The sequence below is a fragment of the Nuphar pumila genome, chromosome 8 (genome assembly GCF_984573655.1).
Source record: "Nuphar pumila chromosome 8, dmNupPumi1.hap1.1, whole genome shotgun sequence".
NCBI lineage: Eukaryota > Viridiplantae > Streptophyta > Magnoliopsida > Nymphaeales > Nymphaeaceae > Nuphar > Nuphar pumila.
Genome location: NC_143256.1, coordinates 55,770,655 through 55,914,833, shown reverse-complemented (window position 1 = coordinate 55,914,833; position 144,179 = coordinate 55,770,655). Strand labels below are relative to the sequence as shown.

At 39.5% G+C, this 144,179-nt stretch overlaps 1 non-coding gene across 1 annotated transcript; it reads left to right on the top strand.

Moving 5' to 3' along the window:
- The first annotated feature begins 104,599 nt into the window (after nt 1–104,599).
- LOC149829941 (small nucleolar RNA R71) lies at nt 104,600–104,702 on the top strand. Its single transcript, XR_016433973.1, has one exon. It is a non-coding gene; the product is annotated as a small nucleolar RNA R71 (small nucleolar RNA).
- Nucleotides 104,703–144,179: the final 39,477 nt, after the last annotated feature.

Sequence of the window (144,179 nt, the reverse complement as noted above, 5' to 3'; positions counted from 1 at the left end):
GTTGAATTTTCTCAACATTACGAGAGGATCTGCGATTTTAGGGAGTTTGATCATCCCATGCTTTAAAAGGTAATCCATACTCACTTCTAAACTTTGAGCTAACGGGGTGAAGACTCGATCTTTCTCCCACTTGATATACTTGGGCTTCTTTTGAAGATCACCCTTTTGCTGAAGGCCAATTGGAAGCAGTTTGTCATTATTCTTATAGGATTTCTCCTTCTACCCCTTGCTCTGATCTATTCTCGGGCCACTGCCACTACTGTTTTTGTTTCCTTTGCTGCTACTGCCAAGATTATTACAGGAGGCATCAACTGAATGAGCGAACTGCGCCTTCTTCTTCTGGTCTTGGATATTCTTGACCAGAGGCGTGCCCTCGTAAAGTCCGCTTTCTATTCCTACTTCGAGCCATTCAGCTCGCTCAATCAACTTGATGAAGGATTTCGCCGAGGAAGTGGCGATGAGGCTCCTTATGGGCTAAGAGAAATTGTTTAGGATTACCTGCAATGCGTGCTCCTCTGGAATGGGTACCTTCATCTTATTACAGGTGCTTCTCCACCTGTGAATGAAATCTCCTGCTCTTTCAGTCTCACCTTGCTTCAGGTTGTAAAGATGATTTAATGTAGGTGAGGCTTCAGTGTTGAATAGGAAGCACTCAATGAACAAATTTACTACCTTATCGAACTCCCGTAGTTCGATAGGATTGATGTGGTCAGCATACCACCTGGCTGCTACACCCTCTAGACTGCGGGGAAAACAGATGAACAAAGCCCTGTTGTCTTTTCTGAAACAGCAACATTCTGCATAAAAGGTGGCTAAGTGGGCTTTAGGGTTGTCAGTTCCATCAAACTTGAGAAATTTACGAGGAAGGTTCTCCAGGTTATCGTCCTCATCTAGACCATCGTAAAAATCTTCGCCAGTGTAGGTCTGCTTGCTCTTACCCTTGGCTTGAATGTCCTTGATTGCTCAATTCATCTCCTTCATCTGCTTGCTCATCGGATCCTTTGCTGGAGTTCCAGACTTGGGCTTGTTGACGGATTCGGGCTCTTCTGCAGCTATCTTTACGGACTGCCTCAGAGGATTCTGTTTGTAGACAATCTGCTCTTCCTCTTCTGACTCTTCCTCAACTGACTCTGATTCTTTGGAAGTAGTGTCTGGCTGTACCTTCTTTTTGATGATTCTGACTTGCTTTTTTACAGGCTTCTTCCTCAGTTTGCCTTTAGGAACTGCTTCTTTCAGATTGGCCTCGGCTTGCTCCGACATCATCTTTTGGAACATATCATACATAGCGGGGTCAATGTCATCTCCTTTATTCTGACCCTGTCCCCTGACCAACTTAGGAGAGTTCATCTCTTCTGCCTCACTGTCGTTGTGTTGATGAACTGTTTCTTTTCCAGCTCTTGTCTGAACCATTTTCGGATATCAGCGCTCTCTCTGTAGAGAAAAGTGGAGGTTTTTTAGACCGAAGAAACTTTTGGAGAAGTTTTGACAAGAGGAAGGATTAGGTTGAAATCTGTTAAAAAAATTGTATCCCATTACTAGGGATTGAGAATCTATGACAATCGCGTTGTTTACTCTACGAGGGAGAGTAACCAACTAAAATACAAAGAAAAGGATATCTCTAGACGAAAAGAGATTTTATTTATGAAACTATAAACAAGAATATAAAATCAGAAGAAAAATAGGAGAAAAAATGAAATTTGAAAATAAATGGTAAAGATTTAAAATTTGAAGAACTTGCAGGCAGGATCAAAAGAATTTTGAAGAAATCAGAAGAAGAATAAAAGGGAAATACACTTGGGTTTTAAAAACGAAAAGAAAATTTTGAATAATATATACCCAGGGTTTTGGAGAATATAAGGAAGATATAAAATATCACACAATCACAGATATACAAACGAGGATGCACAATCAGCACTCCCTAAAGCTGACTCTAAATGCAATATTTGAAATGGCTGATAGGACCTTAATCCTAACTCTAAGATTTAGATCATATGATTCCAATCAAGGTACACCGATATACTCAAGCCAAAGCTCAAAGTACGTGGCATAAAAAATATTTCTCCGGTTCTAAGGTAATGGCTTCTCAACATCTGATGTCTTCTTTTAAATCGTTGTAATTTTGAAAAGATTTTTAAATGTAAAACATGTGAAAACCAGACATCAAATAATAAAAACCGGTTCTCACTAGTGGATGAGACCGGGTTGAACTCAGGGAACGGGAATATATCGTATTCAAGTACACAAATCTAAACTATTCTTTATTGCCGAATTATTTGAAATGTAAAATGTTCAGAAAAGAGTAAAACAACTAACTATTACAACAAATGAATACCCTTCGCAGAGGGCATAAAGTGCAATATTTACAAACCCAATTAAAATTCTAATTCTAAATTTAAAAGTAAAAATCTTCTAATCTTGCATCTCGTATGTCATGTAGTCACTTCTGCTCCTCTTCTGTGCGATCCTGCACAAGTCAAAAGGACACGAGCAGTACAAGAGAAAGAAGTAGAAAATCTACTAAACAGAACATCCAGATTAACTAATTTCTAATACTAAAAAAAAACTAAAATATAGTATGAAAGAACTCTAAACTACAAACAAAGATATGCTAATCAGTTAACTAATCTAATTACAAAACAATTAACAATGAACTCATTACATACTTTGTATTTCAAACATCCAAATCACATTGAAAATCAAACTTTCAAGCTGCAAACATCCATCCAATTTTCAAATGAATTTCAGACTATAGAATTTTACTATTCATAACCGGCTGGAATTCAATCACAATTTACAGCTCAAATATTACAATTATCAACTACATTAACTTCAATGGATTCCAAACAGTCGATCAACCAAAACAAAACACTCAGAAAAAAAATATATCAGTCACTAAAAAAATCCAGTAATCAACTAACTAAGAATCAGTTTCTTTCACACTCACATTGAAATCAAAAACCAGTTTCTTTCACATTTACATTGAAATCAAAAACCAGTTTCTTTCACATTTACATTGAAATAACATTTGTGAAATGAAACTTAATTTCAGCATTGAATAACAATCGTGTAATACATTTCACGGTGGCTCAATAATGAAACCATCGGATTCACCTCTTCATGGTAATGATCAGAAATTGGACGACTCACTCAGACTAAAATCAAATTAAAACCAAATAAAAACTGCAGCCATTCGATCGGTCAGTAGATTGGATTCTCATATTCAGTCACCGAAAAATATCAAATAGTAGATGATCTAGTTATTCTCACATTTAATCGACACATATTCCATTAATCTGCAATTCAAAGAGATATTAAAACATTTCTGCCAATCCGTGAATTGATTCAGGCATCCGTTCAATCAACTCCAGCAATCGGTCAATCAAACTCCAGCAGATCTATATTTTTTTTTCTGTTTTTTCAATTTTTATCTTTTTATTTTGGTTTTAAATTTAATCAGCAACAAGAAAAAGATCTGAAGAAGATGAAGAAGAAGAAGAAGAAGAAAAAGAAGAGAAAGAAGAAATCGGATGAAGAAGAAATAAAGAAGAAGAAGAAGAAGTAGGAGAAGATGCAGAGCACTCAGCACTCACCGTGAACCTGAGGGGTTAGAGAAGTTGGCGGCGACCTCCACCGTGCGCCATTCACCGGACTGAAGAGTCCTCCATTGCTACCGGCTGGAGTGTAGACATAGAAAGAGGGAGAAGGGGAAGGTAGGGAAGAAGAAATGCCGATATTAATGGAGGATGGTGAGAAAAGAGGGAAAGAGAGGGAAAGATGGGAAAAGGGGGCTTCAGGCGTATGGAAGAGGCGCCCTTTCTTTCCCTGTTTTTGGGGTTTTTAAAAACAACAAACCGGTTGGAACCAGTTTGAAACAAATGCAAACCGGTTCAAGCCGGTTTGGTTATTATTTTTTTTTTAAAATTCAAACTGGTTCAGCCGGTTTGTTTATGATTTTCTCAATTTTTTCCAAGAAACCCAAACCGTGTAAACCGGTTGGTTATTTTATATTTTTTCAATTTTTTAAAAAAAACAAAAACTATGTAAACTAGTTTATTATAAAGTTTTCAAAAATTAAAATCAAAACTTATTTATAAAGAAACTAAAAAAAAAAAAAAACTATTCTAACTATTTATATTTATATTTATATTTAATTTTTTTTCTTTTCTAAAAAACAAACATTTAAAATGATTTTAAAAACTATTTTCTCTATTTTTTTTATTTTATTTTTAATTGAAAACTAACACTAAACTACTATGAATATAACAAAAACTAAAATATGTATAAAAATGTAAAATAAAACTATTTTTCATGCATTTTCTATTTTTAAATCATTTTAGCACATTTACTCGAAAACTAACATAAAATTGGGTTTTTAAAACATTATTTTATAAAATCATGCATATTTTAATGTTAATAAACCCTGAATTATATGCATGATCAAATACCCCCATGCTTATGTTTTGCTAGTCCTCGAGCAAACTAGAAAAATGCAAGAAATCAAACTATCACCTAACTCACTTTCGTAGGAATCACGGTTGCATTTAGCTCATGCAACAAGCCCTTTCAACCCCTGGGTTACCCCAGTGGACGAGTAAGGTCTCGTGAGGGTTTGCAGTGATGCTACCCACAAACATCTCTGTCATGTATGCATAATATTACACATCCTCACAATCAGTAGGTAATCAAAGACTTTGTTTTCACAAATATTACCTATTATTTCAAAATCACAATATAATTAGAGTCTTTTATATACCACCACAGAAAAAGAATTTCTTTCACTTTTCTAAATATCACAATTATTTATGTTTTATTCTTAGAAAATCCAATAAAAACATATTATTATTTACTTATCCTCACTCATATGTTTTCTGCACAGGTTTTCTCAATCACACTTCTAAGCACTGAACTTTTCTCTCTTTTTCAGCTCTTTTCTCGATTTTTTCATTTTTTTCACGCTTTTTCTTTTTGCGTATTCATTCTTCTCTTATAGCTTGCGTGTGGTCTGCTTTTATGCCTTGTGCAATGTCAATATCTTCTATACTTTTTCAATGCATACCAAAAGATATCAACTAAGACATAAAAGTGACTTCCTTCATTCACCTTTATAACATGAGAATCAAACATTTCAACTTGTATCTGTTCTCAGTTACTTAGGATCACGAAGTTTTCCACTCTCCTTTTCGAAAATGGAATTAAAAGTTTCAACTTACATCTAATTTCCATCTACTAAGGATTGTGAAATTATCCAAACAACCTAACGCATGTTTTTTCTCACTTTTTGAGCTCATTTTTATGCTTTTGTTCATTTGCTTAGTTTTTCAAAAATAACACTGTGCATATTCATATTTATGATTCAAAATAAACTCTAACATGTATTTATCATCATTTCTTTGAAATCCGCATAAATAACCATAATTTTTAGATCTATGTCAGAAAATTTTTTCGTGGGGCTTAAAAATCCTCTAAAAACATCAGATTTGAAATAACATTCATATAAGTTCAAACTCTTTCTTTAAAAGTCTACTTTTCATGAGAGATGTGTAAATATGTGCAAGAACGTAAACAGAAATATCAAGGTGTGCAAACTACACCCTCCCCCATGCTTGAATGACACTGTCCCAGTGGCACTCCCCCATGCTTGAATGAAACTAAGTGAATGCACATGAAAGGAAATAAATGAGGGAAAAGAGTAGAATGACCTGACATGAATTAAAAATACACGTTCTATGAATGTAATGAATGCAATGTACACATGACAAAACATAAAACTCATGAATGAAACAAAAAGAACATGAAAAACTCATGAAAAAGTAAAAAAAAAATAAAATCTATAAATTCTAAGCAAATCTAATAATATACAAGATATGGGTTGCCTCCCATAAAGCGCTAAGTTTCACGTCCCCAGCCAGATGGATCCCTGGAAAAACCTTCATCGTCCATGAGATCAATGGACATGAAGTCAGGCTCAACCGGGCTCTATGTAGAAAAGAGTGTCATCTGTGACACTACGCACTGTGTTTCCATCCCGTCTACCTCTAACTGTAGGATCATAACTCTCTTGACATGAAGAACGGACATTAATCTCATATGAGAGACTGGTCAAGAATCGAGAGTCTAGGACCGACCGAGTATCAATAAATGCTACTTCAGACAAGTGGTGAATATGATCAGGCTTGACTTGGTCAAGCACCTTCTGCATCTGCACCTCTTGCTTACTCAAAACGTATGGTGATCCTAAAGGCTGAGAAAATGGGGCTTTATATGATGAAAATGTATGCTGTGAGTAAGGCCCCTTCTGCTGAGGTATCATGGAGATCGACTCGTCAGCTTTAGGACAGAGTCTAGACTCCTAAGGTTTGCATGAAAAAATGAAGCTGACATTTATAGAATAAAGACTTAGATAATATTAAAGCAAAGCAAAAGGGCATAATTCGACGAGACGGAGACGTGTTCCATCACAGTCGCCAAAACTGTGATCATCGCAAAAATTTTCCTCTCTTGTATCTTTCTCTCTCTTCCTTCTCTTTTTTCTTTCTATCCTTTATTTCCTCCTTTTCGAAGGGAGAAAATAAAAGATAGAAAAGAAGAGAGAAGAGAAAAGAAAAGAAAGAAGAGAAGAGGAAAGTCTTTTGCGGGGTCTCACTTGACCTTGATTTGAAAATATTTAGCAAATAACTCGCCTCCGTTTTGAAAATGTTTGCGGAAAAATGGAGAGACGGGATTCACTCGTCGGTACGAGGTTCGACCGTTCCTGGCGCCTTTACCAGGGGTAATCGAACCAAGGATCGAATCTATACCTTTTGCTTTGCCTAAATATTATCTAAGAATTTATTCTAAGTCTAAAATGTACAAAGAATCATGCTTGTGCAATGCAAGGATGTATGCTCTTTTGAAAAAATGTTTTAAAAATCTCCAAGTTTTTCTGAGATAGACTTGATAATAGAATGAATAAATGATTTCTGAATGATTGAATCTAACTTAGATAGATCAGAGAAGATATATGAAGTTCTAAATCTTTGAAATAATGAGAGTTGGAAGAATAAATTTTTGAATTTAAAAAGAATGATTTGAAGATGATTGATAAAGAAAATGAAGCTTGAAAGTCAGAGATGGACTTTGAATTTGAATTTAAATTTAAATTTAAACATGGATTTAAGAGAAAGAGATGAAATTTGAAGTCATATTGAATTCTAGTTTTAAAGTTTGAAATCAGGATGGAATTAGGACTTGAGCAATCCAAATGAAATTTAAAAATAGAAATAGATTTAAGAAGTCCAGATGGGATCTGAAAATGGAATTGGATTTTGAAATCTAGAATTTGGAATGGAATTGGATTCTGGATCTTATATAGAATTGGATCCAAGATCTGGAATCCAAGATGGGATCGGATTCTGAGCCCTAAAATAGATTTTGGATCTTAAAATGGGTTTTGATCTGAAGTCTGAGATCCAAGGTGAAAATGGATTCTGGATCCTAAAAATGAATTTTGGATCTGAAAATGGATTTAGGATCTTAAAATGGATTTAGGATCTGAAATCTGAAATCCAAAATAGAGTTGGACTCTGGACCCTAAGATGGATTTTGGATCCGAAGTCTGAGATCCAAAGTGGAACTGGGTTCTGGATCCTAAAATGGATTTGGATCTGAAGTCTGAGATCCAAGATGGCAGTTGAATTCTAGATCCTAAAATAGAATTGGATCTGAAGTCTGAGATCCAAAGTGGAGATTTGTACTTGGAAATCTGGATCCAAGTTGGGATTAGGATCTAACTTTGGATTTGGATAAAGTCCAAATGGGACTTTTAGAGATGGATCTGGGTTTTGAAGACCCAGATTGAATTTAAAACTTTAAGAGGATTTAGATTTTGAGATTCAGAATCAATCTCAAACCTTGTTTTTGAATTTTGAGATCAGCAGATGAATCAGAAACTTCAAAGTTAAATTGAACTTTGAATTTGAATTTTGAATTGAATTGGAAATTTGAAATTCGAATACAAAATGAATCTGAAATTTCAAAGTCAAATTGGACTTTGAAATAGAATTTGAATCTTGAGAATAAGATAGAATTGAATTTGAATCCATAAGTAAGATTTGATCTGAGAAGAAAAGAATCACTTGGAATTTTTTTGAAAAGGGAATTTTGAAAATATGATGCAATTCTATCCTAAATGATGAAATGAATTTAAAGAATTTTGAAATTGACTTTGAAAATCATATCTCATTCTTTAAATGAATTAAGAATGAGATTGAAGATATAATACAGCCCTGACTATGGTTATTGAGTGTATTATATAATAACCACATTTAAATTTAAATGAAGAATAAGATATATTTTGGTGCTTTTATAGAGTTTAAAATGAAATTAACTCTCAATATACCCTGACTATGGCCATTGATATATATTTTGAGTTAATTTTAAGTAAAATTCTGATAAAAGAAGAAAATATTTAAATGTATGATGATTTTTAGAAAGAGATCCGGTGTGGATCCAATGTTATTCCATAAAAGATGAAAATCCTAAGTTTTGTTTACATCCTGACTATGGCCATTGATGTAAATCATCAACTTAGGATTTAGTTACCTTTTATTAGAATGGTGCGCGTGCCATTCGTGTTTCCATTGTGAATTTCTGGGGAAATAAAAGTGGAAAAAGTATGAAAACAAGCAATTTATGACATGTATAATGCTCAAACATTCTAATCTAGTGCTTGAAAGGTAAATAACTCTCATTATACCTAGCTATTACAATTTGGAGTCAAATTTAAATTTACAAAAGCTTCGAATTTTAAGAAGGAGGAATTTAACCCTTTGCTTTATTCTGCAAAACAGAGTTAGCAAGGCACTACATGTAGAAAAGGATGAAGGTACAATCCTAGAAATGAAAAAAAAACGTGGATGTACTCATTTCTGTTCTAATGTGAACACCAATACAAAATCTTCCATGCTTATATTAACAATGAAATGCCCATATATATATATATATATATATGTGTGTGTGTGTGTGTGTGTGTGTGTGTGGGTAGACATAGCTAATGAGACAATGGCTTCTCAAGCCAATGGAAATCTACATGTGAGGAGGCACAATCATTACCTTTGTGTTTCATGAAGATATATATGATGAACTGTATACCGGAGGTATAATAATGAATAATATGTCTAGGTAAGGAAGCAATAGATGAGTTTGCTAAAAGTATGAAAAAATTTGATATGCTGTGAATATATACAAGATGTAGCGAGAATTCACTTGATATGTAATGAACATGCCAAAAGGATGGATAGGGAAATGCTTCATGTATGCTTAAAGAGCTACAATGGCCTTGAGAGTTGCTATGATATGGAAATCATAATATGTTACAAGTGAAGATCAAATAAACCTACTGTGAAGATAGCCGATGGCATCAACAAGGGTGGACAGCGGCTAGTGATGGTGATGGACATGGTGACTTCAGCAATGCCCAGCATTGCTGCGGGTAAACGAATGTTGCAGCAATGCCTGGCATTGCTGTAAGTGTTTGTTGTGTTACATCAATGCTAAGCATTGCTGTAAGTGGTTGGGTATTACAACAATGCTAAGCATTGCTGTAAGTGATGAATGGTGTTACAGGAGATAAAAAAAAATGTAGGTGATAGTGGACATAGGTTGTGAAGATATGACAGACGTGACTGGGATGTGTAACTGGTGCCTGATAGTCACCGTAACAAGGTGGCATTCTATAACCAGATTGGTTAGGTGCTTTGAGAGGATAACTTGCTGCAGCAGATGGAGGTGTGAGATGTGATTTGGTGACTGCCTGCATTAGAAAAATGCTTTTAACATGTGTAAAAACACTGAGTTAGCAAGGAGTTTGATTTGCAGCAAAACAGGGTTATGAATGAGAAGTGGAACTAGCAATGAATGCCATATGGATGTTGCTATAAAGTACAATTGCGCCGGTGCACTGGGGTTGGAGAGGCAGCAGGGCAAGATGGATGTGAACGCTAAAGTGTATTTTGCAGAATGAGCCCCAACAATGAATATGCTGTGTGATGGTGGTGTGACTGGAGTGGCAAAAATGAATAAAGATTTTGTGAATGTGAAAAATAACCTACTGGTGGCTATAATGCAATTGACAGACATGCAGGTGGATATATGTAAGTGGCGGCTAGGATAGGAAGAGTCAAAACATGCAAATAGTAGGGTATACAATGAGGTAGTAGCTGGAAATAAACAGGAAGGGTGAAGGACATGTTGCAATTGATAATGGTGTAAATACGGACTTGTGGGTGTTACTGTGATAGCAGTACCACAGTGCATTATCTGTAGATGGAGATAGATAACATGGAAGGGCAGCTATGCCAATGATGGTAGGGCATGGATGGCAAAACACTGGAATGAATATGAGGAGTGATAATGGTGGTGAAGGTTATGATAATGAATGTTACAGGTATGCTAGAGGTTATTATATGCTGAAGGGTTGTGCAATGTGTAAGTGGGAGTGGAACAAGCTTTAGGGGTGCTAAAAGCAGGATGCACGAAATGAGCACAACTGGGACCATGAAGAAGATGGAAATTCGGGGGGGTGGGGGGGCTTGGCACAATGTGGTGCTACTGTGGGATTAGGTAGCAGTGACTGTAATATATAATGGGATGCAGCTGGAATACACAGATAGTTGCAGGGAGTCGGTGATGCTGGGTTTGGAGGTCAGTAACAAGGCTTCCACTTCGAGAATCTTTCTTGAAAGCACTGGACTGCAGTTTTATCATTACACACATCTCCACTTTGCTAAACTATCTCAACATAACAAACTACAATCTCCATTTTTTTTTTGAGCTCATCACCATAATCCATGATTCCTGACTCTTCATTCTTCTGTTTCTTAGGCTTTGAGATGAACAAGTCTCTGTAACGCCGCACATCCAACCTCTTTGATGTAGTATGTAGTTTGAAGTCTGATGCCCTTGAAATTTCACCAACGACCTTACCTTTACCTTTCTCGGATGATACAGGAAATCAGCATGATAAAATACAAAAGCTGGTGGTGCACAATTCTGACATAAAACAATTGATAATGCTGATGGAATAAGGTATACTGATGTTGCTAATGTATATATATATATATATATATAATAAAAAAAAAGAGAATGTAATGCAACAGGCAACTGGTGATGGGTGTTGAGCTGTGAAAATATGTGCCATGTATAGGCATTGAGAACCCAAATTACACTAAGAATGATTCCTGCAATGACAGTCTGGTCATTTTGCCACAAGTGGCTGCCACAATTTCTGAGTTGATGGTCATTTCCTGTAATTAAAATGACATCTTCAGCATTAAGTTGATTTACATACCTTGCTGGGGATATCACAGCCGAGACATCCGCATCCATATCAAGTGATGATCATATGATCTAGAACATTCATCCATTACAGGTCCCTGAAGATGATCTCACTTCCCTCTTGACAATTTTGTTTACGAAATGTAAATTAATCTCGGTTGGATACACAGTCGATCCTTAAAACAACATAAATCCCAGCGACCTCCTGGAATGCTGTGAGATTACCAAATGACGAATACAAACCACAAGGTCTGATGATTCTCATTTGTTATTTACTTTGTAAACCAAAGTGAATATTTTCTGATATTAACACCACTATCCACTCCACAAAGAACCAACAGAAAATTCCAAAGAAATGGTAATTAAAGAAATGAAGTAGTTATGGGGATTGGGTTCCGGCTTTAGACAACCCTCAATGTAAAGAAAATATCAGAGCATTTTATTTAGAAAGAATAGTTGCATACATTCATGGATCCAGAGGAGATCTAAAAATTTTAGTTATTCACACATACGACTAGTCATATATACAGAGTGAAAATCTCGTATCCACCATGGGTGCTGCAATTAAATAGAATAAATGTGAATGTTGTAAATTCCAATCCGTTGTTGTATACCAACTAGATTCAAAATTTTACATCCACCTTCAGAACTTTGAAATCCAATCTAGGAGTCTAACTATCTCAGAAATGAAACCTGTAGGGGGTATGAACAGGGCTATCCAAATCAATGATGCAGGTTTGATTAGATGGAATGAATCAGCGATAAAGAAAATTACCCAAGCAATTACAGTAATGAAAATCGGAATGCAATAGACCAAAATCAAGTGTCAAACGTAGTGACCCTAATGTAGATGAGAAGTTGAAACCTACAGGAAAATAACAATAACAAAAAAAAGAGAACCAAAACAAAGCATAATCGGATTGGGATATTATGAGATGAAAAGGGCAAAATATCGAGGGATCAAGTAACGCTAAGACATAATACTGCTATATCTAGTTTTAGAAATCTGATACAATGGAGGATCGTGTCTGTAAATATACATTAAGACCCCTGTAAACTGGAAAGATAAAGAAAAAAATAAATAAATAAAGAGATAAGAGAAATACGTTGGAACCATTCGTTCCACTGGTTATCGCACTGAGGTTAATCAGTTTTACCCTAAGCAATCTGATATTCCCGAATGTGCATTAATGAATTAAAATCATATAAAATTTAAGAAAAGAGAAACAAAAATAAGAATAGAAGAATGATGCGTAGGTGCTAGATGATGAAAATCTAAAAAAAATGAATAGGAATAAACTTAAAAAAAGTACTGAAATGGAATGGAGAAAGTAAAAGGATATGTTTCTTACCTGTAAATGTGTTCTGACTTTAGTTGCTTGGAAGGGAAAAACACCAGATGAATGTAATAAAAAAAACTGAAAGGAGAAAAAGAAGGAGAGGACAGAAGCGAGAATGATGCAATGAAGAGGTGAGTCGTGGAGGGGAGGCGAATGGTGGATCGATAGGGGGATTGTGGATGTGAAAGAGGGGTGTCGGGCCTCTTGTTTTATTACAAGAGGCCGTTAGGCATGTTTCGACATTGGTCCTTCTGTTTAAAAAATATTTATAAAGAGGGGGTTCCTTTCAAAAAAGTTTTCTAAAAGGTGGTTTTTTATAAGACGATTTAAAAAAAAAAGGGGCTTTAAGAGAGGGTTTTTAGTAAAACAAGTTTCAAAAAAGACTTTTAATTGCATATTTTTCTGATTTTTTGGAATTCTTTTTCTTTTTCGATTTTCTTATTTTTTGTTCTTTTCTTGAATTTTCTACATTTTTTTTTTGTATTTTTTGAAAACAAAACTCTAAAAACTAAGGAATTTAAACTGATTTTACAAAATTTTAAGATATTTACAAAAGAAGGGTTTTTATGAAAGATCGGGGTTATTTTGGGGAAATTCCTTCAGAAAATGGGTTTGGATTCAGGTTTTTAGAAAATGTTCACGTTTTAAAACTCGAATCGAGAAATACAACGTGATGGATCCAAACGGATGCCAGATGGACTGTCCAAGCTATTCAAAAACTATTTTTGGTATTTTCTGTAATTTTAATTAAAAGTTGGACAACGAGACTTAGATTTGGATCTTGACAATGGATCCGGATTCGAAATCAAGTCAGATATATAAAATGAATTTAATTTCAGTAAAACTTGAGAAATGAACTGGAATTTAGATTTAAAAGTGACTCAATTGCTCAGAAAATGAAATCAGGGGCAAAAAGGGGATATTTAAAAGATTTTGAAAAATTTGGGGTGTTCACAGTATTCCAACATTCACATAAGTCTCGAAAGACTAACGTTTCCATATATGTGCCTCAAAATCCCTTCGTACTTAGGGATTACATTTAATTGCCAATGTGATTCGTGCCCAATAACATATACGAACAGAGGCTAGCATACATTTATGCACTAGCTTTCGTGCTAGAGTGTTCAACAATGCATGTGCCATGTAACACTATGACACTTACATGTAAGATAATACGCTCCAATGAATAATCTATGACGTACCAAGGTACAAGCGGAGTGCGATAAGAATAGTGCCATGTTTGCATTAATTCATGCAAGATGTCACGATTCGAAACACAATGAGCTTCTTGTTCATGCAATAATAATATTTATTGCGCACTTGATACAATGTCATACACAACCATTATACACTTTGTTTTACAAAGGTGGAATTGCTCATAAGAGTGTGGAAGACCATACTATGCGAAACACCGCGTAACAACAAGAGTGGGGCCCGACCGCTTGCTGTCCCAAACAACTGCAGCAACCTCATATACGAGGTTGCACTAAGGCCACGCCTTGGCCCCAAACCCGCAACACACACTAACCTAATTGCAGTCAAAGCGCCGCAGCCGCACCCCTAGGTGCAACTCGGGAACGAGGCTTCCCAAAAACACCAAATAAGTGTTGTTGCCATGCCAACTTAGCGGCCCACTGGTCTGGACAAAGGTCCAGATCTATGCAGCTGGACCATGGGGTCCCGAAATACTTGGTAGCAAGTCTTGACATTCGGTCCAGACTTGCCCAAGTCCGCGTCCACGATGCACCACCTGAACCGGGCTTGGTTCAGGTGCAACAAGGTTGGGTACAGGTCTGGTACAGACCTGGACCCACGCCAAAGGGCCAGAATGCCAACAGCAAGTCTGGACATTCGGTCCAGACTTGCCCGCATGCAAGCCACGCACGCCACCTAAATCAAATTCGGTTCAGGTGCAACAACCGATTGACTCTGTCCTGGTACTGGCCTGGGTCCATCACGGGGGGGGGGGGGGGGGCTGTGCACTGGTCTGGACAAAGGTGTTCAGACCAGCAGAGGTGCGGGTCGCACCAAACAGAAAGGGGCAGGGTGCTGCAGCCTGCGCCTACCAAAAAGGGGGCCAGTGCCAAAGGCGCCAGTGCGCGCATGGGCGCCAGTGCCACCGGACCACCCGAGTGCTTTTCCAGCACTCAGCATGACCTGGGCACACCGAAGTCCACCCTAGCCGGTCTGAGCCTGTGCTCAGACCTAGGGTGCCAATGCCCAGTCTGAACCCACTCGGTTCAGACTGAGACAAAAACCGAGAGAGGGTGGGTTGGTGAGTTCGGCCTGGTGCAAGCACGAACTGCCACCCCAGCCCAACCATGAAGGTGGCAGCATTGTTGCTACCTTCCCCACTATGAGTGGTGGCTGCAACCGGGCAGGCCAGACCCATGCCACCACCTCGAAATGGGAAAAAGCGCAAGTAGCCCCAAACGCATCATTTGAGAAAAGGGGAATTTCATGCAACAAAAACCCATTCGAAGCACAACTTAAACATAAGAAGGCATTGCCGAATTCTAAAAAAATGAACATGCATTGTCTAATCCACCAAAATCTCCATGCATGTCCCAAAATGCATAAAACGGAGTTCGGTTTCATGCCACTACGATGGAGAAAACATAGGCATCTTTTAACGAAAACAAGAAGGCTTGTGAATGAAAAAAAGGGGTCGAAATCTCACCTCCAAGGCTTTCAAAATGGTGGAGAGGGTGCTAGGGCTGAGGAGCTTCAACTTGGCACCCACACTCACTCTCTTACATGATTTAGAGAAGAAGGGAATATGAGAGAGAGAGAGAAGCAAGAGAGGAGAGAGAAGAGAAAGTCGTCCACTAGGGCTCTCCTCCTTTCTCTAAGGGTTAAGTACCTAAAGCTTCTTAGATGAATGGCTGGGATCAAAGTAGAGGAGATGGGAAGCTGGGGTGCTCCACGCCCCCCCATAGCCGCCCACTCTTCCAATAGACATCTTCTTTTTTGAATTCTTTGAAATTCCTTTCAAAAATGCCATTGACAATGTCTTGTAAAAGCCATTAAAGTTTTGGTTAAATTACAAGGGTTGTCCTAGGGTTGCCACCTCTCTACAACCAGTGCATGAGCAACCTTTTGGCTGCACTAAAAGGTTTTCAAGATTGCCATGTGTTGCGGCCCACTTGGACAACCCATGGCTGAGATTTAAATCAAATGTTGGGTTTTTACAGTCATGCCACCGCCCAGCTGGTCAACCATTGACCAGATGGTCCTTATGGCCACAGACTTCCTCCTAGAGCGACACATGATGGGGCTGGGACGTCCATGGATCTGGGCCAACTCCAGATCCAAAAACCAAAACCAAAAATTAAATAATATAAAAGGAAATGCTTATTTAATGATTTTAAACTAAAATTTGACTTCAATAATTCAAATACTCATTTTCACAATCTTAATTGACATGAAATGTTCAAAGCTTCTTAAAGAAATTTCCCTTCGTTTGCATGAAATATGCTCGTTACGACTCGCGTACTATCGTTAAGAAATTCTCGTAATTCACATGCACTCACAAGGTTTTTTTGTCGTATAGGTCCCAAAATCGGGGACAAACTAAATACATACTTTATAAACTTATCCTTAAATTTTTAGAAGTTAATTCGTCCAGAATTGGGCACTTTTTACTCATATAGTGTACTTACGTGTTTTCAGGTCACGCGCATAAAGCTGAAATACAAAGCATAGTCAAATTATATCTAATTACGTGTTATAACCTCATAAACACACAAAAGTCTATATATCAACTCTATGCAAACAGTGAATTCTTCAAAAAAATTTACGGGTCTTACATCCTACCCTCCTTAAAAAGGATTTCGTCCGCGAAATCACAAAACACCAAACAACGACAAAATGGTCAGATCTCATTTGACGGTGCCTAATCGGCAACAACTAAGTCTCCAGTAGACTTCCTCGGACAAAACTTGGCAATATACCCCGGTTGTCCACACTTGAAACACTTGCCATCTTAGAGAGGACAAGCTCCAAAAGCATGATCTTCATTGCATCGTCGACACTTTCGCTAGATATTCGATGGCTGGGATTGCCTTTGCTGGCAGTTTTGCTGCACTTTCTGACGCTTCCGCTCTCTAGTATGTGGCAAGGACTCTGTCCTACTAGTATTCTTTTCACTCGTAATCGCAAAAACATGAGTATGCTGCTCGGCTTGGTCTTCATCCAATAGAGTAGCTACCTCAATAGCCTCTTCGAGCGACTTTGGCCCGCTAGTGAACACTTTGGTTCTCAGAGTAGGCTTCAAACCACGAGCGAACTTCATTGCTCGATCATTCTCCGCGACGTAAACATTCAGACAATATCGTTCCAAACAATGAAACTTCGTAATATAATCAGACAGGGTTGTCGTTCCCTGTTGCAGATCCAGAAATTCTTGCATCTTCTTACTTCGTTCATGCTTAGGAAAATATGCGGAGTTAAAAACTTCAACAAAATCATCCCACGTAACATTCGTGTCTTTGAATTTAACCGAAGAGATCGTGTCCCACCACTTCTCAGCATGGTCTTTCAAACGATAAGTACCAAAATTCACTTTTTGTTCCTCTGGGACATCCAAAACGAAAAAAATATGCTCTATCTCACGTATCCATGACTCAACAGCTTCAGGGTCTGTCTTACCCTCAAAAGCAGGAGGATCCAACTCCATGAAACACTTATAAGTAACCGTACTCATGTTATGCCCACCTTGGGCTACGGACTGAAGATTCACACCCATCTGTTGCATTGCAACCACTTGCTGTTGCACAACCTCTGCAAGGTTGTTCACAGTGCCCATAATATCGTTGCATCTGGTCTTCCAAGTCATCTATCATGACAAAAACACATAATAATCAATCGATAGGTGTGACAACCATGCTCGCTAAACGATAATCGCATCAATCATTCAAAAATTATCGGGTGTACTACACATATTTCAAGCAAAATACATCACAACTAAATCATGCAGCAATACGACAAATAAACATGTTCCATAGACAACTTTAAGCGACACCATACAAGGCCGCTATCGCTAGAAAGTCACCATTCTAGACAACCAACGTTAGAGAATCACCACTCTAACATAACAAAACAAAGAGAAACATCATTCATATGACATCGTTAATCATAACATCGTTAGGGAATCACCATCATAGTTGCATAGTTAGAGAATCACCACTCTAACGGCATCATCAAAAAATCACCACCCTAATGGCATTGCTGGAGAATCACCACACTGTAAATACCCCAAATTTTCACTCACCTCCCTGACATCCCCCTCAATCGGCACATTTCAGTTCTTCGGAATCAATGAAGGGCAAAATGGTTATTTCTTGAGATTAAACCTTGCAGAAAGTCTAAAATTTCATTCTTGAGCCTCAAAACTTCTATATTTAGGTTCAGAGACATCTTCAAAATGCAAGTTTTCAAAATCCTATTCCTGACAAGAAGTTAGAATTTCCAATTCTAGATTCAGAATGACATTTCATAGAACATGTCTTTGCATAGCATTGTATGAACACTTTGCATCATTTCACTGCACAACATGTCATTTTGAGATCCAAAACTACTGATTTTCAAAATTGTCAATCCAGATTTTATTTTTAAACTTTTCAAAATTGATTTTTAAAACCCTGGGTTTTCAAAATTGCCAATCTTTCCCATTTTACCCCCAGGACTTTTAATTATAAAAGTTTCTCAGGAAAATAATCTGGATATTTGGATATTGATTTTAAAGATTTTATCTTAAAACCTTTTACAAGAAGATTTTAAATCTCTTTACAAAATTTCTGTATTTTCTTTATTCATATTTTTGCCCTGAAACACCAAATTTTTTTTTTCAAATTCTTGAAAACAAACAAAGTTTTATCTCGTATTATAAAAATTCCAAAAAAAGAAGTTATTTCTTCTGTTTTTATTTTCAAATAAATGGAGCAGGACCCGCCTTTGAACTAGCATCATACTCAGATTCCCAGGTAAGTTTCTTATTTTCAAGCGGGACCCACCCGGAGATCGCACCAATTTGCAAATTCTTATTTTTAATTTCTTAATGTTATTTATTTATTTATTTATTTAGTTAGTGGGCCCACACACATGTGGCACCCCAATTGAAAACAAAAGATTTGCAAAAAAAAAAACAAAATAAAACATTATTTTTCAAAAGGATTTTAAAAGTGGATTAAGGTGGCATTTCCATAAAAGCCTCTCATATTTCACAATTCATTTTTATTTCTTTTTATTTATTTGCTTGCATAATATATATATATATTTTTTAAAGGAAGCAAGCTTAAATGGCACAACCGAACTTCCCTAAAAAAAATAAAAAATAAAATAAATTTCATTTTACCTAAAACTTAGGTAAATGAAATAAATTTTTTGAAATACACAAGATGCACCTCTTTTAAAAACAGCAAATTTTCAAAATTAATGAGGCATCGGTTTCATGGCTTTGCCAAAATTTTCAAAAAAAAAAAATTCAAAAACTATAACAATGCTCTTAAAGGAAAATACGTTTGTTTTTACAAAGGCTGAAGGTCTTTAAAAAGACCCAAACATTGATCGAGAAAGGGGGAAGCCGATTGAATTTTCCTTTTGGTTTTGCAGGGGTCTTCCTTTCAAGCGTGAAGAAGCATTTCCCTATCCACCTTCAGCCCAGCCGCACAAAGCATCTCAACAGGTTCTGCATCCTGCTTCAGTCCACAAGCAAGAGATCCAGTCGTCTCACCTTCCTTCAGCCCAGCAGAGGTCCAGCAGGAAACCGCCTCTTCTTCAGTCCACCAGCAGGAAACTCCACCTAGTGTGAAGACCATCCAGCAATACGCAGGTTGCTGCCCCCTTTCTTCAGCCCACCAGCAGGTTGCTGCCATTTCATCGCTGGTTACAGGATTCCAACCATCATCTTCATTCACATTGCCTTCAGCCCAGCAAGGCCCGTTCCACAATTCCTTCAGCCCAGTTGCAGAAAATTCCTCTTTCTCGTTGGTGCAGGGGACCCACAAGGTACCTCTATGGTTTCGTTTCAGCATAATGGAAGATTTTAAAAGGAGCAGAAACAAGTAAAATTTCAGTTTATTCGTGACTTTTAAAATCAATTGGCTTTTGTTTCATTAACAAAGCATAGTTGCATTCGTTGCATTGAATTATGACAGAGCATTTGATACCTGTAAGTCATCATGCTAATTCCTGCACTCAGTGCATTGCAGAATTTTTTTTTTTTTACATACATCCCTGTATTTATTATTTCATGTCCTTACCTTGATCCCTATATTTATTCTCTAAAAATTAGCAGTTTCAGCATCATATGTGACTTAGCCTATTGCTTTATTTTCAGTTACATTTGCATCTTATACCTTTCTTTTTTTTGTTGTTTTCCATCTGCTGTCATTACCTCCTTTGAGCATCTGTATTCATATTATATGGTTACATGTTAATGTTGCTACATTAGCTAAAAAGAAGGGAAATCGTTTTCCCTTCATGGTTTTGAGTTATCAAGTGGATTTTTGTGATATTATAATCATTGAATGGCTAAAAACCAACTAGTCAACAGTGAGTTTGAAATACAGCTGGGTTCAATGGAATTGATAGGTTATCTGTGTGTGTATAGATCATAATAAAGGAAAACAATCAGTATTGCAGGAAATAAATAGTGAACAGCTGCACATTTGAGTGATGTCCTGCAGTCATTTAAATGTCTACAACAGACTTTCTTGGCATGCGTCATCGGCTCCATTTCCATCACATCAAGCCTCTTCCCCAGCACCCTTCATACTTACTTTCTCACACTAACCCCCAGTCATCACTCCCATTTGTAGTTGCTGTAGTTAGTAAACACGGTATAGAGGGAAGGTTCAGTTATTTCTTTTATAGCAATGCACATGTGTGCTGGAGTTTTCAGTTGCACATATGGTTAGCAATATAGGAAGCTCCTATATTGCTAACCATCTAAAAACACTTTATGGAGACCCATTTTCAGTTGGCAATTCCTTTAACCATCTTCTATAGTCATCTGCATCTTCCATGGCAACTCAATTGTTATGTATTTACCCATCTCTTCTGCTGCAGGTACCCAGTCTTGATAATCGGCTATATTCATGAACGGATATCTCCATATCCATTCATGATCTCTAGACCAACTTTGGCATGCTTTGTTATTGATATATAGGGAAGATCCATACCCAATTTTATTGATAAATATGTTATAACTTGAGAATTACAACTTTGTGAAATCACCTACAGAAACTGTATATACCCTGTATTTTCTGATTTTACCTATTATATACGAAATTCTAATTACTATATATATTTTTTCATTATACGTATATATATCTATATATATATATACATATACATATATACATATACATATATATATATATATATATATATATATATATATATATATATATATATACTTATATATATATAGGGATATCTTCATATGCACTTGTTTTCACATACAAGTATTTATGTAGATATTTTAATTTTTCTTTTTCTTTTTGTAAATAAATCTTCATTATCACATGTCATTTAGCACAAATTCAAGCATTTAGATATAACCATGTATATCTTCGTTGTACATATTATATATATACCCATTTCCTTGGTTATCTTGTACTAATTCTCATTTTGCAGAAAAATCTGGAGGATGTTGATTCTTTTATACCATGTATTTTTTTTTTATTTTTATTTTTTTTTGACTTATGTGAGAGATGTAACAATCAAACATGGAATAATATTTACTTTTACTGCTTAGATTAGGATGCATCTCATGTAGTTTGATTCCTGCAATATCCTGATTCTATGATTCATATATTTCATTTTGCAAAATCACCATGGATGTACACGAATGAGAGGTGCACCAACTCTTAGAGAGTTGATGAACTCGGTGGAGTCCATATTTACGGCCCTAGTCGGAATATGGACGAGACCCAGATCCATCATCTTTCTACTAGTCACACCGAGCCTACACTCTCAGGCTATCTTAAAAATGCACATCATATTTCCAATTTTTCAAAATATTGTGAATTAACCCAAATAAACTCTGAACATATTCATGGCCACAATCAGAATATGTGAAGGATTTACTTTGACTTAATACACATTTTTCCAACTAATTTCACAGAAAATCTTTTCAAAGTGCATTCATTCATTCAAACCATCTGCATAATGGCATCATCTGCTTTTCTCATGATTTTCTCAAGAAAATTCCATTCCTTGAAAAATCGATTCCTCAAGAAACTATGAGGATTCTCAAAGATTGGATTTCCCAAGTCAAAGTTTTCCCTTGATTTTCCCTGAAAATGTTATTTTCTTAAGATTCATTTTCAAAAAGGAATTTCTCATCTTTCTCAAGAACAAAAGTTGATTTTCAGATATTTCAAAGACAAGATTCTCAGGCTTTCAATTTCCTAAGTTTTGATTTTCCATTTCCAAAGAGCTTTCCTATAAATTTTCCATCATTTTCCTAAGAAAATTCTCATAATTAGAGTTTTCCTGATAAATATTTTCTTTTCCAAATATTCATCTTTTCTCAAGAACCTTCTCCATTTTCCCAGGATTTTCATCCATTCATGATTTTCCCAAAACTTCATAAACTTTCTGGTGATTTCCAAATACTGTCATCTGAGTTTTCTAAGAGGTTGATTTCCATCTTTTTCCTAAGAAATGCTTTTCAACTCCAAATGTTTTCTAAGCATACATCATATTTTTCCAACTTGCATTTTACAAAACCTCATAGCACATGCCTGAATTCTCTGTGCATTTAGGATAGAACACAATTTCAATAATTTTACTAAGTCAAGCATAATTTTGTTCCTTGGTTCGGTTACCTCTGTTAAAGGCGGCAGGAATGGTCGAACCTCGTACTGACAGGTTGAACCCCATCCCATGGATTTTCCCGCAATTTTTAAAACAGAGGCGAGTATTTCAAAAACAAATTTCCAAGATCTGGTCAAGTTTGACTCGCGAAAGCATTTTCCTCTCTCTCCCACAAGGGAAAGGAAGATGGGAAAAATTTTGCGATGATAACAGGTTTGGCGACCGTGATGGGACCTGTCCTTGTCTTACCAAAATTGTGCTTGATTTAGTTCAATTATCGAAACTGTGTTCACAAAATGTCAGCTCTTTTACTCTTGATATCATGCGAACCTAGGAGCCTAGATTCTGACCTAGCTGACATTGACTGCATATAGCTTAGGCATGGTTTGGTAGGACCAGATTGAGGAGAAATTTTCATGCTCACATAGACTTAGGTCTAAATACAATTCTCCTCAATTTAGGATTTGAATGCAAACAATGTATGCTTCTTCAAAGATTTTTCAAAATCTATCTCTCTAGGATTTAGAACCCTCTATTTCTTGCATGTGATGATATTTCCAAACCTCCCTTACCTACTTTTACTCGGTCTTCACGTTGTTGGGCTTTCTTCTAGAACCTTAGTTCGGGACAGAGCCTCACAACTGGGCCAATTATTTGGGTTAACACCCCCCTACCACGTACCGCGGGCCACAGTCCAAAGTATATCGGTAGGCGCTCAAGGATGTTGGAAAACCTTACCTTAGAACATGAGTTAAAATTATATGCCATGTACCTCAGATTTCGATTCGGGTATATCGTCATAACTGGATTGGACAAAGATGATCTGAACCTAGAGTTAGGATTAGGGTCCTACAGTTGTTTTTAAAATGATGCATCTAGAGTTAGCCTTATAGGGAGTGCTGTATGTGCATGAATGTTTGTGCAGGATGTGATTGTTCGTATATTACCTCTATTTTCTTACATTTTTCCCAAAAATATTTTCAAATACCCATATTGCTCATCCTTTCCCTTTATTTTCTGAAACCCTGGATGATTTTCCCAAATATCCAATTTCTTTCAAAACTCCAGGTGATTTTTCATTCTTCCGTTCTACTGGATCTTGAATTTCAGCTGCATTTTTTATCCTGCCTGCAATTTTCCAAAATCATATGTTTTCTCTCATTGGATTTTCAATTCTTTTGTCTATTTGCAAAATTCTTCATTTTATTTTCCTCGTACATACCTTGATTATTGCGGTGAAAATTGTTTACCCACTTGCCTTCTCCTTGTTCTAAATCCGTTTGCGGATTGTTTTTTTCCAAGAGATATCTCTTTCCTTCAAAAATGGTGTTTTCCTCGTGGTTGACGACCTCGCCTAGATAACAAGGCACATTTTCGGTTGTTATTTCTCTTACAAAGAATGACAACACAATTGTCGTAATTTCAACGACGACTCCATCCCTAGTAATGGGATATTCTTCCAATTTTGTACCATATCGTCAATAATCATTTTCCTCCCAATCCAAAATTCCCTCATAGTCTAATCAAGACTTTATCCTACAGAGAGCAACCACAACATTTGATGGTTCGAACAAGATCAGGAAGAAGAACCGCATCACCACAGCACTCCTCAGCATCATAAGGAGAAATGGATTCCCCTGGAAGTCAAGATCAGTCGCAAGAGGAGGATGGCATAGACCCACAGATGTATGCCATGTTCCAGAAAATGATGACCAAAATGATAAACGAGCAGCCCGAGACCAGTTTAGAAAAGAATACATTCAGAGAGAAGTTTCACGGGCACAAGGATAAGAAGACTTCCAAGTAGCAAGTTCAGCCGGAGGAAATTTTAGATGAATCAGAATCAGCGGAAGACACTAAGGAAGAATATGAGGTACCTCCGACATTTCAGAAACATAGCCAAGAACAAAGAAGGAGTCACAAATCAAAAGGTCAAGTTGTAGAAAAGCTCTTGCAGAAGTTCAAAGAAATGGCTAGAGTTGTTAAAGACCTGCAAGCTCGCGACAAGGGCAAGAAAGTCTTCACCAGCGAGGACTTCTATGATGGCTTAGAAGGAGACGAAGATCTAGAGAACCTTACCCGTAAATTCATCAAGTTCGATGGTTCTAGCGACCTGAAAGCCCATCTCGCCACGTTCTTTGCTGAGTGCTCAAGGTTCAAGAGGGACAACAGAGCATTATTTCTATGCTTTTCCCGCAGCCTGGAAGGAGTCGGGGCCAAATGGTACGCGGAACATGTCAATCCTATAGAACTGAAAGAGTTCGACAAAGTTATGAATTTGTTCATTGAACGATTCTTGTTCACTACTGAAGCGCTACCAACGTTAAATCACCTCTGTAATCTAAAGCAGGGAGATAGTGAAAAAGCCAAGGACTTCGTTCGCAGATGGAGAGAGACTTGCAACAAAATGAGAGATCCTATATTAGAGAGACATGCTTTATCACTGATCCTCAACAACTTTTCACAGCCTTTAAGGAGTCTCATTTCTACCTCACCATCCAAGTCTTTCATTGAACTCATTGAACGAGCCAAATGGCTCAAGATGGGAATAGAGAACGGTGTCTATGATGGTATCACCCTCGTCAAGAACAATCTAGATTCAAAGAAAAAGGCAAATTTCGCCTCCTCCGCCAACATCAACCGCAATGATAATAAAAGTGGTAAGGACAACCTTGCAGATCGAGAGGAAAAACAGAATAACAAGCTATCTCAGCCCAACTTTCCACAAAAGGAAAAGATAAAGTGTAACGCCCCGGATTTCCAAAACAAAGCTAAGTTAAAATTTTTCATGAATTTCTTTTTTTTTTCTTTGCAGCGGAACTTACAAAAGCTTTTAGCAGCGGAATCAGACGATAATGAGTCGTCAGTTTTAGAAAACTCCGAGCACGTTGCAGGTATGTGGCCAAGCAACTCATTGACCACCAAAGTGTTCCATTTTATCTAAAACCACATGTTTATTACAACACTACTGCTTAGAAAAAGCAGTGTAGGTTCAATAAAAAGGAAGCAGTACAACTCTGTCTAGAGAAACCCTGGAACTCGATGCCGCCTTGCTCCACATATCGCCACGCAGGTTCAACACCTGAAATCCCCATTAAACGGGGTCAGAACCACTAATGGTCTGGTAAGTAGGCAAACACCTATCTATTCAACTCAATTAAATGCATAGACCACTCAGGGTCGCAGTTCGTAATACGACGCTCAAGCCTCCATGACTTAGCGTATATCGCAAAAGCCTCATCAGGGCTATGAGTTGAACATCCACGCAAGTCGTCATGACTTCGCATAAGCCTCTTCAGGGCTGTGAGTTAGAATAACCTCTTAAGTCTCTACGACTTAGCCTTGACTTCCTCAGAGTCACGAATTGATGTCTAGCTCAAGCCTTTATGCTTGGCACATCCGTATCCTACGAATCTAAGGACAGCTCTCCGAGCTTCACTTAGTCGTACGGATATCAATGGGGTTCTTTCCCAATCGGTCCAGTAGTATACCTACCATGACACCTTCACAAAGGTTATGCAGGACTGACTCAACAACGTCATCCACTCATACATTCAAAGTAGCGTTGTACCTAAGCTAATGCTTTGTTTCGATAATTGCACCTCCCCCTGGGCTTAGGGGACTCATATCTGGGCGACAACGCGACGATCTGGGGGTTGATTATTCTATGTATTTTAGATACCCCAGAGGCCTGTTGACCCCATCCCCCTAGTAGGACGGTACAGCATACCGGAAGAGATCCTTACTAGGTATCCGAATGCATTCTGCTACTGCAGTAGTTGGGTTCAATCCTTAGATATTTAAGGATAACCACGACCTCCATACCTCTGAGTGACGAAGGCCATCAATGAACTCTATCAGGTTCGGGTGAAATATATGTCACTTAAGGCTGCGCCATCACCGTCTTCCTCGGTGAGAAATTCTGAAAGGGGCCTGCCGGTCTTACAATTACTTGACGAACATTGCATGCCTATAGGGCAGCCTTTGAGAAGTATGTACCCGACCCCAATCAACCACACGGTTTTCACCGTGAAACAAAGGTTTTATTCATATGCATGCTTAACTCTGCTCTCGGCACTTCGGCCTTGACGAGCACTTCACCTCTTTCGGTGGAAACAACTCACTCCGGCTCAGCGGCCCTTACGAGTCTGGTTGTCTGATAATTCTCAATGAGCATGCACATGACTCGATCTCTACGGATCGGCTACTCGGTGTATTTTTACGCAACGAGCTCAGGACCTTGTCAAAGCGCTACCACTACTTTGGCGCAACGGCTCTTACAAGTATGATGCCCTTGCAGGTGTCAGGGAGACGAGTCATTCTCACATCGTTCCAACAAAGGACATCATTGTGCCACTTAACTGGTTTTGGCAGCTCTTCTGCCAACCATTCTGTCAACACCTTCTCTGCTCTACCGGCAGTGGTGCGACGAACCTTTCTACATCGTAGAAGGCGTTCCATAACTGGGTAGCACTTCTGCTACGTTCTTTCTGAGCTATTCTTAGCCCTTCAGGAATTTTAGCAGCACTTCCTCTTTTTAACGGAGAAAGCGTGCGTTTTCTTTTATCCATTTCAGCGGCATCTCCCCTCTTTGGTGGGAAATCGCTACGCTTAACTCGGGAAATGGATGTGCACCGTTGTGCGTACTTTGCATCCATCAAGGTTACCGGAACCTTGGGCCATAGCCAGGCCATACGTAATTGATTTAGTCTTTACGTAAAGAGCATTTTGCCAAAAGGCGAAGCCTTTCCAATAGGGGCTTCATTCGTCAAGCAGAATCTTGTACGAGGAGCGGTAAGGGAATCGCATGGGCGATTTTGGAGTTGATCTCCGTTTGAACGCTCACTTACGCGCCATATATGTAATATAAGCAGAAGCCTGTGCTTTATACAGCGGCGGCGTAAAGGAAATGCATATACTATTGTTCAGGGTGTGTAACTGAACGAAATATTCTACATATATAACAAAACAGGAGCCTTGGCATCGTTCGACGCGACGGTGTAAGTAAATACATTGCAGAAAGCAGGAGCCTTGGCATCGTTCGACGCGACGGCGTAAGTAAATGCATAATCGGAAGTGCAGTAATCGAAAGTACAGAAAGCAGGAAGCCTTGGCATCATACGACGCGACGGCAAAGGTAAATTACATGGTCTGTGCGATATAAGACGCGTCGGCAGTATCAGCAGATATACACCTAGATCTGTATCCAACGATAGTTACGAGGCGAGCGAGTGAACACCGAAGTGTCCTAGAGGGCTCAACCAAGAACTAGGGTGAGGTACTATTTTGAAGAACGCATATACTGCGTATTCGAACATATATATCCGACGATAGTTACGAGGCGAGCGCGTGAACACCGAAGTGTCCTAGAGGGATCAACCAAGAACTAAAGTAAGATACTACTTCAGAAAGTATATGCTATATACAAACAATCAAATACTTGAGAGAGATGGTTTAATGAAGCGAACTTACTTCAAATCGCGGAAGAAACGGCTCCGGGTTGCTTCTTTGGCTTTGAGCCTTCCTTCGAGAGGTCAGACTAAGTCAGATGAAGCTGACTTAGTTGAGAAAGAGGTAGAGTAGGTCAAGCTACTCAACCTAAGTGGTTTGAACCAAACAGGGTTCGATCCAAGTCAACTGGGTTCAGCAGGTTCGAACTTAGCTCAAGTAGGCTAAGTCTGGGTTCAGAAATCCAAACCGGGATCTGGACCAAAAAGGACTTTGACTTTGACTTTGACTTTGACTTCAACCCTAACTAGGTTCAAGCCAAGTCAACTGGGTTTGGACTTAGTCAAGTAGGTTCAGACCTAAGTCAAGTGGGTTAGGACCAGGTCAGGCAGGCTTAGGCCAAGTCAGGTAGGCTCAGACCTACTGGGCTAGGTAGGGGAGGTTTTAGGAAGTAGGAGAGAGAAAGAAGAGGCTAGAAAGGGGGGGGATGATTTTTTCTAAAGGGGAGGGCCTTTATTTATAGGAAATGAAACTTGGGCCCCAAGTTTCCCCTTTACCCATTTGCCCTTGGCTTCTTTTTAATGCCAAGAGGTTCCTTGGTGTGGGGCCCACTTGGATATTCCATGGGATATTTTTGTGGGTCCCACCAGATATTTTCTGAGGAATATTTCTGTGGGTCCCACCAATATTTCCGTGGGTCCCGCAAGAATTTCGGGTTTCCGGCGATTTTTTTCCGAAAAATTCTGAGTACGCCATTCCCTTCGTATTGACGTAACTAAGAAAGTTGGCTCGCAGGAATCCTTTGATTTCATTCAGGTAGGAAGTTATGGCTTCCAGAGTGTTTGAGCATATATTCGCGATTCGACGAATATCCTAAGTATAACTGGCTCGCAGGAATTGATTCGTTTCGCATTCTGAGAAGAAATGCTATTTTTACCCGTAAATGCCTCATGAATTTTATTCAGATATTTTCTGAAAAATTGCGGGTCTTACATAAAGCATGAAGGTTGGTGTAATGATCATGTGTTCACTCCTCTCAAACAAACACTCGAAGAAGCCCTTGAATTCATGCTGACCAAGGGATTAGTGAAGCTCCCAAAGGCCACAACTCCTCCCACCATCATGGGAAGGTTCATGAATCAGTTCTGCAAGTTCCATCAGGCGGTAGGGCATGACAATGATCATTGTTTTGTCTTCAAAAATATTGTTCAGGACTGCATTGACAAAAGCCTCCTTGCTAAAGCTGAAGCAGAAGACGAGTTGGCCATCCTGACCAAGCCTTTCCCAGATCATTCAGAAAGTTGATGATGTCAAAGTTCCCTACTTTCTTCCTTTCGTTTTGCCAGTCACCTCATAAAGGGCAAGTCAGTCCAGTGTTTGCAACCTTTTGGTTGAGTGCTTATAAATATGCAGTCTTTTGTTATCAGTTCTGCTTATCAATAAAATGCCAATTTTCTTCATCCAATACTTCTTTCTTTTGCCCTATTAGGGCATCTTTTTAAAAGAATCTTCTTTGCCATCGGCTTCTATTAAGCCACATTAAATTCCCATTCTTTTCATAATGAGGGGCAATCCCAACATCATTCATGAGAGAAATGAAATTACCTATGAGGATTTTTCAAAAATAGTGAAACTTTTGAAAAATTTCTACAAATATCATTGTTATGATCACCCAAAAGTTTAAATATTTCGGTCCAATCTTTTTCAAAAATCAACCATCGCGGTGATCTTCTTTTCTTAAATTAATTTTGAACCATTATCTTTAAAAATCTATCCTTGTGTTGATTTTCTTTTCCAAAATTATTGTTAAACCAATTCGTTTTCAAAATCAACCCTCATGTTGATCTTAACTTCCAAAATTTAATTTTGAACCATTATCTTTAAAATCCTTGTGTTGATTTTCTTTTCCAAAATTATTGTTAAACCAATTTGTTTTCAAAATCAACCCTCATGATGGTCTCTCTTCAAAATCAACCCTTGTGTTGATTCCCCTTTCAAAGACCAGCTCTCACGCTGATCATTCTTCAAAATCAACCTCACAATTGATTTTCTTCCCAAAATGATTTCTCACTTGCAAAATAACATTTTCCTTTTACTTTAATGATCCCATGTGCAAACACTTTCTCACTTCTCATTTTGCTTTTATCATTTCAAAGGGATAATATAATTCTATTTCCTTTCCTCGATTTTTAAGCATCAATAAAATTATTAAGTTTGCCAATAGTTTGGCACCATTTTATTTGCGTCTCTTTCCTTTTCACAATATGTCTCTTGTGAGAAATGACCTTGAGGATGTCTCTCAATCAAGAAGCCTGTCACCTTATTCCTCGATTATCCTTCTTTGTATTCAAAATTTTCCTCCCTAGTTACACTGGGGCATTTTTTTTTTGAAAATTTATCTTTACCTCAAAACATCCTATATACAGGCAGGATAAACCAATCTCTCATTTTGCATATATATGCACCCATTGGCATTAATTTTGGATTCATTTACATGTCATGTGCATTTGTATTTCATTTTGCATTAATTCTGCATCCATTTTTTCCCCTTCTGGTTAAGGGATAAACCTGAATCATTTTCCATGATTTTCCTAAAATTCTCCAATTTCTATTCATATCCCCATTCAGGATAAGGGGTTAATCCTGAAAATCAGACCACATACATCTAAATATGTTGGTCTTTTTCATTGCAAGTCAAATAATCCAGTCCTCGAATTGGCCAGTCTCAAAACGTTTAATCCCAGCTCTCGCACTATCGATTTTCAAAAATTCAATCTTCTGATTAAAGATTTTTCTTTAAGATTCGAGCCCTGACTCGAACTTTCCAGCTTTTCTTTGAAGATTTGAGTTTTTAACTCAAGTCTTCTTTCCTTCAAAATCTAAACTTCCCAGTTTTCCTTTTAGATTCGAGCCCCGACTTGAACTTTCCAACTCTCCTCTGAATATTTGAGTTTCGACTCAAAAATCTGAATTGGCATAGTTTTTCCTTTGAAGATTTGGGTTTCGACCCGAACTTTCTCTCCTTAGAAACCAAACTTCCTAACTTTATTTCGAAGGCTCGAGTTTCGACTCGAATCTTCAAGCTTTTCTTGTAAAACCTGAGTCCTGATTCAGATGGTATTTCAAAACAAGCTTTTGAGTTAGGCTTACCTTCAAAATCCAGCGTTATGCTAGGACTTACCTTCAAAATTCCAACTTCGTATTGGATTTACCTTCGAAATTGAGTACCATCGTCATGGATGTGTCAACTCGGATGTCAAGCGATTTCTTTTACCAAGGATTTCAAGAACACTTTGTCAATTTGTCAATCAATTACCTGTTGATTTCAGAATTTTATTGCATAAATTTTTACCTCAGTTTACCTTCAGTATTACTTCCAAAAAGGCAAAACTTTTGTGAAGAAGGATTCAAAATCCAAATTCTTTCTATTGGCTAACCAAAAGGATGAAGGATAAATGCTCGATATGGCCAGAAAAGAAGATTCAATGTTTTGCAAAGCCATAGATGATTGATATTGATCGCAGTCAATGACACATTTTTAAAGACCATTCTTGTGAAAATGAGACAGTGGAAATATCCTGAGCGTTAGAAAAGGAGAGCATTCATCAAAACCCGGTCTCCTCAAAATCACCTAAGCTACAATTAAATATCCGCAAAAAGGATCTCTCAATTGTCGTCAAGATGAAGGCAAATTAAGCGAGTAGACCGCCGGGGCCAAAGAAAATTTGAAACATCTCCAAGATGATGGAGTTTGCGACGGATCCTTCCAGGGAAAGTCCAAAGCACTGTCGAGATTAAGGCAGATGCGATGAACCTCCCAACAAACCCTAAAACATATTTAATTTCTGCTATCATCCAAAGATCTCTAACCCATGAGCCAATATCGTCAAAGAAGGATCGAAACATCTCCAAGTTGAAGGAGTTTGTAACGTACCCTTCCAAAAAGAGAGCAAGAGAGGAAAAAGAAAGAGAGAAAAGTCAGGACATCTCCAAAATAAAGGATGATATAATAAACTCTCCCGAAGCCCAAAAGAGTGCAGAAAGATTATCATGAGAGAAGCTCCCAGGATATCAAACTGCCAAATCTATCAAGAATCTTCTTTAAATTTGTGAAATTCTATTATCAATATCCTTTCATCGATTGTTTTCGTAATATCAAATTCTCTTTCCTATTCATATCAAGGGAATTGATAACTTCTTTGAAGAAGGTCAATCACAAGCAATTTGGATTCAAAATCTTGATTCTATGAAGTCAATCCTGTTTGGAGGTAATACTTCAGGTAGAAAAGAAGGAATAATGTTTTCACAACAATGAGTATCATTTTCAATTACTTTGAATCAACAAAATTTTCAACATTTTGACAATATTTTCTAGCTATCCTGACGTTAAGTGAGAGCTTGATGTCCATATTGATGCATCTTGACCCCTTCGAGAGATTTTCCTTTGTCATCTTTCACGTTGTTGAAAGATTAGCCTTCTCCCCGAAAGGATAGCCTTTATCATCTTTCGCGTTGTTGAAAGATTAGCCTTCTCTTTGAAAGGATAGCCTTTGTCATCTTTCGCAGTGTCGAAAGAATCGCCTTGTTCATTTAAGTCGCCTTTGTCATCTTTCGTGTTGTCAAAAGAATCGTCTTGCTCCTTTGGATTGCCTTTGTCATCTTTCGCGTTGTCGAAAGAATCGCCTTGTTCCTTTGAATTACCTTTGTCATCTTTCGCGTTGTCGAAAGAATTGCCTTGTTCCTTTGGATTACCTTTGTCATCTTTCGCGTTGTCGAAAGAATCACCTTGTTCCTTTGGATTACCTTTATCATCTTTCGCGTTGTCGAAAGAATCGCCTTGTTCCTTTGGATTACCTTTGTCATCTTTCGTGTTGTTGAAAGAATCGCCTTGTTCCTTTGGATCTCCTTTATCATCTCTCTTGTTGTTGAAAGAATCGCCTTGTTCCTTCGGATTGCCTTTGACAACTTTCACGTTATCGAAAGAATCACCTTGTTCCTTTGGATCACCCGCGTTCATCTTTCGCATTGCCGAAAGAGTTGCCTTATTTTTTGTTGGAAAAATTGCCTTATTCATCTTTTGCGTTGTCAAAAGAATTGCCTTACTCTGCTCTGAAAGAGTTTGCCTTGTCTGTCTTTCGCGTTGCCAAAAGAGTTACCTTATTCTTGTCAAAAGATTGCCATATCCATCTTTCGCGTTGTCGAAAGAGTCGTCTTACTCCTTACCATATTCATATTTCACACTGATGGAAAAGTCACTGGATCGTCTTGATCATCTTCTAAAATTGCCTCTTACAATCCCATTTCCATCACCTCATTCCTCTTCAAGAAAAGTTGTCTTATTCATCTTCCAATATTTCATTTTTCGCATGATCAGGATAAGGGTATAAACCTGAGCCTCATTCAAAAAGGTATTTCATTTTCCACCCGATCAGGATAAGGATATAAACCTGAGCCTCATTTGATGAGGTATTTCATTTTCCGCCCAATCATGTTAAGGGTACAAACCTGAGCCTCATTTCGATGAGATATTCCATTCCCCAATCAAGTCAAGGGTTAAAACCTGAGTTTCGTTCTATACGAGGTATTCCTGTCCCATCCAGGTTAAGGGCATAAACCTGAATTTCACTCTCACAGAGTGAGTCTTTCCTCTTCATTCTCTATTTCATATCGATCATCTTCCTCGGGCTAATTTCCTCATACCCAGTCAGATCCTTCTAACTGGGGCATTTTTTTTATATAGCCCAAATTTGGAGTGTTTTTCTTTGCCACTAAGCTCGGCCACAAGCTGGCTTAGTAGCAAAGAGGGGCATCTGTAAACACCCCAAATTTTCACTCACCTCCCTGACATCCCCCTCAATCGGCATAATTCAGTTCTCCGGAATCAATGAAGGGCAAAATGGTCATTTTCTAACATTAAACCTTGCAGAAAGTCTAAAATTTCATTCTTGAGCCTCAAAATTTCTATATTTAGGTTCAGAGACATCTTCAAACTGTAAGTTTTCAAAATCCTATTCCTGACAAGAAGTTAGAATTTCCATTTCTAGATTTAGAATGACATTTCATAGAACATGTCTTTGCATAGCATTGCATGAACACTTTGCATCATTTCACTGCACAACATGTCATTTTGAGATCCAGAACTCCTGATTTTCAAAATTGTCAATCCATATTTTATTTTTAAACTTTTCAAAATTGATTTTTAAAACCCTGGGTTTTCAAAATTGCCAATCTTTCCCATTTTACCCCCAGGACTTTTAATTACAAAAGTTTCTCAGGAAAATAATCTGGATATTTGGATATTGATTTTAAAGATTTTATCTCAAAACTTTTTACAAAAAGATTTTAAATCTCTTTACGAAATTTCTGTATTTTCTTTATTCATATTTTTGCCCTGAAAAACCAATTTTTTTTTTCAAATTCTTAAAAACAAACAAAGTTTTATCTCGTATTATAAAAATTCAAAAAAAAAAAAGTTATTTCTTCTATTTTTATTTTCAACTAAATGGAGTGGGACCCGCCTTTGAACTAGCATCATACTCAGATTCCCAGGTAAGTTTCTTATTTTCAAGCGGGACCCACCCGAAGATCGCACCAATTTGCAAATTCTTCTTTTTAATTTCTTAATGTTATTTATTTATTTATTTATTTAGTTAGTGGGCCCACACACATGTGGCACTCCAATTGAAAATAAAAGATTTGCAAAAAAAAAACAAAAAAAACTTTATTTTTCAAAAGGATTTTGAAAGTGGATTGAGGTGGCATTTCCATAAAAGCCTCACATATTTCACTATTCATTTTTATTTCTTTTTATTTATTTGCTTGCATAATATTTTTTTTAAAGGAAGCAGCCTTAAATTGCATATCCGAACTTCCCTAAAAAAAATAAAAAATAAAAAAAAATTCATTTTAGCTAAAACTTAGGTAAATGAACTGAAATTTTTGAAAGACACAAGATGCACCTCTTTTAAAAACAGCAAATTTTCAAAATTATGAGGCATCGGTTTCACGCCTTTGCAAAATTTTCAAAAAAAAAAATTTCAAAAACTATATCGGTGCTCTTAAAGGAAAATACGTTTTTTTTTAAAGAGGTTGAAGGTCTTTAAAAAGACCCAGCCATTGATCGAGAAAGGGGGAAGCCAATTGAATTTTCCTTTTGGTTTTGCAGGGGTCTTCCTTTCAAGCGTGAAGAGGCATTTCCCCATCCACCTTTAGCCCAGCTGCAGGGCATCTCAGCAGGTTCTGCATCCTGCTTCAGTCCACCAGCAAGAGATCCAGTCGTCTCACCTTCCTTCAGCCCAGCAGAGGTCCAGCAGGAAACCGCCTCTTCTTCAGCCCACCAGCAATAAACTCCATCCAGCGTGAAGACCATCCAGCAATACGCAGGTTGCTGCCCCCTTTCTTCAGCCCACCAGCAGGTTGCTGCCATTTCATCGCTGGTTACAGAATTCCAACCATCATCTTCATTCACATTGCCTTCAGCTCAGCAAGGCTCGTTCCACATTTCCTTCAGCCCAGCCACAGAAAATTCCTCTTTCTCGTTGGTGCAAGGGACACACAAGGTACCTCTATGTTTCGTTTCAGCATAATGGAAGATTTTGAAAGGAGCAGAAACAGGTAAAATTTCAGTTTATTCGTGTCTTTTAAAATCAATTGGCTTTTGTTTCATTAACAAAGCATAGTTGCATTAGTTGCATTGAATTATGACAGAGCATTTGATATCTGTAAGTCATCATGCTAATTCCTGCACTTAGAGCATTGCAAAATTTTTTTTTTTTACATACATCCCTGTATTTATTATTTCATGTCTTTACCTTGATCCCCTATATATTCTCTAAAAATTAGCAGTTTCAGCATCATATGTGACTTAGCCTATTGCTTTATTTTCAGTTACATTTGCATCTTATACCTTTCTTTTTTTTGTTGTTTTCCATCTGCTGTCATTACCTCCTTTGAGCATCTGTATTCATATTATATGGTTACATGTTAATGTTGCTACATTAGCTAAAAAGAAGGAAAATCGTTTTCCCTTCATGGTTTTGAGTTATCAAGTGGATTTCTGTGATATTATAATCATTGAATGGCTAAAAACCAACTAGTCAACAGTGAGTTTGAAATGCAGCTGGGTTCAATGGAGTTGGTAGGTTATCTGTGTGTGTATAGATCATAATAAAGGAAAACAATCAGTATTGCAGGAAATAAATAGTGGACAACTGCACATATGAGTGATGTCCTGCAGTCATTCAAATGTCTACAACAGACTTTCTTGGCATGCGTCATCGGCTCCATTTCCATCACATCAAGCATCTTCCCCAGCACCCTTCATACTTACTTTCTCACACTAACCCCCAGTCATCACTCCCATTTGTAATTGCTGTAGTTAGTAAACAGGGTATAGAGGGAAGGTCCAGTTATTTCTTTTATAGCAATGCACATGTGTGCTGGAGTTTTCAGTTGGACATATGGTTAGCAATATAGGAAGCTCCTATATTGCTAACCATCTAAAAACACTTTATGGAGACCCATTTTCAGTTGGCAATTCCTTTAACCATCTTCTATTGTCACCTGCATCTTCCATGGAAACTCAATTGTTATGTATTTACCCATCTCTTCTGCTGCAGGTACCCAGTCTTGATAATCGGCTATATTCATGATTGGATATCTCCATATCCATTCATGATCTCTAGACCATCTTTGGCATGCTTTGTTATTGATATATAGGGAAGCTCCATACCCAATTTTACTGAGAAATATGTTATAATTTGAGAATTACAGTTTTGTGAAATCACCTACAGAAACTGTATATACCCTGTATTTTCTGATTTGACCCATTATATATGAAATTCTAATTACTATATATATTTTCTCATTATATGTATATATATCTATATATATATACATATATATATATGTATATCTATATATAAATATATATATATATATATATATATATATATATATATATATATATATATATATATATATATATATATATATATATATATATATACTTATATATATATATAGGGATATCTTCATGTGCACTTGTTTTCACATACAAGTATTTATGTAGATATTTTTCTTTTTCTTTTTCTTTTTGTAAATACATCTTCATTATCACATGTCATTTAGCACAAATTCAAGCATTTAGATATAACCATGTATATCTTCGTTGTACATATTATATATATACCCATTTCCTTGGTTATCTTGTACTAATTCTCATTTTGCAGAAAAATCTAGAGGATGTTGATTCTTTTATACCATGCAATTTTTTTTATTTTCATTTATTTTTTACTTATGTCAGAGATGTAACAATCAAACTTGGAATAATATTTACTTTTACTGCTTAGATTAGGATGCATCTCATGTAGTTTGATTCCTGCAATATCCTAATTCTATGATTCATATATCTAATTTTGCAAAATCACCATGGATGTACACGAATGGCAGGTGCACCAACTCTTAGAGAGTTGATGAACTCGGTGGAGTCCATATTTACGGCCCTAGTCGGAATATGGACGAGACCCAGATCCATCATCTTTCTACTAGTCACACCGAGCCTACACTCTCAAGCTATCTTAAAAATGCACATCATATTTCCAATTTTTCAAAATATTGTGAATTAACCCAAATAAACTCTGAACATATTCATGGCCACAGTCAAAATATGTGAAGGATTTACTTTGGCTTAATACACATTTTTCCAATAAATTTCTCAGCTAATCTTTTCAAAGTGCATTCATTCATTCAAATCGTCTACATAATGGCATCATCTGCTTTTCTCATGATTTTCTCAAGAAAATTCCATTCTCTGAAAAATCGATTCTTCAAGAAACTATGAAGATTCTCGAAGATTGGATTTCCCAAGTCAAAGTTTTCCCGTGATTTTCCCTAAAAATGTTATTTTCTTAAGATTCATTTTCAAAAAGGAATTTCTCATCTTTCTCAAGAACAAAAGTTGATTTTCAGATATTTCAAAGACAAGATTCTCAGGCTCTCAATTTCCTAAGTTTTGATTTTCCATTTCCAAAGAACTTTCCTATAAATTTTCCATCATTTTTCTAAGAAAATTCTCAGAATCAGAGTTTTCCTGATAAATATTTTCTTTTTCAAATATTCATCTTTTCTCAAGAACCTTCTCCATTTTTCCAGGATTTTCATCCATTCATGATTTTCCCAAAACTTCATAAACTTTCTGGTGATTTCCAAATACTGTCATCTGAGTTTCCTGAGAGGTTGATTTCCATCTTTTTCCTGAGAAATGCTTTCCAACTCCAAATGTTTTCTAAGCATACTTCATATTTTTCCAACTTGCATTTTACAAAACCTCATAGCACATGCCTAAATTCTCTGTGCATTTAGGATAGAACACAATTTCGATAATTTTACTAAGTCAAGCATAATTTTGGTCCTTGGTTCGGTTACCCCTCTTAAAGGCGGCAGGAACGGTCGAACCTCGTACCGACAGGTCGAACCCCATCCCATGGATTTTCCCGCAATTTTCAAAACGGAGGCGAGTATTTCAAAAACAAATTTCCAAGATCTGATCAAGTTTGACTCGCGAAAGCATTTTCCTCTCTCTCCCGCAAGGGAAGGAAAGATGTGAAAAATTTTGCGACGATAACACACCCCAACAGCATCATTAGAGCATCACCACCTTAATGGCATCATCAGAGAATCACCACCCTGATGGCATTGTTGGAGAATCACCACTTCAGCAGCATCATTAGGAAATCATCATCCTGATGGCATCATCAGAGAATCACCACCCTGATGGCATCGTTAGAGAATCACGTCTCTAACGACATCGCTGAAGCATCACCACTCCAACGATGTCACTGGAGAATCACCACTCTAATGACCTTCATTAGAGAACCACCACTCTAATGACATCGCTAGAGAATCACCACCCTAAAGGTATTACTGAAGAATCACCACTCCAGTAGCGTCATTAGAGAATCACCACCCCAATGGCATCATCAGAGAATCACCACCCTGATGGCATCGTTAGAGAATCACCACTCTAACGACATTGCTGAAGAATCACCATTTCAGCAACATCATTAGGAAATCACCATCCTAATGACATCATCAGAAAATCACCACCCTGACAGCATTACTAGAGAATCACCACCCCAGTAGCATCATTAGAGCATCACCACCCTAATGGCATCATCAGAGAAAAACCACCCTAATGGCATCGTTAGAGAATCACCACTCTAACGGCATCACTGAAGAGTTACCGCTCCAACGGCATAGTTGGCACTACCAGGAATCACCACCTAAGCCAACTCACCACAATCCTCCCGACAGTGGTGGGGAAAACAAAAATCCCCACAATGCTCTCTCAAGAGCAGCAACACCCTGAAAATCGGTGTTAAGCTATCCCCAAAATACGACCCTCTTAGGAGTCAAATGCCATCACCGGCAACACAAAAGCAACATGTTACGACAAAACATCGTTCATGTTCTCATCACTAAGAACAACTGGAGATCAACAGTATTCACCAACAAGATACAACGAGGCTCAACTGGCACAGACAAGGCTTCAACCTTCTGTCCAAAAAGGTCATATCCGAAAAGATACCCTTAGAAAAAGACAGGGTTACAAACAGTTCCAACAAGTTGAAAAAGAGGGAAAACACTCGCTTAGAGCCTTACACAACGATTCTTATCAAACTACATCGTCTTTAACATGATTAGTATAAAAGTTTCTATCGTTGTTACAAATCATCTCTATCGACACAATGTGGAACGAGAAGGGCGAACTACGCAAGTAGTTCCCTAGGTCTTAGTCAAAAACTTCAACTCTCGCAGGAGTCGACTCGAACTAGCTTGGGAAACTATATCCACAAGCGTAAACAAACCCCTAGGTTCCGACAATTGATATCTTAAGCCAAATATACAAGACCTAAACATGAAATTGTGTCTCGCATCGGACGACACCCGAAAAGCACATAATTTTATCTAAACACGCAGAAGAAGTAACTAAACAACAAAACATACTCTATGGGGCTAAGCATACTTACAATGCGATAGTCGATGCATGCAGAGACTTGAACCACACTTCTGAAACACTTTCTAAAAACATTGCTTTGATACCAGGTCTGTGACACCCCAGGATTCCCGACTTGGAAAATAAAATCCTTTAGACTTTTAGGGTAAACTTTTTTTTTTAAAACATTGCGCACATGCGAAAGTACCAAAAAGGGAAAACAAGTGGAAAACCCTGAGCGGGTCACAGGGTGAAACAACAAGGATATGAAACAACTTTATTTAACACATTTTACAAAATGGTACAAACATTTTTCTTTTACAAAAACTCTGCCAAGATCCTTGATGTTCTAGAAGTGTGGGTTCATGTCCTCCGCCGCACATCGAGCTCCATCGCACACCTAGAAGCAAACACCTGTATCCCCATAAAACGGGGTCAGTACTCTTGCGAGCTAGTGATAAATCAACCATGAGAATCCATTTGCAATAATTCATAGCATTATCATTTATTTGCAATAATTGAACAAGCATAACTATAAGCAAGTAAGAGGCGGTAAAGAGTGTGTATGAAACAATAATTGACAACAATCAAGTGATAGCATGCTTTATAATTAAATGCAATTAAACGAATTAGGCAAGTAAAGCACAGGCATGTGAACGCACATGTGCATTCTGTGACAAGTGGATGATCTCCTTCGTTATCCTTTTCGTCAAGAGACTTCAAACACTTCAACTTGTGTCTGAGCTCCACTATTAGGAATCGCGAAGACATCAACAACTAAACGTAGCTCTATTCTTTTAAGCTCATATTTCTAAACATCTTTCAATTGCTTAGTTCTTCCATAAAACCTACTGTGTATACTTATACTACAGTGATTCAAAATATTAAAAAATTCAAATACTATCTTTTCTTTGAATTTTCTCATAAATAACTACTCTTTTTGGATTAGATCAGAAAAAAAAAATTCACATGGGGCTTAAAAATTTCTAAACTGTCAGATTATGCAGACAAACAATCATATATGCTACAAACTTATTATTAAAGACCTACTTTTATGAGTTTTAAGCTACTTGACCTAAAAAAAAAATTAAATCACCACTATGTTCTCTAAGACTCACCTCACCTGTCTAATTGCTCATTGAATCATGAATTTCAGTGAATCCTAGGAAAAACAGCATGTGAACCCTATATTTTCTAACTATGTTAAATCCTACTAACTAAAACAAATAAAAACAACTAACTAAACACATATTAATAAACTGAAATCTCAGAAATAACAGAATATAATCGTCGTTCCCCAGCAACGGCGCCAAAATTTGGTTGTGATTTTTTGAGTGATGGTATTTTTAAAAACAATATTTCTAATAAAATAATTTGGAAAATCGTCAACCAAAGATAATAAAAACTGATTTTCCACAGATGTGGCGAGTACGGGTCGAATCCACATGGAACGGGATACATTCTGAATTAAATCTAAAATATCAATTTATTAATATCACAGAGTTTTACAACTATGTTAATATTACAATTCTAACTAAATAACAATCTAAAAATGAAAATGAACAAAACAGGTAGCTAAGTCTTCTCTAGATCGCCAAGGGTAAATCTGTTTTTTCACCACATGTGCATCTGCACTTTGTATTGGAAATACACCTATAAATCTGTTTTTAACTTATCAACCTACAACAATGAAAAGAAAAAGTTAGCAATAATTCATAATTAAATCTAAATTACAATCTAACTATTTTTGAACTAATTTATTCAATAACTACAATTAAACAAATAAATAAAACTAAAACTAAAATTTCTAGCTAACTAACTACGCAAATCAACTCTAACTATTCTAACTACAGTTAATTCACTAACTATATACTAACAAATACTAAAAACTACGTAAAACCAAACAACTAGCTAAATGACTGTTTTGTCCCTAAATAGTGTAAAAGTGGATTCTGACAGCTTTTTGCAAACAAAGGATTTGAAGGTTCAAATGAAGTACAAATTTCATAAAATCTCTTTTGTTCTGTTTCTGACAGATCAAAAAATCTGACAGATTTTACGGATTTGAAAAATTCGTTATAGAACTCTAGATATAAGCGTTTCAAATTCAGTTAAAATCTGGAAATCGTATGTCCCGAAACTGCAAAACCCGAAAAAGCTGATTTTGGAAAATGCTTAAAAGTCAGACCAAATCAACTCGAAATGAGTTGATTTTTGGTCTGCAGACAGTGAACACTTTGATGAAGAGAATAGAAGAAAAATATTGAGAAAACTTTAAAAATTTGCACATAAAACGATGAGTGCACGATATGGTAAAAATATGGTTTTTAAATCAGTGCACTATTCACTTGCATGAATCCACTAATGACACCATAGCATTAAATCACACATCAAAACAGTCCTAAATGCTACAATTCTACTGTTAAACTGCAGAAAATGCACGTGAATAAATTAATTAAACAATTCTATAGACAAACTAAACAAGTATCACTAAATCTAGTCTAAATAACACACTAAACTTAATCTATCATAAACTAAGATACAATTCTAATTAAAATATCTATATAACTGAGATTAATTCATTCTAATGTACTCTATCTAATATGAACTAACTACTCTAAAACCTTCTTGAAACACAAATCACAACCTAATGATAATTTAGCTAGAATTATTAACTAATTAGGATTAGCTAGGATTAGATTAAATTAAATTAAATGGATACCTAACGACTAATAGGACTTACTTAACTTAGACCACATGATTAATAAGAATTAAACCTAATTATAACTCACAACCAAATTCTCCTAAATATTCAAAGAAAGACAATAACCTAAACTACATAAAGCTACATAATACATTTAATGGACTTTCATAAAGCTTACTACATGATTTTTCCAAACCTACTCTAAGTTAATACATACTAAATTATATATGTTCTATCTATGCTATGTCAAACTAGGAATTAATACGTGGGCTGATGAATGATGAGTACGATTTTGGAAAGGATAACACCCATCCTTTCTTACCTTAAAAATTCCAATTGGAAAGATCATACTTCAAAAACCGTCCAGCTAATGGCCCCCACACGTTTGTACTTTTCCATTTAAAGCATATAACCAAGTTTGAAAACCTTTCCCAAAACCTTGTACACAATTTTAGGAAGAGATTTAAAAATTAACTTTGTTTCCAAACACGTAAAGGAGGGAAAGCCTTCTATATTGGCTGGGTTACACAAGGTCAAAGCATTCCTTAATTGGACCCCACGAATTTGAAGGAATTTCACTTTTACCAAAATCGTCTTTCAATAAATTTAACCACATACCCTTTCTCTAAAATACAAGACTAAGTAATTAACTATTCTAATCTAATAGTAACCTAACTAAATTAACATGTATACAACTAATGCAAAGAATATGAATAATACACAAAACACGAAGTGAAGAAACAAACTAATTGAGAGATTACACAAAAGTCGACATTACTAAATTACTCATAAACTGACTAAAACGGATTCTAATGAACCTAGACACTAAATAATACTAATATTAACCTATAACTAAATCTATTCTAACATACATCAAACATTAACCTAATCATGCTATGCATACAAAATTTTAACAAAACAAGAATCAAACAGGACACTACATTAATTTATAAAACAAAAAGAAACTTAAACTAAATTGTATCTAACACTATGACGACAACCAAGAATCTAATCTTAGCTACACTAACACACGTTTATGACTGGACTTTTAAACTATGAAATACAAACATTCATCTAATTAATATGTTGTAAATGAAACAAAAACATAAAATATTCTGGATAACTACTACAATCAGCTAACCTACGCAAAACTGAAATTCATTAACAGTGAAAATATTAAAACTATCTAAATCTACACAGCCAATTAACTAAGTTAAACTAATTTATGAAACTAAAATACTACCTAAAACGTTATAGCTAGCTAGAATTAGACTAACCTGTTTATACAAACCTACAGAAAACGATATTCAACGATGCTTAATAATATCAAAACGAAACTAAAATGGAATCAAAACTTAAAATATCTAATTAATCTACTGTAATGGACTCAACACAACCAGGCCTATCTATGGCTTGAAAACAAATGAAAAATGCAAGCGCAAACAGAAAATAAACCATACACGCACACACCCAAAAACCAAAGTTGAAATATAAATTACGATTAACTAAAAAGAAACTCCTAGACGACCTCTATGTGCTGGTCTCTGCACACACGTCTACACTACAGTTTGACACACTCAAAACACACACAACACTCAAAGAAAATAAAACAAAACAAAGCCACACAAAAGCATATGCACAATATGGGTTTTAACTAGAAGAAGAGCAACAAAGATCTTACCTCAAGGGCGATCCGACGAGTGGGGGGTAGTGGTTGAGCGAACTTTGCCATGGATTTGCGCCACAAAGGACCTTGGTGGTGCTGGGCTGCTTTACTTTGCTGCTGAGTGCTGGGAAACGTTGGATGTAGATGCCTTGACGATGGCATGCTTTGATGAAGAAGAGAGCCGACGGGGAAAGGGACGGCTGGCTGTGGAGGGGAAGACGGCACCCCCACCACGGCTGGTACACTCCACCTCAACCATCTCCTGCAATCAGCAGCATGAACCTACAGTTACAGCAAGGTGGTTAGAAAGACAAGGTATGGAAGAAAAGAATGGAAGAAAAGAAGTGACTGCTCCAATGGTGGCTGCGGTTTCGGCAACTCCATAGATAAAGAAGAAGGTGCATGAAGTGGCGGCTGGGGAAGAAAGTGATGGAGTAAGAATCGTGCGCCTAGGGCACAAAAATGTAGGCAAAGACGCCCCAGCAATGGGTGTCATTTACTATTTAAACGGCTGGGTCTCTTTTCTGGAATTTCCAAAAAAGAGATTAAAAACAAAGTTTTCTCTGGGCGCCTCTTGTGAGAGGAGGTTTTAGAAAACCTTTTATAAAAACGTGAATGGGCCGAAGCTGGGTTGAATCGTGATGCGTTTTGGCCCAGATCCAAGGTCCAAATGGATGTTTGGATCCAAAATATCCAAATCTAGTCCGAGGTTTGACCCGTTACATTGTAAATGCAATAACTTCTTCGTTCTAAGTCTGATTCGAACGAAATTTGAACCGTATCTCCATGGCATCAATATGCATCTAAGTGCGGGTTCTAAACCTATAAATTATGCATTTATGCAGTGAAAATATATTAAAATTATGAGTAATTCATGCATCATCAGTTTGCAAGAAATACGCTTGTTACGACTCACGTAGTATCGTTAAGAAATTCTCGTAATTCACATGAACTGACGTAGTTTTTTCATCGTATAGGTCCCAAATTTGAGGACAAACTAAATACATAAATTATAAACTTACCCTTAAATTTTCAGAAGTTAATCCATCCAGAATTAGGCTCTTCTTACTCATATAGTGTACTTACGCGTTTTCGGGTCGCGCGCATAAAACTGAAATACAAAGCATAGTCAAATTATATCGAATTATGTTTTATAACATCATAAACACACGAAAGTCTATATATCAACTCTATGCAAATAGTGAATTCTTCAGAAAATTTCATGGGTCTTACCGGATTAGTTTGACTAAGCTCTTCTTTTTCATTGCTTTGACATTGAATCACCATTGTTGCATTTGTTGGGTTGTTGCATTCATATACATACTGTTTTATTTACCAATAGCATTCCTTTTTTTTCTTTCTTGTCTTCCTTTCTTTTTCACTTTTGAAGCTTCATTCGTGTTGCGCCTTTCACTCTCATAGATGGGTTGGTGGCGCGTTCGTGGACGTGTTGGGCTTGCTGGGGTGCACTCGACCAAGCTGGGATCGTCTAGAATGCACCCAGCCCTCGTCCGCACCTTCTTTGAGTGCAGGTGTGTTGCTGCTGGTGAATCGCAGCCGCCACCTCCCCCTTTGAGCCTTCGGTGTGCTGGGTTCAACCCAATCCCAATGCGTTTGGGACTGGCACAACAACACCTTGGCCTGGGTCATGGCGTGACCAGGCTCCATTAGATGGAAAAGGGCCATTGGCACTTCGGTGTTACCCTTCTTTTTTTTGTCTGTTTTATTTTTGTTTCTGGTTACTTGAGTTGGCGCATCGGGTCACCCGGAGGTTTTGAGCACATGGCTGGGCCCTGTTTCAGGGGACTGAGGCACCGACCTATGTGACTAGTCTGAACTGGTTTGAACCCAGGGTTCAAACCAGACCTAGGTCAGGCCATGTGGGTCCGGTTCTAGTGACCAGACCCCAGCTCCTCTTATTGCGTTTCAACATTAACCACAAGGCAGCCGCCTAAGGGTGAGCTACTGTTGTGGGTTGTTGTATCCCTATGTTGCATTGTGTGGAGGTTGGTCTGAATCATGGGTTCAGACCCGTCATTTCGCAGCAGCTTGGTTTGGTCCAGTGGACCAGACCTATTTCTGGTTCAGCACACTCTCACCGATTTTGGCGCCATAGGTTATATATTTTTTTTTCTGTTTAGTCTTCGGTTTTGGGTAGCCAATCTGGGATCACCCAGTTTGACGAAGGGTCTGGTCTGAACAGTAGGTTCAGACCAGAACCCTTAATTAACCATGCGGTCTGGTCCGGAGGACCAGACCAGCATACTTGAAATTTCGGTTTAGCATTTTTCTGCAAGGGGTTACCGGGTGCCATTTGCACTCGGGTCCCTTGCCGCCTTGGTGTTTTGGTTGGCTGCTGTCTCCATTGGTGACTTTGAGGCCGAATGTGGCTGTTGAAGGCAGCCATACCTCCAGCTTGGTCTGGCCTACATGACCATACCCGCGCACCTACCCTTTTACCTTATGGCAGCCTTAGGCTATCGGGTGCCATTGCAACCGGATCCCTTGTAGACTTGGTACCGTGAGTATGCTGTCACCACTAGTGACCAGATGACTTTGTCAAGACACTTGAGTGTAGCGAAAGGACAGTTGCGGTCTAGACGAATGGTTAGACCCGATCGCTTTTTACCTCGCATCTTTGCAATCATCGAAGGCCCCGAGTATGGGTTTTCTGTTGCAAGCAATCGGCTAGCTGCGTACACTGGAGCAAGTGTGCATACATATGTGTGACATGTATATACATGTGTATATATACGTTTAGATATGTATACATATATATATATATATATATATATATATATATATATATATATATATATATATATATATATATATATATATTAATACACATAGTTGAGTTGGGTGTTTCGGTGCGACCGAATGGACATGTGGCACTCTTGTGTTTCGTCCAAGTGTTCCCACAAATATTGTACACATCGATATGGGTAGGAGTTACATAGTATTTATTTTACGACCGTCCTGTCGGATGTCCCAAGATTCTTGTCGATAGGTCTGTAGTGGAACCTCACACTATCCTCGGTTTCTACATTGGTTGACTAGTTGTGTTCGAAGGTAAGCATTGTTGCTAACCCCATAGGTTGGAGCCTAAGTAGTTTTGAGTCTCGGGCATTGTCAAATGTTTCGTTTCGGGTCCGCAAGCGCGACACCCCAAACCGTGGAAAAGCCAATGTAATCGCCATTAGATAGGTTATTTCCAGAATTCGCTTTTGACACGTATGTGTGTCGCACTTCTTAAGGAAAATACTCACACCTTGGTTTCCATTTTCGGTTGACTAATCTGTGTAAGCAGACAAACACTATTGAAAACTCAACGTATATAGAGTCTACGTTGGTTAAGAGTCACAAACACTGTTCAGTATTTTTGTATCGGGTCCGCAGGAGCGGCACCCCAACTCGTGGAAATGCTAATGTTATTCCCATAAGTTGGGAATATCATAGATTTCAATCTCAACACATAAGTACGCCAAATCATGAGTCTTCCCTACGAGAATGATCTCATGTTACGTAAAGTGCCAATCATAATGAGTTAGTTCCAACTACTTGAGTGATGAAATTTCATATGTATGAAACTATACACTTACATGCACGTTATCTTGTCTCTCAGATATGAAATGGTATAATGTCTTTGTTCCTTATGTTATGCAAATGATAGAAAATCATGTGGTATTTAATTACACTTTGCACGTAGCACATCTTGACACTCGTACTGAGTAGTGCGTACCTCGACTCACACATTGCTTGAGGCATTGGTGAGTGCACAAGGTGCACTTACTTCATGAAATGAAAAGGCTGAAACTTAAACACCATAGGGTATGAATGAATATGATTTGTATCTGGACTCGGTTGGAGTCTCTGGGCAAGGGCCCTTCTGTCGTGAGTGAACTCACGTGTGACTATACCCTAAATTAGAAAAGTGATATTATGGTGTTATGATCGCTTTCACGAGCGATGTGCTCTTGTTAGCCACGTAAGGCTGAGCACGTGGATGGGCAGGCTAAGACCTCATTTTGCATACCCTGCGGGGACCACGAGGCATAAAATCCTCGTCAAGAGGTATGACTGAATAATAAGCCTAAGAAAGATAAACCTGCTTCGCCCCATTCACAAATGGTTCACCTTGGAGAGGGTGGATGGTACAACCCTGAGTGACTTGTTGTTACTACGACACGTGTTTTGACAGGAGCTGTAGCATCCTTTGGCCTCTAGTCACTCACAGTCAGGGAGGTCGAGGTTGCCTTTTTAGGGCCTCACTACTGCAGTAGTATGGATTGCAATCCTTGCATATGCGAGAGTTTCTATCAGCTGCGTGCTGCTCGCATGAGGTTTACTCGGTCTGTAGCATCCCTGGTTACCACATTAGAAATTGAATAACAGACGCCGGGAGCATGTCTCACAGAATGCGAGGTTCCTTCGCGTACCCGAAGGAGTAACAAGAAGAACTTAAAGACTAACCAATCACAGCTGACATACTGTAGTTGTTTCAGTTACTTTATTTGTTTCAGTTACTTCACTTGTTTCAGTTCTGTTACTACTCTTAGCTATTTGTTTTCCAGTTACTTCAGTTATGTTACCTGTTTCACTTGTCACTTACGCACTTACTTGACACAGACACATATACTTGTTAGTTCTTGTTTCTGTTTCCTGTTTCCTCTTAGAAATGATGTATATGTCATGGTTGTTTCTTCACTACCTCGCAAGAGGACAGACCCCGTTTCATGGGGATGCAGGTGACGAATAGGCACGGTGTTGATGTGACGGCACACGGTGGAGGCTTGGGGACCCACACTTAGTTGCAGATCCTGTCCCAGTGGTTTTGGTTGGGATACATTCCCTATTTTTGAGATTTTTGTACTATCACATTTTGTCACTATTAAATTGTCGTGTTGTAAACCCCTTCATATTTGTGATTGTACCTTTATTGACATTGTTAGTTACTTTTGTTGTCCATACCTGTGGCTGTCCAGACTTGCGGCCTTGCCACCTTTTTTACACTTTGTTTCCGCTGTTTTCAGTAAAACCTTTAAAAAAAATTCATAGAAAATCTAAGGTTTTTCCAAGGTCGGGGTTTGGAGTGCCATATCTAATGTCTGAATCATCCTTTCTGACTGACCATCAGTCTGAGGGTGACAAGTTGTACTAAACTTCAACTTTGTTCCCAAAGTTGACTGCAAGTATCCCCACAGTCGTGATGTGAATCTGGGATCATGATTTAAAATGATAGACGTTGGTACACCATGTAACCGTACAATCTCTCGGATGTACAAGTCGGCTAAGCTCTCAAGCGGCTAACTGATCCGGATAGGTAAGAAATGAGCAAACTTGGCAAGTCTGTCCACAATTACCCATATCGCATCATGCTTTCGTTTGGTTTGCGGTAAACCTACCACGAAATCCATCGTGATATCCTCCCATTTCCACTGAGGAATCTCGATCCTCTGCATGGAACCTCCAGGACGTTGGTGCTCGATCTTGATTTGCTGACAAGTCAAACACCTCGATACATACGCTGCGACTTCACGCTTCATCCCGTTCCACCAATACTTTCGTTGAAGATCCTTGAACATCTTAGTACCACCAGGATGAATGGTGTACTTCGACAGATGTGCCTCATCAAGAATCTCTTTCCTGAACTAAGGGTCATCTGGCACCCAAAGTCGATCCTTCATACGGATACAACTGCTGTCATCAACATGAAAGATCGACCCTTCTTCACGAGCTCGATTGATGAACTTCTTATACTAAGTGTTTCACTTCTGTGCCTCAATAACTTTAGGCAAAAATTCTGATCGAATGGTCAAACCAGACAATCTGATCAATCTGCCTCCAACGAAGAATGGCTTCCAAGCCACGAAATCTTCTATCAACTTCTGGCTCCACACAAGACTAGCCAAAACAACGCTCGATTTACGACTAAGTGCATCTGCCACGACGTTCGCTTTACCACGGTGGTAAGACAACGTGAACTCATAATCTTTGATAAACTCGAGCCAACAACGTTGTCTCATATTTAATTCCTTTTGGGAAAATAAATACTTGAGACTCTTGTGGTCATAAAAGACCTCAAATGTGTCTCCGTAGAGATAATGGCGCCATGACTTTAAGGCGAACACTACAGCTGCTAACTCCAAGTCGTGAGTCAGATAATTCATTTCATGAATCTTCAGCTGTCGCGAGGCATACACAATAACTCGATTGTGCTGCATTAGCATGCATCCCAATCTTGTACCTGAGGCATCTATATATACCACAAAACCACCTCTGCCAGAAGGTAAAGCTAACACCGAAGAGGTAGTCAGCTTCGTCTTCAGGATCCGGAAACTCTCTTCGCAAGAGTCAGTCCACTCAAACTTGACTCCTTTATGCAAAAGCTTCATCAATGGTAGTATAATTCTTGAGAAATCCTGAATGAAACGCTGGTAATAACCAGCTAACCTGAGAAAACTACGGATGTCGGTAACAGACTAAGGTTGCTTCCAATCTAACACTGATTCAACTTTCGTAGGATCAACTGACACTCCATCACTGGATATCATGTGACCCAAAAACATAACTCTTCAAATCCAAAACTCACATTAGGAGAACTTGGCGAACAATCTATGCTCCTGAAGTACTTCCAAAATGATATGAAGATGCTCTCGGTGTTGCTCAGGAGTCTCTGAGTAGATCAAGATGTCATCAATGAATACAATCACGAATGTATCCACGAATGGACGGAAGATACAATTCATCAAATCCATGAATGCTGCTGGTGCATTTGTGAGACCAAATGGCATCACAACGAACTCATACAACCCGTATCTAGTTTGAAAAGTTGCCTTCGAGACATCTTCCTCTATGATCTGGAGTGGATGATAACCTGATCTGAGGTCGATCTTTGAGAATATCTTTGCTCTTTGTAACTGGTCAAAGAGATCTTTGATTCTTGGCAATGGATACTTATTCTTAATCGTCGCTTGGTTGAGCATTCTGTAGTTGATGCACAACCTCATGGTTTCGTCTTTCTTCTTCATGAACAAAACAGGTGCACCCCATGGCGATGCACTATTTCTGATAAACCCTTGCTACTGATGCTTCAGTTCTTCGAGTTCTGTTGAAGCTATATGATATGGTGCCTTTCAAATCAGAGTTGTTCTAGGTAACAACTCAATACAAAACTTGATCTCACGCTTCAGGGGTAATCTTGGCAGCTCCTCAGGAAATACATCAGGGAACTCCCGAACTACTTCAAGATCCTCGATAGGAGTTAACACTGGTTCAACTAGGTGATACTCACCAAGAATGCAGTACCCCCATTCCGTAGATACTTCTGAACTTTAAATGACGAAATCAAGTGACTATCTCTAACAGGTCGAGAGAGGTTGATCTCCAAAATTGGACAATCAACAGGGTACAAAACCACCTTCCTTCTCTGCACAGGACTTGAGCGTGATATTCAAACAACCAATCCATGCTTAGAATGACATCAAACTCTATCATGTCTAGTAGGATCACGTCAGCTGGCAAGTTTTGACTTGCCACAGACACCTTAATGCTCGAAATATACGAAGTACACAAAGACTGATCACCAATTGGTGTACGAACCTCCAATGGGTATTTCAACAACACAGCAGTCATAGGCAAAGATCTAGCAAATCTAGTAGCAATAAATGAATGCAAAGCACCATAGTGAAACAAGGTAAAAGCTGCATGTCTAGCGATTGGGATAGTACCTTGGATCAACTCTTCTTTGGTCACCTGCTCCACAGTGGCTATGTAGGACCGTCCTGCCACTGTCTTCTGGTTACCCATCTTCTGCTGAGAGGATTGTTGTTGTGGGTAAGACTGTTTTTGCTGAGGTCGCTGGTAGGTTGGCTGTGATGTCCCAGGCGTATTCCTCTTTAGATCATCGAACTGCTTCTTCCGACAATCTCTCATATAGTGGCCCATCTTGTCACAATAGATGCATCCATCGATGTCGCGAGGACACAGTTTGCCCGGATGATCAGTACGACACTTTGGGCAACCTGATGTTGTTGTTGTCTGCTTCTCCTGCTGATACTGCTGGGGCTGACGGTATTTCTGCTGACGGTTGTTGTTCGGATGGCAGTTCTTCTTAGCTGGTGGAGTGGAATTCTTCTCAACAGAGTTTTGCTGAAACGATCTCTTCCTAGGGCAACTCTTTTGGCCTTACTGCTGGTTTCCTCTGGCATGCTGCATCTTCTGTGACTCTGTCCAGTCCTGGTCCAAAAGTGTAGCAGCCTCTAGGGCTTCCTCAAGAGTCAAAGGGGCATGAGTAAACATCCTTGTACGTAATGTTGGTTTCAGACCACAGGCAAACTTCATTGCTCATTCCTTCTCAGTAACGTAGACATGTGGACAAATGTGCTCCAGGATTCTAAACTTCGTAACGTAGTCAACCAAGGTAGAGTTCCCCTACTGAAGGTAGAGGAACTTCTGCATCTTTCGACTGCGCTCATGTGTCGGACAGTAGGTTGCATAGAAAACTTCCACGAACTGATCCTGTGTAACTGCTTTGCCTGCAAATTTGATGTCTAAGGTGGTTGCCCACCACCTTTCAACATCCTTCTAAAGTTGATATGTGCCGAAGTCCACCTTTCTGTCGTCATTGACCTGCAACACTTGAAAGATCCACTCGATCTCTCGTATCCAATCCTCTGCTGCTTCTGAAGTAGACTTCTCATCGAAGGACGGAGGGTTTATACTCATGAACTGTTTGTATGGTACCGCCTTCATTGCTAGGACCAGAGTAGGAGTAGGAATAGGAGTCTCTCATCCCTGAGAGGCTTAAAGATTTTCACCCATAGCACGCATGGCCTCAGCCTGCCTGCCGACAAACTCTGCTAGGTTGTTGAGGGTGTCCATGATATCATTGCAATGCTCACGCCAAGCCATCTTAAACAAAAGAAAAACTCATATGAGCAAAAGTTTGATGCCCCAGAATCCCCACTTTGAAAATCCTTTAGATTGTCAGGGTAAATTTTTTTATTTTTTTTTAAAATGCATTGTGCAAAGCGAAAAAAAGACCAGAAAGGGAAAACAAGTGGAAAACTCTGGGCAGATCACAGAGAGAAGCAACAAAAACATGATACATCTTTTATTACTACATTTTACAAAATGATACAATCCTTCCCTTAACAAAAACACTGCCAAGATCTTCGACGTTCTAGAAGTGTGGGTTCATGTCTTCCACCACACATCGAGCTCCATCGCACACCTATAAGCAAACACCTGCACTCCCATAAAACGGGGTCAGACCTCTTGCGAGGTGGTGAGGCGAACCAAAACACACTATACCAATATGTGGAAAATGAAGCAAGTCTATCATGATACACTTAACATTATCATTCATTCATTCATTCATTCACAATAATTGAACAGGTATAGCATAAGCAAGTATAAAGAGAGTGGCAAAACTACACATGGAGCAATAAGTGATAATTACTAGCAATAACATGCTTTTAGAACATAAGTCAATGCAATCAAGCAAATTATGCAAGCAAAGCATAGGTGTGTGTGAACATACATGTGCATCCTGCGACAAGTACGAGAACAAGCAATGTAACAATACAAAGCAATGTGCATCATGATGAGACAATTAGAAACATTTAGCCATGGTAAGGCGTCTCTAGAAACGAATCACAAGACATGTAAAAGCATATAAAAACTATGTATCTCTAACATAAGCGAGTTTGTCTCACGAGGTGGGGCCATCACCCTCACCAAAACTCGCCAAGGTGTTCCAAATATCACATAAGTCTTAAAAGACTAAAATCTCCATATATGTGCCTCAAGATCCCTTCGTACTTAGGGAACACATTTAATTGCCAAGGTGATTCGTACATCCAAATATAACAAATACGAGCATATGATTGCATTCATTTGTGCGCTAGCTTTCGTGCTAGAGTGTGTGACAGTGTACATGCTATACGAACTTCTTCATAACACTACATCACATAACACATGATGATACGCTTAAATAAATAATTTGTGACGTGCCATGGTGCCAGTAATGTATGACAAGAGAAGCACCACAATTGCATTATTTCGTTTGACATATGCCATAAGTTTCTTAATTACGCAAAAACCTTATATTATTTGAAGGCAATCAATAAGGTACCATTTGCAAGCACTTTGTGTTCTATGCAAAAGCGGACATACGCACAAAAGTGTGAATCCACACTACACATATCGACGAGTTTACCATTTCTTTATGCATACATAACTATGTATATATAAGTTTGCTTTGGACAATCGCACACTCTTCGTCCACGACATGATGAGTCGAAACTATGGATTTATCCGTCAATTGGAACCGCATGATACTCATGCAGCCCCAAAAGCTACAGCCTTGAGGCTCGCTGATGATGCATGAAATGCATATCATGTTAATAAGTTTTTTATGCATTTTGTAACAAGTTTAAGGTTTTAAACCCATGTTTAGATGTATTTTGATAGTAAGGGGTTATGGTTCGAATTTCAGAAAATCGGAGTTAAAATGAGAGAGTTATGGCTAGTTCAGTGTTTGGGCACGAATTTCGAGGTGGATCGGATCCATATCCGACCCAATTAGGTTATTTGGACTTTGGATCAACCCTTAGAAAACCCAAAACCCAACCCACATGCCTATCCATATCCATTTCAAAAAGTTTTGCAGAAAACCCCCCAGAAAGTGGTGCCTAGCAAAATATTTTTTTTTAACCTTCTTTCTGAAAAATGTCAAAAGTATAAATACAATTTTTAGAGAAGCCCTAGATGTCTTTGACTTTGATTTGACGCCCCCTGCAGTGATTCTAGCTCCATCACCTTCTGTCCCTCCATTCTTCCATGTTTTGGCCATTGAAGACCGGTTTATGCTTGGGTTCCAAGCATATTTCGATCTCTCTTGTGATTTCTATACGTTTCTTCCTTTTTCCTTGCTGCGTTTTCACCATTTTTCTGTGTTTTTGCAGGTGTAGCAGAGGTGGAGACTACTAACCTTGATCCGTAGTGCGAACCACACATCAAGGTGAACCGGCCCTACCTCCATCCGGTTTTCTACACCCTCCGATCGAGAATCGGCGCATACTCCATCTTCGGTGGATCTCCAACGTGTAGCAGCTGCAAAAGTGTTGTTTTTGGTGAAGTTCCAGCATTCTCGAACCGTTTGGGACGTCAAGATCAAGCCACGGTCCGCTCTTCTTCATCCCCCCGGTCGTCAGATCACCCAAGAGGTAGGTCTTCTTCTTCCTTCTCTTCTAGCTAAAACCGAATAGTGTGTTGATTTTATTTTCTTATTTTTCTGAGAGTTTCTTGTTTTTATTTTTGTTTTCAACCTTAGAATAGATTTCGTGCATAGGCCAGCACGTTAGCTTAGGTTTATTTGCTTGATTGATTCATTTGAATCTTGTTTTTTTAGATTTTTCACCCAAATCATTAAAATCGGCTAGATCTTCATCTAGCCGATTCTTCAAATCTGTCATAGGTGTGTTCTTGGTTCTGTTCTACTGAAAATCCAATAAAAAAAAGTGTTCATTTTGATTCATCTTAGTCGTTTGGTTGTGTGTTGTGGTTTTTATTTAAATTGAAAAGAAAAATACAAAAATCCTCTAGATTATTTCTAGCCGATTCTTGGGTTTTACAAAAATATTCTTGGTTTTTTTTTTTTCTGTAGTGTTGATATTCGTTGTGTGTGTGTTTTGTTTATTTCAGTATCATTTAGTTTTCGTTTTAGGGAAAATGGATTTCTTACATGTTGCATGAGAGTTTTTGCCAAAATCGTGAATAAAGGTTTGAAATCATGCAAGTGTAGGTGATTCTCTCGTGTTATTCGTGTGATTTTCTGTTTGTGTGTTAGTTAACATTCTCCTAGAGTTAGGTGTGTCAAATTCATCGTTTTAGAAGTGTCTTAACTCTTGTTTTCTTGGTGTTTTCAAGTTTTAGGAGAGTCTTTTTATTAAAAGAGAAAAAAATACCAAAATTGAGTTTCTCTTCTTTGTGCATGTTTGATTGATATGTCCAGCATCATAGTTAGATAATGTGTTTTTGTTTAGTGTAATTAGATTCATTAGTGTTTTGTGTAAGTTAGATGTGTCATAGGCATCGCTTCCTTTGATTAGTTTGCACTTTATTTTATTTAGGTTAAAATCTTAATTTTTTTTAGTCTTCTTCTTCCCCAAGGAGGGGCGGCAGCCATTAGAGCTCCAATTGAGCTCTAGGCTATTTTAGGTATGATTTAATTATAATTTGGTAAATGAATTAGGTTGTCTACATTCAATGTATTAGGTGTTTAATGCCTTAGACGTTTTTAGGATTCCAATTAGGTATGTAGGTCTTGAATTAGGGTAGCATTTACTTTTAGGAAATCATGTTTTTCAATTAGGTCTTTTTATTACCCTAGGTAAGTTTTAAATTCCTTAGCCTAGAATAACTTTACTTAAGTCTTGACGTTTTTTTAGAAGGAGGGCCATTAATGACTTAAAGTTTAGAATTTTTTTTTTTGGAAAGAATTGATTTTTCAAAAATCGTGTGGAGTATTTAAAGAAAGCATTAAATTCTGATTACTTATTAGAAGGGAGTTACGAAGTGACCTTTGGAAAATGATTTTGAAAATTAATTGAATTTCTGAAGTGAGAGGCTACGGTTTCAATAAAGAAATAAGTGCTTTTAATTCTTGTTTGGAAAGCCAAATCTGTGGGGTTCTCTAGGCTGGACGTTTCCACTTTCCAAGTTGCATTTTAATGCCATTCATAATTGGGGTGGACGGTTTTTGATATTCCAAATTCCTAAAAGGCATTAATGCATCTTTCCTTCCTTTTATTTAACCTTCCTTAGTGATTTAAATTAGACTAGGGCCTAATTAATTTAGTCATAGTGGCCTTAGTTTAGGTTTCGAAAAAATTGTGTAGTCAATTTAGGTTAGTAATTTAGTCATCAATTAGGTAGGTAGTCTTTATTATTTAATTAATTCTTAGTTAGACGTGTATTAGGTTTAAGTTAAATAGCTTTATTGATTTTCGTCTTCTTTTATTTATTAATTAGCATTGAGTTAGTCTAACCTAACCTAGTCAACTTAGTTTACTCAGTTAGCTAAGTCAAAACCCAACCTAGTCAAGATCTAGTCCAAACCTAGTCGAGTGAATTAAGTCAACCGAACCTACTTCACCTAACCTAACCTAGTCAACCTAGTTGACTTGGTTAGGTGAGTCGTGCCCCTAGTCTAAGCCTAATCGAGTAACCCTAGTCAAGTCTTATTCCTACCCAGGGTGAGTCAACCGAGCCTACGTATTGAAACCTAACCTAACCTAGTCAAGCTAATTGACTTGGTTAGCTGAGTCGTGTACCTAACCTTACTCGAGTCCTAACCCAAGTCAAACCCTAGTCTAAACCCACCTGAGTCAATTAAGCAAAACCGAACCTAGTTAAGTCAAGACCGAGCCCAGTCGAGTCAACCCAGTTAACCTAGTGACCCCCATCCTAGTCAAACCCTTTGTCATACCCCATTAGTTTAGTTTGATATTTAACTTTAGTTTCAATTTATGTTAGCTTTAGTATAAGTGAATTTAGGTCTTTAATTAATTAATTTAGTTAGATTTTATAAGTCCATGTTTATTCCATGTGTAGTTGTTAATTATGTTTGAATCGAGTGATTGCTTAGTTAGTTGTATTTAGTTTATATTAACTGCCTTTGTTTAGTCATTTAGTTAGGGGCGTGAATTTAAATAGAGTAGTTGCATTTGCATTAGGATTCAATTTCGCATTAGTCATAATTTGCATAGTATATTTAATTTTTGTGTCATTTAGCATCATTGCATTCACCATCATTATATAATCTGTTCTTTAGTGTCATTTAGGTTGCATTAGGTTTAATTTGCTATTTTTAGAGTTTAAATAGATTTATAAAGTGAATAGTGTAATCAAAGAAAAACCTGATTTTTGCCCTGTCCCACAAGCGTTATTTTATGTGCAAAAATTTCGCGTTTTCCAAAATTTCTTTTTCTGTTCACTTTATTGACGTGTTATCTGCCTGCAGACCAAATTTCAGCTCTTTCGGAGTTTATTTGGTCTGATTTTTAAGCGTTTTGCGAAAACCGCTTTTTCTGGTCTTTAAATTTCGGGACTTGCGATATCCTGATTTTTCCCAGTTTTGAAACGCTTATATCTGGAGTTCCAGATATTGTTTTTTCATTCTGTAAAAACTGTCAGATTATTTAATCTGTCAGTTATAGAACAGAATAAGTTTCGGGAAAATCAGACCTCGTTTTCTATGTCGAACAGTGGTTTTTAGCTAACCTGTCAGAAATCTATTTTACACTAGTTAGGGGCATTTTCGTAATTTCCTTAGTTTCAGCATTTTAGGACTGTTTTCAGTATTTTCTGCATTGTAGAAGCTGCATCTGCATCATATACCATTGTTAGAATTAAATTAGTTGATTTTTGAATTAGTTTAATATTTTAATTAATTGCTTTAGTGCAATTAGGAATTATTTTGCTAATTGCTTGAAAATTAGGTTTAGTTGCATTTTTAACTTGCATTATTAGAATAAATTGCTAACTCTGCATTTTCCTTTGTTTTTAGGTTGAAAAGCATAATCATTTTCCAGGGTTATTGTCCAAGTGCGAAGAGTGGATAATTGGCGAAAAGACGGAAATACCCTTGGCGTGGATCAGAAGACTTATTTGCTTTTCCATTTTCATTTTAGTGATTAATTGTAGTTGTATTAGCTTTGTAATTGTAGATTGATATTTGTAATTAATAAATTAAACTTTTGAGAAATATTCTGAGTAATTCCTGTTCCCGGAGGATTCGACCCGTACTTACCACTTTGTGGAAAGTCGGTTTTTATACTTTTGGTTGACGATTTTCCAAAGTTTTATTGAAAATAATTGTTTTAAAAATATCAATTCAAAATATCAACCAAATTTTGGCGTCGTTGCCGTGGAACGGTGAATTAATTACTTTATTTCTTAGAGTTTGATTTATTAATTTGTTTTAGTTAGTTAATTAGTTGTTTTATTTTTAGTTAGTAGGATTAGTAAGTGAATATAGGATTAACATAGTTAGTAAATATAGGATTCACGTATTGTTCTTTCTAGGATTCACTTAATTTTCATTCTGCAAGGAGCGATTAGACAGGTGGGTTTTAAAAAGACTTAGTTTGTGATTTCCTGTATTTATTTTATTTTTTTTCAGTATTTTAGAATAGTTACTTTGTTATTTATTTATTTAGTTATAGAATTCTGACATAGATAGTTAGTATATCTGTTTCTTAGTTGCTGTTATTTGTTTTATTTACGTTTTAGTATTTGTGTTAGTTTAGATTTAGATTTAGGTCATTTGCTTACATCTGGTCTTAGTACCAGTGTATGCAGGGGCGACGAGGTCTAGGAACACCATTACATCCATTTGTTAACAACCCAGAGAGAATTTTACATTCTCATCGAAGTTCGACAAACAGATGCTCCCATCTTTTTATGGCCTTAGTCATGAGGATCCCTACCGACATTTAGATGAATTTCTCGAAATCTGTTCTACGGTCAAGATACAGAATTTCGATGATGATGCTTTGAGGTTAACTCTATTTCCCTTTTTATTGAAGGACAAAGACAAGTATTGGCTAAAGTCCTTAGATTCTGTAGAAATAGAGTCATGGGATCAGTTACAACAGGAGTTTCTTCGGAAATACTTTCCCATTGGTCGTACGAACCAATATCGTAGAGCCATCACTAGCTTTACAGAGCTAGATGGTGAGCACTTTCATGAGACCTGGGAGAGAATGAAGGATCTCCTCAGGAAATGTCCCCATCATCAGGTGCCGAAATGGCAACTGGTGCAGAGCTTCTACGATGGATTGTCTGACAAGAATCGCCAGATGATCGACTCTTCATGTGGAAGGACATTCATGCTAATGAGCGAGGATGAAGCATGTAGGTTATTTGATACATTGGCCGAGAATTCCCTACACCATGCTTCGAGTTCTCATTCGGACAGAGCCACACCCAGCATTCAGAAGAAAGCTCGTGTTCTTGAGATTGGTCCATCTACTACACTACAGTGCAAGGTAGACATGATTGCTCAGAAGCTGGACCAGCTTCTCTCAGGACCACCCACTACACAACAGGTGTGTACTCTGTGTGCCAGTCCGGCACACGATATTACTGAGTGCCCTTCGGCAGCTCAGTACCCTGAATTTGTTCACGAACAAGTTTAGGCAGCTCAGGGTTATGTCAGACCGCCGAATAACCCATTTTCATCGACATATAATCCGGGTTGGCGTAACCATCCCAATTTTTCATGGAAGAATCCACAGTCTTCCATGCAGATGCCTACATCCTCTCAGCCAGCTCGGCAGCCATATTTTACTCAGCCATTCCAGAGGCCGAGCTATTTTCAGTCTTCTTCTTCAGTCCCTCCCCCGATTCAGCAGGAGTCTGCCCCGCAGACATCTTTTGAGGAGAGACTTCTCTAGGCATTCCAAGAGGTGAAAACCTCTAATCAGAATACCTTCGAGAAGTGTAGCCAGATATTGAGCTCATATACGCAGTCCATTGCGAAGTTAGAGTCGCAAATGAGACAGTTAGCTGAGGCTATTAGTAAGAGACCCGAGGGTACATTGCCAAGTCAGGCTGTCATGAACCCGAAGGGCAAGACCAGATGACTGAAGGCCTGTTTCATACTGAGACACAGCAGCAGGCCAAATCTGTTATGGCCCTAAGGAGTGGACGTGAGTATCACATCGAGAGCAGAGAGAGAGATTGTAGAGAGAGGATAGAGGAGCCAGAGACCATTGTTTCACCTACGTCGGCTCATCCATCATTATCATCCCCATCCCCATCATCATCTTCATTATCTTCATCATCATCATCTTCATCCTCAGTGCAGAAGAAGGATAGGAGTGAGCCTTCTCACAAAGAGGAGGACCAAGCCGAGTATATTCCCCCACCACCTTATCCCAAAGCATTAGAGTCTCCCGGGTTTAGAGGGAAGCAAAGTGCGAAGATCCAGAACATGCTTGACATCTTCAAGCATGTGAAGATCAACTTACCTTTGCATATGCCAAATTTCTGAAGGAGCTATGTACGCAGAAGGGGAAATCTAGAGAGAGAGTTCCTAACAGGGTCCATCTGACTGAGCAGGTGAGTTCAGTACTTCAGCATCAGACACCACCAAAGCTCAAGGACCCTGGAGCCCCTATCATTGCTTGTACTATAGGGAACATCCGGATAGAACGCGCATTGCTCGATCTTGGAGCAAGTGTGAACATTCTACCCGGGTATTTCTTTGATTCTTTCGGGCTAGGAGAGATGAGATCGACTCCTATTACACTTCAGCTGACAGATCGTTCTGTCAAGGTACCGAGAGGTGTCTTGGAGGACGTGCTAGTTAAAGTGGATGACTTTTATTTCCCCGTCGATTTTATTATTCTGGATATGGAAGGAGTGGATAGCCAGCACCAAACTCCGATCATTTTGGGCAGACCATTCCTGGCAACTGCCAATGCGTGCATCAACTGTAGGACCGGAGCCATGGATCTCTCATTCGGCAATAGGAAGGTCAAGCTGAATATTTTCAATGCTGCGATGGGACCAGCGGGAGACATGGACTGCTTTCATGTAGATATTGCACATGAGTTAGTGGAAGAGCAGCCCGAGTTGTATATTACTGAGGATTCTTTAGATTTGTACCATGTAGAGAAGAATAATTGTATAGATAGCGTAGATGTGTCTAGAGTGGCGTCAAAGAGACCACCTTGGAGAGCCATCATTGAGACTCTCCCACCACTTGCGGAGACCCCCGCCAAATCTTCGATCGAGTCACCTCCGAAACTTGAGTTGAAACCCTTACTGGATTCACTCAAGTATGCATACCTCAGAGATGATGAGACTCTGTCGGTGATCATATCGTCCCTGCTCACTGAGGAGCAGGAGCAGAGATTGCTGACTATTCTTTGAGAGCACAAGGCAACGATTGGCTGGGGAGTTGCTGATCTGAAGGGGATTGATCCTTCATTCTGCATTGCGATGAGGAAGTTAAGTTAGTGAGAGATATGCAGAGAAGACTAAATCCCAACATAAAGGAAGTGGTGAAGAACGAGGTGGTGAAGTGGTTGGATGCCGGAATCATTTACCCTATTTCTGATAGCCAGTGGGTCAGTCCGATTCAGGTTGTGCCAAAGAAGTCAGGACTCCCTGTGGTCGAGAACGAGAAGGGTGAGAGAATTCCGATGAGAACCACCACAGGATTGCGAGTCTGTATTGATTATCGGAAGCTGAATGTGGCAACTAGGAAAGATCATTTCCCATTGCCATTCATTGATCAGATCTTAGAGAGACTCGCAGGGCAGAGCTACTACTGTTTTCTAGATGGATATTCAGGATACAATCAGGTAGCTGTCCATCCTGACGACCAAAAGAAGACTACATTTACATGGCCTTACGGTACCTTCGCGTTTAGACGTATGTCGTTTGGGCTCTGCAATGCCTCGACCACTTTTCAAAGGTGCATGCATGCTATCTTCTCGGACATGATTGATGATGTGATGGAAGTTTTCATGGACGACTTTTCAGTTTATGGCTCTTCTTTTGAAGATTGCCTCCAAAAACTTACTCGAGTACTGAGTAGGTGTGCGGAGACAAATCTTGTCCTGAGTTGGGAAAAGAGCCATTTTATGGTCCAGGAGGGGATTGTGCTTGGACACATTGTGTCCAAGCATGGTATTGAGGTTGACAGAGCAAAGGTGGAATCCATTTCCCGTTTGACTCCACCCACCTATGTGAGGCAGATTCGGTCATTCTTAGGGCATGCGGGATTTTATAGGCGGTTCATAAAAGATTTCAGTAAAATCTCTTGACCGCTATGTACTTTATTGGAGAAAGATCAGCCCTTTGTTTTTAGCGAGGATTGTATGAAGGCCTTTGAGATTCTCAAAGAGGCCTTGATTACTGCACCCATTTTGAGACCTCCGGATTGGACTCTCCCATTTGAGATTATGTGTGATGCATCTGATTATGCTATGGAGGCTATTTTAGGACAACGCATTAATATGAAGCCCTATGTGATCTACTATGCGAGTAGAACTCTGTCTGATGCTCAGATGAATTATACTACGATAGAGAAGGAGCTACTTGCGGTAGTTTTCGCATTGGACAAATTTAGGTCCTATTTACTCGGTTCAAAGGTGGTTGTCTATTCTGACCATGCTACATTGAAATATCTGTTGAATAAGAAAGACACCAAACCGAGATTGATTCGTTGGGTTCTACTACTATAGGAGTTTGATCTCGAGATTCGAGATAAGAAGGGAAGCGAGAATATAGTAGCAGACCATCTTTCCAGACTGATCGTAGAGACCACGCAAGATCAGAGGCCGATCAGTGATTCTTTCCCTGATGAGCAGATCATGACAGTTAGGACAACGCAGTTACCATGGTTTGCAAATATTGTGAACTATCTGGTTTCGAGGCAGATACCTGAGCATTGGAACAAGAATGAGCGTGAGAGATTCCTATCTCAAGTGAGGCACTATTATTGGGATAAACCAGAGTTGTTCAAATACTGTGTAGATCAGATCATTAGGAGATGTGTTCCGGAGGAGGAGTACCAGTCCATTCTTAGTTTTTCCCATTCGTTAGCCTGTGGAGGGCATTTTAGCAGTAGGAAGATGGCTGCAAAGATTTTGCAGTCGGGATTTTATTGGCCCACACTCCACAGGGATGCTCATGAGTTCTGTAGGCGATGTCTTCGATGTCAGCAGATTGGGAACATGTCCAAGAGGGACATGATGCCTTTGCTTCCGATTTTGATAGTCGAGATTTTTGATGTTTGGGGCATTGATTTCATGGGACCATTTCCGCCGTCATTCGGAAATTTATACATTCTTGTGGCAGTGGATTATGTGTCCAAGTGGGTCGAGGCTGTGGCAACCAAGACCAACGATCATAGAGTAGTGCTTAAGTTCATTAAGCACAACATTTTCAGTCGTTTTGGTGTGCCATGTGCGATGATTAGCGATGGTGGCAAGCATTTTAGGAATGTACAGATAGCTTCTCTGCTGAGAAGATATTTTGTCAATCATAGATTCACCACTCCGTATCATCCGCAAACTAGTGGACAGGTTGAAGTGTCCAATAGGGAGATTAAGCGGATTTTAGAAAAGACAGTTTGCCCGCACCGCAAGGATTGGTCCCAACGCTTAGATGATGCACTTTGGGCATATAGAACTGCATTTAAGACTCCCATTGGCATGTCCCTGTATTGCCTTGTATTCGGAAAAGCATGCCATCTCCCTGTCGAGCTAGAGCATAGAGCATATTGGGCTATCAAGAAATTGAATTTTGACCTCACCCAGGCTGGTAAAGAGAGAGCACTGCAGCTCTCAGAATTAGAGGAACTCAGGAATGATGCGTATGAGAATGCCAAATTATACAAAGCTCGCACGAAAGCGTTTCATGATAAGTATATTGCCAGGAAAGTGTTTGAGCCAGAGCAGAAAGTGTGGCTATACAATTCTCGTTTGCATTTATTCCCAGGGAAGTTGAGATCGAGATGGACAGGTCCTTACATTGTGAAAGAAGCATTTCCCCATGGAGCAGTGACATTATTCGATCCTATGACTTAAGGTACATTCAAGGTGAATGGGCAAAGACTGAAGGCCTTTATTTCAGATTCCTTGCAGGATGGTGAGTGTGAGATAGTGCATCTCACGAAGGCATGAGGATTCAACCAGAGGGATGTATCATATATACACTAGTTAGTTTTTCATTTCAGTATTCTTCTTTATTCAGTATTTTATTTCATATTTGCTAACTTTTGTTTTGATGTATGCAGGATGAATTTAACACTTAGTGTATCAGTTACCAGGTACAGAGAAGAGCTTTCAAAGAATTCAAAGATTAGATGAAATTCAACTTCAGAAGCTCAGAGCAAATCAGGTTGTATCTATCCTTTCTCCCATATTTTTTTTAGTGTCTTTTAGTGTGCATTTGCATTACATTTTTACTTATTTTATATGCCACTAGGGACAGTGTCATTCAAGCATGGGGGTTGGTTTAGATGCATGCACACAAAAATTTCAATTTTTTTTTTATGACTGGTAATTAAAGTAGGCATTTGAGAACAAGTTGTAGCATATATGATTGTTTTCGGCATAATCTAACAGTTTAAAAAATTTTTAAGCCCCATAAATTTTTTTTTCTCTGAACTAATTTGAATAGAGTAGTTAGTTGTGAGAAAATTCAAAGGAAAGATAGTATTTGATTGTTAGAAAATTTTGAATCACTTCTGTATAAGTATGCATAGTATGTTTTGTGAAAGAAATAAGCAATGGAAAGATGTTTTTGAAAAAAAAAATGAGTTTAAAAAAAATAGAGCCACGTTTAGTTGTTGATGTCTTCGTGAATCCTAGTAATGGAACTTAGACACGAGATGAAGTGTTTGAGTCTCTTAACGAAAAGGATAATGAAGGAGATCATCCCCTTGTCTAGTTGATATCTGTGGCCTTTATAGTTCGAGTAAGTAGAATCTGAAGGATGCTTTACACTTGGTGCCCCAAAGCCAGATGGTTTGGGAGCCACCGGTTCGAAAGCTTGTTACATGGACTGCATAGAAAGCCTAAGAGATAGAGACATTGCACATGATGAGAGGAAGACTATACGTAAACTATTAGAATAGAAGGTCTAGTGACTCGAGCAATTAAGTCTGAGGGATACTTTGTATCTAGTGCCCTAAGGTTAGCCAGCCTGGGAGTCACTGACCCAAAGCTCGCTACACGGGTCACGAAAACTGACTATTCGAAATAGTGCTCATGTGAGAAGAATGCTCAAGAGAACAAAGTTGAAAAAGTGTGAGAATGAAAGAAAACGAATGTGCTGAATGAGAAAATTTTAATTGCTTAGGCATATATGTGTATTACTGTGCAGAAAATATACAAGTGAGAATAAATGAGTAAAACATGAAAATACTTGACTTTTTGAGAAAAATCATAAAATAGCTACAATATTAGAAAAGTGAAGGAAAATATTTTTTTACTGTGGTGGCATGAGATTTTTAAACTTGTTTTGAGAATGTCAATTACATGAAATATTTGTTCCAACTGCATTCTTAAGAGCCTAATATTTTTGAAAAATCATCCTCGCATTTCATTGATGTTTGTGGGTAGCATCTCTGCAAACCCTCACGAGACCTTACTCGTCCACTCGTGTAAGCTAGGGGTTAAAAGGGATTGTTGCATACGCTAAATGCAACCGTGATTCCTACGAAAGTGAGTTAGTTTTTATGCATTCATGTTTAGCATTTCTTGTCTCTGTTGCATAGCATAATTAGGGTTTGTTAAGGGACTAACAAACATTCAAGCATGGGGGTATTTGATGATGCATGAAATGCACATCATGTTAATAAGTTTTTCATGCATTTTGTAACAAGTTTAAGGTTTTAAACTCATGTTTAGATGTATTTTGATAGTAAGGGGTTATGGTTCGAATTTCAGAAAAATCGGAGTTAAAATGAGAGAGTTATGGCTAGTTTAGTGTTTGGGCACGGATTTCGAGGTGGATCGGATCCATATCCGACCCAATTAGGTTATTTGGACTTTGGATCAACCCTTAGAAAACCCAAAACCCAACCCACATGCCTATCCATATCCATTTCAAAAAGTTTTGCAAAAAAAACCCCAGAAAGTGGCGCCTAGCAAAATATTTTTTTTTAACCTTCTTTCTGAAAAATGTCAAAAGTATAAATACAATTTTTAGAGAAGCCCTAGACGTCTTTGACTTTGATTTGATGCCCCCTGCAGTGATTCTAGCTCCATCACCTTCTTCCCCTCCATTCTTCCATGTTTTGGCCATTGAAGACCGGTTTATGCTTGGGTTCCAAGCATATTTCGATCTCTCTTGTGATTTCTATACGTTTCTTCCTTTTTCCTTGCTGCGTTTTCACCATTTTTCTGTGTTTTTGCAGGTGTAGCAGAGGTGGAGACTACTAACCTTGATCTGTAGTGCGAACCACACGTCAAGGTGAACCGGCCCTACCTCCATCCGGTTTTCTACACCCTCCGATCGAGAATCGGCGCATACTCCATCTTCGGTGGATCTCCAACGTGTAGCAGCTGCAAAAGTGTTGTTTTTGGTGAAGTTCCAGCATTTTTGAACCATTTGGGATATCAAGATCAAGCCACGGTCCGGTCTTCTTCATCCCCCCAGTCGTCGGATCACCCAAGAGGTAGGTCTTCTTCTTCCTTCTCTTCTAGCTAAAACCGAATTGTGTGTTGATTTTATTTTCTTATTTTTCTGAGTGTTTCTTGTTTTTCTTTTTGTTTTCAATCTTAGAATAGATTTCGTTCATAGGTCAGCACGTTAGCTTAGGTTTATTTGCTTGATTGATTCATTTGAATCTTGTTTTTTTAGATTTTTCACCCAAATCGTTAAAATCGGCTAGATCTTCATCTAGCCGATTCTTCAAATCTGTCATAGGTGTGTTCTTGGTTCTGTTCTACTGAAAATCCAATAAAAAAAAGTGTTCATTTTGATTCATCTTAGTCGGTTGGTTGTGTGTTGTGGTTTTTATTTAAATTGAAAAGAAAAATACAAAAATCGGCTAGACTATTTTTAGCCGATTCTTGGGTTTTACAAAAATATTCTTGGTTTTTTTTTTTTTTTTGTAGTGTTGCTATTCGTTGTGTGTGTGTTTTGTTTATTTCAGTATCATTTAGTTTTCGTTTTAGGGAAAATGGATTTCTTACATGTTGCATGAGAGTTTTTGCCAAAATCGTGAATAAAGGTTTGAAATCATGCAAGTGTAGGTGATTCTCTCGTGTTATTCGTGTGATTTTCTGTTTGTGTGTTAGTTAACATTCTCCTAGAGTTAGGTGTGTCAAATTCATCGTTTTAGAAGTGTCTTAACTCTTGTTTTCTTGGTGTTTTCAAGTTTTAGGAGAGTCTTTTTATTAAAAGAGAAAAAAATACCAAAATTGAGTTTCTCTTCTTTGTGCATGTTTGATTGATATGTCCAGCATCATAGTTAGATAATGTGTTTTTGTTTAGTGTAATTAGATTCATTAGTGTTTTGTGTAAGTTAGATGTGTCATAGGCATCGCTTCCTTTGATTAGTTTGCACTTTATTTTATTTAGGTTAAAATTTTAATTTTTTTTAGTCTTCTTCTTCCCCAAGGAGGGGCGGCAGCCATTAGAGCTCCAATTGAGCTCTAGGCTATTTTAGGTAGGATTTAATTATAATTTGGTAAATGATTTAGGTTGTCTACATTCAATGTATTAGGTGTTTAATACCTTAGACGTTTTTAGGATTCCAATTAGGTAGGTAGGTCTTGAATTAGGGTAGCATTTACTTTTAGGAAATCGTGTTTTTCAATTAGGTCTTTTCATTACCCTAGGTAAGTTTTAAATTCCTTAGCCTAGAATAACTTTACTTAAGTCTTGACATTTTTTTAGAAGGAGGGCCATTAATGACTTAAAGTTTGGAAAAAAATTTTTTGGAAAGAATTGATTTTTCAAAAATCGTGTGGAGTATTTAAAGAAAGCATTAAATTCTGATTACTTATTAGAAGGGAGTTACGAAGTGAACTTTGGAAAGTGGTTTTGAAAATTAATTGAATTTCCAAAGTGAGAGGATACGGTTTCAAGAAATAAATAAGTGCTTTTAATTCTTGTTTGGAAAGCCAAATCCGTGGGGTTCTCTAGGCTGGATGTTTCCACTTTCCAAGTTGCATTTTAATGCCATTCATAATTGGGGTGGACGGTTTTTGATATTCCAAATTCCTAAAAGGCATTAATGCATCTTTCCTTCCTTTTATTTAACCTTCCTTAGTGATTTAAATTAGATTAGAGCCTAATTAATTTAGTCATAGTGGCCTTAGTTTAGGTTTTGAAAAAATCGTGTAGTCAATTTAGGTTAGTAATTTAGTCATCAATTAGGTAGGTAGTCTTTATTATTTAATTAATTCTTAGTTAGACGTGTATTAGGTTTAAGTTAAATAGCTTTATTGATTTTCGTCTTCTTTTATTTATTAATTAGCATTGAGTTAGTCTAACCCAACCTAGTCAACTTAGTTGACTCAGTTAGCTAAGTCAAAACCCAACCTAGTCAAGATCTAGTCCAAACCTAGTCGAGTAAATTAAGTCAATCGAACCTACTTCACCTAACCTAACCTAGTCAACCTAGTTGACTTGGTTAGGTGAGTCGTGACCCTAGTCTAAGCCTAGTCGAGTAACCCTAGTCAAGTCTTATTCCTACCCAGGGTGAGTCAACCGAGCCTACGTATTGAAACCTAACCTAACCTAGTCAAGCTAATTGACTTGGTTAGCTGAGTCGTGTACCTAACCTTACTCGAGTCCTAACCAAAGTCAAACCCTAGTCTAAACCCACCTGAGTCAATTAAGCAAAACCGAACCTAGTTAAGTCAAGACCGAGCCTAGTCGAGTCAACCCAGTTAACCTAGTGACCCCCGTCCTAGTCAAACCCTTTGTCATACCCCATTAGTTTAGTTTGATATTTAACTTTAGTTTCAATTTATGTTAGCTTTAGTATAAGTGAATTTAGGTCTTTAATTAATTAATTTAGTTAGATTTTATAAGTCCGTGTTTATTCCATGTGTAGTTGTTAATTATGTTTGATTCGAGTGATTGCTTAGTTAGTTGTATTTAGTTTATATTAACTGCCTTTGTTTAGTCATTTAGTTAGGGGTGTGAATTTAAATAGAGTAGTTGCATTTGCCTTAGGATTCAATTTCGCATTAGTCATAATTTGCATAGTATATTTCATTTTTGTGTCATTTAGCATCATTGCATTCACCATCATCATATAATCTGTCCTTTAGTGTCATTTAGGTTGCATTAGGTTTAATTTGCTATTTTTAGAGTTTAAATAGATTTATAAAGTGAATAGCGTAATCAAATAAAAACCCAATTTTTGCCCTGTCGCACAAGCGTTATTTTATGTGCAAAAATTTCGAGTTTTCCAAAAAATCTTTTTCTGTTCACTTTATTGACGTGTTATCTGCCTGCAGAACAAATTTCAACTCTTTCGGAGTTGATTTGATTTGATTTTTAAGCGTTTTGCGAAAACCGTTTTTTCTGGTCTTTAAATTTCGGGACTTGCGATATCCTAATTTTTCCCAGTTTTGAAACGCTTATATCTGGAGTTCTAGATATTGTTTTTTCATTCTGTAAAAACTTTCAGATTATTTAAGTTGTCAGTTACAGAACAGAACAAGTTTCGGGAAAATCGGACCTCGTTTGCTTTGTCAAAAAGTGGTTTTTCGATAACCTGTCAGAAATCTATTTTACACTAGTTAGAGGCATTTTCGTAATTTCCTTAGTTTCGGCATTTTAGGACTGTTTTCAGTATTTTCTGCATTGTAGAAGCTAAATCTGCATCATATAGCATTGTTAGAATTAAATTAGTTGATTTTTTAATTAGTTTATAATTTTAATTAATTGCTTTAGTGTAATTAGGAATTATTTTGCTAATTGCTTGAAAATTAGGTTTAGTTGCATTTTTAACTTGCATTATTAGAATAAATTGCTAACTCTGTATTTTCCTTTGTTTTTAGGTTGAAAAGCATAATCATTTTCCAGGGTTATTGTCCAAGTGCGAAGAGTGGATAATTGGCGAAAAGACGGAATTACCCTTGGCGTGGATCAGAAGACTTATTCGCTTTTCCATTTTCATTTTAGTGATTAATTGTAGTTGTATTAGCTTTGTAATTGTAGATTGATATTTGTAATTAATAAATTAAACTTTTGAGAAATATTCTGAGTAATTCCTGTTCCCTGAGGATTTGACCCATACTTACCACTTTGTGGAAAGTCGGTTTTTATACTTTTGGTTGACGATTTTCCAAAGTTTTATTGAAAATAATTGTTTTAAAAATATCATTTCAAAATATCAACCACTCGCTAACAAGGCTAAAAGCATGACGAATGGGAGAAAATCCCAAAGGCTAAGCAGGAGTCAGACCAGATCAGACCTTCTAACTTACTAGCCACACAGTGCCATGGGGCACCACACACACACAACAGGGCCCGGTTTGGGCAGCCTTGCTGAGCCAAAAGCGGGCAGCCGACTATGCTGCAAGGCGTCTACACTCAGTTCACTGCAGGGACTGAACCACCTGGTCCAAGTGGGTTGGTCTGGGGAAAAGGCCACACACGTGGGTCGCAGCCACCAAGAAAAACCCAGGTCTAGACTGACTAGTCCAGACCCACAAATGGGCGTGCTCAGACCTGAGCAAGGTTTGGACTGAGTGTCCAAACCCCACATGTGGCTCGACCACCACCGAAAGGAGAGGTGCAGGCCCACACGCCTGCACCCGGTCGCAGCCCACCTGCTGCAACTCAGTTGCAGCAGGCCCACCGACGTCAGCCATTGGGGTTGAAAGGCGGAGGTGCCCTTAACCGAACCAGATTCGGTCAAGGGCCTCTGACAAATCTGGACCAGATTCGGTCCAGACTATGTCAGGCCAACCAAAACCAGACCACAGAGCCACCAAAAATGGGGTGCTGGCATGGGATGCGCATAGCCAAAACGCACAAGAGAGAGGAAGGCACCCCGAGCTGACCCGATTGTGGTCAGCCTGGGTCGCACTTGCTGGACACGTCCAGCAGGCTAGACTGGTCCAACCAAACAGAAATAACAAAGGGGCGCTTTGGCTCGGCCTAACCAGCCTAGGCTAGCAACACCCGAATCCCAAAGGGGTTAACCCAACTAGGTAGGGTGGCTGGACTAGAGCTGGTTCATGACCTCCTCGCCATCCAAACACACACCCTTGTAGCCCATATTCGCTGCCATAACAAGGCAAGTTCAAAGGCCACCACGATTCAAGCCATATGAGAAGGAAAACTGGAAATAAATTGAGGAAATCGCAAGGAAGTAAAAATGTTTTCTTGCTATCCCTCCATTACCAATGCTCAAATGGAAAAAAAAGTATAAATATTAAAAACTTACAAATACGTAGGAAAAACATGAAGATTTGCTTAACCGAAAACCACAACCATGGAATTGTGAAAAGAAAACTCACTCTCGAAGGCTTTCAACCGGTGTAGAGGAAGCTTCGGGTTAGAAGCTTAGGAGCTTCAATGAAAAATGGTGCTTAGCACCATCACAAACACACCCCACGGTTTTGGGGAAGGATAGAAGAATGAGAGGGAATAAGGGAAAGGGAGAGAGAGAGAGAGAGAGAGAGAGAGGGAAAATCGTCCTTTTTTGGGCTCTCCTCCTTTCTCCAAAGATTAAATACCTAGGGTTCTAGAATGAACGGCTAGGATGGAAGTAGAGGAGATGGAGGGCTGGGGTTGCTCACACCCCCCCATGGCTGCCCACTCCACCAATGAAATCCCTCTTTTCAAAAAGTTCAAAAAGGTTTTAAAAAATGCCACTTGAGAAGGGTTTGTAAAATCCATTAAGTTATTGCAAAATTATAAGGGGAGCCCTAAGGCTGCCGCCCCTTACAACCAATGCATGTGCACCCTTTTGGCTGCACTAGAAATCTTGCAAAAATGCCATGGGCTGCCGCCCACTTGGCCAACCCATGACTTAAATTTAAAAAGTTTAGTGAATTTTACCATACTGCCACCGCCCAGCTGGTCACTCATTGACCAGCTGGTCCTCTAGGACCAAAAATGTCCACATAGAAGGGCGCCAAATGGGTTTGGGTTGCCCCATGGGTTTAGGCGGACTCCAGATCCAAAACGATTACTTAAATATTACATATAATGCTCATTTAATGCTTTAAAATAAAAATTGACTTCCCCACATCATATTTTCATTTTCAAATTCTTAATTGACATGAAATGTTCAAAGCTCCTTTGAAACATTTTCCATCGTTTGCGAGAAATGCTCTCGTTATGACTCACGTACTATCGATATGCAACTCCAGTAATTCACATGCACTGACGGGGTTTTTTCGTCGTATAGGTCCCAAATTTGGGGACAAACTAAATACATATATTATGCACTTATCCTTAAATTTTTAGAAGTTAATTCATCCAGAAGTGTGCTCTTCTAACTCATATATTGTACTTACGCGATTTCGAGTCTCGCTCATTATGAACTGAAATTCAAAGCATAATTCAAATTATATTTAATTATGAATGCTACAACCTCGTAAACATACGAAAGTATACACCTCAACTTTACGCAAACAATGAATTCCTTAGAAAAAATTGTGGGTCTTACAAAAAGTGAAAGTCCTAACATAATTTCATTACATGAAACTGTGAACACCCCAAATTTTTCAAAGATTGGTAAAAATGATCTTTTTGCCCCTGGATCCATCTTTTGAGAAAATTAAAGCTAAATTTAAGTCATTCTTCAGATTTTTCTGGATTGAATTCCATATTGATATACTCAAATTCAATTCCGAATCCAAACCCAGTGTTTTAAATCCAAATCTGAGCCTCATTGTCCGATTTCCAAATTAAAATTACAAAAATACCAAACAATGGTTTTGAATGGCTCGAGCAGTTCATCCGGCATCCTGTTGGATCCACAACTCTGTATTTCTCAGTTCGAGGTTGTAAACCTTGAATATTTCTAAAAATTCGGATATAAACCCATTTTCTGAAGAGATTTTCCCAAAAATAGCCTTGAATTCTCAGAAAAAAAATTCTCTTTTGTAAATATTTTGCAAAAACACAAAAAATTAGTTTTAATCTTTGTCTTCTCGTAAATATTTAGGATTTTATTCTAAAAATGCAAAAAAATGAAAAATAACACAAAAACCAAAAAAAAAAAATTTGAAAAACTACGAGAAAAACAAATGGTTTCAAGCCTTTTAAAGCTATTTTTACTAAAAACCTCACTTGAAAAGCTTTTTTACAAAAAGCTTCTTTAAAGAGGAGCCTCTTTTGGGAAATATCACAAAAAAAGTAACGAACTCCTCCCCGCGCCTCCCTCCTCTCCTCACCATCGTTGATCTCAAACCAACTTCTTCCTTTTTCACCTTTCATCTGCAACGGCCGCCTCTCTCGAATATCCAAGCTCCCTTTAAGAAGAGCGACCCTAGCTTCTTGAAGGCATCTAGTTTCCTCCTTCTGATCCATTGCCGACCCCATTTTTCATCCTACTTATTGGAGTTTTCCTACTAATCCCTCATCGATCTTTTCCTCCAGCAACCATCATCTTCAAGCAACGACCATCTATTTTGGTCCCTGAATCACTTCTTCGAATTCCCCTCCTATTTCTCTGGTATTCTCCTTGGAAACCACCGAAGGTCGACTCCCCCTCCTTCTAGATCCCTGTATCTTCTTGGTAAGCACCCTCTTCCTTTATTTATTTATTTATTTCTTTCTTTGTTTTTTTTTATTACATTAAAGCACCAGGGTAACATTGATTTGCCTATAGCAAACCGATCCACCATTGTGCGATATCAATGGAACGATCAGTTCTGACAGTTACTTCCTGTTTTGCTATTCTTTTGCGTTGATGGATTTCTGTCTAGGTAGTTTAACATTTCTTATGCATAGTTGAGGCAAGAATCTAGGTGATTCCACGGTAAGATTATGAACAGATTATTGCATTTTCTGCAATAAAACTGAAATGTCTCACCGAGAGATAAGTCTCTCTGGTTTATTTTTAAGTTGTCCTAACGATCTTTTCTGGAATTAATGTTTGATCCATCGACAACATCGTCTGATGTTACAATTTCTGTAATAGGGTCGAGATGTAACCAATTTCTGTAACAACTGGTTAGTTGGAAATGATATTTTCCTTCTTTGATTGCTGCCTGTTCATGCCCTTCTTTCCCTGTTGCATCCCATATATCATCACATGACATCCTGCATCATGCATGTCAATTCGTTAATTAGTTCATCCATCTATTTATTAATTATATACCTTACTGGTTTACATCATGCATCCCATTGTTTTCTTCTTTTTTTCTTTTTTTGCGTATTGAGTTGTTGTCGATATTGGGGTTTCGTTATGACAAACTCATTGAATCACAACCATCATCTACTATTGGCTCCAACTCATATTTTATAGTCAATGGTGGTGTATAAATTTGGATTCGTGGAAAATAGTTGTCATCAGCCTACTAGTATAAGCCTCAATATGCAACATTTGTTGTATCAAGACTAATTGATTGTGTAATATCTAGTTGGAAAGAGTTACTGCAAAAAAAAAGAAAAAAAAAAGAGAGAGATCAAATTAGCCACTACCCCCTGATGGTATGCGTAGTTTGAGCTGAGCAATACATTCAGACCCCAGTGTCATTTACATAATTTGTGCCCGGTAAGAGATTTACAAGCATTACAATGGTTCTAAAAGTATTTCTCCAATGTTGAAGACCATATAATGATATTTTGAGCAGGCAATTCAGGGAAAGTTGTGTATGCTTTCATCATCTTGTTCTCAACATGTATGTATACACGCTAACAGTATCCGTTAAGCCTCATTTGATGCAGGTAATCGGCATACTGTTCAAGATGCTCAAGAGTTCGTTATGTTCATATCAGAAATATATGCTTTGATTCTTTATTAAATGTACTATTCCATACCCTCCTTCGCCCTACATTAGGCCCCACTACACACACTGTCTCCTACGCATCACAGAAGCCATTCATTCCACTGCATTTACCTCAATATTTTGTTTTATATCTCCATCATGTCATTAGTCATCTTCCAGTATACCATCAATTCATTAATTGCCTCCCCCCCCCCCCCCCCCCCCCCCTTTTTCCCAATAATCTTAGTTTACAACATACACAGATCCTCCATTGAAAACATATTATAGCTCTTTGCCTAGGAGATGACCAAGTATTTCAACCAACAATAGAGGAATCAATTAATTACTTAGGTTCTCAGAGTAATGGCTGCAACTGATATGACAGTTCCAAATATATATATATATATATATATATATATATATATATATATATATATTCTTTTTTTTTTCTCTTTGTGTATATTTCTGAAACTCAGATTATCGATTGGTTTCCAGGCAGTCGTCAGCAGTAATTGGTGTAAGGACCATCTCATTTCCTTTTGTGTGAGTTTTTTATCAACCATAGTAATTGCCCCATTAAGATCATGATTACTGTCCTGCTCCTAGTGTGAAATCTTATGACCTGGTCGATATCAGTGGGTCACTCTGTATGTTGAAAGGCTCTATCTTTCATGTCCCTGAGATCAAATTGATCTGGATACACAACACCTATACAGTGAATCCCAAGAATACTATGTGTTCCGCCATGTTATGCAGTCATTTTGCAAAGATGTAACTTATACTTATGGAGCTCCATACAACATTGGTATTCTATTATAGGGAGCACTTTGCTGATGGTTCAAGGTATAGAAAATAGTTGACATTACTGTATAACACACATTTCTGTATCTACCTTTTTAAGAATAAAATTGTTCATCACAAACAACACCTATGCCCTACCTTCCAACTCAGCTCTATTTTTTTTTACAGCATCTGTACATGTATTTCTCACTGTCAATACATGGTTCATTCATATGTATTCACCATAATTCACTATCATTAGCCGCATATCCATTGCCTTCACAATTATCTCTCTGCATCATCACAACAACACCCCACCATTCACTGTGCATGATGTCTTCTTTTAAATCGTTGTAATTTTGAAAAGATTTTTTTATATGAAAAACATGTGAAAACCAGACATCAAATAATAAAAACCGGTTCTCACTAGTGGATGAGACCGGGTCGAACTCAGGGAACGGGAATATTTCGTATTCAAGTACACAAATCTAAACTATTCTTTATTGCCGAATTATTGAAATGTAAAAATGTTCAGAAAAGGTAAAAACAACTAACTATTACAACAAATGAATACCCTTTGCAGAGGGCGTAAAGTGCAATATTTACAAACCCAATTAAAATTCTAAGTCTAAACTGAAAAGTAAAAATCTTCTATCTTCGTACTTCATGTCACGTATTCTCTTCTGCTCCAATCTCGTGCAATCCTGCACAAGTCAAACGAAACACAAGCAGTACCAGAGAAAGAAGAAATAGAATGTACTAAAATATACTACTAATCGCTAAGAATACGAAAGAAATCATTAAAGAAATCTAAATGACAATTTTAAATGCAAATGATATAATTTTTTATTTTTATTGAGTCTAGCTAACTACTTGCAACTATTTTTAATATCAAAGAATCAATCAATCAACTAAGTAGCCTAATATCAAAATACTAAGTAAGCTAAGTACTAAGTAATATCTAAAAAATCAGCTTAATCCTTATCATCAGATAATTCGATATCTCAAACTGAATCCAGATATCCAATTAAATCGGTCCAGCATCATATCATTCTTGCCGGAAAAACGAATAGCAAAGTGATAATTCTGATAGACTGAAATTTCTCAAAATATTTAATCAATTGAAAAGTTCAGTTGTCAATTACAGGAAATCAAAAATGTTGATTCCAGTTATCAGGCAATTAATCAAATACGATAATACTTCAATCAAACTAAATCCAATCAATTAAGCAATACTCAATCAGTTTATGGATTCAGAGATAGTTCCGGCAATTCAAGAAGGCTCAGGTTTTCATTGCAAATGTGAAGAGAGTTCGGCTAAAAACAGATCAGATGTATTAAAAACTAGAAATCAGATATTAATCTGAACTTCTAGCTGATTGAAATCAGGTAACCGAACAAAAATTGGATTCAATCTTGATCGCCGAAAAAATTATCGCCGGAAAAAAAACACAGACATCAATCTAGGTGATCGATCAAAAATTTTTAGAACATAGTATTGTAATCCGGTGACATTATGGATTTCAGACTATCAATTTCGAATCAAAGTTCATTTAACTACAGCATCAATTACAAAAATCAAAGATCGGAAAAAATTTGGAAACAGAAATGATCGAGTAAACAAAACTTTTTTTCTTTCTGTTTTGATTTCAACTCTTTTTTTTTTTTTAGTTTTTACTACACAGCATTACAAACGGAATTCATTCAGGAACCTGCAGAAGAAGAAGAAGAAGGAGTTCTGAACACTTACCGTGAAATGAAGAAATCGGAGAAGAGGTGGCCTCCACCTCGTGCGCTGCCACTGATTGAAGACTCCTTGCCACCGGATGATGAAGATCTATGCTGGAAGAAGAAGAAGAAGAAGAATTACCGGGACCAGAGGAAGGATTAGGGAAGAAGGGCGGTCATCCACCGTGCGCCGTCGCCGGATTGAGGTTCCATCACCACCATCGGTTGAGGAAGATGAGAAAAATAGGTAGAAGAGGAAGAAAGAGGTAAGAAGGGGCCGATGTTGGTGGAGGAGAAGGTGAAAGGAGGGAAAGAGAGGGAAAGAAGGGAAAGAGGGCAAGGTTCAGGCGTACAGGGGAGACGCTTTATTTTTTCGTTGCTTTGGGTTTTTAAAACAGTACAAACCGGTTCACCGGTTTGTAACAGTTTTTTTTTTTTATTTTGAAATGCAAACCGGTTGGAACCGGTTTGTGATATTTTTTTTTTTTTTTCAAGAATTCAAACCGTGTAAAACGGTTTGTTATTTTATAATTTCTTTTTTTTTTCAGTGTTTTAAAATTCCAAAAATTACAAACCAAGCAATGGTTTGTTTTTATTATTATATATTTTTTTTATTTTTAAAAATCAAGAAAACCGTATAAATCGGTTACTTATAAAAATTTTCAAAAACAAAACTATTTATAAAAGAAACTTCAAAAACTAATCTACTATGTTTTTTTTCTTTTCTAAAAAACACAAACACTTAAAATGAATATAAAACTATTTTTCTCCAAATTTTTTATTTTTTCTTTTAATAAAAACTAAAACCAACTACAAAAACTAAAATAGGCATAAGAATGTAAAATAAAACTATTTTTCATGCATTTTCTAATTTTAAATCATTTAAGCACATTTACTCAAAAACTAACATAAAATTGGGTTTTTGAAACATTATTTTATAAAATCATGCATATTTAAATGTTAATAAACCCTGAATTATAGGCATGATCAGTGCACGGTGTTGTTTCTTTCAGCACACCTTTACCAGCCTTGTTCATGGCTACTGTAACGTCCACGGTGATGCTTACAGTCGCCCATCATTCTATACCTTAGTTGCCCCTGCTAGGTAGCAATCACCTGCAATACCCTACCTGCTATCTCAGCCCATCACTAACCATTTCTATGATCTTTACCACAGGTGACACCTGCAACTCCTACAGCAGGTATACATACTTTCACCGCTGTCAAGAACACCAATCTCCTACACCCTCCTGCTGCACTATTATAAACAGCACCTTAAGAATCCCCTGCATTGTTCCCCTGTCATTTCTACTTAATTATACCATATGCATGATCGACATACCTCACTTGTGATCTTGATGGTTGCACAAGAGTTCATAGAACTGCTGCAAATTTCTTTTTACAGCAACTCAATGAGTTGCTCTGATCCCTTCATTTGCATAATAATCCCTTCATTAGCTTTGTTCTCATTAAGTGCATGTCATATGTGATATATATATATATATACACACACACATATATATATATATATACACATATATATAGATATAGATAGGTATATATATACCTATATGTGTATATATATGTATGCATTCGTATATATGTATATATATAGGCACACATATATATATGTATGTATATAGGTATGTAAGTCATTCTCCATCCTTTTCATCATGTATATCTTGACATGTGAGCATTTTACCATTGACCTCCATGTGATTTTTCATACTAACCAGTTGTTTTGCAGGGAATATGTGGAAAATATCATTATTTGAGAATTGTAAATTCAATTTTAAATGTTGTAATAAATTAGGTGTAAATGAGAAGATTTATATTTCTCATTCTAGATTAGAATGAATGAGCATGTAAATATCGTTTGTTGCATCATTTTCCTTTATTTCAAAGTTTCACAAATAGGAAACATGAATGGCACATGCACCATTTTTTTTAAGAGGTAATTAATCCTAAGTTGATGATTTACATCAATGGCCATAGTGAGGATGTAAACAAAACTTAGGATTTTTATCTTTTATAAAATAACACTAGATCCACACTAGATCCTTTTCGAAATTCATTATATTTTCCTTCAATATTTTCCTCTTTTATCAGAGTTTAGTCTAAGAATTGATTCAATATATATATCAATGGCCATAGTTAGGATATATTGCGAATTAATTTCATTTTAAACTCTATAAAAGCACCAAAATGTATTTTATTCTTCATTTGAATTTAGATATGATTATTATATAATACATTCAATGACCATAGTCAAGAGTGTATTATTGTGTTCATCGCAAAAATTTTCCTCTCTTGTGGTTTCTCTCTCTTTCTTCTCTTTTCCTTTTCTAACCTCTATTTTCCTCCTTTTTGAAGGGAGAAAAATAAAAGACAGAAAAGAAAGAGAGAAGAGAAAAGAAAGAAAGAAATAGAGAAGAGGAACTCTTTTGCGGGTTTTCACTTGACCTTGATTTGAAAATATTTAGCAAATAACTCGCCTCTGTTTTGAAATATATTGTGGGAAAATGTAGAGACGGGATTCGCTCGTCGGTATGAGGTTCGACCGTTCCTGGCGCCTTTACTAGGGGTAATCAAACCAAGGATCGAATTTATGCCTTTTTCTTTGCCTAAATATTATCTAAAAATTTATTTTAAGGATCTAAATGCACGAAGAATCATGCTTGTGCAATACAAGGATATATGCTCTTTTTGAAAAGATGTTTTGAAAATTTCCAAGTATTTTGAGATGAACTTGGTAAGGGAGTGAAAAGATGATTGAATTTTACTTAGAACTTGAGATAGATCAGAGAATTTCTAAGTCTTTAAAGTAAATCAGAGTTGGAAGAATAAATCTTGATTTTGAGAAAGAATGACTTGAGGCTTTAAAAAATGAAAGCAAATGAAGTTTCAAAGTTGGAAATGGACTTTGAATTTGAACTTTGAATTTAGGAAAGGAAATGAATACTTGAGATGGAATTGAATTTAGATTTTGAAGTTTGAAATTTAGAATGGATCTGAGAAATCTAAATGGTGTTTAAAAATAAAGATGAATTTAAGAAATTCAAATGTGATCTGTAGATGGAATTGGATTTGAAATCTAGAATTGGAAATGAAATTGAATTCTGGATCCTAAGATGGATTTGGATCTGAAGTCTGAGATCCAAAGTAGAATTGGGTTCTGGATCCTAGAATAGAGTGAATATGAAGTCTGAGATCAAAAATAGAGTTGGACTCTGAACCCTAAGATGGATTTTGGATCTGAAATCTGAGATCCAAGATAGAATTGGATTCTGGATCCTGAAAATGGAATTGGATCTGAAGTCTGAGATCCAAAGTGGAATTGAATTCTGGATCCTAGAATGGGTTTTTGGATCTGAATCTGAGATCCAAGGTGGAAGTTTGAGCTCTGGATCCTAAGATGGATTTTGGATCTGAAGTCTGAGATCCAAAGTGGGAGTTGAATCCTGGATCTTAAGATGGACTCGGATCTTGAGTCTAAGATCCAATGTGAAGTTGGATTCTGGATTTAGAATCCTAAATGGGAATTGGATCCAAAATCTGGAATCCAATATGTAATTTGGATCTAACTTTGGAATTCAAGACTTGACTTGAGAATAAATGAATTTCAGAGTCAAAATAGACTTTGATTTTTGGAGCTTTGAATTTGGAATTTAGAAAATGAATCAAGAATCTCAAAGTTAGATTGAACTTTGAATTTGATTGGAGTTTTGAATATAAAATGAATCTGGAATTTCAAAGTCAAATTGAACTTTGAAATCTGTTTTGAATTGGAAATTTTGAATATAAAATGAACTTTAAAATCTCAAAGTTTAATTTGGACTTTTGAGATTGAAAATGGAATAGAATTGAAAATGAAAAGATGAATTGGATTTTACAAGAATTTGAAGATTGATTGAAGAAGATATTAACATCACTTTGATTTTTGAAAAGGGAATTTTTGGAAATAAGATGCAATTCTATCCTTAATGATGAATGAATTTAAAGAATTTGAAATTGGTTTTTGAAAACCTATTTCATTTTTTAAATGAATTAAGAATGAGGTTGAAGATATGATATATCCCTGACTATGGTCATTGAATATATTACATAATAACCACATTTAAATTCAAGTGAAAAATAAAATACATTTTTGGGTGCTTTTATAGAATTTAAGATGAAATTAACTCTCAATATACCCTGACTATGGCCATTGGTATATATTTTGAGTTAATTTTAAGTTAAATTCTGATAAAAGAAGAAAATATATAAGGAAAATATGATGAATTTTGAAAATGGATCCAGTGTGGATCCAATATTATTTCATAGAAGATAAAAATCTTAAGTTTTGTTTACATCCTGACTATGGCCATTGATGTAAATCATCAACTTAGGATTTAATTACCTCTTACGAAATGGTGCACGTGCCATTCGTGTTTCACCATTGTGAGATTTTGAAAAATAGAGGCAAAAAGTATGAAAGATAAGTAATTTATAATATTTACAATGCTCATTCATTCTACCTAAGAGCTGGAAACGTAGATTCTCATTAAGATCTATCTATTACAAGGATTGAAAAACTTCTAATCTCAGGAGGGTAGCATTGTATATTTTCTGCAAAACAGGATTAGTATAATAAAAGATGCATATAGAAAGCAGTTTAAATCACATTGAGCCTAACTAATGAAACACTCAAGCATGCTCATTGAGAGAAGAATTTAAAAGGAAATTTACAGGTATACAACTAATAAGATATATGCATGCATGATGGTGTCATGAAGAAAGTAGATGCTAGTGCTGATAGCAATACAATGAAATACACTTAAGAGATGCAATTCCTAGATACACTGCTATAGGTAGGGTACAACAATGATCACTATATGGCATATGTGCAGCAATGGTGAAGGCTGGGGAAGTAGGGTGTAATGTAGAAGATGAAAGATGCATGCTCGTGATCAGTAAGGTATCATGGTGAATGAAGATGAGGTAAGTGCAAGTTATCAAGGTGATGATAATAGGACATTGGTGGATTGTAAAAGGAAATGTGCTATAATGGATACCATGAATGGGTGGATAAGTACCACCAGTGTGAGGATTGCTGTGCAGCGGGTGGAAATTGGCAGGTGGACGATGTAGCATGTGCTGGCAGCTTATGAAATTGAATATATAGGTTGAAGAAGGGTAGATGGAAATGCACTGGAGTACACATGGCAATGGTGTGAAGGGTGGCTATATAGCAGGGAAAATTGGTGTGGATGATATAGGGGTTACCTGTGCAAAATATGGGAAATGCATAATAGAAGTGTAATAGGATGCAGCAGTGTGGCTGTGGTATGACTGTAAATGTGTAATGTAGCAGTGGGTCGTAGGTACATGGCTGCTGTGATGGAGTAATGATAGGGAGTTAGCATAGTAGAACATAGGTAAAAATAAAAAATAAAAAAAATAATATGCAGGGATAGCAAAACGTACTGTGTTGTGAGAGTGGTGAGCAGTAAAAATGTATATATATATATATATATATATATATATATATATATATATATATATATATATATATATATATATATATATATATATATATATATATATATATATATATATATATATATATATATATATATATATATATATATATATATATATATATATATATATATATATATATATATATATATATACATAGTGCAAAGTGGAAAGTTGCTGCAATATAATGGTGTTTTGCAGATAAGGGGTCTGAAATGGTTATGAAAGTATAATAGCTACTGTGGTAGCTACATCAGGTGAAAGGAGATAAAAAAAAAGGGCTGTAATGTGTACTGGAAGCAAATCAGACATGGAGGTTGTATCTAGGAAACATGGATTAAATATACTAAGGATGAAGGTGATATTATGGGTGTGTATGCAGGAAACAGAGGGAAACTTATATAATTGAATTAGTCCCAAGTGGATTGATCACCATAATCAATTCCTACCAATGGGAGCCCCTTGGAGATTGAGATGGATTATTAGCAGCGGATTGATTCCTGCAAACTGGTTGTAGCTGATCTAGTAGGTTCTTTACCCTTTTCCACCTTCTTGGCATCACTTGCAGAGGCAGGAAACTTCCAACGAGAGGCTTAGGATGGCTATTTGGTATCCACACAACAATGAGCCAGCCTGAAACAAGTGGATATCATGAAAATATCCATTTGTAGACTTATTGTTCTGTCAATTAGAGCATCTATTAGGTCTCAGCCAGACTTACATTGGTATTAATTCAATTAGATATGTAAAGGGGACGACCATTAATAACATAAAACATAGGAATGACCTTGAACCACTGAGTGTTACCTTGGTTATACCTGACCTTTCAGATCGACCTGTATGGCTTTGCCTTGTTATTTTCAGAGCTTTATCCATGACCCTAAATGTTTTTAACCCCCATATCACTGCCTGGTAAACATCAATAGCTTTTAAGGCCACAACACCTATGACCTTGTAATTTTGAAAGGTAATTCAGCAATAACCCTGCAATGGGTCTGCTGGGAGAGGCGTGATGAGGTGTTTGCTTATTCAAGAGAAACATTAGACTTAACAGCAATACACTTGAATTGAAATATTCACAAGATAATGGGAGATTAACCCTCCCCTGTGCTTCTTTCGGGAATCTAGGATGAAGAAGGGGACACATTATTACCAAAAATGGGGGCATTGAGAAATCTGCCTCAATTTTCTCATGAAATCATGCATATTTTTATATAAAATATCCCTAAAATATATGCATGATCAACTATAATGTGGAGTATCTGTCCTATCGATAAAACACCCATTTTCTAGAGATCATGAGCTCCTCCGTAAATCCAAAATTTTCTGCAATTCAACCACAGGCATTATCTATAGCCGAAAAAGCTCATCCTCAAGAGGTGAAGTGATGTTGGGCCTTTAATGACAGATGAGAGATGATTTCCTCTCGCTGAACTCCTGAACTCAACGAATTCTATGCCGTGATGTGAGATGTTAAAAAAAAAAATAGCAAGTGGAACATGCATGAGGTTGATGATGTGAACCTAATGCTAAAGCACATAAGAAGCACAGGGGATATTACAAGGGTGTTTTATCGATAGGACAGATACTCCATATTATAGCTTATTTATCTAAAAACTTTAGCCAATATCTTTATTGACACACTGATGCAACCTTGATTTATTTCATATAATCTCACCTGGCTTCTGATTTCTCTGTTTACAGGTGAAGATTTAACACCCACCAGGAAACGATCGGTATGAATGGTGTCGATCAGCTTGATGATACAAATAAACTACTAGGGTAACTAGAAAGCTAAATAAAACAACGTAATAAACTAAGTGAGAGCAAGCACCACAAAACGCAGTGAATCAAAGGATGATTAAATGGGGAAATCTAATAGACCATGAAATGCAAAGACGAGGAGCAAAGGTATTCCACAGAATATTTAAACAAAAGGCAAATGGAAAACATCGAATAAAGAGCAAATAAAAGTAAAAGAAATGACCAAAACATATTAGCAGAAGGATAGATTCAAATAAGATACAAGAGATCATCAGATTATTAAATACTCATTTAGATTCATATAAACTGAAGAAACCCAAGATAAATCGCAAACAAAGGAAAAGAACGAAAGGGAAGACAAAACAAAGCCAAGAAACGATGTTGGAACACAAGGATCCCAGTGCTGTTGCCATGGATGGGTCAGTCCTGCTATCATGCAGGTCGATATTATCCATTTGGCTTTACAATCGGAGAAAATAAGTGAAAAAACTAGAAAAATCATAATGGAGAGATACTGAAGATATAAAAAAAAAAGTCCTCAAGAAACATTAGTAACTATCGATATAATGCCAATGATACTAGTGACTGAAGCAGACAATGGTAGAATGCTTATACTGAAAAGGGAACGAAAAGATGATATTGATAACAATGGTGGAACAGGAGAATGAAAATAGGGCATCAGAACAAGCTTCCAAACAGGGAGCAAGGCATAATTCAAAACAAAATCATACAGAAATAAAAAACTCTATAAGATATAACATCGAATAGGATAATGAAAATAACTCAGATAACAAAATAAAAACACGAAACAAAAAAAAAATGTTGGAATCACTTGATTCCTGTGGCTGTAGCATTTGGTGTGTCGGCACTGCGATAAGCGGACCGACAACATCAATAATGCATCAATGGCACATCCACAATTGCCAAATATAGGGGAAAATTTGAAGAAGGAGAAGAAAACTTACCTGATTTGCAGAGGTTCTAAAGGAAAAAGAGGAAAGGAGACGTTGATGAAAACTTCCAGCAATAAGTTGTAGATGAATTTCAGAAGGAGGGGCCTCGGGTTGTCGATGTAACGGCAGAAAAAGAGTGGTAAAGAATGGATGACAGTGGAGAGGTAGGAGACGGATCCCTTCTCCCTTTTGCGTGCTCCCCTTTTAAAGATCAAAAGGAGAGATCGAGAGAGGAAGGTGGTTGAAGATGGAGGGAGGAAAACCCAGGCGATGGTTTTGTTGAAAATCAATGGTGGGAGAGTGATGAAGGGCCTTGTTGCACGGGAGAGACTGTTTTGAAATTTCCTTTTTTCAAAAAGGAGGCCCCTTTTAAGAAAAATTTTAATAAAATGGTTTAAAACGAGGTTTTTAGCAAAATTCAATTTTTTCAAGTTTAAAAACCATTTGCTTTCCTCAATTTTTTTGATTTTTGTTTCATTTTTCCATTTTTTTTTTGTATTTTTGTAATAGAAAACTATGATTCATATGAAAAACAAAGTTTTAAACACTAAATTTTTGTATTTTTCTAAGAAATATTAAAAAAAAATGTTTTTCCGAGAATGTCAGGCCATTTTGGGAAAAATTCTTCAGAAGAATGGGTTTGGACCCAAGTTTTGAGAAAATGTTTCGAGTTTTGAAACTCGAATCGAGAAATACAACGTGATGGATCCAAACAGATGTCGGAGGGACTGTCCGAGCTATTTAAAAACTATTTTTGGTATTTTCTATAATTTAATTTTAAAATTTGGACAATGAGACTCAGATTTGGATTTGGACAATGGATCCAGATCCGAAATCAATTTAAACATATAAAATGAATTTAATTTCAGTAAAACTTGAGAAACGAACTAGAATTTAGATTTAAAAGTGGCTCAATTGCTCAGAAAATGATGTCAGGGGCAAAAAGGGAATATTTAAAAGATTTTGAAAATTTTGGGGTGTTCACAGATGCCCCTCTTTGCTACTAAGTTGGTCGAAAGCCGAGCTTAGTTGCAAAGATAACACTCCAAATTTTGAAAATGGCCCAGTCAGCAGATCTGAACTGGGTGTGGAAGAATTTATTTGAAAGACATGGTTTTTCAGGTTTAAAACTTTATCCTTGAATGGCTTAGGGGAGACAAAATCCTTGAAAATGACATGACTGAATAGATAGAAATGAGGAAATCATGATGGGATTTTGAGCGAAGGTCCTGAAAATGGTGAAAGATAAGGATTTTGATCAAGTCTCATGAGTGAGGCGAGATCAACTTTTTGGAAAGGCGCAGGTTTAGCCCTTAGCCTAGATGGGACGAAGATATATCAAAATAACCTGAATGGGGAAAGGAATATATGAGGACTTTGATGGGACATTTATGAGAGAATGTCTCGTGAGATGAAGCTCAAATAGGATCCTGTCCTGGATGGATGTATAGAGAGTATGGATTTCCTTGTGGGGAAAAACCATGATGGGACGGGAGGATTACCTCGTTGAAACGAGGTTCAGGTTTAACCCAAACCTGAATGGAAGGTACCTCGTGGAACAAGGTTCGGGCTTAACCCTTATCCTGAAAGGAACGACCATACAGAATCCTCGGATAAAGAAACCATAATGGGACCTTCAGAATTTGGACGAACAAATCCAAAAGGGGTTTGCGAGAAGAGAAAAACAAAGGATTCCCTAAAGCTTGGAAAGGGGATGATCTGGGGCATCTCATTGCTGAGACTTAATCAGCTTTCTAAAACAGACGACCTCTTGCAAAAGGTTTTGGGTTATACCTCGAGGAGTGAGGTAACAGGTTTAATCCTTAGCCTGAATGGATACAGGATCCTCGAAGAGCGGGGAACACTGTGAGGCAACTCTTCTGGGAATGTGAAAGATGAAAAAACATGAGGGGATGTGAGACAAAATGAACGATGAATAAGGTAACAGGAGGCGAATCTTTCGATGGTGTGAAAGAGGAATAAGGCGAACCTTTTATCAAGGAGATGAATCTCTTGACAAGGCGGGAAAGATGAAGAAGATGATCTTTTGGACAGGAGAAGGTGAAAGCGAAATATGAAAATGACGATAAAGATGGCAATCCTTTTAGCAAGGAGAAGGTAAAATATGAAGATATGAAGATGGCAATCCTTTTAGCAAGGAGAAGGCAAAAGTGAAATATGAAGATGGCAATCCTTTTAGCAAGGAGAAAGCAAGATGTGAAATATGAAATATGAAGATGGAAATCCTTTTAGCAAGGAGAAGGCAAAATGTGAAATATGAAGATGGAAATCCTTTTAGCAAGGAGAAGGCAAAATGAAGATGGCAATCCTTTAAACAGGGAGAAGGCAAGATGTGAAAATATGAAGAAGGCAATCCTTTTAACAAGGAGAGGGCAAATCTTTTGATCAAGGTAAAAGATGAATAAGGCAATCTTTTTATCAAGGAGAAGGCAAGTCTTTCGACAAAGCGAAAAGACGGAGAAGGCAATCCTTTTATCAAGGAGAAGGCGAGTCTCTCGACAAAGCGAAAGACGGAGAAGGAGATTATTTAATCAAGGAGAAGGCGAGTCTCTCGACAAAGCGAAAGACGAAGAAGGTAATCCTTTTATCATGGAGAAGGCGAGTCTCTCGACAAAAGCGAAAGACGAAGAAGGCAATCCTTTTATCAAGGAGAAGGCTAGTCTTTGGACAAAGCGAAAGACGGAGAAGGCAATCCTTTTATCAAGGAGAAGGTGAGTCTCTCGACAAAACGAAAGACGGAGAAGGCAATCCTTTTATCAAAGAGAAGGCGAGTCTCTCGACAAAGCGAAAGACGGAGAAGGCAAACAACTCTAGATTGCATCCAAATGGATATTGAATATTTATTTCATTCTTAGAATATCTAGAAAATTTTGCCAATAAGATAAAATTGTAGTTGACTCAAAACACTTTAAAATGTGCACGTATGTGCGAAAGAGATTCTCTCTTTTACCTTGAGTATTTCCTCCATCAAGGTTAACTCGTCGGTCTTTAAGAGTCAAATTCAATTTTTTAGCGCTGATGACTTTCTTCAAGGAGGCTATCCCCATTTCCCTGATATGAGAAGAGAATAAATATTCTTAATTTCATAAAAGCAAATAGTGAAAAGACATTGATAAAAGAATTTTGCATGAGAAAAGATGACTTCTGGCGATTTAGGTAGTTTGATATCTGAGTGTTTTCTCATGATGATCTTTTTGCATTCTTTTTGAGTCATTGAACTTTTTCGGGCTTTTACATCATCCTTCATTTGGATATGTCTTGACTTTTCTCTCTTTTTCAGGGAAGGGTATGTCACAAACTCCTTCTCGGAGATGCTCCGATCCTTATTTTTCTCAGGGATTATATATGATATTGGCTCAAAAGGTCTATTGATGGTAGCAGAAATCAAATATCATTTAGGGTTTGTCGGTAGGTTCATCACACTCGCCTTCATCTTGACGGTGATCTGAACTTTCATTGGAAGGATCCTTCACAAACTCCTTCATCTTGGTAGATGATCCAAATCTTCTTTGGCCCCGGAGGTCTGCTCGCATATTCGCCTTCATCTTGACGACAATTGAGAGATCCCTTTTGCAGATATTTGATTGCAGCTTTAAAAATGAGAAGATATGAATTAAGTGGATTCTTTTTGTAGCTCAGGATATTTCCACTGTCTGATTGCCAGAAAATCATCTTTAAACATGCATCAAAGCTAAGATCGATATCAATTCGTTTCTGTCTTTTCAATGTCATCGAACATTTCTTTCGCCAATCATACCGAGGATATTTCTTACATCCTTTTGGTTGATCAACAGGGAAAAGATTTGAATTTTACCTCTTTTTCGCAAAAAGTTTCACCTTTTTAAAAAAATACTAGAGGTAATCTGAGGTAATTCTTTTGTGCAGTAAGAATATTGGAATCAACAAATACTTTTAGCAAATTGGCAAAATTTTCATGACTTCTATGTGAAATATTTACTCAATATAGATTTTGATGCGACCTTTAGTTGCAATTTATGATTTTGGACATTCTGACCAGTAAAACTGGGACCTTTCATTTAATGACCAGCGAAGTAGCTGGAACCTTTCATTTAATGACCAGTAAAAATTGGGACCTTTCATTTAACGACCAACAAAGTAGCTGGAACATTTCATTTAACGACCAGCGAAGTAGCTGGGACATTTCATTTAACGACCAGCGAAGTAGCTAGGACATTTCATTTAACGACCAGCGAAGTAGCTGGGACATTTCATTTAACGACCAGCGAAGTAGCTGGGACATTTCATTTAACGACCAACGAAGTAGCTGAGACATTTCATTTAACGACCAGCGAAGTAGCTGGGTCATTTTATTTAACGACCAACGAAGTAGTTGGGACATTTTATTTAATCATTTAACGACCAGCGAAGTAGCTGGGACATTTCATTTAGTCATTTAACGACCAACGAAGTAGCTGGGACATTTCATTTAGTCATTTAACGACCAACGAAGTAGCTGGGACATTTCATTCAGTCATTTAACGACCAACGAAGTAGCTGGGACATTTCATTTAGTCATTTAACGACCAGCGAAGTAGCTGGGACATTTCATTTAGTCATTTAACGACCAGCGAAGTAGCTGGGACATTTCATTTAGTCATTTAACGACCAACGAAGTAGTTGAGACATTTCATTTAGTGACCTGATTTAAGTTTGAAACTTTTGAAAAACAACCAGTACGAGGACTGAACTTGATCTTTAGATTTAAAAACTTTAGCAAAATAACCAGTGCGAGCATCGGGTTTTTTTAACTGAGAGTCGGGAAGGAGATCGGCATTCTTAAGATATTTAGAGATTGAAGTAGGAATGATTGCCGGGGTTTCAGGATTATCCCTTATCTTGAAGGGGAAAATAGAAGATTTTATGAAGAGATAACCTGAGACTTGAATTTAGAAGGGATATGACAAGATTTAGAATTCATGATCTATGATTTAGATGGACCAGGTATGCGGTACAATTTTTAGGATTAAACCCTTATCCTGACGGGGAATATAGAAAGAATAAACTTTGAGAAGATAGAAGGATATAAAACTTTGAAAAAAATGTAGAACATTTAAGGAAATTGATTTATTTTTGTAAAAAGAATTCTCACAGGTAGCATGGTTGCTCTTATGAGTAATCTCAGGATTATCCCTTATCCTGAATGGGAAAAAGAATAGAATTTAAAGAGAAATTGATATAAATTTAGAAATCAATAAAGATCGATAAAAACTTGTATTTGCAAAAAGAATTCTCATAGGTAGCATTGTTGCCCCCACGAGAGGTCTCAGGATTATCCCTTATCCTGAATGGGAAAAAGAATTTAAGGAATTTTAATAAAGAGAAATTGATATAAATTTAGAAAAATCAATGAAGGTTGACAAAACTTGTATTTACAAAAGAATCCTCATAGGTAGCGTTATTGCTCCTACGAGGGGTTTCAGGATTATCCCTTATCCTGAATGGGAAAAATAATAGAATTTAGGAAAATTTAGTGGAAGGAAATTGAGAAAATCAATAAAGATTGGCAAAACTTGTATTTACAAAAGAATCCTCATAGGTAGTGTGGTGCCCCAAACCCCGACCTTGGAAAAACTTGGGATTTCTATGGAATTTTTTTTTTTGAAAGGTTTAAGTAGGAAACTAGCGGAAGCAAACGTGGGAAAACAACAAAGCCGCAAGTCTAGGCGGCCGCCACAGATAAGTGCAACCAAAAGTGTAACTATGAAGTAAAAAGGGGAAACACCCCAACAGTTTTAAAGAGTTTACAACTTATAAGTACAAAAGGTACAAAATAGGGGATACATCCCAACAACAACCAAAACCCCCAAAACCACCAGGTACAAGATCTGCAGGTCAAGTGTGTGGGTCCTCAGAGCCTCCATCGTGTATCATTGCATCCGCACTAAGCCTGTTCGTCACCTACATCCCCATAAAACGGGGTCAATCCTTTTTCAAGGTGGTGAAGAAACAACCACAAGCAATGTGTATATTTATCAAGTACACAGGAAAGCAGGAAACAAGCTGACAAGTGTAAGTGCCTGTGTCTGGTAAGTGTGAAGTGACAAGTACTAGTCAACAGGAAAACAAGTAGCTGAAGCAACGAACTGAAGTATAAGCGAACTGAGCAGCAAGTAACTAAGGTAACAAACTGAAATGACTATAACAACTAAAGTAAGTCTACAACACAAGTAAAGCAACAACTACATTAAGTCAGTTGTTTGGTTAGTTCTTAAGTTCTTCTGATTACTCCTTCGGGTACGCGAAGGAACCTCGCATTCTGTGAGACATGCACCCGGCGTCTGTTATTTAAATTCTATTGTGGTAACCGGGGAAGCTACAGACCGAGTCGACCTTATGCGAGCAACACACAGCTAGGAGAAAACACTCGCATAGGCAAGGATTGCAATCCATACTACTGCAGTAGTGAGGTCCTAAAAAGGCAACCTCGACCTCCCTGACTATGAGTGACTGGAGGCCAAAGGGCACGACAGCTCCTGTCAAACACGTGTCGTAGTAACGACAAGTCACTCATGGTTGTACCATCCACCCTCTACCGAGGTGAACCATTTTGTGAATGGGGCGAAGCAGGTTTATCTTTCTTAAGGCTCATGTTCAATACACCTCTCACGAGGAATTTGCCTCGTGGTCCCCGCAGGGTACGCAAAACGAGGACTTGGCCTGCCCATTCACGTGCTCAGCCTCACGCGGCCAACGGAGCACACTGCTCGTGAAAGCAGTCGAAATACCTTATTGATTTATTTCTGTTTAGGGTATATCACACAAGAGTCCATCTCTTTAAGCAAGGGTCATTGCCCAAGGACTCCAACTGAGCCCATAACAAGTCATTTCATTATTCATACCCTATCTTTATTCTTTTTCTTTCTTGTAGTAAGTGCACGTGGTGCACTTACTAATGCCTCAAGCAATGTACCTTTTCAAGGTACGCACTACTCAGTAACAGTGTCAGGATGTGCCAAGTGCGAAGTGTATGTTTCTATCTTTTGCACAAGCATAAACAACAGAGGCAGTTGCATAATATGAAATGATTAACTTGCATACTTCAGTGTGAATATTGCATTCACTATGCTTTCATACGTGGTTGACACATGGTTGATATTTTGGAATACTCTTTTTAAAACAATTATTTTCAATAAAACTTTGGAAAATCGTCAACCAAAAAATATAAAAACCGACTTTCCACAAAGTGGTAAGTACGGGTCGATCCTCAGGGAACGGGAATTAAACACAATATTTCTATAAAATTCAATTTATTAATGCCAAATGTCAACCTACAATTACAAAGTTAATACAACTGCAATTAAACACTAAAAGAAAAGTAAACAAGCAATCAGTCTTCTGCTCCACACCAAGGGTATTTCCGTCGTTTCGCCACTTAAAGAATCTTCTCACTTGGACAATATCCCTGGACACTAAATATGTTTTTCAACCTAAAAATGCAGAAAAATACAAAGTTAGTTTTCTATTCGAATAACGAAAACAATAACTAAGACTAGTTCTAATTTTACGAAAATTGTAAAGCAAATACTATTTATCAAGCAAAAATTAACTAAAATACTAAATTAATGCTAAAATTACTCAATTTAACTCTACTAATGCTGTATGATGATGATGCAACTCCTAAAATGCAGAAACTACTAAAAACAAATCTAAAAGGCCGAAATTAAGAAAATTACGAAACTGCCCCTAACTAGTGTAAAATAGCATTCTGACAGGTTATCGGAAAACCACTGTTTGACAGGGCAAACGAGGTCCGATTTTCCCGAAATTTGTTCTGTTCTGCAACTGACAGATTGAACAAAACGACAGTTTTTACAGAATTGATTAACAGTATCGGGAACTCCAGATATAAGCGTTTCAAATCTGAGAAAAATCAGGATATCGCCAGTCCTGTAATTTAAAATCCAGAAAAAGCGGTTTTCGCAAAACGCTTAAAAATCAGACCAACTCAACTCCGAATGAGCTGAAATTTGGTCTGCAGTTAAATAACACGTCAATAAAGTGAATAGACGAAAATTTTTTGTAAAACACAGAGTTTATGCACAGAAAATAATGCTAGTGCGATAGGGCAAAAATCTGGTTTTTATTTCAATGCACTATTCACTATATGAATCTATTTTAAACACTATGAACGTAATCTAACTATAATGCAGACTTAAATACTTCTATATGACATAATATATGCTGATATTGACTATGATTAAACTAAATGAGATCTAAATGACAAATGATATGCATTTCATGACTTTGCCTTGAATGAGCTAATGATGTAAATGTCCCTAAAATACTAATGCAAGAAAGTAACTATATGCATAAGACATGCAATACACATAAACTAGATACGACTATGCTAACTAAACTATTAATAGTAAAAAGACATTAACAACCACACATTCAATCAACCAATGATAAAATCTAACTAAAATGATTACATAAATAACTAAACTAACTATTCTAAAGACAAGATGACTGAAATATAAAGGAGAAGAGACCACTAACGAACCATGGGTTGCAGCCTTTGGAATGTGACTATGGTTGACTCAACTAGGCTCTATCTTAACTTAGCTAGGTTCGGGTTTGGCTAAGGTTGACTCGACCTTGGGTTGGACTAGGACTCGACTAGGGTTAGGTTTTGACTTGGTTAGGTTACTAAGACTAGGTTGGACTCGGTTGAGGGTTGACTTAGTCAACGAAGGTTGGTTTAGTCTAGATGGGTTCGGTTTTGAGTTTCCTTAGTCAACTAGGTTCGGTTGACTCCAATGGACTCGGTTTAGGTAGGCTTGAACTAAGTTGGACTCAACTAGGTTTGACTTAGATAGGTTAGGTAGACTAGGTTGACCTAACTTAGGTTAAGGTTGACTCCACTAAGCTTGACTAAGGTTGGGCTTTGGTCTTAGACTTGACCTAAGTGCGGTTTAGGCTTTGACTTGGGCTAGGCTAGGTTTTGACTAGACTCAAAGGGGGTGTAGACGAGGGGTTGACTCGACCTAGGCTCGGTTTGACTAGGTTAGGTCTAGACTAAAGTAGTAACCAAAGTTCACGATTTTAATGGAGGAGGTTGGAAAAAGGAATGTAATAATTACCAATGTTCAAACTTTGAAATGCTTTGGATTCTCAAAAATCGCCCCATTTAAAGAGGGGGTTACACTCCTTAATTGCCTTTAATGCCTTTTTGGAAATCTGAAAAGGCCAATCTAGAAATCCACGATTTTTGCTTTTCAAGATGGAATTAAAATGCTTTTAATGCTCTATGGAAATCGTGTAACCTAGATTGGAATTTTGGTTTAATTGCAAAACACTTTCCAAAGTTAAGGAGTAACTCCTTTAATGCACATTCAAAATTCAAATCTTCCTTAAATGCCTCACACGATTTTTGAAGAATCTCCTTTTTCCAAAAGCTTTCCAATTTTCAATTACTTTAATTACCTCCCTTCTCAAAAATCGCCAACTTTAATGGATCCTACTTTCTAAACTAATAGACTTAATTCTACCTAGGGAATAAAAGGACTTAAATGGAAAATCGATTTCCTAGGAGTTAATGTTAACCTAATTATCAAAACCTACTTAGTTAACCTCTAAAAACGGCTAGAAAAGGAAGACCTAATACATTGAACCTAGACACCTTCCTAACTCAACTAATGACCATTAAGACTTGCTAAAAAAAATCGACCAAGAGCTCCAGGGGAGCTCTAATGGCTGCCACCCCACCTTGGGGAAGAAGAAGAACCACACGAAAATAAAAAATAAAATTATAAATTAACAAAAAGCAATAAAACTAAATAACCACTAATTTGATAAAACTAAATTAGAGAATAATACAAAGGACTCCTAATTACACCAAGGCTAACAAGAACAGCACTATGCTGGAATTAAAAACATGAAAAAAAAAAAAGAAAACTTGATTTTTATAATTTTCAACAATAGACTCAAAACACAAAAACGAAAAATTGATTAAAACAACTAATTAAATCAATCCTAAAACAATGAAATGACTAACACAACTATATACTGCTGTTAACACCTAAAACACACGCAACTACACGGTTTACCAACATCAATACATGCATTTAACAAAAATACAAAGATTGGCTAGAATAATCCTAGCCGATTTTTTTTCTTTTTTTTAAAATAACATCAAAACAAGACACAAGCACAACCCACGAATAAAATGAACTAAAATGAAATTTTCTAATGAGATTTTCAGCAAAGCAACACAATACACATACTGGACGAAACAAAAATATCAAAACAAAGAATTATTTTTTTTGTGAAAATCAAGAATCGGCTAGAAAAAGTCTAGCCGATTTTTCTTCTTTTCAAGCAAAAACAACACACAAATAAACCTAACGACTAAAATGAATCAAAATGAAATTTGTGTCTGAGATTTTCTAAAAAGAAAACACCTATAACACGCTGGAAACAAAAACCCAAATCGACTAGAAAAGCCTCTTGCCGATTTGCACGTTTTAGATAAAAACGATGGAAAAACATAAATCGAATACACAACCAATGAAAGAAAACCTAATCTAACGTGCTGGTCTGTGCACGCATGCTATTCTAAGGTTGAAATAAAAAGAAAAACAAGAAACATACAGAAAATAACAAAATAAAAACCACACACACAAATCGGTTTTATCTAGAAGAGAAGGAAGAAGAAGACCTACCTTTTGGAAGATCCGACGACCGGGGGGGTGAAGAAGAGCGGACCGTGGCTGGATGTAGACGTCTTCTACAGTTCAAGGATGTTGTACTTCACCAAAAACGGCACCTATTGCAGCTGCTACACGTTGGAGATCCACCGATGATGGCATGTGAGCCGATTCGCGATCGGAGGGTGTAGAAAGCCGGATGGAGGTAGGGCCGGCTCACCTTGGTGGTGTGTTGCGCACTCCCGCCCAAGGTTAATGGTCTCCACCTCTGCTACACCTGCAAAAGTACAGAAAAATGGTGAAAAGACAGCAAGGAATAAGAAAGAAAGGAAAAGAAACCACAGAAAGCTTGAAAATATGCTTGAAAATCAAGCATAGGTCGATCTTCAATGGCCAACACTTGGGGAAGATGGAGAGGAAGGAGCTGCTGCTGTAGAGTCACTGTAGGGGGGCGTCCAAACACAGCCAAAGACGCCTAGGGTTCTTGAAAAAAAACTATTTATAGTTTTGACATTTTTCAGAAAGAGTGTTAAAAAATAAAATATTGCTAGGCGCCACTTTCTGGGGGGGGTTTAGAAAAACTTTTTGAAATGGGTATGGATAGGTGTGTGGGTTGGGTTTTGGGCTTTCTAAGAGTTGATCCAAGGTCTAATTGACCTAATTGGGTCGGATATGGATCCGATCCACCTCGAAATCCGTGCCCAAACACTGAAATAGCCATAACTCTCTCATTTTAACTCCGATTTTTTTGAAATTCGAACCATAGCCCCTTACTATCAAAACACATCTAAACATGGGTTTAAAACCTTAAACTTGATACAAAACGCATGAAAAACTTGTTTACATGATGTGCATTTCATGCATCATCAAATACCCCCATGCTTGAATGTTTGTTAGTCCCTTAACAAACCCTAATCATGATATGCACTGAAGACAAGAAATGCTAAGCATGAATGCATAATACTACCTCACTTTCGTAGGAATCACGGTTGCATTTAGCGTATGCAACAAGCCCTTTAAACCCCTAGCTTACACTAGTGGACGAGTAAGGTCTCGTGAGGGTTTGCAGCGATGCTACCCACAAACATCAATAAAATGCAAGGATGATCTTTCAAAAATATTAGGCTCTTAAGAATGCAGTTGTAACAAATATTTCATGTAATTGACATTCTCAAAACAAGTTTAAAAATCTCATGCCTCCACAGTAAAAATTCTTTTCCTTCACTTTTCTAATATTGTAGCTAGTTCATGATTTTTCTCCGAAAGTCAAGTATTCTCATGTTTTACTCATTTATTCTCACTTGTATATTTTCTGCACAGTAATGCACATATATACTTAAGCAATGAAAATTTTCTCATTCAGCACATTCTTTTTCTTTCATTTTCAACTTTTGATCTCTTGCGCATTCTTCTCATATGAGCACTATTTCGAATAGTCAGTTTTCGTGACCCGTGTAGCGAGCTTTGGGTCAGTGACTCCCAAGTCGGCCGACCTTAGGGCACTAGATACAGAGTATCCCTCGGACTTAATTGCTCGAGTCACTAGACCTTCTATTCTAATAGTTTACGTATAGTCTTCCTCTTGTCATGTGCAATGTCTCTATCTCTTAGGCTTTCTATGCAGTCCATGTAACAAGCTTTCGAACCGGTGGCTCCCAAACCAGCTGGCTTTGGGGCACCAGATGTAAAACACCCTTCAGATTCTACTTACTCGAACTACAAAGGCCACAGATATCGACTTAGACAAGAGATGATCTCCTTCGTTATCCTTTTCGTTAAGATACTCAAACACTTCATCTCGTGTCTGAGTTCTACTACTAGGATTCACGAAGACATCAACAACTAAACGTAACTCTATTCTTTTAAACTCATTTTTCAAACACATCTTTCCATTGCTTATTTCTTTCACAAAACATACTGTGCATACTTATACAAAAGTGATTCAAAATTTTCTAACAATCAAATACTATCTTTTCTTTGAATTATCTCATAAACAACTACTATATTTGATTCAGTTCAGAAAAAAAAATTTATGGGGCTTAAAAATTTTTAAACTGTTAGATTATGCCAAAAACAATCATATATGCTACACTTTGTTCTTAAATGCCTACTTTGATTACCAGTCATACAAAAAAATTTTTTGTGTATTTTTGTGTGCATGCATCTAAACCACCCCCCCATGCTTGAATGACACTGTCTCTAGTGTCATACAAAATGAAAAAAAAATGTAATGCACATGCACGCTAAAAGACACTAACAAAAATATGGGAGAAAGGATAGATACAACCTGATTTGCTCTGAGCTTTTGAAGTTGATTTTCCTCTGATTCTTGAATTCTTTGAAAACTCTTCTCTGTACCTGGTAATTGATACACTAATTGTTAAGTTCATCCTGCATACATCAAAACACAAATTAGCACATGTGAAATGAACTACTAAATAAATAAAAACTCTGAAATGAAAAATAAATAATGTACATATAATACATCCCTCTGGTCGAATCTTCATGCCTTCGTGAGATGCACTATCTCACACTCACCATCCTGTAAGGCATCTGAAATGAATGGCTTCAGTCTTTGCCCATTTACTTTGAATGTACCTTGGGTCATAGGATCGAATAATGTCACTGCTCCATGGGGAAATACTTCTTTTACAATGTATGGACCTATCCATCTCGATCTTAACTTCCCTGGGAATAAATGTAAACGAGAATTGTATAGCCACACTTTCTGATCTGGCTCAAACACTTTTCTGACAATATACTTATCATGAAATGCTTTAGTGCGAGCTTTGTATAATTTGGCATTCTCATAAGCATCATTCCTGAGTTCCTCTAATTCTGAGAGCTGCAGTGCTCTCTCTTTGCCAGCCTGGGTGAGGTCAAAATTCAATTTCTTTATAGCCCAGTACGCTCTATGCTCTAGCTCGACAGGAAGATGGCATGCTTTCCCGAATACAAGGCGATACGGAGACATGCCAATGGGAGTCTTGAATGCAGTTCTATATGCCCAAAGTGCATCATCTAAGCGCTGGGACCAATCCTTGCGGTCCGGACGAACTGTCTTTTCTAAAATTCGCTTAATCTCCCTATTGGACACTTCAACCTGTCCACTAGTCTGCGGATGATATGGAGTGGTGAATCTATGATTGACAGAATATCTTCTCAGCAGAGAAGCTATCTGAACATTCCTAAAATGCTTGCCACCATCGCTAATCATCGCACGTGGCACTCCAAAACGACTGAAAATGTTGTGCTTAATGAACTTAAGCACTACTCTGTGATCATTGGTCTTGGTTGCCACAGCCTCGACCCACTTGGACACATAATCAACCGCCACCAGAATATATAAATTTCCGAATGAGGGCGGAAATGGTCCCATGAAATCAATGCCCCAAACATCAAAAATTTCGACTATCAAAATCGGCAGCAAGGGCATCATGTCCCTCTTGGACATGTTTCCAATCTGCTGACATCGCAGGCATCGCCTACAGAACTCATGAGCGTCCCTGTGGAGTGTGGGCCAATAAAATCCTGACTGCAAAACCTTTGCAGCCGTCTTCCTACTACTAAAATGCCCTCCACAGGCTAACGAATGGGAAAAATTCAAAATGGATTGGTATTCCTCCTCCGGAACGCATCTCCTAATGATCTGATCTGCACAGTATTTGAACAACTCCGGTTCATCCCAATAATAGTGCCTCACCTGAGATAGGAACCTCTCACGCTCATTCTTGTTCCAATGCTCAGGTATCTGCCTCGAAACCAGATAGTTCACAATATCTGCAAACCAGGGTAACTGCGATGTACTGACTGACATGATCTGCTCGTCGGGGAAAGAATCATTGATCGGTCTCTGATCCTGCGTGGTCTCCACGATCAGTCTGGAAAGATGGTATGCTACTACATTCTCGCTTCCCTTCTTATCTCGAATCTCGAGATCAAACTCCTGTAGTAATAGGACCCAACGAATTAATCCCGGTTTGGTGTCTTTCTTATTCAACAAATATTTCAATGCAGAATGATCAGAATAGACAACCACCTTCGAACCGAGTAAATAGGACCTAAATTTATCCAATGCGAAAACTACCGCAAGTAGTTCCTTCTCTGTCGTAGTATAATTCATCTGTGCATCAGACAGAGTTCTACTCACATAGTAGATCACATAGGGCTTCCTATCAATGCGTTGTCCTAGAATGGCCCCCATAGCATAATCAGAAGCATCGCACATAATCTCAAATGGGAGAGTCCAATCTGGAGGTCTCAAAATAGGTGCAGTAATCAAGGCCTCTTTGAGAATCTCAAAGGCCTTCATACAATCCTCACCGAAAACAAAGGGCTGGTCTTTCTCCAATAACGTGCAAAGCGGTCGAGAGATTTTGCTGAAATCTTTTATGAACCGCCTGTAAAATCCCGCATGCCCTAAAAATGATCGAATCTGCCTCACAGAGGTGGGTGGAGTCAAACGAGAAATGGATTCCACCTTCGCTCTGTCAACCTCAATACCACGCTTGGACACAATGTGTCCAAGTACAATCCCCTCCTGAACCATAAAATGGCTCTTTTCCCAACTCAGGACGAGATTGGTCTCCACACACCTACTCAGTACTCGAGCAAGTTTGTGGAGGCAATCTTCAAAAGAAGAGCCATACACAGAAAAGTCGTCCATAAAAACTTCCATCACATCATCAATCATGTCCGAGAAGATAGCAAGCATGCACCTCTGAAAAGTAGCCGGGGCATTACAAAGCCCAAAAGGCATACGTCTAAATGCGAAGGTGCCATAAGGACATGTAAACGTGGTCTTCTCTTGGTCGTCAGGATGGACAGCTACCTGATTGTATCCTGAATATCCGTCTAGAAAGCAGTAGTAGCTCTGTCCTGCGAGTCGCTCTAAGATCTGATCAATGAATGGCAATGGGAAATGATCTTTCCTAGTTGCCACATTCAACTTCCTATAATCGATGCAGACTCGCCATCCTGTAGTGGTCCTCATCGGAATTCTCTCACCCTTCTCATTCTCAACCACAGTGAGTCCTGACTTCTTCGGCACAACTTGAATCGGACTGACCCACTGACTATCAGAAATAGGGTAAATGATTCCGGCATCCAACCACTTCACCACCTCTTTCTTCACCACTTCCTTCATGTTGGGATTTAGCCTTCTCTGCATATCCCTAAATGGCTTGATTTCCTCATTACAATGGATCCTATGCATGCAGAATGAAGGATCAATCCCCTTTAGATCCGCTACTCCCCATCCAATCGCTGCCTTGTGCTCTCGAAGAATAGTCAGCAATCTCTGTTCCTGTTCCTCAGTGAGCAAGGACGAGATGATCACAGGCAGAGTCTCATCATCTCCGAGGTATGCATACTTGAGTGAATCCGGTAAGGGTTTCAACTCAAGTTTCGGAGGCGACTCGATCGACGATTTGGCGGGGGTCTCCGCAAGTGGTGGAAGAGGTTCCCTGACTGCTCCCCAAGGTGGTCTCTCCGACGACACTCTAGACACATCTACACTATCTACACCGCTATTCTTCTCTATATGGTACAAATCTAAAGAATCCTCGGTAATGTACAACTCGGGCTGCTCCTCCACTAACTCCTGTGCAATGTCTACATGAAAGCAGTCCATGTCTCCTGCTGGTCCCATCGCGGCATTGAAAATATTCAGCTTTACCTTCCTATTGCCGAATGAGAGATCCATGGCTCCGGTCCTACAGTTGATGCACGCATTGGCAGTCGCCAAGAATGGTCTGCCTAAAATAATCGGAGTCTGGTGCTGGCTGTCTACTCCTTCCATATCAAGGATAATGAAATCGACTGGAAAATAAAAGTCATCCACTTTAACTAGCACGTCCTCCAAGACACCTCTCGGTACCTTGACGGAACGATCTGCCAGTTGAAGTGTAATCGGAGTCGATCTCATCTCACCTAGCCCGAAAGAATCAAAGAAATATCCGGGCAGAATGTTCACGCTTGCTCCAAGATCGAGCAATGCGCGTTCTATCCGGATGTTCCCTATAGTACAAGCAATGATAGGGGCTCCAGGGTCCTTGAGCTTTGGTGGTGTCTGATGCTGAAGTACTGAACTCACCTGCTCAGTCAGATGGACCCTGTTAGGAATTCGCTCTCTGGATTTCCTCTTTTGCGTACATAGCTCCTTCAGAAATTTGGCATAAGCCGGCACCTGCTGAATAGCATCGAGCAAAGGTAGGTTGATCTGTACGTGCTTGAAGATATCAAGCATGTCCTGGATCTTCGTACCTTGCTTCCCTCTATAACCAGGAGACTCTAATGCTTTGGGATAGGGTGGTGGGGGAATATACTCTGCTGGCTCCTCCTCTTTGCGAGAAGGCTCACTCCTATCCTTCTTCTTCTCTGAGGATAAAGATGATGAAGGTGATGATGGGGATGGGGATGATGATTGAGCCGACGTAGGTGAAACAATGGTCTCTGGCTCCTCTATCTTCTCTCTACTCTCTCGCTCTCTGCTCTCGACGTGATACTCACGTCCACTTCTCAAGGCCATAACTGATTTAGCCTGCTGCTGTGTCTCAGTATGAAATAGGCCTCCAGTCATTTGGTCCTTACCCTTCGGGTTCATGACAGCCTGACTCGGCAATGTACCCTCGGGTCTCCTACTAATAGCCTCAGCTAACTGTCCCATTTGCGACTCTAACTTCGCAATGGACTGCGTATGTGAGCTCAAAATCTGGCTACACTTCTCGAAGGCATTCTGATTAGAGGTTTTCACCTCTTGAAATGCCTGGAGAAGTCTCTCCTCAAAAGATGTCTGCGGGGCAGACTCCTGCTGAATCGGGGAAGGAACTGAAGAAGAAGAAGACTGAGAATAGTTCGGTCTTTGAAATGGCTGAGTAAAAGATGACTGCCGAACTGGCTGAGAGGAAGAAGGCATCTGTATAGAAGACTGTGGATTCTTCCAAGAAAAATTGGGATGGTTACGCCAACCCGGATTATATGTCGATGAAAATGGGTTATTTGGCGGTCTGACGTAACCCTGAGCTGCCTGAACTTGTTCTTGAACAAATTCAGGGTACTGAGCTGCCGAAGGGCACTCAGTGATCTCGTGTGCCGGACTGGCACAAAGAGTACACACCTGCTGTGTAGTGGATGGTCCTGAGAGAAGCTGGTCCAGCTTCTGAGCAATCATGTCTACTTTACACTGCAGTGCAGTAGCTGGACCAATCTCAAGAACGCCAGCTTTCTTCTGAATGCTGGGTGTGGCTCTATCAGAATGAGAGCTCGAAGCATGGTGGAGTGAATTCTCGGCCAATGTATCAAATAGCCTCCATGCTTCGTCCTCGCTCTTCAGCATGAATGTCCCACCGCATGAAGAGTCGATCATCTGACGATTCTTGTCAGACAATCCATCATAGAAACTCTGCACCAGTTGCCATTTCGGCACCTGATGATGGGGGCATTTCCTGAGGAGATCCTTCATTCTCTCCCAGGTCTCATGAAAGCGCTCACCATCTAGCTCTGAAAAGCTAGTGATGGCTCTACGATATTGGTTCGTGCGACCAATGGGAAAGTATTTCCGAAGAAACTCCTGTTGCAACTGATCCCAGGACTCTATTTCTACAGAATCTAAGGACTTTAGCCAATACTTGGCTTTGTCCTTCAATGAAAAAGGGAATAGAGTCAACCTCAACGCATCATCATCGAAATTCTGTATCTTAACAGTAGAACAGATTTCGAGGAATTCATCTAAGTGTCGGTAGGGATCCTCATGACTAAGGCCATAAAAGGATGGAAGCATTTGAATAATGCTGGCCTTAATCTCATAATGTGGCGCTCCTACATCGGGTCTCCGAATGCAGGATGCCTGAACATAGTCTGTGGGAATGAAGTATTCCCGCAGAGGGCGTGAAAGAACTGGGGGTGGAGGTGGAGGATCCATGTCAGCCATTGTTGCCGAACTTCGATGAGAATGTAAAATTCTCTCTGGGTTGTCAACAAATGGGTGTAATGGGGTTCCTAGACCTCGTCGACCCTGCATACACTGGTACTAAGACCAGATGTAAGCAAACGACCAACTAAAAAATTAAACTAGCACAGATACTAACATGTAATTAAACAAAAAAACAGTAACTAAAAACAAATAAATATGCTATATAGCTACGTCAGAATTCTATACTAAATAATTAAATAACAAAGTAAACTATTCTAAAATGCTAAAACAAATAAATACAGGAAATCACAAACTATGTTTTTCTAAAACCCACCTGTCTAATCGCTCCTTGCAGAATGATAATTAAGTGAATCCTAAAAAGAACAATATGTGAATCCTATATTTACTAACTGTGTTAATCCTATATTCACTTACTAATCCTACTAACTAAAAAGAAAACAACTAATTAACTAACTAAAACAAAATAATAATAAATTAAACTCTAAGAAATAAAGTAATTAATTCGCCATTCCCCGGCAACGGCGCCAAAATTTGGTTGATATTTTGGAATACTCTTTTTAAAACAATTATTTTCAATAAAACTTTGGAAAATCGTCAACCAAAAAATATAAAAACCGACTTTCCACAAAGTGGTAAGTACGGGTCGATCCTCAGGGAACGGGAATTAAACACAATATTTCTATAAAATTCAATTTATTAATGCCAAATGTCAACCTACAATTACAAAGTTAATACAACTGCAATTAAACACTAAAAGAAAAGTACACAAGCAATCAGTCTTCTGCTCCACACCAAGGGTATTTCCGTCGTTTCGCCACTTAAAGAATCTTCTCACTTGGACAATATCCCTGGACACTAAATATGTTTTTCAACCTAAAAATGCAGAAAAATACAAAGTTAGTTTTCTATTCGAATAACGAAAACAATAACTAAGACTAGTTCTAATTTTACGAAAATTGTAAAGCAAATACTATTTATCAAGCAAAAATTAACTAAAATACTAAATTAATGCTAAAATTACTCAATTTAACTCTACTAATGCTGTATGATGATGATGCAACTCCTAAAATGCAGAAACTACTAAAAACAAATCTAAAAGGCCGAAATTAAGAAAATTACGAAACTGCCCCTAACTAGTGTAAAATAGCATTCTGACAGGTTATCGGAAAACCACTGTTTGACAGGGCAAACGAGGTCCGATTTTCCCGAAATTTGTTCTGTTCTGCAACTGACAGATTGAACAAAACGACAGTTTTTACAGAATTGAAAAACAGTATCGGGAACTCCAGATATAAGCGTTTCAAATCTGAGAAAAATTAGGATATCGCCAGTCCTGTAATTTAAAATCCAGAAAAAGCGGTTTTCGCAAAACGCTTAAAAATCAGACCAAATCAACTCCGAATGAGCTGAAATTTGGTCTGCAGTTAAATAACACGTCAATAAAGTGAATAGATGAAAATTTTTTGTAAAACACAGAGTTTATGCACAGAAAATAATGCTAGTGCGATAGGGCAAAAATCTGGTTTTTATTTCAATGCACTATTCACTATATGAATCTATTTTAAACACTATGAACGTAATCTAACTATAATGCAGACTTAAATACTTCTATATGACATAATATATGCTGATATTGACTATGATTAAACTAAATGAGATCTAAATGACAAATGATATGCATTTCATGACTTTGCCTTGAATGAGCTAATGATGTAAATGTCCCTAAAATACTAATGCAAGAAAGTAACTATATGCATAAGACATGCAATACACATAAACTAGATACGACTATGCTAACTAAACTATTAATAGTAAAAAGACATTAACAACCACACATTCAATCAACCAATGATAAAATCTAACTAAAATGATTACATAAATAACTAAACTAACTATTCTAAAGACAAGATGACTGAAATATAAAGGAGAAGAGACCACTAACGAACCATGGGTTGCAGCCTTTGGAATGTGACTATGGTTGACTCAACTAGGCTCTATCTTAACTTAGCTAGGTTCGGGTTTGGCTAAGGTTGACTCGACCTTGGGTTGGACTAGGACTCGACTAGGGTTAGGTTTTGACTTGGTTAGGTTACTAAGACTAGGTTGGACTCGGTTGAGGGTTGACTTAGTCAACGAAGGTTGGTTTAGTCTAGATGGGTTCGGTTTTGAGTTTCCTTAGTCAACTAGGTTCGGTTGACTCCAATGGACTCGGTTTAGGTAGGCTTGAACTAAGTTGGACTCAACTAGGTTTGACTTAGATAGGTTAGGTAGACTAGGTTGACCTAACTTAGGTTAAGGTTGACTCCACTAAGCTTGACTAAGGTTGGGCTTTGGTCTTAGACTTGACCTAAGTGCGGTTTAGGCTTTGACTTGGGCTAGGCTAGGTTTTGACTAGACTCAAAGGGGGTGTAGACGAGGGGTTGACTCGACCTAGGCTCGGTTTGACTAGGTTAGGTCTAGACTAAAGTAGTAACCAAAGTTCACGATTTTAATGGAGGAGGTTGGAAAAAGGAATGTAATAATTACCAATGTTCAAACTTTGAAATGCTTTGGATTCTCAAAAATCGCCCCATTTAAAGAGGGGGTTACACTCCTTAATTGCCTTTAATGCCTTTTTGGAAATCTGAAAAGGCCAATCTAGAAATCCACGATTTTTGCTTTTCAAGATGGAATTAAAATGCTTTTAATGCTCTATGGAAATCGTGTAACCTAGATTGGAATTTTGGTTTAATTGCAAAACACTTTCCAAAGTTAAGGAGTAACTCCTTTAATGCACATTCAAAATTCAAATCTTCCTTAAATGCCTCACACGATTTTTGAAGAATCTCCTTTTTCCAAAAGCTTTCCAATTTTCAATTACTTTAATTACCTCCCTTCTCAAAAATCGCCAACTTTAATGGATCCTACTTTCTAAACTAATAGACTTAATTCTACCTAGGGAATAAAAGGACTTAAATGGAAAATCGATTTCCTAGGAGTTAATGTTAACCTAATTATCAAAACCTACTTAGTTAACCTCTAAAAACGGCTAGAAAAGGAAGACCTAATACATTGAACCTAGACACCTTCCTAACTCAACTAATGACCATTAAGACTTGCTAAAAAAAATCGACCAAGAGCTCCAGGGGAGCTCTAATGGCTGCCACCCCACCTTGGGGAAGAAGAAGAACCACACGAAAATAAAAAATAAAATTATAAATTAACAAAAAGCAATAAAACTAAATAACCACTAATTTGATAAAACTAAATTAGAGAATAATACAAAGGACTCCTAATTACACCAAGGCTAACAAGAACAGCACTATGCTGGAATTAAAAACATGAAAAAAAAAAAAAGAAAACTTGATTTTTATAATTTTCAACAATAGACTCAAAACACAAAAACGAAAAATTGATTAAAACAACTAATTAAATCAATCCTAAAACAATGAAATGACTAACACAACTATATACTGCTGTTAACACCTAAAACACACGGCAACTACACGGTTTACCAACATCAATACATGCATTTAACAAAAATACAAAGATTGGCTAGAATAATCCTAGCCGATTTTTTTTCTTTTTTTTAAAATAACATCAAAACAAGACACAAGCACAACCCACGAATAAAATGAACTAAAATGAAATTTTCTAATGAGATTTTCAGCAAAGCAACACAATACACATACTGGACGAAACAAAAATATCAAAACAAAAAATTATTTTTTTTGTGAAAATCAAGAATCGGCTAGAAAAAGTCTAGCCGATTTTTCTTCTTTTCAAGCAAAAACAACACACAAACAAACCTAACGACTAAAATGAATCAAAATAAAATTTGTGTCTGAGATTTTCTAAAAAGAAAACACCTATAACACGCTGGAAACAAAAACCCAAATCGACTAGAAAAGCCTCTTGCCGATTTGCTTGTTTTAGATAAAAACGATGGAAAAACATAAATCGAATACACAACCAATGAAAGAAAACCTAATCTAACGTGCTGGTCTGTGCACGCATGCTATTCTAAGGTTGAAATAAAAAGAAAAACAAGAAACATACAGAAAATAACAAAATAAAAACCACACACACAAATCGGTTTTATCTAGAAGAGAAGGAAGAAGAAGACCTACCTTTTGGAAGATCCGACGACCGGGGGGGTGAAGAAGAGCGGACCATGGCTGGATGTAGACGTCTTCTACAGTTCAAGGATGCTGTACTTCACCAAAAACGGCACCTATTGCAGCTGCTACACGTTGGAGATCCACCGATGATGGCATGTGAGCCGATTCGCGATCGGAGGGTGTAGAAAGCCGGATGGAGGTAGGGCCGGCTCACCTTGGTGGTGTGTTGCGCACTCCCGCCCAAGGTTAATGGTCTCCACCTATGCTACACCTGCAAAAGTACAGAAAAATGGTGAAAAGACAGCAAGGAATAAGAAAGAAAGGAAAAGAAACCACAGAAAGCTTTAAAATATGCTTGAAAATCAAGCATAGGTCGATCTTCAATGGCCAACACTTGGGGAAGATGGAGAGGAAGGAGCTGCTGCTGTAGAGTCACTGTAGGGGGGCGTCCAAACACAGCCAAAGACGCCTAGGGTTCTTGAAAAAAAACTATTTATAGTTTTGACATTTTTCAGAAAGAGTGTTAAAAAATAAAATATTGCTAGGCGCCACTTTCTGGGGGGGTTTTAGAAAAACTTTTTGAAATGGGTATGGATAGGTGTGTGGGTTGGGTTTTGGGCTTTCTAAGAGTTGATCCAAGGTCCAATTGACCTAATTGGGTCGGATATGGATCCGATCCACCTCGAAATCCGTGCCCAAACACTGAAATAGCCATAACTCTCTCATTTTAACTCCGATTTTTCTGAAATTCGAACCATAGCCCCTTACTATCAAAACACATCTAAACATGGGTTTAAAACCTTAAACTTGATACAAAACGCATGAAAAACTTGTTTACATGATGTGCATTTCATGCATCATCAACACACTTACATGTTTATGGTGAAATCTGGAATATACCCGACTTATGGGAACGACATTAGCTATTCCCACGGTGTGGGGTGCTGCGCCTGCGGACCCGAAACAAAGACAATGAAACAATGCTTGTAATTCAACGTAGTTTCCAAGTATGTGGATTTGCAATAGTGTTTGTCTATATACTTAACTAAGTAGTTGCACATAAATCAAGGTATAAGGATTTTCCTTACGCAGTACGACACACTTACGTGTCGAAGATGATTTCTGAACTTAACCCATCTAATGGGAATAACATTGGCATTACCACGGTTCGGGGTGCCGCGCCCGTGGACCCTAAACAAACCGTTTGTCCAAAACGAACGTAGGACAATGCTATGGAATTCATACTGAGCTCGGAGTATGGAATCATCTGACAAAATGCTTGAACGGGACACGAGAGTCATAAGTTTTAATACCCTTACATATATTCATGAGTACATATATATATCAACCCTTTCAAACATACTCGGCGAGGCACATACCTATATGTATACGTATATACATATATATATACAATCCCATTTACATATATATATATATGAAAAGCTTACTCGAACCCGGTGCATCCCAAGGCATGCAATCATGCCGAACCTAACCGAAGTGCGAGGAGGGTGCAGGGCAATACAAAGGCTGGTTTGAACCTAATCGGGTTTGACTCGAAGTAGGTGCGAGCTAGTGTTGATAGGGTAACCTGCTATCAGCCATAAATAATGGTGTAGCGGGGCCGCGAGTGTGGCGAAACGAAAGTTCACCCACACTTGTGCTAACAAGCTCTAGCTAAGGGTGGTTTGGTCCTACGGACCAGACTGTCGGACCTACCATCGAGGTCTGGACCGACTCAGGAACCGGACCCTACCTGTCAAGGGTTTTGGTTGGGCTGTTTCCAGCCCCGGCAAAGACAACTATGGCTAAGCCTGGGGGTTGAGCCCAAAAACTGGACCCAGTCGGTCTGGTCTATGAGACCGGGCTGTGGTTGGCCAGCAGTGGGTCTGAACCCTTCTCCCTCTGGTTCAGACCCGGACCCGAAGGGGATCAGCTCGAGGGACCCGGGTGCCCAACACCATGCGGCTGGCACTCGACCTGTCTAAAAACAGAACCATGGCTGGCACCCGGTGCCGGCCTGGTTCCCCATACATGCACAGGTCTGAACCATTCGGTTCAGACCTACATGTAACCCAAAATGGCCGAATGAAAAGGGCCTGGGTGCTCGGCACCACTAGGCTCCATCCGGCTCCCACGAAAGGGGTTGGACGGCTGGCACCTTGTGCCACGCCCAGGCTGACAAACCATCAGGTCGAAACCTTGGTTCAGACCTGAACCGAAGGGTTTAGGCAGAACGATAACGCGGAGGGAAGAAGAAGCTAGAGGCCAAATCCCTACTTGCATGCGCGGGCCACCCAAGTGGCGCCAGATCCATTCCTGGAGAAAAAGGATAGACCATGGGGGTCTGGTCCGCTGGACCAGACCGAGCCACCCTTGTCAGCGTGAACCAGAGCTCAAGGGCTCGGTTCACAACAACAAGGAGGGTGTGCGGGGCACACCAAAACCGGCCCAGCTGCTCCAGTCCTGGTTCCAAAGAAGACCGAACAAAGAAAAAGGAAAAGACATGCAAGCGGCTAACACAACCGCCTGACCTTCCTACGCCCAAAATGAGCTGGTCACACTGTGACCAACGCTCGACAACATGGTTGCAGCCCCCAGTCCCAGCATTTTGGGACTGGTCTAAGCCCAGCACCGCAAGAGAAAAACACAGAACAAGAATAACAATAATCACAAAAAAAAAATATAAATGCTGATGTCTGGAACACGCCGCCTAGTGTTCCCGAATACAAGGGACAGCTAACCGGCCTGGGTGTGTGCTGGACGAGCCCAGCTCGGCCCACCATACCAAAAAGAAAAAAAAATAGAAAATAGAAAGAAGAAGGTGGAGAAAGCCATGAACTTCAGCATAGAAGAATCACATAACAACTAAGACAGTGTTAAACTAATATGGTAAACAACAACAAGCAAGGAAATGATTTCAAATAAAATGGTGATTGAACGAAAACAAAAAGGGAAAAGCTTTCAAATACGTGCGGCAAGAAATCCTGCTAATCCATGGTGATTTAAGATCGGAACAATAGCTATATCACCTAATCCACCGTTTGGATTTTTGCATGCCAAGGTGCAAAGTTTCCAACGGTTTCCTCTTCATAATGAAACCATAACAAGTGAGGTGAGTCTTCACCTTAGCTAATGAGGAAGGTGCTGCAGCTCTTCACGCCAAGAGGAAGCACACGGCTGGAGTGAGGAAGCTTGAGAGGAGAGAGAGAGAAAAAGGAAAAATTGCCCCAAATAAGAGGGACCCGTTTTTTTTTTTGTAAAGGTTTTATAGAGGTAGGCTTAGAGGTGAACGGCTGGAATTAAATCCCTCCAAGATGGAGGGTTGGGGAGCTCCACGCCCCCCAACAACCAATGCATGTCAAGCCTTCCAAAAGGCTTTGCAAAAATCTCGAAAATGCCATCATTAAATGCCCTTAAAAGTTTGAAATTTTACAAAAGGGCGCCCCTGGCTGCCACCCATCGTGCCCAATGGATTGAAAGGATTCAAATGTCTTTGAAAATAATCACGAATCTGTCATGGGGCACCACCCCATGGATCTCTTTTGAAAATGGCGCCCCTCATGATGGAGCCAAGGCTTCATCATGAGGGTGTTGGAAAGACACATGGCCAATGAAGGCCTATTCTTTAAAGCCATGCAAGATTATTTCAAAAATACCATATGTTATCATCGCAAAAATTTTCCCCTCCCTTGCGAGAGAGAAACAAATTTGCCAGTCAAACTCGACCAAAGTTTTGAAAATGATTTTGAAAATTTACTCGCCTCCGTTTTTAAAATTTGCGGGAAAATTCCGTGGAATGGGATCCGCCTGTCGATACGAGGTTCAACCGTTCCTGGCGCCTTTACCAGGGGTAATTGAACCAAGGATCAATTACCTGCTTTAATTTGACTCAAATAGCTAAATTATGCTCTATTTTTCCTAGAATGCTCAAAGAATCAGGCTTGTGCTATGAAATTTTTAAAAAATGCAAGTTTGAGAAACTATGATGTTTGCTTTGGAAAATTGAAATGCATTTGGAAAAATGATTGAAAAAGTGCTTGAAATTGGAGTTTTTGGGAAAATCATTGAATTTCATTGGAAATCAGAAATTTGCATTGAAAAATGATTTCTCAGGAAAGCTTGAAAAACTGAGAAAATTGGTTTTGAGATTGGAAACTTGGAATTGCTTTTATGAGAAAATGGATTTGAGAATCTTGAGAAAATCTAAGAAATTTATTGGAAAATGACTTTTGAAATGGAAAATGAATTCTCAGGAAAACTGGAAAATATGAGAAAATCGATTTCTGAAAACTTAGGATTTTGAAATTTGAGAATTTGAAAACATAGGAAAATCTTGATTTGAACTTGGGAAATGCTTTGAAATGTCATTTGAAAACTTAGGATTTTGAGAAAATCAGATCCTGAGAAAGACTTGGAAATTCTTGAGAAAATTGAATTTTCTGAAATTGAAATTGGAAAATGAGTTTGAAAATAATGCAATTTGAATGATATGAATGAATGAATATGAATTTAAAAAGGGAATTTCATTGAGGAATTGGGAAATCCTTTTGAAACTTTGAGAAATGCAGTGCATTTTTGAAGTTAGCCTAAGAGTGTAGGCTGAATGTGGCTGATATAAAGATCATAAATCTTGGTTTTCTTCGTATTCTGACTATGGCCATAAATACGAATCCCACCGAGTTTATAAACTCCATAAAAGCTTGTGCACGTGCCATTCGTGTAAACCATAGTGGATTTGAAATAAATGCACATGAATCATACATCAAATATCGAAATTTGCATAAATTAAACTATATGCAATGCAGCCCTATTCTAAGCAGAAAAGTAACTCTTATTCCAAATTATTACATTTGAGGTTACATTGAATTGAAATAAAAAAATAAAATCTAAGTCTTCTTCTTGAATGTTCCTGCAAAACTAGAAAACAAGGTTAGCACAAAAATGTAGGTTATTCTGAATTTATCCGAAAATATGAGAAATTATCGGATATTATTCAGATATAAACTCAAATTCATACCCCCCTTTGATATAAACATAATAAATAATGAATAAATTTTGAAAATAAACTTGAAAATTCGAAATTGGGGTTCAAAATGACCAAAATACCCCTGATGACCTTGAAATGAGGGTTTTATGAAAGAATTTTTGTAAATTTTGGAATTTTGAAAATCAAATGAAATAAATCAAACATAATATGATAAAATATGATGATATGCATGAAATTTTGGAGAATTAGAAATTGAAATTTCGAAATTTAGGTCAAAATGACCAAAATACCCCTGATAACAAGACTATGGCCTTGAAACCAGGGTTTTCTGAAATAAATTTTGCAAAATTGAAAAATATGAAATGCAAATGAGATTAAAATTAACCCTAATATGATTCTACATGCTTATGTACATGATACAAACCCTAACATGGCGAAAATATCATAAAATATCGAATTTAACTCGATTTTCGCTTCTGAATTTAAAGATAAACTAACACATGGAGCAAATGAACTTGGAATTAAACCAAATTTGGCATGGACAACTAAAATAACCCTAGAAACATAATGGATCTCTAAAATATAATTTTTTTGTATTTTTAAATATAGAAATTCAAATAAAAACCCTAAATTTTGTGATTTTTGCCTAAAATGTTGATTCTAAAGGGGATTTAGGATATCAAATTTCCATAAACATTTCCCAAATTTCATGGGGTGACAGAGGACAGTAATTCAAGGATTTTTTATTTTTTACACTTTCTGGTTTTGACCTATGGTCGGAGCTGTACCACTCCGGCAAGTCGGATCGGAATCCGGCGACTCTAGTAAATGAAGGAAACAGACAGGTTTTGGTAGAAAATGTGGGAAAAATGGCAGACAGATGGGAAAATGGCTGAATATGTGGGAACATGTCCCTGACAAACAGAAGAAGATTTGATCTTTTGACACAATTGGTATTAGGGTTACGGTTTGGAAAAGGCCACACTGTTATCAGAGACCTAAATCTCTGGAATTTCTGGACATTGGAATCTGTTAGACAAAAAGAGAAAATCCGGGAACAATAATAAAACAGATCCAAAAAATACCACATTTTGGTAAATGATAGGAAATTATGTTAGGAACAACTTTCATGTTTAAAGTTTTTGCAGACAGGTTACAGATTTGGCAGACATGATGCATTAGGGTCTGTCTATACCCTGACAAAGGAAAATCGAGATTTTCCCAGGGGTCTGGGAAATCTGATTTTTGTAAGAGGGCAAAACTGCTTGTAAAAACATAAAAATTTCCAGATCACAAGTAGATTCAATTATGAGTCCACTGTGATTTTTTGAGGATGATTCGGATCTCCCACAAGGGTGGTACTATAGGTTTTTTTCTGCTAAAGCAGAAATTGAAATTTCTAGATGACAGAAAACCCGATTTAGAGTTTGATTTATTTAGAGGGGTTCCAAAACTCGGATTGAATCAAATTTTCGACAGTGAGACAAAGACATATGAACCTAATTACTCTGAAATATACAGAATTTATTGACGAAAACTAAACATACAATGATAACTAGACTATCATATACAAATCAAGAATTTATTAACAAATGGACAAATAGCAACAATCATGAATTGGACATGCTATTTCTATGAAATGAACTAACTATAATGTTTAAAACAAATAAACAATATAAAAATAAAACTTAAAACGAAAAAGAAAAGGGAGATATGAACTCTCTTTTTTTTTTATTTCTTTTGACTCTCGAAGTGAGAGGTTCGATCCATCGAATGGATGAACCTCATCACTCGTTTAGTCCCCATACATAAGATTATAATCTTTCTACAGTTATTAATTTAAAACCATGGCAAAAAAAAAAAAACTTTCATGTGGCTGTAGATCTAATCCTTGGTCTGATTCAATATTTCCTATTACAAAAATGAGATTTAAAAACCCATATCAAGAGGCGACAAGGGTGAGTATCATAGAGCTTTAACAAGGACTAATGAAAAGGGTAAACACTCACCTTGGGGTCTTTCTGCAGCAAATGGAGAAGGCTGTCTTGTTGCTGCTGGGAATCGATTTGAGATGGCTGCAAGGTGTTGAAGTGGTGCTGCCAAAGTAAAAGGCTGAAGGAGGTGTCTTGCAGCTGCACCAAAGAAGGAGGATGATGGTGGCTGGAATGGAGTTGGTTGCTGCCGGCTGGAGGCTGCTTCAACGTAGACAAATCGGCTGGAAGTGGTCTTGCGTTGTGGCTGCAGCTGCTACAAAGGGAGGATGATGAAGGTATTGGTGCTGTAGCAGCAAAGGAAGAGGCAAGAGAAAACCAAAGGGCGTCAATGGGCTGGAGAAGCCAAAAGTGCCCAGCCGTATGACCCTTTTGGTTGAAAACTTAGGAAAAAAAAATGATTTTCCTAAGTTTTCATGGAGAGATAACCTTGATGAGGAGGGAGAGAAAGAGAGAGAGAGAGAGAGAGAGTTGGCCCGCCGTATGGATCTCTTTCCTCCTTATGACAACTTAGGTTTTGATAAAAATCAAAACCTAAGTTTCTAATATTGTTTCATGAAACAGCCTACGTGAATTGGCTGTAGCCTTCTCCCTTTGAAAAAGATGGAAAGGAGGTAAGGAAGAAAGGGGAAAGAAGGAAGGGAAGAAGAAAAAGAAAAGGAAAGAGGAAGAAGAAGGGAAAAAGAAAGAAAAGAGAAAAGGAAAAGAAGAAAAGGAAAGAAAAAAGGAAGAAAGGAAAGAAAAAGAAAAGAGGGGCTGGAGGTTTGGGTGACCATCTTGTGGGTCCCACCTCTCTAAAATAAAATAAATAAATAAATAAAAATTAATAAAAATAAAAACAAACAAATAAAAAAAAATCCTTTTTTTTTTAAACAGAAATATAAATGAATGGGCCATCTTAGAGCGGGTCCAAATTTCAATTTTGATTTTCATTATGAAGATTAGAGGGGTAAAATAGTCTTTTCAGAAAGTTTCCAGACGAAACGAGCTATTTTTGGCAGTTTTTTAAACGAGCTCAGATTTTGAAGTTCAATACCCCGTTGCGAAGCAAATCCAGTGTAGAATTTGAAAATGTAATTTTGAAAGAAATCCAGATTGTTTTTCTCAAGAAAATGCTTCCAACAAAATGAGTTATTTTTGGCAGTTTTTTAAACAAGCTTGAATTTTGAAGTTCAATACCCCGTTGCGAAGCAGATCCAGTGTAGGATTCAAAAATTTGAGTTTGAAATAAATCCAGATTATTTTTCTTAAGAAAATATTTCCAAATTTAGACTCTTGGGGGTAAAAATGTCAATTTTGGAAACCCAGGGTTTGAAATTGATTTCTGAAAGCTTTTAAAACTCGATCTAGATTGAAATTTATAAAATTGGAGTTCTGGACTTCGAAAATGAAATGAAATGTGATGAAATGTTATGAAATGCTGAGAAATGATATGAAATGATGAGAAATGACATGAAATGCTATGTGAAATGCTAACCTTGAATAAAGAATTTTGGATGTCAGACCCCGATTGACACTTGTATCAGTTTTTAAAAAAACATTAAAATTGATAAAATTTGCAAAATAGCTCAAGAAATGGTTTTCGGGACTCTACTGGGTCAGAGTGACACTGAAAATTGGGGTTCGAGCTGGATTGAACTGAAATGAGCTGGATTGAGCTGAGTTTTAGAGTTTCAGAACTCAAGTGAACTAACCAGACATTGACTCAACTGACCTTTCCGACTGAATTTTCCAGAAAAGTTGCCATTTTTAGAGAAATGGTACGGAATGGTCACTGAAGCAAAGTGAATTACGAATCTTAGTTGGGTTTGAGCTATAACAAAGGTCAGTAATACTGACATGAACTAAAATCAAAGCTCGAACACTAGCTCAATTGACTGAACTCAACTCAATTTCAGCTGAAAGAGCTAAAATGGACTAAAATGGGCTCCTAGACACTTGGAAATGGTTTTGAACTGAAACTGGAGCGCTTGAACTCCTGGTGAGCTCAAGTTAGACTCTGGGGAACATGACTGACTGGGAATGACTGACTCAGAGACAATTGGCATGGATTTGAGTGAGAAACAAGCTCATTTCTGAAGAAATGATCCCATTTTGGCAGGAATGGTCAGAAATGGAAATGGTCTTCTCACTGTAAGCTTAGATGTGCTTGGAATGACTGATATTCTAAATGTTCTGAATTGACCAGTGAGCTTTGTTGACTCCGATTGACTGAGGTCCGGGATGACCTAGGGGTAAAATGGTAATTTTCCTAATAAAGTTGGTAAAATGGTGATTTTCTGAAACTAACTCGGGGTTTGACTCCTACACTGACCTAACAGGGTTGGCACTGCACGAGGAGGGTTGTTTGAGAATGGATGAGGAAAATTTGCGGTGTTTACAGATGCCCCTCTTTGCTACTAAGCCGGCTTGAAGACGAGCTTAGTGGCAAAGAAAAACACACCAAATTTGAGCTATAAAAATGCCCCAGTTAGAAGGATCTGACTGGATATGAAGAGATTTAGCCCTGATGAAAATGGTAGATATGAAATGGAGAATAAAGAAGAAAAATTTTGCCTGAAAAGAAGTGAGATTCAGGTTTTGCCCTTAACCTGGATGGGACATGAAATACCTCGTGTAGAAACGAAGCTCAGGTTTGACGCTTAACCTGACCGGGAAATGAAATATCTCATCGAAATGAGACTCAGGAAATACCTTACTAGGTATCCGAATGCATTCTGCTACTGCAGTAGTTGGGTTCAATCCTTAGATATTTAAGGATAACCACGACCTCCATACCTCTGAGTGACGAAGGCCATCAATGAACTCTATCAGGTTCGGGTGAAATATATGTCACTCAAGGTTGCGCCATCACCGTCTTCCTCGGTGAGAAATTCTGAAAGGGGCCTGCCGGTCTTATAATTACTTGATGAACATTGCATGCCTATAGGGCAGCCTTTGAGAAGTATGTACCCGACCCCAATCAACCACACGGTTTTCACCGTGGAACAAAGGTTTTATTCATATGCATGCTTAACTCTGCTCTCGACACTTCGGCCTTGACGAGCACTTCACCTCTTTCGGTGGAAACAACACACTCCGGCTCAGCGGCCCTTACGAGTCTGGTTGTCTGATAATTCTCAATGAGCATGCACATGACTCGATCTCTACGAATCGGCTACTCGGCGTATTTTTACGCAACGAGCTCAGGACCTTGTCAAGGCGCTACCACTACTTTGGCGCAACGGCTCTTACAAGTATGGTGCCCTTGCAGGTGCCAGGGAGACGAGTCCTTCTGACATCGTTCCAACAAAGGACATCATTGTGCCACTTAACTGGTTCTGGCAGCTCTTCTGCCAACCATTCTGTCAACACCTTCTCTGCTCTACCGGCAGTGGTGCGACGAACCTTTCTACATCGTAGAAGGCGTTCCATAACCGGGTAGCACTTCTGCTACGTTCTTTCTGAGCCATTCTTAGCTCCTTCAGGAATTTCAGCAGCACTTCCTCTCTTTAACGGAGAAAGCGTGCATTTTCTTTTATCCATTTCAGCGGCATCTCCCCTCTTTGGTGGGAAATCGCTACGCTTAACTCGGGAAATGGATGTGCACCGTTGTGCGTACTTTGCATCCATCAAGGTTGCAGGAACCTTGGGCCATAGCCAGGCCATACGTAATTGATTTAGTCTTTACGTAAAGAGCATTTTGCCAAAAGGCGAAGCCTTTCCAATAGGGGCTTCATTCGTCAAGCAGAATCTTGCACGAGGAGCAGTAAGGGAATCGCATGGGCGATTTTGGAGTTGATCTCCATTTGAACGCTCACTTACGCGCCATATATGTAATATAAGCAGAAGCCTGTGCTTTATACAGCGGCGGCGTAAAGGAAATGCATATACTATTGTTCAGGGTGTGTAACTGAACGAAATATTCTAAATATATAACAAAGCAGAAGCCTTGGCATCGTTCGACGCGACGGCGTAAGTAAATACATTGCAGAAAGCAGGAGCCTTGGCATCGTTCGACGCGACGGCGTAAATAAATGCATAATCGGAAGTGCAGTAATCGTAAATTGCAGAAAGCAGGAGCCTTGGCATCATACGACGCGACGGCAAAGGTAAATTACATGGTCTGTGCGATATAAGACGCGTCGGCAGTATCAGCAGATATACACCTAGATCTGTATCCAACGATAGTTACGAGGCGAGCGAGTGAACACCGAAGTGTCATAGAGGGCTCAACCAAGAACTAGGGTGAGATACTATTTTGAAGTACGCATATACTGCGTATTCGAACATATATATCCGACGATAGTTACGAGGCGAGCGCGTGAACACCGAAGCGTCCTAGAGGGCTGAACCAATAACTAAAGCAAGATACTACTTCAGAAAATATATGCTATATACAAACAATAAAATACTTGAGAGAGATGGTTTAATGAAGCGAACTTACTTCAATTTGAGGAAGAAATGACTCTGATTGCTTCAAACGCTTCGAACGAGGCTCGACTTCGAAAAAGGATCAACTTCGAACTTTGGACGAAATAGGACTTGGACTTTGACTTTGAACCAAACCTGGTTCAAGTCAAGTCAACTGGGTTCAGACTTAGGTCAAGTAGGTTCAGACCTAGGTCAGGTGGGTTAGGACCAGGTCAGGCAGGCTCAGACCAGGTCAAGCAGGCTCAGGCTAAGTCAGGCAGGCTCAGACCAGTTCAAGCAGGCTCAGGCTAAGTCAGGCAGGCTCAGACCAGGTCAGGTGGGCTCAGGTGGGCTAGGCTAGGTAGGGGAGGTTTGGAAAAAGGAGGAGAGAGAGAGGGGTTGGCGATTTTTAAAGAGAGGGGGGCTCCTCTATTTATAGGTTCTGAAACTTGGGCCCCAAGTTTCAGAATCCCCTCTTTACCCCTTGGCTTTTCAGAAATCCCTTCCATGGAAGGTGCTGGAAGGAGCTGGAAGGCTCTGGAAGATGCTGGAAGGTGCTGGAATATTCTAGAATATTTTCTGAGAAATATTTCTGTGGGTCCCACCCATATTTCTGTGGGTCCTGCAAGAATTTCGGGTTTTCGGCGATTTTTTTCCGAAAAAATTCTGAGTACGCCATTATCTTCGTATTGATGCCACTAAGAAAGTTGGCTCGCAGGAATCCTTTGATTTTGTTCAGATAGGAAGTTATGGCTTCCAGAGTGTTTGAGCATATATTCGCGATTCGATGAATATCCTAAGTATAACTGGCTCGTAGGAATTGATTCGTTTCGCATTCTGAGAAAAAATGCTATTTTTACCGGTAAATGCCTCATGAATTTTATTCAAATGTTTTCTGAAAAATTGCGGGTCTTACATCATTACCCCCTTAAAGGAATTTCGTCCGCGAAATTCAGCTAAGAGTACAAGGTGAAGAGTTCAGGATATTTATCCCGCATATCCGATTCGGGCTCCCAAGTGCAATCATCGACTCCGTGATGTTGCCATCTCACTTTGACAAGTGGAATGACCTTCGTCCTTAGCACTTGCTCCCGTCGGTCCATGATCTCTACTGGCCTTTCTTCCACCGTCATATCCTCCTGGATGTCAATATCTTCATGTTGGATGACGTGGGAAGGGTCGTGAACGTATTTTCTAAGCATTGACACGTGAAATACAATGTGTATCTGTGTATACTGCGGTGGCAATGCTACTCTGTAGGCGGTCTCTCCTATCCGGCTCAAAACCTCGAAGGGACCAAGGAATCTGGGGCTGAGCTTCCCCTTCTTTTCGAAACGAAACACACTCTTGGTTGGGGAGACCTTGATAAAAACCTTATCTCCAACCGCAAAAGTGAGTTCCCTACGCCGCTGATCAGCGTAGCTCTTCTGTCGACTCTGAGCAGTCAGTAGCTTCTTCCTGATCATGTGGACCTGCTCAGTATAATGCTGCAACACTATGGGCGAGTCCAAGGTTCGCTCACCCACTTCACCCTAATGGATTGGTGATCGACAGGGTCGCCCGTACAAGGCTTCATACGGTGCCATCCCAATGCTAGCGTGGTGGCTATTATTATAAGCAAATTCAGTCAACGCTAGGTGGGAATCCCAATCACCTTTCCATTCTAGCATACAGGCTCTTAGCATATCTTCAAGAGTCTGTATGGTTCGTTCTGATTGCCCATCTGTTTGGGGATGGAATGCTGTACTGAACTTGAGTTTCGTCCCCAGGGCTCTTTGAAGCTGCTCCTAAAAGTGAGAGGTAAACTTCGGGTCACGATCGGATATGATCGAAATCGTCACTCCATGGAGTCTAACGATTTCCCGAATGTAGATCTCCGCCAATCGTTCAGTTGAGTATCGAGTGTTGATTGGCAGGAAGTGAGCAGACTTGGTGAGTCTGTCTACGATCACCCATATTGAATCGTGTTGTCTCTTGGATCGAGGCAATCCAACGATGAAATCCATCGTAATGCCTTCCCATTTCCATTCTGGAATCTCGATCCGCTACATCTTTCCACCAGGTCGTTGATGCTTGATTTTTACTTGCTGGCAGATCAAACACTTTGAGACAAATGTAGCCACATCCCGTTTCATACCCCTCCACCAGTACTTTCTCTGTAAGTCCCGAAACATTTTCGTACCTCCAGGGTGAATGGTGTACTTGCTGTTATAAGCCTCCTGGAGTACTTCCTGTCTTAGCTCAGGGTTATTTGGAACCCAAATCCTTTCTTCCATCCATATTCCTCTATCTTCTTTTAAATGGAAGAAAGTGTCATCTCTTTCAGCACGAGCTTTTAATTCCAAGTACTGGGGGTCCTTGAACTGTTCGGCTACAATGCGATCGAGGATCTCGATATGGATTGTCAGGCATGACAATCGAATCTTTCCTGGGTCAGCCAGGAATGGCTTCCAACCGACAAAATCCTCCATCAGCTTCCATTGTCCGGTGAGGCTGGCCAGAGTGCCAACAGTCTTGCGACTAAGGACATCTGCTACAACATTCGCTTTTCCAGGGTGATAGGAAAGCGTGAATTCATAGTCTTTGAGGAATTCCAGCCATCGCCGTTGCCGCATATTGATTTCCTTTTGAGAAAAGAGGTATTTTAGGCTTTTATGGTCCCACATGACCTCAAATTTCTCTCCATAAAGGTAGTGTCGCCATATTTTAAGTGCGAACACTACCGCGGCAAGCTCAAGATCGTGGGTTGGATAGTTTTTCTCATGAATTCTTAACTGACGGGATGCATAGGCGATTACTTTGCCATGCTGCATCAATACACAACCCAGACCTATTCCCGAGGCATCGGTATAAGCAACAAAGTCTCCCTAACCAGAAGGTAAGGTAAGGACAGGGGTAATGGTAAGCCTCTGTTTGAGAACCTCAAAGCACTCCTTACACTGGTCAGTCCATTCAAACTTGACTCCCTTTTTTAGTAATTTCGTCATTGGTACGGCGATTCGGGAGAAGTCCTGTATGAACTTCCGATAATATCCAGCAAGTCCAAGGAAGCTGCGGACCTCAGTGATATTTTCTGGCTGCTTCCAGTCTATCACAGCTTCGACCTTCGCAGGATCTACTGTAATTCCATCTTTGGAGATCACATGGCCAAGGAACATTACTTTGTCTAGCCAGAATTCACATTTTGAAAACTTGGCATATAACTGATTATCTTGAAGGGTTTTCAAGACAATTCTCAAGTGCTCCTTGTGTTGTTCCTCATTCTCTGAATACACGAGAATGTCATCAATGAAGACGATGACAAAAGTGTCTAAGTATGGCTTGAACACTCGGTTCATCAGGTCCATAAAGACAGCAGGTGCATTAGTAAGTCCGAAGGGCATTACTACGAACTCATAATGGCCATATCTCGTTCTAAAGGCAGTCTTAGGTATATCCTCCTCCTTAACTCTGAGCTGATGGTATCCAGACCTGAGGTCGATCTTGGAGAACACTCTCGCTGTTCTGAGCTGATCGAATAAGTCCTCAATCCGAGGCAACGGGTACTTATTTTTAACGATTGCCTGGTTAAGCATCCGATAATCGATGCATAACCGAAGGGATCCATCCTTCTTCTTTACAAACAACACTGGGGCTCCCCATGGTGACATACTTGGTCGGATGAACCCTTGTTTCATCAGTTCTTCTAACTGACATTTCAACTCACTGAGTTCAGCTGGTGCCATACGATAAGGGGCTTTGGATATTGGCGCTGTTCCAGGTAAGGATTGAATTCCAAATTCAACCTCACGAAGTGGCGGAAGTCCTGGCAATTCCTCAGGAAACAGATCAGGAAACTCCCGCACTACTTCCAAACTCTCAAGGGGTTGGTCGTTGGATTTTTCCACCGAGAGACTCAACAGGAAGGCCACACAACCCTTCCTAAGGTATTTTTGTACCTTAAGTGCTGATATGAGCCTTTTTTGTGGAACTGGTTTGGATAACCGGTATTCCATCTTAGGTAATCCGGGTCGAGATAGAATCACTCTGCCCTCGCGGCACAGAATCTTGGCATTATTCTGAGCCAACCAATTCATTCCCAGAATGACATCGTACTGTATCATATCGATCAGGATGGCGTCAGTAGGCAAGTGTTGCCCTGCTATCTCAATATCCAATTTTTTCACACACCGGATACATTTGGTGCGTGAACCCAACGGGTTATATACTTCGATCATTTTATCAATCGGTTGCACCGAGGCGTGGAGTTGTTCGGTGAAATTGTCGAAGATAAACGTATGAGTAGTAAGCTGTATGTCCATTAACAGGTACGGTGCCTTCAATGAGGTCACCGGTTTCGACTTGTTCAGTCGTTACAGCGTATACACGACTTGCAGCAGGCCTTTGTTCTACTCTAGGTGGGGGTCGTTGGACTAGTGTTCGTTGTGGTACTTGTTGAGAGGGTCCGGCAGATCCGGCATTCCTCCTCTGCTCATCAATAAGCTTCTTCCTGCATTGTCTTGCAATGTGGCCCACTTTGCCACAGTAGAAGCATCCACCTGTGTCACGTGGACATGGTCCTCTTGCGTGATTAACATGGCATTTTGGGCAGTTTGGGTTGGACTGCAGGTTGTTTGGAGCCATGTTCTGTCTTAGCCTTACAACTTGTTGAGTGTTGTTCCCACCTTGGAACCTTTTCTTCTGAAAGGGTTGTCGTGAACCCTGGCCACTTGGAAACATTCTTTTCTTGTTCCCACCATCAACTATGGGCCTTTTCGCTATGATCACTTTTGATCGCTCCCAATCCACTTGTATTTTCGAAGCTGCTGCCACAACAGTTTGAAAAGTTTGGGGCATGCTGGTGATAACCCGTGACCTTAGCCCTTCTCGCAGTCCATTGATGTACTTGTCGGCCCTTTCTTGGTCGGTCTCAAATAACCGAGAGCAATACCGTTCAAGATTTTGAAATTTGGTGGTATAGTCAATCAGATTCATGCCACCCTGCTCCAATTCCAGAAACTCCATCTTCTTCTTGTTTCTGGAGTGTAATGGAAAGTAATTATCCATGAAAGCTCTCCGGAAGTCAGTCCAAGGAATGACTTCAACTTCCGAGAACTGGATAATCTTAGTGGTATCCCACCACTTTCGTGCGTTGTCTTTCAGCCTGTACGTGCCAAAGTTGGTCTTCTTTTCTTCTGGTACTCCCAGCACCAGGAAGGCACGTTCGGTCTCTTCGACCCAACTTTCTGCCAGTTCAGGATCGGCTCTACCGGCGAAGACTGGTGGATCGAGCTTGAGAAATTTTTCATAGGTTATTCCACCAAGGTTTTCGCTTCGAGGTGCGACTGGTTCTGGCCTTGTTTCTCGAATGGCAGTAACCAAATTGTTGAGTGTTTCCAGCAGAAATCCTTGAGTATGGGACTCCTCGCTTGGTATGGTTCTCCTCGTCGTAGGAGCCATTTATCTACCACATACAAACAACGTGTTTTAGTTTCACAATGTATATATCGAAGCAAAGTTTTATTTACTTAATATACATCACGTTTACACAAGCATCGCCTTAAACAAATCGTCATGCCGCACTGGCAGACTTTTAGGCGTTGAGAAACTAGGTACATGAGTCTATTGACTCCAAAACACTACCAGTCTCTTCTAGGAACTGGATTTCTTTCTTGACCAAAAGAACCCGAAGTATCGTTTACTTCCACATTGCCTTGGTGCAGGCACAACTAGCTTTGGCTTGGGCGGCACTTCCGCACTCTCAAGCGACTCTTGTGGATAGATCAGTGATGCCGGTCTACTTGTCCATTCAGTGGCATCATGGCTCGGGGAATCCGAGACCATAACGGGACGATATAGGTTGTATCCCTCTTCCTGGCCATTCAGACTCGGCGTTGGTGAAGCCGCTCTGTTCCCCCATATAATAGTACTTTGATTCGAGGAATCTGAAATCATAATGGGATTATAGAAGGAGTTGTTGCATCCCTCCTCCCAACTGTGCAAGCTAGCCATACATGATGCCTGTTGATAGCCTTGCGATTGACCAAATCCCTCAAGGAAGTTCAAGTCAAATCCTACCAGAGACGGTAGTTCATTAGAAATTGCTGGAGTACGGCTACTCCTTCTACTGGAGTAATGTGGCCCACTAACATGCGAGGTCTCATCCCTAAGGCCAAGCGATCCCCGCCGACCCATATCGGCGGTATGTTTCATTTGACATTCGTTGGCGGAATGCCCTCCTTCGCCACAATACTGGCAGTCTTGGACTTCATATGGGCATACCCACTCATCGTGCATGATTCTGCAACGATAGCAGTACCCTTGGGAGTCGTGAGTTGCCATCTATACAAAGATGCACCCAGATCAGAACAAGAAGTACAAAATATACTTACAGTGCGATATGGTGGACAAGACGGATCTTGAACCAGGTTTCTCAGACTCTTGCTCTGATACCAATTCTGTAACGCCCCGGATTTCCAAAACAAAGCTAAGTTAAAATTTTCATGAATTTCTTTTTTTTTTCTTTACAGCGGAACTTAGAAAGCTTTTAGCAGCGGAATAAGACGATAATGAGTCGTCGGTTTTAGAAAACTCCGAGCACATTGCAGGTATGTGGCCAAGCAACTCATTGACCACCAAAGTATTCCATTTTATCGAAAGCACATGTTTATTACAACACTACTGCTTAGAAAAGCAATGAAGGTTCAATAAAAAGTAAGCAGTACAACTCTGTCTAGAGAAACCCTGGATGTAACGCCCCGGATTTCCAAAACAAAGCTAAGTTAAAATTTTCGTGAATTTCTTTTTTTTTTCTTTGCAGCGGAACTTAGAAAAGCTTTTAGCAGCGGAATAAGACGATAATGAGTCGTCGGTTTTAGAAAACTCCAAGCACGTTGCAGGTATGTGGCCAAGGAATTCATTGACCACCAAGGTGTTCCATTTTATCGAAAACTCATGTTTATTACAACACTACTGCTTAGAAAAGCAGTGTAGGTTCAATAAAAGGAAGCAGTATAACTCTGTCTAGAGAAACCCTGGAACTCGATGCCGCCTTGCTCCGCATATCGCCACGCAGGTACAACACCTGAAATCCCCATGAAACAGGGTCAGAACCACTGATGGTCTGGTAAGCATGCAGTCATACATCCATTCAACTCAAATACAATAATGACCACTCAGGGTCGCAATGCGCAATAACGACGCTCAAGCCTCCAAGACTTAGCGTATATCGCAGGAGCCTCCTCAGGGCTATGAGTTGAACATCCGCTCAAGTCTTCATGACTTAGAGCAAGCCTTTTCAAGGCTGTGATTTGAATAGCCGCTTAAGTCTCCACGACTTAGCCATGACCTCTTCCGGGTCTCAAAGTGATGTCTAGCTCAAGTCTTCATACTTGGCACATTCGTATCCCATGCATCTAAGGACAACTCCTCGAGCTTCGCTTAGTCGTGCGGATACAACACGGGTCTTTGCCCAGTCGGTCCAGTAGTATACCGAACATGACACCTTCACAAAGGTTATGCAGGACTGACTCAATACGTCATCCACTCATACATTCAAAACATCGCTGTACCTAGAACTAATGCATTGTTTGATAATTAACCGCTCCCGCCTTTGGTACGCAGGTAGAGCTATTGTCCGGGCATCAACGCGACGTTCTGGGGGTTGATTATTCTATGTATTTTAGATACCCTAGAGGCCTGTTGACCCTATCCATAGTAGGGCAGTGTGTTTCAACTGGGAGAATCCTACTAGGCCCATATTCGGATGCATCCTCTACTTGCAGTAGTTGGGTTAAATCCTTAGATCTTAAGGATAACCACGACCCCAAAACCCATGAGTGACTGAGGCCATCGTGGACTCTATCAGGTCCAAAGTAAAATACATGTCACTCAAGGCTGTACCATCACTGTCATTCCACAGTGAGCATAATTCCTGAAGGGGTCTGCCAGTCTTACAATTACTTGGACAGAATCTGCATGCCATTTAGGCAGCCCGTGCTTTCAGCACTACGGGAGTATGTACCCGACCCCATTCAGTCTTCCCCAACACAGTCATTACTGAGGGGGTACCCCTAACACGATCTTCAACCGCGGGGTATGTGCGACCTTAAGTCTTATTCATATGCATGCAGAACACCGCTCTTTGGCACTTCGGCCACCACGAGCATCACACCTCTTTGGGTGGAAACAACACACTCTGGCTCATCAGCCCTTACGAGTCTGGTTGTGTAACCGTTCTCAATGAGCATTCATATGACTCGATCTAAATAGATCGGCTACTCGGCGTATTTTTACGCAACGAGTCCAAACCTAGCCAAGGCGCAACCTCTACTCCGGCTCAGCGGCCCTTACGAGCAAGGTGCCCTTGCAGGCACAAGGATACGAGCCGATCTGGCATCGTTCCATCAACGGACATCATTATGCCGTTCCATTGGTTCCGGCAGCTCTTCTGCCAACCATTTCGTCAGCACCTCCCCTGCTCTACCGGCAGTGGTGCGACGAACCCTTCTACGTTGTAGAGGGCAAACCATGAACTGGGTAGCACTCTGCTATATGTCAGAGTATCCTGCTACGTTCTTTCTGAGCTATTCTTAGCTTCTTCAGAAATTTCAGCAGCACTTCCTCTCTTTTACGGAGAAAAGCGTGCGTTTCTTTTATCCATTTCAGCGGCATCTCCCCTCTTTGGTAGGAAATCGCCACGCTTAATTCGGGGAAATGGATGCGCACCGTTGTGCGTACTTTGCATCCATTAAGGTTGCAGGAACCCTGGGCCATAGCCAGGCCATACGTAATTAACTTAGGCTTTACGTAAAGAGCATTTTGCCAAAAAGCGAAGCCTTTCCAATAGGGGCTTCATTCGTCAAGCAGAATCTTGAACGAGGAGCGGTCAAGGAATCGCATGGGCGATTTGGAGTTGATCTCCATTTGAACGCTCATTTATGCGCTATATATGTAGTATAAGCAGAAGCCTGTGCTTTATACAGCGGCGGCGTAAACAAATGCATATACTATTGTTTAGGGTGTGTAACTAAACGAAATATTCTACATATATAACAAAGCAGAAGCCTTGGCATCGTTCGACGCGACGGCGTAAGTAAATACATTGCAGAAAGCAGGAGCCTTGGCATCGTTCGACGCGACGGCGTAAGTAAATGCATAATCGGAAGTGCAGTAATCGGAAGTGCAGAAAACAGGGAGCCTTGGCATCATACGACACGACGACAAAGGTAAATTACATAGCCTGTGCGATATAAGACGCGTCGGCAGAATCAGCAGATATACACCTAGATCCGCATCCAACGATAGTTACGAGGCGAGTGGGTGAACACCGAAGTGTCCTAAAGGGCTCACCAAGAACTAAAGCGAGATACCATTTTGAAGAACGCATATACTGCGTGTTTGAACATAGATATATCCGACGATAGTTACGAGACGAGCGGGTGAACACCGAAGTGTCCAAAAAGGGCTCAATCAAGAACTAAAGCAAGATACTACTTCAGAAAGTATATTCTATATACAAACAATTAAATACTTGAGAGAGATGGATCAACGAAGCGAACTTACTTCAAATCGTGGAAGAAACGGCTCCGGGTTGCTTCTTTAGCTTCTAGCCTTCCTTCGAGAGGTCAGACTAAGTCAGATGAAGCTGACTTAGTTGAGAAAGAGGTAGAGTAGGTCAAGCTACTCAACCTAAGTGGTTTGAACCAAACAGGGTTCGATCCAAGTCAACTGGGTTCAGCAGGTTCGAACTCAGCTCAAGTAGGCTAGGTTTGGGTTCAGAAATCCAAACCGGAATCTGGACCAAAAAGGACTTTGACTTTGACTTTAAACTCAACTAGGTTCAAGTCAAGTCAACTGGGTTTGGACCAGGTCAAGTGGGTTCAGACCCAGGTCAGGTGGGTTAGGACCAGGTCAGGCAGGCTCAGGCTAAGTCAGGCAGGCTCAGACCAGGTCAGGTGGGCTCAGGTGGGCTAGGCTAGGTAGGGGAGGTTTAGGAGAGAGAGAGAAGGTAAGAGAGAGAGGGGGGGTCGAAATTATGAGAAGAGAGAGAGTGGGGAGGGCTATTTATAGCCCAAGCCCACCTCCTCTTGGGTTTTTCCATGCCCCTTTTACCCCTTGGCTTCTTTTAAATTCCTGGAGGTTCCTTTTGAGGTGGGGCCCACAAGATATTTCCATAGGATATTTTGTGGGTCCCACAAGATATTTTCTGAGGAATATTTCTGTGGGTCCCACCAATATTTCTGTGGGTCCCGCAAGAATTTCGGGTTTCCGGCGATTTTTTTCCGAAAAATTCTGAGTACGCCATTTTCTTCGTATTGACGTAACTAAGAAAGTTGGCTCGTACGAATCTATTGATTTCGTTTAGTTAGGAAGTTATGGCTTCCAGAGTGTTTGAGCATATATTCGCAATTCGACGAATATCCTAAGTATAACTGGCTCGCAGGAATTGATTCGTTTCGCATTCTGAGAAGAAATGCTATTTTTACCGGTAAATGCCTCATGAATTTTATTCAGATATTTTCTGAAAAATTGCGGGTCTTACATCATTACCCCCTTAAAGGAATTTCGTCCGCGAAATTCAGCTAAGAGTACACGGTGAAGAGTTCAGGATATTTATCCCGCATATCCGATTCAGGCTCCCAAGTGCAATCATCGATTCCATGATGCTGCCACCTCACTTTAACAAGTGGGATGACCTTCGTTCTTAGCACTTGCTCCCGTCGGTCCATGATCTCCACTGGACTTTCTTCTACCGTCATATCTTCTCGGATGTCAATGTCTTCATGTTGAATGACGTGAGAAGGATCATGAACGTACTTACGAAGCATTGATACGTGAAATACATCATGTATTTGCGCGTATTGTGGTGGCAATGCTACTCGATAGGCAGTCTCTCCGATTCGGCTCAAAACTTCAAAGGGACCAACGAATCTGGGGCTGAGCTTCCCCTTCTTTCCAAAACGAAACACACTCTTGGTTGGAGAGACCTTGATAAAAACCTTATCTCCAACCGCAAAAGCGAGTTCCCTACGCCGCTGATCGGCGTAGCTCTTCTGTCGACTCTGAGCAGTCAGTAGCTTCTTTCTGATCATGTGGACCTTGTAAGCCCCACTATTTTTTTCTGAAGAATTTTAAATGATATATACTTCATTGTTGGAAAATTCCTTGTTCGGCACAAGCATTGCCCATGAATCTGGCAAATTATCGCCTTCTGAGGCTCTGAATCGCGTAGATTCGCTCTACGAGGCGATTCGGGGCAAACCGCGAGGAATCAAACCCCAATATTTGTAGATTTGACTTATATTATATTCATTTGGGTTCGCTCCAAATTTGGAGCCTAAACGAGAAAAATTTCTCGTTATTTCTTTGAAATTGCTGAAAAAGGGTATATCGATAATTTTGAGTTATACCGAGGCCCAATTTCATTGAAATTGGGAAATTAAACATACTTTATTATAATTTAAACTTTAATTCATGAGATGTAATTTAAAATTTTGGTTTTTAAATTAATTTAATCATGTTCATTTAAATAATGAAGTGAATTGGGTTTTTCATAAAGCGAATTGCAATTTTCGTAAAATCTAAAAGTATATTGTAAAACATAAAAGTGGGTTTTCAAAATATTTTGTATGGAGGATTGTCTTGGGCATTTTTAAAAGTGGTTGGCATGGGCTCCACCTCAGCCCATGCCATTTTGAGGAGTTATGAAAATAAATTTACAAAAAAAAACTCCTTTTAATAGGCAATTTTGAAAAGTTTGTAAAAAAACAAAAGTTGAGGCCTTGTTTTGGGATTTCAAAAAGTGGGTGGGCATAGGCCCACGACTTTTTGGGCTGGAATCCCCCTAGGGGGTAGACCCTAACCCCCCCCATTTATTTAAAAAAAAAAAAAGTTTTGAATTTGAAAAAAATGTATTATGGAGGGTATTATGGAGGACCCTCCCATTTGACCCCATAGGATCTAGAGAGGGTATTATGGAGGACCCTCCATCCCCCTTTTTCCTCTCCCCACCCTCCATCTCTACCTACCCCACCCTCTTTCTATTTAACCAAGAGAAAGAGAGGAGAGAGAAAGAGCTGACCCCTTTCTCTTTCCCTCTCTCTTTCTTCCCTTCCTCTCTTCTCCCTTCCTCCCTCACGTAGCAGACTGGTGGCTCCCCTCCAGCTGAGAAGCAGCTCCTCCTTCCCAAGGTGAGTAAAAAACTTTACTCTTTACATTTCGTTTCTAATTGTTTGAGCATGGGTTACATGCCCTTGGACGAACCGGGATGCACTTGCAAAGTGCATACCGGATCGTCATGGCTTCGAGCCATTGTATGCTCGACGGAAAAGCACGAGTTTCCATGTTTCTATTTGATGTTATACACGTTCTATTAGGCCTGAATTACATTTTGTTGCAAAAAAAAAAAACGCTACTTGTTCTCGTTTTTTTTGGGTTGACAGGGAACCCTCCGGTAAAACGAGCATATCTCCCTGGATATGCGTCGGATCGGAAAGTTCTTGGGCATTTCGGAAAGCTCAGACGAAGCTGCACCACTTTGTAGTTGTCTACTTTGGATGATTCGGCATGGAGGTCTGACTAAAAACCTCGTCTTTAGCTGACAGGTTTCTGCGTCAGCAACCCAGGAACGTCCCGAGGGATGCCTGGTTCTTCGGCGATATCTCCTGGACCGTATATCGGAATGGGGATATCTTGGTTGATATTGAGAGCTGACAAAACTCTCTATGAGTTCCGTGTTTAGCATTTTGGCCGGAGCAGCCTGTAGACTGCCGGAAACCGGCAGCCTTTCGGCTGCACATTTTGGAATATATATAGTTATATATATATATAAGTATATATTTTGGGGTGTTCGGGTTGCGTGGGAAGGGCTACAGCCCGGGTTCGTGAGAAGGTGCTCACATATTCGTGTCACCCCTGGCATAAAATAAAATGGTATATTATCGTCTTCACAGGCGGTGTGCTCGTGGTGGCCGTGTAAGGCTGAGCACGTGAATGGGCAGGCCAAGTCCTCGTTTGCGTACCCCGCGGGGACCACGAGGCACAACTACCTCGAGAGGAGGTATGACTTGAAGTGTGAGCCTAAATAAGATAAACCTGTCGCGCCCCATTCACAATTTGGTCACCCAGGGAGAGGGTGAATGGAACAGCCCCGAGTGACGTGTCGTTACTACGACTTGTTCTTTTGAGGAGCCGATGTGCCCTCTGACCTCCAGTCACTCGGAGTTAGGGAGGTCAAGGTCGCCCTCTACAGGGACCTCTACTACTGCAGTAGTACGGATTGCAATCCTTTGCCCCTGCGAAAGGTTTCTCCTAGCTGCGTGTCGCCCGCAGGTGGTTTTCTCGTTTTGTAGCATCCCCGGTTACCACATTAGAAATTAAATAACAGACGCCGGGTGCATGTCTCACAGAACTTGAGGGTTTTCCTTCGCGTACCCGAAGGAGGTTAAAAGATGAACATAAAGACTAACCAAACAGACTGACTTACTGTAGTTTCTACTTTAGAGCCGTACACACTTCTGTTCAGTTGCTACCCTCTGTTGGTTGGTTCCTACTCTGTTACTTTAGCTGCTACTTCTGTTGTTCAGTTTCTGTTTTGTTACTTTAGTAGTTGCACTGTTACTTACTTGTAGTTGTACAGTCTTGTGGCACGTGCACCTACCTGACACGCACTGGTACTTTTATTCAAGTGCTTCTAACTGTTCCATCATGCTAGTTATAGTCTTGTACTTAGCACACTTGTAGCATGTTGCTTACCTTCTGCTTTTCCTTAAAAATGATAATGTATGGATGGTTTGTCTCACCAACTCGCAAGAGTACTGACCCCGTTTTATGAAGATACAGGTGACGAGTTGATGCAGCGCGATGCGACGGCGCACAGCAGGAGCCTTGAGACCCACACTTCGCAGCAGATTCTGGCTTCTTCTGGTTTTGGGGTTTGAGGGGTTGTACTTCTCCTTTTTGTGAGACTGTCCCTTTTTGTACCCAGTCTCGTTTTTGTATCATTGTGATTATTGTGGAAATAAAGAATACTTTACTTGTCTACTGTGGTTTGGTTTTCTCACTGTGGCTCGCTCAGACTTGCGAATCTTGCTTTACCCCTGTTTCCCTCCTTTACTTCCGCTAGTTGTTTTTCACTCTGTATATCCTTCAAAAAAAAAATTTTCCTCAAAAACCAAAGGTTTTTACAAGGTCGGGGTTTGGGGCGTTACAGAGATTGGTATCAGAGCTACAGTTTATAAGTGTGGTCCAAGACTTCTGCGTGCAACGTTCATCGCACTGTAAGTATGTTTTAGATTATTACTTTTATTTATTCCTTAATGATTTCTGTTGTATTTAGCTTTGCTTGCTTGATTTGTTGCATAACCTGTTAGATGCCTGTTGATTCGAGAAATGAGCGAATGCTCGGAGCTCTTATCGACTTGATTCGAGGCACGGAGGCCCTCGATCAAGCGGTTCAGCAAATCATGCGGAGTGCCCGGATACTTGCACATCCGGCACCTCCTTGTGGGAGATGTGACGAGTATCACGCAGGACAGATTTGTCCTCGTGCCTTGAGCATATGCCCCTACTGTGGCTTTAGGGGGCATATAGAGATCGAGTGTCAGCGCAAGTTGGGCGACGAACTCATAATGGGTAACGTTGAGACCGAGGAGAAAGAGGCTTCTGAGGGCGGTCGGGCACAGTCAGCAGTTGACCCAGTGGGAGATGCACCGGTTGCACCAGGTTCTCCCGAGTACACGCCAGCTTCCTACTCACGCTCTGTCTCTCCCGAGTACACGCCAGCTTCACCTCCGTGGTCTCAGGCAGTGAGTCCTCCTGAGTACACACCTGCTTCTCCTCCTCGTCCGATGCAGAGGCGATACGGAAATCGGAACACCTACCGCAACTACTACACTCGTAGGCAGCGGTGATTGTGTTTGTTCATATGTGAACATGTATGGTTGGAACACTGAGTCAGTGTTCATTTTGTAGACTTGCGTTGTTTGTGTTTTTGTTGCGGAGGTTTATGTATGGTAACCCTGTTATAGAGGGTAATTTTGGCTTGTACTGATGATATGTATGCATTTGCTTTTTAAGTAATGAAGTTATGCTTTGACCTGTCTCATCGCTTACACGTATCTTCTTTTTGCACAAGATGGCTTGGCGCGAGCGTTGCGATCGTATCATGGACACTGTGAGCAACCTAGCTGAGGTTGTGGGCAGGCAGGCTGAGGCCATGCGTGCTATGGGAGAGAACATGCGGACCTCTGAGGAGCGAGAGACTCCGGTTCCTACTCCCCCTCCAGTTCCAGCGACGGCCGTGCCCTACAAACAGTTCATGGCTATGAATCCTCCCTCCTTCGATGGAAAGTCTTCACCTGAGGCAGCCGAGGATTGGGTACGAGAGATCGAGCGGATCTTCTGTGTGCTGCAGGTCAGTGATGACAGGAAAGTGGACTTTGGCTCATATCGGCTCCGGAAGGATGCCGAAAGGTGGTGGGCGACCACCTGGGATGTCAAGTTTGGAGGTGGACCAGTTACGTGGGAGCAGTTCGTGGAGGTCTTCTACGCGGCCTATTTCCCGACCCACGAGTGCAGCCGAAAGATGCAGGAGTTCCTCGACCTTCAGCAAGGGAACTCTACTTTGGCGGACTATATCACGAAGTTCAGAAGCCTGGAGCGCTTCTGCCCTCATGTGTATGTGACCGAGAAGGAGCGAGCGATGAAGTTCGCTCATGGATTGAAGTTAGCCTTACGCTTGAGAGTGTTCACACGTGCTCCCTCTACTCTAGAGGAAGCCCTGGAGACGGCTACACTTTTGGAGCAGGAGTGGACTGAATCCCAGAAGACCCCGCAGTCCAAAGGAAACCAGCAGCAAGGCCAAAAGAGTTGGCCTAAGAAGCGTTCGTTTCAGTCGAATTCGGGTGGAAAGAAGTCCGCCCCGTCAGCAAAGAGGAACCGCAACAACAACAACCGGCAACGACAGAATCGTCAGCCCCAGCAGCAGCAGAGACAGGTGGTGGCAACATCGGGTTGCCCAAAATGTCGGATGGATCATCCTGGCCGACCGTGTCCCCGGGACCTCGGAGGATGCATCTACTGTGGCAAGATGGGCCACTACATTAAGGACTGTCGAAAGAAGCAGTCCGACGATCTGAGGAGGAACACACCAGGAACATCGCAGCCAGCACCTCAGCGACTTCCGCAGCAGCAGCAGCAGATGTATACGCCGCAGCAATCTTCCCAGCAGAAGACGGGTAACCAGAAGACGGTGGCAGGGCGTGCCTACGCAGCCACTATCGAGCAAGTGACCAAGGGAGAATTGGTCCAAGGTACTATTCCAGTCGCTGGTCATGCAGCTTTTACCTTGTTTGACTGTGGTGCTTCGCATTCTTTCATAGCTTCGAGATTTGCTAGTTCTTTGCCTATATCTGCTGTATTGTTGAATTATCCTTTGAAAGCTTGTACGCCGACTGGTGATCAGTCTTTATGTACTTTGTACATTCCAAGCGTGGAGGTGTCAGTGGCAAGTCAGAACTTGCCAGCTGACTTGATCCTACTAGATATGACAGAGTTTGATGTCATTCTAGGCATGGATTGGTTGTTTGAGTATCATGCTCAAGTCCTTTGCAGAGAAGGCAAGGTGGTGTTATACCCTCCTGATCGTCCAGTTTTGGAGATCAGCCTTGCTCGACCTATTCGAGACAGTCGTATGATTTCATCGTTTAAAGTTCAGAAATATCTGCGGAATGGGGGTACTGCTTTCTTGGTCAGTATCACCCCAGTTGAATCAGTGTTAACCCCTATCGAGGATCTTGATGTAGTTCGGGAGTTCCCCGATGTGTTTCCTGAGGAACTGCCTGGATTACCTCCGAAGCGTGAGATCTAGTTTTGTATTGAGTTGTTACCTGGAACGACTCCGATCTCGAAGGCACCATATCATATGGCTCCGGCAGAACTCGAGGAACTGAAGCGTCAGTTGGAAGAGTTGATGGAGCAAGGGTTTATCAGAAACAGTGCATCGCCGTGGGGTGCACCTGTTTTGTTCGTAAAGAAGAAAGACGGATCCCTGAGGTTGTGCATTGATTACAGAATGCTCAACCAAGCGACGATTAAGAACAAGTATCCGTTGCCGAGAATAGAAGATATCTTTGATCAGTTGCAGAGAGCAAAGATATTCTCGAAGATCGACCTCAGATCGGGTTATCATCAACTCCGGATCAGAGAGAAAGATGTCTCGAAGACAGCTTTTCGAACTAGGTACGGGTTGTACGAGTTCGTTGTGATGCCTTTTGGGCTCACGAATGCACCAGCAGCATTCATGGATTTGATGAATCGTATCTTCCGTCCGTTCGTGGATACGTTCGTGATCGTATTCATCGATGACATCTTGATCTACTTAGAGACCCCCGAGCAGCACCGAGAGCATCTGCGTATTGTGTTGGGAGTACTTCGAGAGCACAGATTGTTCGCCAAGTTCTCCAAGTGCGAGTTTTGGCTTCGACGAGTCATGTTTTTGGGTCATGTGATATCCAGTGATGGTGTGTCAGTTGATCCAGCGAAGGTCGAAGCAGTGTTGGACTGGAAGCAGCCTCAGTCTGTTACAGATATCCGCAGTTTTCTCGGGCTAGCTGGTTACTACCGGCGTTTCATACAGGACTTCTCCAGGATTGCGCTTCCTTTGACGAAGCTTCTGCGTAAGGGAGTCAAGTTCGAATGGACTGACTCTTGCGAAGAGAGTTTTCAGATCCTGAAGACGAAGCTGACTACCTCTCCGGTGTTAGCCTTACCTTCTGGCAGAGGCGGTTTTGTGGTGTACACAGACGCCTCGGGTACCGGACTGGGATGCGTGCTCATGCAGCACGGTCGTGTTATTGCGTATGCTTTGCGGCAGCTGAAGATTCACGAGAGAAATTACCCGACTCATGACTTGGAGTTGACGGCGGTAGTGTTCGCCTTGAAGTCCTGGCGACACTATTTGTACGGAGATACATTTGAGGTCTTTTCTGACCACAAGAGTCTCAAGTATTTGTTTTCCCAGAAGGAATTGAATATGAGACAGCGTCGTTGGCTCGAGGTTATCAAGGATTATGAGTTTACGTTGTCTTATCACCCTGGTAAGGCGAACGTCGTTGCAGATGCGCTTAGTCGCAAATCGAGCAGTGTTCTGGCTAGTCTAGTGTGGAGCCAGAGGTTGATCGAAGATTTCGTGGCTTGGAAGCCATTCGCGATCGGAGGCGGATCGATCAGATTGTCTGGGTTGGCCATTCGATCAGAATTCTTGCCTAAGGTTATCGAGGCACAAAAGCGAAACGCTCAATATCAGAAGTTTGTCGACCGAGCTCGTGAAGAGGGCTCAGTCTTTCGTGTTGATGATAGCGGTTGTATCCGCATGAAGGATCGACTTTGGGTGCCAAATGACCCCGAGTTGAGAAAGGAGATTCTTGATGAGGCACATCTGTCGAAGTACACCGTCCATCCTGGTGGTACTAAGATGTTTAAGGACCTTCAGCGAAGGTATTGGTGGAACGGGATGAAGCGTGAAGTAGCGGCGTATGTATCGAGGTGTTTGACTTGTCAGCAAATCAAGATCGAGCACCAACGTCCCGGTGGCACCATGCAGAGGATTGAGATTCCTCAGTGGAAATGGGAGGATATCACGATGGATTTCGTGGTAGGGTTACCGCGAACCAGGCGAAAGCACGATGCGATATGGGTGATTGTGGACAGACTCACCAAGTCTGCTCACTTCTTACCCATCCGGATCAGTCAGCCGCTTGAGAGCTTAGCAGACTTGTATATCCGAGAGATTGTATGGCTACATGGTGTACCTACGTCCATCATTTCGGACCGTGATCCCAGATTCACGTCGCGATTGTGGGGACAATTGCAGTCAGCCTTGGGAACGAAGTTGAAGTTCAGTACCGCCTTTCACCCTCAGACTGATGGCCAGTCAGAGAGAACGATTCAGACGTTAGAAGATATGTTGCGGGCTTGTATGCTCGACTGGAAGGGTGAATGGGATTCACACTTGTGTTTGGTCGAATTTGCCTACAACAATAGTTATCATGCTAGTATCGGTATGGCCCCGTACGAGGCTTTGTATGGGAGACCTTGCCGATCACCTTCATATTGGGACGATATCAGCGATCGATCCAGCGAATCACCGATTGTTCTTCAGCACTACACTCAGCAAGTGCAGAAGATTCGAGAACGTCTGAAGGCAGCCCAGGACAGACAGAAGAGTTACGCCGATAAGAGGCGGCGAGAGTTACAGTTTGATGTCGATGACATGGTTTTTGTGAAGGTATCCCCGACGAAGAGCGTCTTTCGTTTCGGAAAGAAAGGAAAGTTGAGTCCTAGATACGTTGGGCCGTTCAAGATCCTTGAGAGGATCGGTGGAGCAGCCTATCGGATTGAGCTACCACAGCAGTATGCTCAAATTCATAATGTTTTTCACGTGTCGATGCTGAGGAAGTATGTTCCGGACCCATCGCACGTTATCCGATACGAAGAAGTCGAAGTGCAAGAGGACTTAACTATGGCCGAGAGACCTGTTGAGATCGTCGATCGTCGCGACCAAGTTCTGCGTACCAAGACCATTCCGCTGGTTAAGGTACGGTGGCAACACCATGGCATTGAAGAATGCACATGGGAGCCAGAGTCCAGCATGAGGGAGAAATACCCTGATCTTTTTGTAGCCTAGCGTTCGTGATTTCGCGGACGAAATCCCTTTTTAGGAGGGAAGGATGTAAGCCCCACTATTTTTTTCTGAAGAATTTTAAATGATATATACTTCATTGTTGGAAAATTCCTTGTTCGGCACAAGCATTGCCCATGAATCTGGCAAATTATCGCCTTCTGAGGCTCTGAATCGCGTAGATTCGCTCTACGAGGCGATTCGGGGCAAACCGCGAGGAATCAAACCCCAATATTTGTAGATTTGACTTATATTATATTCATTTGGGTTCGCTCCAAATTTTGAGCCTAAACGAGAAAAATTTCTCGTTATTTCTTTGAAATTGCTGAAAAAGGGTATATCGGTAATTTTGAGTTATACCGAGGCCCAATTTCATTGAAATTGGGAAATTAAACATACTTTATTATAATTTAAACTTTAATTCATGAGATGTAATTTAAAATTTTGGTTTTTAAATTAATTTAATCATGTTCATTTAAATAATGAAGTGAATTGGGTTTTTCATAAAGCGAATTGCAATTTTCGTAAAATCTAAAAGTATATTGTAAAACATAAAAGTGGGTTTTCAAAATATTTTGTATGGAGGATTGTCTTGGGCATTTTTAAAAGTGGTTGGCATGGGCTCCACCTCAGCCCATGCCATTTTGAGGAGTTATGAAAATAAATTTACAAAAAAAAACTCCTTTTAATAGGCAATTTTGAAAAGTTTGTAAAAAACCAAAAGTTGAGGCCTTGTTTTGGGATTTCAAAAAGTGGGTGGGCATAGGCCCACGACTTTTTGGGCTGGAATCCCCCTAGGGGGTAGACCCTAACCCCCCCCATTTATTTAAAAAAAAAAAAAGTTTTGAATTTGAAAAAAATGTATATTTTGGCTTGAGGGTTGGCTTTGAAAAGTCAAAGCCAACCACTCCCCTTGATTCAAGGGGAGTGGTTGGGAGTGGTTGGGGGCCAGCCCCTTGACCCTCCCATTTGACCCCATAGGATCTAGAGAGGGTATTATGGAGGACCCTCCATCCCCCTTTTTCCTCTCCCCACCCTCCATCTCTACCTACCCCACCCTCTTTCTATTTAACCAAGAGAAAGAGAGGAGAGAGAAAGAGCTGACCCCTTTCTCTTTCCCTCTCTCTTTCTTCCCTTCCTCTCTTCTCCCTTCCTCCCTCACGTAGCAGACTGGTGGCTCCCCTCCAGCTGAGAAGCAGCTCCTCCTTCCCAAGGTGAGTAAAAAACTTTACTCTTTACATTTCGTTTCTAATTGTTTGAGCATGGGTTACATGCCCTTGGACGAACCGGGATGCACTTGCAAAGTGCATACCGGATCGTCATGGCTTCGAGCCATTGTATGCTCGACGGAAAAGCACGAGTTTCCATGTTTCTATTTGATGTTATACACGTTCTATTAGGCCTGAATTACATTTTGTTGCAAAAAAAAAAAACGCTACTTGTTCTCGTTTTTTTTGGGTTGACAGGAAACCCTCCGGTAAAACGAGCATATCTCCCTGGATATGCGTCGGATCGGAAAGTTCTTGGGCATTTCGGAAAGCTCAGACGAAGCTGCACCACTTTGTAGTTGTTTACTTTGGATGATTCGGCACGGAGATCTGACTAAAAACCTCGTCTTTAGCTGACAGGTTTCTGCGTCAGCAACCCAGGAACGTCCCGAGGGATGCCTGGTTCTTCAGCGATATCTCCTGGACCGTATATCGGAACGGGGATATCTTGGTTGATATTGAGAGCTGACAAAACTCTCTATGAGTTCCGTGTTTAGCATTTTGGCCGGAGCAGCCTGTAGACTGCCGGAAACCGGCAGCCTTTCGGCTGCACATTTTGGAATATATATAGTTATATATATATATATATAAGTATATATTTTGGGGTGTTCGGGTTGCGTGGGAAGGGCTACAGCCCTGGTTCGAATCTCTACAAGACTCGAACCAGGGGGCTGCGTAGCCCGTTCTTTCCCCCTTCCTTGGTCCGCCAAATGGCAGCACGAAACTGGGTGCCCTTGGCACCCGGGTTTTTTTTTTCTCCTTGGCGCACCCACTTGGTGGGGTGCCGGCCAATGTATGGCCTGGTCTGGACCCACGGTAGGGTCAGACCAGGAGCCACAGACCTTAGGTCTGTGGCTGGCCATTAGTCTGTGGCCTTGTACAGTCTGGACCTGCATGGTCCAGACCATGAAGGCTGGTCGGCACCGACCTGCAGGGTGACAGCACCATTGGCGCACCTTTGGGTGCGGGTGCAGCCTGGTCTGGACTCTTCTAGGAGACCAACCAAGAGCCTGGGCTCAGCACACGCCCAGTGTGCTGCCCTGCCCCTTCTTGGGTTCGGTAGGGACTGGTCCCATAGGGCCCAGACCCCGCCCCCTTGTTGGCCCGCCTAGTCGGGTGTTCTGGGCTAGGCCACACCCCACGCGGGTGTGGGCTTAGCCCTGCACCCTGGTCCGAACCCCCTGGGTTCAAACCAGGGGCCCTCCTGTTAACCTAGCTGGGTCTGGTCCTTGTTGGACTAGACCTACAGGGTGGACTAGGCCCAGCCCTTTTGGGTCTAGCATCGCCGGAGCCACTGTGGGACTCCCTTGTTGTTTCGCCGGGTGCGGGAGCACCCGGGTGAGCTCAGTACCTGCGAAACCAGTGCCGCAGCCCAGCAGCACTTGGTCTGCACGTAGGGTGCAGACCAAGACGGTTGTGGGCCCAGTGGCCCGTCAGTGGCAGGCCCTACATAGGCCTTGCCTCTTTTTCCCTTGGCGCCAAGACCGGCGTCAAGCGCTAAGGCAATCGGTAGTTTCGCTACCTTTGGGCAGCCTTGAGCTGGACCCGGGCTCCTGTTCGGAGTTGTTAGCAGACTCGGTATGGGTGCCCGTGTCACCCATGAAGTTCCCGCGAAGGTCCAATGGCAGCACCCGTTTCTCGCGTCGCCGCCAAGCGAAACTAGTTTGTTAAGGGGATAATGTTTATTGTCGTGGCGGTCGCATGCTTCGCATGCTCACACCCCACTGACAACCTCGGCAGTAAGGTGTTTGCGTCATGACTTATGTCACGGTACACGTTTGTGTGTACTTCGCTTGTTCTCTTCGAACGCTTGCGATGATTGGGCTTTGTGCTCCGGTTGCGCGGGCAGAGCGCGACTATACTCCGATAGCGGCGATGTATTTTCCATCCGGATGGGATTGTTTTGACCTCGCTCTCGACACGCTTGGGTGTCGATTTTTGTGATGATTCTACGCCGATGGCCTCTCTACGTGGGTTTTGGCCGCAGTGTGAGGGATGAAATATGCGTATTGGGAAAATACGTATTTCAAGCCCTGGTCGCTCCTCGATCATACAGAGAGCGTCGAATATGCATTTTGAGCCTTGTGCCGCTCAAAATTTGTAGTTAGGGGTACGTTACCTGCCTGTCAACGTATCGTTGCTCACAGCACGATACTCAGGCAGAGTTCTACCTTTGGGGGTTCTTCTTGTTTTGAACATGCAAGATGGCACGTCCTAACACGTGTGGCACTAGCTCAGTTGTCGAGTGTCTTCTTGTTTGTTTCCCATTCGTATATCGATGGATATACGCTGCACCAGGGGCGTGCTTTACACTCGACATGACATACACTTGGAAGGAACAGAACACACTATAGGGTTCGACACTTTTGACCTTTCGAGGTTTTGCGACTCGGTTGGAGTCTACGGGCAATGGCCCGGGTTCGTGAGAAGGTGCTCACATATTCGTGTCACCCCTGGCATAAAATAAAATGGTATATTATCGTCTTCACAGGCGGTGTGCTCGTGGTGGCCGTGTAAGGCTGAGCACGTGAATGGGCAGGCCAAGTCCTCGTTTGCGTACCCCGCGGGGACCACGAGGCACAACTACCTCGAGAGGAGGTATGACTTGAAGTGTGAGCCTAAATAAGATAAACCTGCCGCGCCCCATTCACAATTTGGTCACCCAGGGAGAGG